The 122,713-nt window shown below is 47.1% G+C and overlaps 7 protein-coding genes across 9 annotated transcripts; 4 read left to right on the forward strand and 3 right to left on the reverse strand.

Moving 5' to 3' along the window:
• Positions 1 to 18,440: 18,440 nt before the first annotated feature.
• LOC101772355 (mitochondrial outer membrane import complex protein METAXIN) lies at positions 18,441 to 21,875 on the forward strand. Its single transcript, XM_004975188.4, has 6 exons — positions 18,441 to 18,673; positions 19,180 to 19,520; positions 19,613 to 19,689; positions 19,830 to 19,890; positions 20,195 to 20,360; positions 21,367 to 21,875. The coding sequence occupies exons 1-6, from the start codon at positions 18,496 to 18,498 to the stop codon at positions 21,543 to 21,545; spliced, it is 1,002 nt and encodes a 333-aa protein (XP_004975245.1). The 5' UTR covers positions 18,441 to 18,495; the 3' UTR covers positions 21,546 to 21,875.
• Positions 21,876 to 38,823: 16,948 nt separating this feature from the next.
• Positions 38,824 to 40,093, forward strand: LOC101772761 (probable ribose-5-phosphate isomerase 2). Its single transcript, XM_004975189.3, has one exon. It carries the CDS (start codon positions 38,939 to 38,941, stop codon positions 39,710 to 39,712), a length of 774 nt encoding a protein of 257 aa, XP_004975246.2. The 5' UTR covers positions 38,824 to 38,938; the 3' UTR covers positions 39,713 to 40,093.
• A 12,003-nt stretch (positions 40,094 to 52,096) lies between these two features.
• LOC101773171 (preprotein translocase subunit SECE1) lies at positions 52,097 to 53,042 on the reverse strand. The gene has a single exon (XM_004975190.4). It carries the CDS (start codon positions 52,972 to 52,974, stop codon positions 52,408 to 52,410), a length of 567 nt encoding a protein of 188 aa, XP_004975247.1. The 5' UTR covers positions 52,975 to 53,042; the 3' UTR covers positions 52,097 to 52,407.
• Positions 53,043 to 53,868: 826 nt separating this feature from the next.
• Positions 53,869 to 61,468, reverse strand: LOC101773580. 3 transcript variants are annotated; one of them, XM_004975192.4, is made up of 11 exons: positions 61,163 to 61,466; positions 59,406 to 59,506; positions 59,179 to 59,320; positions 58,863 to 59,024; positions 58,710 to 58,773; positions 57,212 to 57,954; positions 57,017 to 57,125; positions 55,265 to 55,320; positions 55,008 to 55,114; positions 54,843 to 54,930; positions 53,869 to 54,532 (listed from the first exon to the last, which is right to left on the reverse strand). In XM_004975192.4, exons 1-11 carry the CDS (start codon positions 61,364 to 61,366, stop codon positions 54,341 to 54,343), a joined length of 1,968 nt encoding a protein of 655 aa, XP_004975249.1. In that variant the 5' UTR covers positions 61,367 to 61,466; the 3' UTR covers positions 53,869 to 54,340. The 3 variants fall into 3 exon arrangements, with proteins under 3 accessions (XP_004975249.1, XP_004975248.1, XP_022684114.1); XM_004975191.4 differs by having other exon boundaries at positions 58,710 to 58,776; XM_022828379.1 differs by having other exon boundaries at positions 54,396 to 54,532; positions 54,811 to 54,930; positions 58,710 to 58,776; positions 61,163 to 61,468.
• Positions 61,469 to 65,926: 4,458 nt separating this feature from the next.
• On the forward strand, positions 65,927 to 71,975 carry LOC101774248 (dnaJ protein ERDJ2). Its single transcript, XM_004975193.2, has 10 exons — positions 65,927 to 66,363; positions 66,489 to 66,584; positions 67,135 to 67,255; positions 67,344 to 67,450; positions 67,536 to 67,753; positions 68,411 to 68,588; positions 68,682 to 68,801; positions 69,785 to 69,871; positions 70,703 to 70,813; positions 70,950 to 71,975. Exons 1-10 carry the CDS (start codon positions 66,178 to 66,180, stop codon positions 71,784 to 71,786), a joined length of 2,061 nt encoding a protein of 686 aa, XP_004975250.1. The 5' UTR covers positions 65,927 to 66,177; the 3' UTR covers positions 71,787 to 71,975.
• Positions 71,976 to 85,005: 13,030 nt separating this feature from the next.
• Positions 85,006 to 91,734, forward strand: LOC101752938 (wall-associated receptor kinase-like 22). The gene is made up of 4 exons (XM_022828487.1): positions 85,006 to 86,239; positions 87,630 to 88,123; positions 88,363 to 88,505; positions 89,848 to 91,734. Exons 1-4 carry the CDS (start codon positions 85,330 to 85,332, stop codon positions 91,142 to 91,144), a joined length of 2,844 nt encoding a protein of 947 aa, XP_022684222.1. The 5' UTR covers positions 85,006 to 85,329; the 3' UTR covers positions 91,145 to 91,734.
• A 21,616-nt stretch (positions 91,735 to 113,350) lies between these two features.
• Positions 113,351 to 116,129, reverse strand: LOC101753754. The gene is made up of 14 exons (XM_012847631.2): positions 116,098 to 116,129; positions 115,887 to 115,998; positions 115,658 to 115,801; positions 115,275 to 115,379; positions 115,097 to 115,180; positions 114,818 to 114,933; positions 114,626 to 114,727; positions 114,429 to 114,542; positions 114,279 to 114,335; positions 114,134 to 114,200; positions 114,003 to 114,056; positions 113,710 to 113,784; positions 113,594 to 113,629; positions 113,351 to 113,461 (listed from the first exon to the last, which is right to left on the reverse strand). The coding sequence occupies exons 1-14, from the start codon at positions 116,127 to 116,129 to the stop codon at positions 113,351 to 113,353; spliced, it is 1,209 nt and encodes a 402-aa protein (XP_012703085.2).
• Between the last annotated feature and the right edge of the window lie 6,584 nt (positions 116,130 to 122,713).

Genomic DNA, 122,713 nt, shown 5'->3' on the forward strand with positions numbered 1-122,713 from the left:
TAAATGTGTTATCAGCCTCCTGGGACTGATATTTGTATCACATTTAGTCTCTACTTATGTGGGGACGCTTCAGGTGGTATCAGAGCCGTCGTTGGCTGTAGGACGCAACCTTAGGACTGGATTAACCCTTTTGACCAAAACAAAAGAATTACAAAATTTCTCCCTACCCTTGCTCTATTGGAAAACTAATTTGTGCCCCGGATCTTTTCCAGATGGCCGAAGAAGGATGGGTCAACAGCCACTGCCTGGAGGAGCCTAGTTTTCCCAAATTGCTGTTCGCCTGCATGGACCGCCTTGGGATTTACGAGCGTCCGGAGTACACCAGCAGGGAGTACGAGGACCGCGGGACCCCTCGGTGTGAGATGATTATCTACATCGGGCGGAGCAGCCGCTATCCGGATATCCAGCCATGGAACGTGACCGCCACCGGCTTCCGACACAAGGATACCTATCAAGTGGCAGCCCGGAAGGCCCTCCGTTTCCTGTGCCAGATCTATGAGAGGCACATTGGCCGCACTCCGATGAGGTTCTACCCGCCTGTCAAGAGGAACCGCCCGGTTTGGCTGGCCCGGGTTCGGACCTTGGAAGGACGTGGACAGCGCGAGGATGACCCCACTGTGCTACACATGGCTGCCTACCTTCTCACCTTGGATGAGCTCTACGACGAGCAGGCTGCTAAGTTGAAGCAGCAACTCTGTAGGGCCGAGGACGCAGAAATCATGGTGAGGAGGCTTCAGGTGAAGTTAGCCGCTGCTGAAGCTCGAGCCGCGGCCGCTCAAAGCAACGAGGCCATTGCCGTTGAGGCTCTCAAGGAGGCTGAAGATCGGCACTCCAAGGAGCTGAAGGATGCCCACCTTACCATTCGTGCCAGAAGAAGGATGGTGGCCATCGAGGATGACGAGGCCCCGATCCTCGAAGGGATCCCCATTGCCCCAGGACCCAGTAAGCGGAAAAGTCCGGACGCCACCCCGGCACCACCACCTTCAGAAAGGAACTCCGAGGTGTCGGATGGAGTGGTTCCCGAGACCCCTCCCACGGGCGGGACTCTGAAGGATGAGGTGCTGGCCCTCCTCCTTCCAATGGAAGACCACTCAGTCCAGGGAGAAGATTCGCCCCGCGAGTAGTGTGCCCAGCCAGTATTGCTCAAGGAATGAAGCCGTCATGGTCCGTAGTTTAGAGTTCTACCCTGCAGTTGTGTTGGTGTAACCGGTCGTGTAGTGCGTGTTTTGGCCTTACCCCCAGCAGTGTTGTACCCCCGTGGCAAAATAAATAAAATCGTTTGTGTTTGTTGCTTGTTAGTCTGTGTGTTTGTCGACAGGAGGTGGATTCTGTCTCTTCGAAAATACGAAATAACCACTTTAAAGATCACTAAAATCCAAATCATACTCTCATAAAAAGGTCTCACTCAATCTGCAGATGCCGCCCAAACGTGCCACCAGGACTTCCCCAAGTCAGGCTCATGCCTCCCCCAGTGCTGAGAGGCAGCCTGAAAGGCAGGAGCCGCCCCCGGCGGTACTCCCTGAGGAGCAGGAAGTAAGCCAGCCAGAAGGAAGGGGAGAAAGCCAAGTGGGAACACAGCAGCCACCGCCCCCACCGGTCATCGATCTGGTTCAAGTGATGAACAACCAGACCCTTCTGCTGGAAGCTTTAGCCAACGCCGTTACCCGCCAAAGGTCCCGCGGGCAGAATATGAATGAGAAGTTGACTGACTTTCTCCGGACCAAGCCACCCACTTTTGGCGGGTCTGTCAACCCTCTGGACGCGGATGACTGGCTGCGCGTCATCCAGAGGAAGCTGGAACCCTTTGGGTGTGAGAGCAGGGACAAAGTTCTCTTGGCTGCCCACCAACTCACTGGGACTGCCCTAGCCTGGTGGGAGAACTACTGCTCGGCTGCCCAGGATGCCTCCACTATCACCTGGGATGAGTTCGTGACGGAATTCCGTCGCTACCACATCCCCGCCGCCACCATGAAGCGCAAGGCGGATGAGTTCCGTGAACTCCGCCAGGGCAACCGCTCGGTGGAGGAGTACACCTTCCAGTTCATGGAGCTGGCCCGTTATGCTCCAGAGGAGGTGGACAAGGATGAGAAGAAGCGGGACATGTTCAAGAAAGGCTTGAACGCGGAGCTAAGGACCCTGCTCACTCCTCAGATCTACCCCGACTTCAACACCTTGATGAACATGGCCATCTTGACTGAGAGGGCCAAGGCAGAAGAGCGGAGGGACAACAAGCGTCGGTTCCTGGAAAACAAGGCACACCAGCAGGACCGATTCCAGAAGCCAAGGAGCTTCGGTCATCCCTTGCCCAGATCCCAAGCTCCCATGCATTATCGGACCCAGTCCCAAACACCTGGCTCACATCAGACTGCTGCCCCATTCCGGAGCTAGAACTCCATCAAGGCCCCACAGAGCAGCGCCAGCCAGGTCACCAGTAATGGTAGGGCATGCTTCAACTGCAGAGAGCCAGGGCATTTCATCGCCAACTGCCCCTATGCCAACAAGCCAGCAGCATCAGCCTTGTCCAACTCAGTAGCTGGGCCCAGGACCGCATTGTCAGGAGCCAACCGTGTGCCAGTCCGCAGCAGTGGCAACCCCGGCAACAACAACAGCCAGCAGATGAGGCCGCCCCAGCAGTCATTCGGTCGAGCCCGCGTCAACCACATCGGCGCGCATGAGGCTCGCGACGCCCAGGGCGTGGTACTCGGTGAGTTCCTAGTCAGCTCAGTCTTGGCAACAGTACTTTTTGATTCTGGAGCATCACATTCCTTCATATCCTCAAGTTTTGTGGAGAAACATCATATACCTACAGTACTACTAAAGTTACCCCTATTAACCCGAACCCCTGGGGCCGACATTTAGTGTCGACTAGGCTGTTCCCGGGTAAGGATCAATTTAAGTGGGGTAGAATTTCTGGCGGATCTAGTAGTACTTAAGTCTAAGGGGATAGATGTGATCCTTGGAATGGATTGGTTAAGCCTACATGACAGTCATATAGGGTGTGCTGATAAGGTAGTGCACCTGACCAATCAAGATGGTGTGCAAGTGACCTGCCACACTAAGGGAAGTGGTCCAGACCCCATGGTGTTCAGCATGGAGACTAGGATCTTAGGAGAGGTCCCGGTAGTGGGTGAATACCCGGACGTCTTTCCTGAGGAACTACCTGGAATGCCCCCTGATAGAGACATAGAGTTCGTAATTGACCTTGTCCCCGGAACCTCCCCTATAGCCAAGAGACCCTATAGAATGGCAGCCCCAGAGTTAGCCGAGCTGAAGAAACAGTTGGGAGAGTTGCAACAGAGTGGTTTTATCAGGCCCAGCTCATCCCCGTGGGGAGCCCCCGTGCTTTTTGTCAAGAAGAAAGATGGGAGTATGAGGATGTGCGTGGATTATCGCGCATTAAATGAGGTCACTATTAAGAACAAGTACCCCCTCCCTAGAATAGATGACTGGTTTGACCAACTAAAGGGAGCCAAGTATTTCTCCAAGATAGATCTGAGATCGGGGTATCATCAGCTCAAGATCAAGGAGAGCGACATCCCGAAGACCGCCTTTGTCACCCGCTATGGTCAATTTGAGTTTACAGTGATGTCCTTTGGATTGACCAATGCACCTGCTTACTTCATGAACCTCATGAACAAGGTGTTTATGGACGAGTTAGATAAGTTTGTCGTAGTCTTTATTGACGACATACTTATTTACTCCAAGAGTGTTCAAGAGCATGAACACCACTTACGGGTAGTCTTGGAAAGATTAAGAGCCCACCGACTCTATGCTAAATTCAGCAAGTGCGAATTTTGGCTTAAGAAAGTGGCATTCCTTGGTCATATCCTGACCGCGGAAGGAGTAGCAGTTGACCCTGAGAAAGTGGAGGCCGTCTCCAACTGGCAGCAGCCCACTAATGTTAGTGAAATCAGGAGTTTTCTGGGTTTAGCTGGATATTATCGAAGGTTTATTGAGGGATTCTCCAAGACAACCCGGCCCATGACCGAGTTGCTCAGAAAGGACAAGAAGTTCACCTGGACCGAGTCATGTGAGCGGAGTTTCCAGGAGCTGAAGAGAAGGTTGACAACAGCCCCAGTGCTGACCTTGCCAGATATCCAGCGAGACTTCGTCATCTACTGCGATGCATCTCGACAAGGATTAGGCTGTGTCCTCATGCAGGATGGGAAGGTCGTGGCATATGCTTCCCGACAGCTTAAGCCCCATGAGCAGAACTACCCAACCCATGACTTAGAATTTGCAGCCGTAGTGCATGCCCTCAAGATCTGGAGACATTATCTGATTGGGAATAAGTGTGAAATCTACACCGACCATAAGAGCCTAAAGTACATCTTTACCCAACCCGATCTAAACTTAAGACAGAGGAGGTGGCTAGAGCTGGTAAAGGACTACAACCTGGAAATCCATTACCACCCTGGCAAAGCTAATGTGGTGGCTGATGCCCTAAGCAGAAAGTCCTACGGACAGCCCGGACCCGAGAATGCCCGACTACGAGAGGAAATGGCCCAGTTGAATGTGCATATCATTTCCCAGAATACTAGCCGTAGGCTAAGTGTCCAGCCCACGTTAGAGGATAAAATCCGAGAAGCCCAGAGTTCAGACCAAGATCTTGTAAAAATCCGCAAGCAGACCGGAGAAAATAAAGCCCCGGATTTCAGGGTAGATGACAAGGGAACCTTATGGTATAAGAACAGAATTTGTGTCCCTAAAGACGGAGAATTCCGGCAGACCATCATGGATGAAGCCCATAACTCAGCATACTCCATTCACCCCGGATCCACTAAGATGTACATGGACCTAAAACAAAAATACTGGTGGAACGGGATGAAGGCAGACATAGCTCAGTTTGTCGCCCGGTGCGATACCTGCCAAAGAGTCAAGGCCGAGCACCAGAAGCCAGCCGGCTTGCTACAACCCTTGCCTATCCCGGTTTGGAAGTGGGACGAGATTGGCATGGATTTTGTAGTAGGCTTGCCCAGAACCCAGAAGGGAAATGACTCCATATGGGTAATAGTGGACCGACTCACCAAGGTTGCTCACTACCTGCCCGTACGGACCACTTACGGTGGAGAAAGACTGGCTCGACTCTACGTCAACAACATAGTGAAGCTGCATGGTGTGCCCAGCCGGATCGTCTCAGATAGAGGAACTCAGTTCACCTCTAGGTTTTGGAGGAGTTTGCATAAAGCCATGGGAACCAAACTGGATTTAAGTTCAGCCTATCACCCTCAGACCGATGGCCAAACAGAGCGAGTAAATCAAATCATGGAAGATATGATGAGGGCGTGTGTCCTCACCTATGGAAAGGATTGGGAGCAAAGTCTACCCTATGCAGAATTCTCATACAACAATAGTTACCAAGCCAGTCTAGGCATGTCACCATTTGAGGCCCTTTATGGTAGAAAGTGTCGGACCCCTTTGACGTGGTCAGAAGTCGGAGAGCGTTCCCTGGTCGAACCAGCTTTTATCAAAGAAGCAGAGGACCGTGTAGCAGAAATCCGAGAAAAGTTAAAGGCTGCATAGTCCAGACAGAAGAGCTACTCTGACAAAAGAAGACGAGAATTGTGCTTCAATGAGGGAGATTTTGTCTACCTCAAGGTATCCCCGATTCGGGGTACGCGAAGGTTTCAGGTGCAAGGAAAGCTAGCCCCTCGGTATATTGGACCATACCAGGTGTTAAAGAGAGTTGGAGCCGTAGCCTACCGCATCCAACTGCCCGAAGAAATGTCGGATATACACCCGGTATTCCATGTCTCCCAACTAAGAAAATGCTTGAGGGTACCGGAGGAACAAGTACCGGTGGAAACAATAGACCTACAAAAGGACCTTCGGTATCAAGAAGTACCTGTCAAGATTTTGGACACTGTCACCAGAAGGACAAGGAATACAGCAGTCCGGATCTGCAGAGTACAGTGGAGCAGGCATGGCGAAGAAGAGGCCACGTGGGAACGCGAGGACGCGTTAAAGAAGGAATTTCCCCATCTCTTCAGGACTCAGTCGAATCTCGAGGACGAGATTCAATCTAAGTGGGGTAGGTTTGTAACGCCCGCGAAAATCACTAACAAAAAAATCACCCGTTAAAAACCGTCTTTAAAATTTTTACCGCTGAGCTCCCGGAAATCGGAACCCTTCCCGGCAATTTCGCCGTCCCGGTACCCATGCCGACCCCCACCTATCTTTTTATCCGTGCCCGCGAATCTCGCCGCGTGCCGGTGTCAGACGCCGTGTGCGTGCTCCGACCGCGAGCCGCGAGTGCCGCCGGTCTCCTCCTTTTTCCTTCCCTTTTTCTTCCCCTTTTCTCCTTTTTCTTTCTCCTTCTTCTTTCTTTCTCCTTCTCCTTTCTTCTTCCTCCCTCCTTCTCTCTCCTCCTTCTTCTTCCTGGCACCCGGACCGGCCCCAACTCATTTACTACCCGGCGCCCCTCCCTCCTGGAGCCACGCCGCCCGGCTACCTTGGGCCCGCCGGCCACTCCGCACGGCGCTTGGCGCCCGACCCCGCCCGCGCCTAAACCCGGCCGCGCCCACGACTGGCGCGTCGTGCCGGTCCGCCCGGCCCTGCCGGCGCGCCTGGCGCCACGCCGCCTGGCCGCCTTGGCCCGCGCCCGGGGGGGGCACGTGCCGCCGCCCGGCGCCACCTCCCGGCCGGCCCGCCCGGCCCCTACCCCGCCGTACGCCGCCGCCACTCCGCCCGGCGCCTGGCGCCACGCCGCGCCCCGACCCGCACGCCACCGCCGGCGCCCTCCCCACCGCCTATAAAAAGCCGCCCGGCCTCCCCACTCTCCACCCACCAGCACCCCTCCCCAAGGTGAGGGGCAAAACGGGGCCCCCTCCTCTTCCTCCACCACCCGCCGCCCCCGGCTCGCCGCCGGCGACGCCCGGCCGGCCGGCCGCCGGCCACTCTCTCCCTCCCTCTCTCTTCCTCTGTTTCCTGGAAGAAGAAGGAGCCAAAACTCCAAGAATTCCGATCTAACCCCCAAGTTTCCCCAAATTACACATAAGCCCCTCCACTTCCGAAAGAAATTACAAATAGGTCCCTGGTTTATTAAAAATCAGCCCTAAACCTCCATTTAAGCCCCTAATCAATGATTAACCCGTCATTTCATGCGCCAAACTCCCTCCAATTAATCCCAAATTTTACCACGTCACCCTCCAGAATACTTTCGCCGATCCATATCCAAATTTCCCAAAAATAATCCCTCTACCTATTTTCCGTTCGCGTTTCCTGTTCGGAGCTCACGGTTAAAAATCGTTTTCTCTTTTATTTATTCGTGTGCCTGTTTGCGTGTGCCGTAGATCGCGGATTGCCCGAGGAGGAGCCCGAGGAAGAGTTTGACCGCGAGCCCGAGCCCGAGGACCAGTACCGCGAGCCGGAACCCCCGGAAGGCTTTGAAGACGGCAAGTCCAATCTCACCCTTTTGATGCATACTTAATACCTAGTTTTTTTCAAACACAACCTATTGGCCTATTTTTACAAAATGCATATTATTTTATCGCAAGACATGGTTGGATAGCCACCCCTTGATTGTTATGAACATTCCTTGTTGTCCTATGCTTATCTCTAAATATGACTCGCTCTGTTTAGTTGATAACCGCCGCTAGAACACTTAGGAACCTGTTACTCAAATGCAAACATTATTACAATGGTGTATTCGGGAGGTAAGAATCATGGCTTTTGGTTCGGGAAAAGAAATGTGTGGACGGGATGGATGGGTGTTCCTTGTGTGGGATGCCCAGTTGTTGTGCTCGTACCTTGGTGGTTGGGCAATGTTGGGAGATATCCATCCGGTCGTAATTAAGGACCGAGTTAATGTGTCGTCTTGCCTAATTCCACTATCGTGCAACCACTCGACCGTTGTATGGGCAACGGCTTAGCATAAACCCCACTAGCTGGATGGTTAGTCCTCAGGAGTGCTGGTGAGCAACGGGAACCCACGGAAAAGGATTAAGATCTTGGTGACTTGAGTCCCGGTTACGGTCTCCTGAATGAGCCGTGGACCCCTTGGGTGTTCCGTGAGAACTAGCCAGTCTTAGCTAAGGTGGGTAATGGCTTTGTTAGGATCCGTACCGTCACTAAGGTGATCGCGCTACGGTACCCTACTTGTGGGAAAAGTGTACACCCTCTGCAGAGTGAAAACCTATCCGGGTAGCCGTGTCCACGGAATTGGACGAATTGCGGCTTGGTCACATAACTAGTGTTTGGGCAAGGATGTCATGAGTGTGTGTGCGTGTGTGTGTGTGGGATTTCAGAAGAGTCCGGCAGTTGTGCCGTGCGCTATGACGGACGGGGAGTCCGATAGCGATAAAAGTTGGATCCTTTGTGTAGGGTCAACCCCACTCAGTATTTCGGGTATTAAAGGCAACTTTACAAAAATCCTTCCGAAAACGATCCCCTGCATGGGTTAAAAATTAGCTTTTCCGCAAAATAAACCCTAGTCTATCCTTGTTATACTGGTGCATAATCTTGCTTGTATCCCCTCCGTGGATGGGGTTGGACTTGTTGAGTACGTTAGTACTCACCCTTGCTTCATTGCTACAGAGGAAGACCCTGAGTTCGTCGCAGAAGACCTCGAGTAGAGGTTGTGTCCGCACCCGACGCTGCCTGTGGTGTTGCCCTGCCCAAGATGCTGCTGCTGCCGTGTAGTCCCGAGTGCTGTCTTTTGGCAGTCGCTTGGTTAGCCGCCGTTATCTATTTACTGTTTATCGCTGCGTGGCTTTCACGCCCACTCCCTCGGGAGTTGTACGGTAACTGAATTATCTGTCGAATAAATGTGTTATCAGCCTCCTGGGACTGATATTTGTATCACATTTAGTCTCTACTTATGTGGGGACGCTTCAACTCCCTTTACTGAATCATAATCAAGCACCTTTTGGTGTGCAGGTGCTTTTGTGGTTTTTCTGATCTACTTGGGAGCTACACATTGGGCTTCTTTTTGGTATGTTTCTTCTCAATTCAAGCTCGAGTTTCAGTTATGAGGCATGGCAGACTTATTTGCTTTATAAACTGGATTGGCATTGTGCTTTGTTTATCAGTTTGGCAGCCTGGCTTGTATTGACTTTTGATCAAATTGAGGGATCAAACTGAACTGTGACACTTTAAACCTTGTGAAATATGCCATGTCGAAATCCAATTTGTTGGTGGTGCTTAAGTAGCTTCATCATTCTAAAGATTAGCAACTGCAATTTATACATACCATAATTTTTCTAAAAAAATACACCATAGCCTCTTCTGTAATATATACTAGATGGAATTTTTTTTACAAGTTGCCGTAATGATATCTTTGCACTTTCTTTTCTGTGGCCTCCATGGCCTCTTCTGTAATGTCCTCTCTGTATAACAACTTATCGGTCATTAGGCATGAACTATGAACATTGGCAGTATCGAACACTAAGTCAATAAAGGATCTGGCAATATATTAAAACTTATGCTACTAAAACACGGAAAAAATGGAATGTAATCTATTTTTCATTGTCTTCCATCATGTATGTCTCCTCGGCATCGGTAGCTTTGTATCCTGGACTTCCCTTCACTTTGTTCCACGCATAGTTAACCAATGTGACAGCTAGCTTGAGCCTGAAATTAGTCATATCCTTTTGCACATAACAAATACAAATGCCTGTTAGCTGTAATGTAAGATGGGCATAGATTGGGTTGCTGAATTTGTGTTGTTCAACTTACCTGTGTGAATAAGGAAGATAATTTGTTTCCGATCCAAAGCTCCATGAATTTAACCGTGAATAGTCCACACGATGCACTGCGAGTTTATTTGGTATTTACACAAGTTAGGAAGTACTAATTATGGGAACCCGAGTATATTGACAGGTGTTGATGTGCTTGTACTTGTCAATCTGGATTGTCTTTTTGATGCATTCAATGACTGGCCATTGTTTGACTTGGGTGTCCTTCCACCTATGTTCTTTGATCAATTGCAGGTCTTCAAGGCGTGTCATACGGTTCTGCAACCCTTGCAACTGAGTTCAATAGAATTATCAGTGGTTGAGGTAATCATGTATAAGTCGGTACCAGATTATTAGTGTATCACCAGTTGATGTAGTTGTGGCCGGCGAGTGGCAGTCCCCTTGGAGTCAAGTACCTGAACGACACCCTTACGACCATTGATGACCACCAAATACCAATGACAATCTTTAATGTTGATTGGAAAGAAGACCTAAAAAACTTATTTCGTTAGATGTTTGCCTGCGCCAAATCAACCATTTATAGCTGTAATAGGATGCAAGTTGTACCATGTCATTGTTGAGATAAGTTAATGCCAATATAAATGGAAGTTGCCTTCTTCTTTATTTCGTAATGAAGCGATGGTATCCCCACATATCATGTTGGCATTGTAAGTTGTCTCTAGATAGGCATATCCATCTTCCCTTTCGTTGATACTAGGTTGTGCTTTTAGTATTCGGATGTAAGCATTCATAACCTTCACTTGCAAGTTAAACTTCTTTAGATTGTATTGTTGAAATAGGAACATTTTTATGTAGAGATATACTAACCGAATCATTCAGGAACATTTCACTGTTGAGAAGGCACTCTAGATCCTTCTTTGTTGCTGTGTAAAAACCAATATCAACCAAAACTTTATCCTGTGATGTTGAATTGATGTACTGGACAGTGGACAACTCATCTGCATTGATCAAATACTCTGCGGATAATAGTTAGATGAATAATATTTTCTATGTATTGGTAAAGAAATTCGCACGGAGTAGTACCATTTGACGTGCTATCAGTTGATAGTGGTTCATCAGGCATCACAACATCTGGGATCTCTTCTTTTTCCTTGTTCTTGTTGGGTTGATGACGTTTTGTGCCAATATTGTACTCATACTGGATGTTTGTTTGTTGGATGGTTTTTTTTTTATGATTCGATGGATTCCTTGCTGTAGTTTTGTGCTTTGGTTGTGCCTTATCCTCCTTTATGTTGATTTCAGGCTTGCCTATATGTGTGTCCGTCGCCTCAAGCACGACATTTTTGTAGGTTGTACCACTGCCCTTGATTCCTGCAAGTTAGCAACGGCTACAAATGATGGTAGTCGAGCTCGGAACTAAATGAAGGTATGCTAAATAATATGGTAACAGACTTACTCGTTGTTCTTGTATTACATCATCGAACTGCTTGTTAAGTGCATTGAACCTATCATTAATTTGATTTGATAGTAACCTGTACTGATTGGTAATGAACTCTTGAAGTTCCTGCATAATTTTGTGATTGCTATCAGCTTGTCCCTTGTCCAATTGTTCTGATGTTGTGTGGCATTGGGGGATTGAGCATGAGTTGTTATGTTTATGTCTTGTAATGTCATGGACAATCTGACATAGAATAGAAAGAAGGATTTTGTTAGTAGCTGCTGGGGTTTCTAAAAAGTAATGAGATGGTTACTGATGTCTGATATACTTTTACCTTCCCTTCCCCAAAATGATGGTTGCGTGCTAGTTTGCATCGTTCTTTGGCTCTCTTTTCGTCCCAATATTGCATAAGTGGTTTGTCCCCTCCAGGCTGTGCTAATCTAGGGTACATATGAGACATAGACACCTTCTCCCAATATTAGACCTGTAGTTAAAAAAAATGTAGTTGTGTTTGCTGTGAATATAAACATAGTGTCATGAATCTTTGTTCAACATATGGAATGTACATACCTGCAAAAGAACTAGATTCCCTTTAAGGTTAGCTGCCTTTACCTCCTTGTATTCCCGTATGCTTCTGATCAAAAAATTAAGAACCAGGCTGCTCCAGTTCAGGTTCTTGATATTATCAATTTCTTCAACGAGCCCAAGATAATCTGATTTGACGTATGGCTGTAGTGTTGGGCACAAGTAGAAACCAATGGTGTACAGCACAAATATGCGAATAAAGTCATCACCATATGTTTTGTTCTTGCTTAAATATTCCCTCAACTCCGATGAATGAATTTTAGTAGAATCATTCCATGTGTACTTGTAAAACAGACCAGGTACATGTTTTTTTGGAGGCTCCTTTATTTCATCGCCTTGGGATGGAAGGCCTAGTATATGATCAACATCTTTGATGGATATTTTCACCTTGTTTTCTTGAATGTTGAATTCTTCTTTGTCTAAGTAGAAATTGTCCGCAATCTCCTTGCATAGCTCGCGTCGAATCTCTATGTCCTTAAGCTTAAGTAAAGAACCAAATCCTGCTTTCTCAACAACATCCTTTTCTTCTTGGTTGAACACGCTTATAATCTCTGCTAGTAATTTCTGCGAGCATTTACATGTACCCTGAAGGAAAATAATAATTAGGGATGTTTTTCTGCAGCTTATGTGAAGTTCAGGTATGTTTCTTGTAATTGGTGTTGATCTATGTTTTTTTTTCAATAAACATATTAATAGTCTGCTATTTCCTTTGTAGGTGTTGAATTAATATTAATGTGTAGATGGTTTTGATCATCACTGCCGGGTAACATACTCCTTAAAAATTATATTCTGATTTGGAAAAATTATATAATAACTCCCCTGTTTTCCTCAATCTCAACAGTGGCTCAACAATTGTTTTGGAAAAAGAAACTATAGGAGGTTTTTTATTCTAATGTCTACCTTGTCTTGGTGGCACGAACACAGTATATTCACCCAACCTAGTGCTTTTCAGTATGGTCGCATAAATTCACCCAACCTAGTGCGTATGAGCTTATCAGTATGGTCGCTTGAACCTAGTGCTCCCTGTTCTATATGGCTGGTAACTTGCTACTGTAGTGTTGTACATATCAATGCTCTTTGCTCTTGTTTAATCATTACCCTCGCATAGCATTAGTACCAGTACTCCAATTGCACCACTATCTATGTCTTGAACAAGCTCATGCACATCACAGTGTTGGTTAAGTCTAGAATCGGTTTTCAAAGTAATCTGTCTATTTGCAGTGAGAGTTTGTATGAAGACTATGAGTTTGACTAGTGGCAGCTTGTAGCACTTGTTCCTTCTAAGTTGTTTTTCATAGCAGGCAGGAAGACTTACACGGCTTGTAGAGCTTGGTTGCTTCTTGATCTGCCTTGGTGGCTCAAAATTGGTTGAACGAATCTGGTCCTGTTCAGTTTTTTTTACATGTCATGTCGTATTGATAAAACTGATCATAAACTTTATCGTTGCAGATGAGATTGAACTTACTGGATTGAATGGGAGAGATGTAATTGGATTAATTAACGCATGTGGTGCATGCTCCTTCTGTTGCGCAGGTGGTGTATGGTCCTGCTCTTGTGTGTCAGGATTGATGGGTGGTACCGAAGAAGTAGCTCCGTCCACATCCATGATGGCTGAGTTGTCTGATGTGAAGCAAGATGGTAAACTGCCGCTGCCTGCTGCCTTCCTGCCGCTGCAGCTGCCTTCTACCCTTCCTGGCTGCTGCAAGATTGACAAGCCAGAGAAGACCAAAGATATAAGTGCGAACCAAGTTTGTTGTCCATGTGAGTCCGTGTGAAGCAAGATTATTTTTATTATCTAACGGCAAGTGTTAGTTTAAATTAGGTGCTATGATATCTTAACGTGTAGAGTTTGTTTAGATTAGGCCTCACGTGAAGAGTTTGTTTAAATTAGGACTCACGTGATATAAGTGCGAACCAAGTTTGTTGTCCATGTGAGTCCGTGTGAAGCAAGATTATTTTTATTATCTAACGGCAAGTGTTAGTTTAAATTAGGTGCTATGATATCTTAACGTGTAGAGTTTGTTTAGATTAGGCCTCACGTGAAGAGTTTGTTTACGTGAAGAGTTTGTAAGCTAATACATACCTCCAGCGACGGGATAGCACAGTTTTCAACTAACGTTTTTCTGTCAATGCTTTCCAAGCAAATTACTGATACCTTGTGTCCAAGAGTCTAGAAGTTACTACTGCTAGTGATTTAGACTACGAAAATCAAAGAGAAAGCACTGCCAATAGTGATCACTCTGCCCATGGATAGTACTCTAAGTGATATGGTCGTGTTGAATATAGTAGTATGATACAAAGCATTGGTCGGATCGTAGACGAGGTACTCATCGGCGTAGAAGTAGTCAGGCCCCACGCACGGAAGCCGCGGCCGCGGGGGCAGGTGCGCCCACTGATGCGTGGCTGGGTTCACCACGCAGTTCCGGAGCAACAGAAGGCTGTTGCAGTGGTCCCTGACCTCAAAGGAGTCGTAAATCTTGGTAAGCTAATACATGCCACTACATGGGCCGGATGAAGGGTACAAATAAATTTATTAATGCACATATAATTAATGTACTCTAGTAGCCCAGTGGATTAGGCGGTGGACTTTGGCTTGAAAGGGTATGGGTTCGATCTCCTTTACGAATTTTTTTAAGTCACCATTTTTTAACTTTTTTTATTTTGCAATATTTATCCTTACTTTAGTATATAAACACTCAATAATTTTTGGAATATTACCATTTTTTTTTGTAAATTCATCCTTACTTTAGTATATAAACACTCAATAATTTTTGGAATATTACCATTTTTTTTGTAAATTCATGTAATTTCAAAATTATGAGCTTAAGTTCATATATATGTTTTCCAAGGTGGCATGTACCCAATTTACTCCCGACAGCTACTTGACATGTCACTATGTCAGTCCAAATTGTTTGCTACCTTTGGCCTATCATGCAATTGTCTATGTACCATGTTCCCCTACATGGCCATACATGTACTCTTGAAGACCACAAGTCACAAAGCACGCGCCTTCATCTAACACGAACATAATGACACAAACTACATGGATTATGAAACTATATCATTGTTTTTGAATTATGACACAAGCTATAAGGTCATCATGTAAGTTTAAAAATTGAAACAAAGTATATCATTATTTTTGAATTATGAAACTTAAATTATCACAAACTATTTTCTTTTTTATATTATCATAAATTATAAACTTTTTAGATGGTGTTACATGCAATAATATAGTATTCTGTTTATTTCGCCCGTACTAGGCCGAATTGAAGAAACGGCCCGGTCCAACAACACCTCGTGCCTCTACGTACCCTACTCATTCCGCCCTCTCGCCCCGCATCGCGCCGCCCCCTCGCCCCGCATCACGCCACCCCCGACCCGACCAACCAGCCGCCGACGCCGGCGCGGCGGCGGCGGCCACGGAGACCACGCCGCTGCAGCTGCACCCATCCTTCCAGTAGCGCCCACTCTCGCCGCCCCCCGGACCGCGCGCCGCTACAAGAAGCTCGCCGCGCGCCCGGCGCGGTGCCGCCTCCTCCGCCGCGCCTGCTTCTGCTGCTGCGCCGCCGTCCTCCTCCTGCTCCTCCTCGCCGCCGCCTTCGCCGGCGTCGTCTACCTCATCTTCCATCCCTGCGCACCCACCTTCTCCGTCGCCTCCCGCATCGCGCCGCCCCCTCGCCCCGCATCGCTCGCCTGGGAGCCCGACCCCAAGCAGCAGCAGTAGCTCTGCCGCCAGCGCCGACTTCAGCCGGCTCCGCGCTAGCGTCCAGGACTCCACGGGCAAGGACCCTTCCCAGCTCGCCCCCCTCCTGTGTGTTATCCCCTCCCCGGACAAGGACAAGGCCAGGATGCTTAATGTGTGTTTCGTGAATTCTTTGTTTGCAGACTTGTTTGCGATAATGAGCATGTAACACACTGAATACCAGTACCACCGAAGCCACGACCAGAAACACCTACTCCATTACCTCCTCCACTAACCCCTTCACAAAATATCAAAATAGGAGCAACTTATTAAATAGGGCTATCTATACAGTAGGTCAAATAGGATCAAGTTTTGCCAATTCTGAATTCAAGTGCAAAAACTAAGAAGTTGGCACTTTTAACACAAGGAAAAGGGAGCCCACATATAAAATCGAAAGCGAGTTGGTGCTTGGGAAAGATACTGGTACCTTTAGACTAGGGTCAATAATTCATTAACATTTCAATATTTTCCTGGCTTAAGGCTTTCACCGCAGTATTGTCTTATGCTTTAGCCAAGTATAGCTCTAAAATCTGTTTGCGATAATGAGCATGTAACACACTGAATAGCAGTACACTTAAATTGTAGGAACTAAAACTGAAGATAACTTTTTAAATTGTAAGAGTCGAACTAGATCTCAGGGGATCCCTTCATAGTCTGCTCCTCATTGAAGACCGAGTTCACCAGTATAGCTGCAAGCTTAGATCTGAACTCATCACCAGTATAGAGGCAAATCCCTTTGCCTCAGATGGCTAAGAGACCTCGAGTGCATGTAATGAAATAAAGCTCAATCTTCCTCATCAAATCAAGATTCAAGGTAGGGAGAAGGTGGAAAAAAGCGTAAGCAAAGTCACATTGGATCTGCTCTTGAGGGATATGTGGAGTTCAAATAGAGCCAAACCAACAAAACTTTGGAATCTCTTGAAGAAAAGAAAAGGTGTGAGGAAGAATTTTCAGTTGAGAAGTGTGTTAATCAAGTGGATGCTATGGTGCTTTGGATCTTTTTGAATCTGAGATATGCAGGAAGACATTCATTACAACCAAGAATCGTAATGTTCGATTACTGTGGCTAAAGTGAAAAATCAGGTGTCTCTCTTTGAATATGCTCAATGTGTGGTTCAAGAAAAACATACTTGTCTGATCATGCTGACTTGAAATGCAAGTAGGGTTGGTATAAATATGATTGAACAGATGAATTTCTAATGCTTGTGTAACCATGTAAAATTTTTCTTTGTGTGAACCTTCTTCTGCTAACATGGCTAAATTATTTCACTTTTTTTTAATTGCAGAGCCCTTATGGGAAGCACTACATGATCCGAGAGTCAGTCGCTAAGATCCTAAAGATAGCTTCGTTGTGCAATCCTTACTAGCCAGTGCAATCCATTGTTAATTTATTCAACCAGCTTCTTTCCTAGGTTGTACTACTGCTGTAGATGCATCTAGTTAATATAGCTGTTATGATGGACGCTCCCTTCTTTGGTCTGCTAGTTCACCAGTTTTTAAGATTTAGAATGCCTGAAATCAAATGTTCAGAAACATATGGACTAACAGGAGATGAAGTGGGTTCTGGGCTAGTGCTAAGATAAATTAAGATACGGAGATAATCTAGCATGGCACATCATCATGGGAAGATGCTGAAAGTGGGGGTTCAGACCTGATAGGCTAGCGAGCACTTGAAATTCCAATGCTGATGTCTTGTCACTCCATATTTTCTAGCTTTGCACTGATTTAACAATGGTAGGATAATTTTCAGATCAGGAAAGTAGTAGGCTTAGCTGCACAGGAGGTAGCCAGCCTTAGTGCCATGCTAGTGGGGCTCTAGCGGTTCAGTTACAAGTATACTTCAGAATGAAGTATAGTTTACTCTGTACCAATGCATTAGTGATGCGCTACTATTTCCATGAGAAGTAGCTACTGGTTGTAGGACTCAGGTTGTGTGCATCAGTTACAAGTACAGTTTGTTGGTTATTGTTCCGTTAAGTACTAATTATGTGCTTGTATTATCTGATGCAGAAGCCCGATGGATCTAACTAGGATTGACATGGTGCTCCCGGAAGGCTATTCTATTTCTGTGTAATTTGTCCTGCATGCATCTACTTCCAGAGCACTTGGTGGAAAGATCACAGATAGAGTTTAATTTTCACAGAATTTTAATTATATTTATGTAATGATGAGAAATGACCATGTTTTTAGAACTTTTAAAATGTATGTAAGGGTGGATTGCTCCTGTGCAAGAAATGACCATTATTTATTTGATGAAGTTTTGCATACGAACAAAATTTCTATTACTTGTTTCTCGATTTTTTCTGATTGTTTTGAGCATTAGTTTTGCAACTAGGGATTTGTGCCCTTGTCTGCCAAACTTACGCAGGGTATAAGGAGGTGATACACCTCCTAAAGTTTAGTACCGGTCGCATAAGATGTTTGGATACTAATTAAGAGTATTAAACATAGACTACCTACAAAATCTATTGCACAGATGGAGTCTAATTCGCGAGACGAATCTATTGAGCCTAATTAGTCCATGATTTGACAATGTGCTGCTACTCATGTGCTACTCATGGATTAATTAGGCTCAATAGATTCGTCTTGCGAATTAGTATAGAGGTTCTGCAATTAGTTTTATAATTAGCTCATGTTTAGTCCTTCTAATTAGCAACACTCCTAAAGTTTAGCACCTCGTATCCAAACACCCCTGAATCCGGGATCTCAAGTGCCGATAATATACCTCCCCACGCTAGGTTTTGCTCCCCTCCTTGCCAAATTAGCCCTTAGGTGGAAATAACCTTGTTGGGTCAATCCGAGTTCAGTTAACCAATATCTCTGGGCTTCAGAAAGCAGATCTCTCAAACTGCATGCTGAAAGGGCAAATTCTGCCAGAATTTGGGAAGATGAAACAACTTTTCTATTTTCATCTTTCAGATAATGAACTGACAGGTTCGATTCCTGCTTTCATCGGTAACCTATCTGACCTGTTTTGTTGGATACAAATATGTTGACGGGCCCGATCCCAGTGACACTTGGGAATCTCGGCTCTTTAGGCCTTCTTAAGGGGTGCGCCTCCTTCCTCGGGTCCAAACCCCAGCCCACCGCTTCGGATGGCATCGGCGGCGGCCGCCGCGGAGTGGGAGGCGGCGGAGCGGAAGGTGCTGGTGGCGCGGAAGCCGTGCTTCGGGCTCCCCACCGCCTGCCCCACCAGCCTCCCCGTGCTCCTCTACCTCCGGATGGCGCAGGTCCCCTTCGACATCCACGTCGACACCTCCTTCCCCGACGCCGGTGAGCTCCCCGCCCGCACCCGCAGCCCTGCCCTCTCTTCCGCCCCCCGCCCCCCCAAATTATATTTCTGACATGAAAGTTACATGCAATATATTTCTGATGATTCTGGACTTACTAACTACTCTTAATATCGAAACAGCTGGAAATGTTTGGTTGGGGAGGGATTGCTTGTAACGCTTGAATTTGCAGATAAATCCATACAGATAGTGAGCTGTTTTCGGTATGGTCCTTGTAAAATGAGTCAGTTTATCTGCAACAGGCGTATTTAACAGTCTCTTGGTTTAAGCTGGGTGTTTGCAGTCTCAGCACACAGTGCCCAGGCTCAGCGCCCAGCAGTCCCAGCACTGTGCACGAACCTGGATGCGCATGAAGATGTAGATAGCGGTACAAGGGAATAAATCTGTAGATTGCTGCGGGGAGAGTCATACATTGGTGTGCTAGAATATTTTTTGAGCCATGTGCGAGAGGCAATTGCTTTGCTTACACCTTAATTTTTGATTCCACAGATCACATACCATATGTCGAATTCAGTGATTGTGTGGCGTTCAACAATGAGAAAGGAGGTGTGATTGAGTATCTCAAGGAGGAGAAAATTTTGGACCTGAACTCAAAGCACCCAAGCATTTCTCCCGCTGATGTGCTGTCCACGAAGGCCATGGTTTCGACCTGGCTCGTGGACGCTTTGCAGTATGAACTCTGGGTGGTTTCTGATGGAAGCATCGCGCATGATATATACTTCTCTGATCTCCCCTGGCCCATTGGAAAGATACTCCATTGGAAGAAAGCTAGAGATGTGAAGCAACTACTGGATATAACGAAGCTTAATGCTGCAGAAAAAGAAGAGGAGGTTCCTACTCCCTACTCATTATTTTCCTAGTCCTTTTTTTTGCCCGGGTGGCACACTAATAGCTTGTGATGCAATTTTTTTTATTTAAACAGATATACCAGAAGGCAAGTGCTGCATATGACACATTGTCTTTGAGATTAGGGGATCAAGTCTTTCTATTTGATAATAGGTAAGCTACTGATCCTTACCTGTTTCACTTGAATCAGCATATTTCTTTGTGCTTTTTTATGGTTACTGTTACTGGCACTTGGATATTTGTCCTGATGCGACTTTTATGGAGCACTAATATTTCTATTTCTCTTTGTGAAGCCCTACAGATGTTGATGCTCTTTTCCTTGGACATGCTCTTTTTGTGCTCAATGCATTGCCTGTAAGTTTCCCTCCATACTCAGATGTACATCCAGATGGCAAACACCGCCTAATGTATAATTGCATAGAAACATTGATTGAGATTTGAAACACAGATGCCCAATTGCACAAGCACATTATTTAAAAGAACTGGTGCAAATCTCGAATGCCTCCAGCGTTAGCAGTAGGGGAATTAAGTTGCTTATCTATGCTGTGAAGAATTTCCTTAGCTATAACCTAAGTCCGTCCAGCAAATGATTCAAAACATTCTTGACTATGTTTTGATAAACTTCAAGGCATGTTCTGATCTTACTTCTGCTTTTTAGGACACATCTGTGCTGAGGGGCACTTTGCAGAAGCATGAAAACTTGGTGAACTTTGTAGAGCACCACAAGATCCAATTGCTGGAAGACTCATCATCATCAGGGTTAGGATCATCACCCAGTCCATCATCATCATCCCCCCCCAGGAAAAGAGCATCTGCTGGCCAAAGTAAGCAAACTGATCACTTTATTCAGATGTTCAAAATTCAGAGATTGGTAGTTATAGCACGAATACTCTACTAGATAACCTGTCGGAACATTAAAAATTGGATGATGCCATTTTATACCTAACTCTGCCTTACTTTAGCACCCATTATAAGTATTTTTTCCTGGAGCTGCAAATGCTTTCAGGTTGTCTTTGTTGCTTGTCATTTTGTCGAATTTAATACAATAATGCATTTCATTCAATATTTAATTAGGTACGGTGAAGAAACTAAGATCTGCTTGTCTGAAAATCATTATTTTTATCTGTGCTATTGCCAATGGCTATTATATGCACACACTGAACTGTTTAAGGCCATCTGCATTCTGCAGTCTACTCATCCGCATTTAGCCATAATATTTCTGTATGAAGTGATGACTTATTCCCTTCAAAAATGCATTTCATTACAAAGTAAAGCAGTGGCTGCGCTAAATAACACCCTATTGTATTTCCCTGAAAAAAAGCATTTTAGCGGCCAAAAACTTTCTGTAATCCTGGATCATTGGTGGCTCAAACTGTTTCTTGATTTCATTGAATCAAGAAGTTGTACCAAAAGGAACTGTGTGAAACGATGCTTAGTTATAGGATAGGAGTGGAAAATCTATATGGTTATACATAGGTTGCATATGGGCCCCAAGAGAACCCAGAACAGAATAATGGTACTTGGGCTCATCTGGCAAAATGATTTTCGTCAGATATGTTTGGGAATATTTGGTCAGAATTTCATGTCGAGGGGTTTATCACAATATTTACTTTTGTACATTTTACTTGTGTGCACTTTCATTTGAAAATGAGATAAGTAAAATGCATTGAGGAAATTTTGAAGTAGTGATAGCAAGTTGCACTTGAACTTCACCTGGCTCATTTCCCCTGTTATCTTGGCACTTTCTTTTTGAGGGTTGTTATCTAGGCACTTGTGCTGCTTATATTCTTGACTGTTTCCAGACATCTTATTGTCGTTTGGTGTTCTTAGGTTATAAGCCGAAACCCAGAGCCAAGAAGGAACGGACCGAGGAGGAAAAGAAATTCAGGCAAAGATCAAAGTACTTCCTGGCCGCACAGCTTGTTGGAGTCCTTGTGTTCCTATCACTGATGGGTGGGGCTGATAGTTCGGAGCTAGACGATGACGACGGCTTAGATTATGAAGATTAGATCCTCCCTATGTTGTACTACATGATTCGTTTCAAGCCCAGCCTACACCCTTGTTGGGTGCTGTGAAAATTTGTTCCCACCGTCAGTGAGATGTGATGCACTTGATACTGTAACTAGGAATACACCGAGTTTGTGGGCCTTGGTCGGCTTCATAATCTGGGCCCACACGTGCCCCTCTTTTTTTTTTTGTGGCTTAAGTGAATCCAACTGTAAGCAGATTCGAATTTTGGAGCTTTGGAGATGCTTCTTTGACACATGTCGAATCGGTTGGTCTGAACTTCTGTCCAGTCAATATTACTGGTTTGCAAAATAAAGGTTGCTCTGGCAGTACCTTGCTTTTGAGTTGTGAAGTTCAATTCAAGACTCGTAGTAGTCTCGTGTTCGGATATGGAGACGTGGGACGGAGTGCTTTTCACGAGCCTGATTCCGAGTCGACCAAGGGTTTCCACACGACGCGGAAATGAAAGCTCGCGCGCGCCAGGGTTTCCGATCGCCGAAGCGTCTTCACGCCGGCTGTTAGCTGCTTTGCTGAGAGTACAAGAGCTCTCTTGAGACTACGCGCGTTGCTTGTACATGTCAACCAGCAATGTCCAGCATGGCGCTGTGTTGTCTGCTCCGACGCATTCCCGGCTTACAAAACGGCTTCACGCTATAGTACCTTGATTTGCGCAAAACAGATGAAGCCGAAGTCGAAACAAACCGTGCCAAAGAGAGCGTAGTTCTGACTTGGAAATAAACGAGACGAGTGCCGTGAGGTCGCAGCAGGAACATGATGGGTATTTATAGGCTGTAGCTTTCTACTGTGTCTTTGGAAAGGATAGCTGTCTACTGTGGAAGTATGGCAGGGAGTTGCTTGGATGCAACGGCCAACGGGTGTGTACCTGCCGAACTCTGTTACGAGCTATCCCGTCGTCAGGCAACTGAAGAGCAGGCCGCTTAAGAAGAAGGTGATGGAGAGCTGGGAGTGGATGGCACAAACTTCTTGGACAGAAAGGGTCGTTGGAGCTTGGAAGTAGTGCTTTTGTTCTCCATCACGACCATAAAATCTATCTTCCGTCAATTATCGTTAATTGATTCTTATCGTAGTAAATACTACTCCACATTGACTTTTGATCACGACGTTTGACTATTCATCTTATTCAAAAAATTATGTAGGTTTCATTTATTTTGTTTGTGGTTTACTTTATCATCAAAAGTATTTTAACACCAATTTATTCTTTTGATAATAATTTTTCAATAAGACGAATGGTCAAACGTTGTAAGAAAAAGTCAACAACGATAAATATTCCGATACATTAAAAAATTATCACACCAATCGAAAAAGAAAAAATATGCACTATTGGATTTATGCTAGTCTAACGGCTTAGACTAACCAAAAGAGTCAATATTAGACAATTGATAATTTTAATAGGTAGAAAAAAGGAATAACAGATGCCGTTGATTTTGATGATCCATATTACGATAGTTAGGATCGATCATATATGCATTAGAATCCACTATTAATACAACTCCACTTTCACACGCAAAGAGATTAGAGGTGTAACTGAATTAGAGCCTACTAAATGACAGTTGCTAAAGTCCTAGCCGTGCAGCGAATACAAATTAAGAAGAGTACCCTGTTGGACCAGGCACACGTTCTTTCATAAGAACGAAAAAATAAAAGAGGTGGAACATGAAGAGCCTGAGGTGGAATTTGTGGAATTGTCTAAAGAACCTCAAAATTTCGAGGTTATTGAACTTGCTCATGTTATTGAAGGATCGAAAAGCTAACTGTCGGATTTATAAGTCCGGCGGTCCACCAGAAGGTTACCCAAGTGGTTGATTTGTAGGTGGAGGTGATTGTGAGACCAAGAACTTGAAGGTGATCGCGTGAACACAAGCGACATGAGGGTATTAGATAGGTTCGGGCCTCCAGAGAATAATACCCTATGTCATGTATGCTTGGTGGCTTCTATTGCTTGAAGGTTCAGAAGCCCTCGAAAGGCTCCAATGCTCGGATCCTCAGGAGGCTCCCTTGGCCGCCTTATATAGGCTGACGACCTAGGGTTACAAATCGGTTTGAATCTAATCTACTTGATTGTTACGTGGGAAGCAATCTGAGTCGGATTGCAATATGTATCCCGCAATATCTAGGCTGATTTGAATCGCATGGCCTCCTTGACTTGTGCTCCATGTATCTTCATATCCTTAGCCTGCACGTCCTGGTCAGGCGGGCCCACTTGTCAGGTCCGGCCAGTATCCTGGTTGGTAGGGACCTATGGGGTATCCATATCCCTTAAGCCCCCAAGCGATGTGTAGACGAATAGGAACCTAAGGTCATTGCAGCAAAGCTTGAAATGTGGTCGGCTAAAGTTGCGATGGCGTTATAGTGACGGAGAGGTTGCTCAGTGCTCAAAAAAGAAAAAAAAATCGAGCGAATGCAGAGCCATCCATGTAGAGCGAAGTCGAGTGCCAAGTTGGTAGATGCCGGGCATCCAGCAGGTCAAAAGGAAGGACATGGAGGGTGTCTCAACACGCACTCCATAGGAGTAGCCCTCGAGCATTGAAGCGATTAGTATAATTGGTCAAATGGTCAAAGAAGAAAAAATCGATCCAGAAGAAGATTTTATTGCCTAAACATAAGGATAGGACAAGCCACAGAGGCGCGCCAACAGAAATAGGAACCCAACCCCCGAGTACGAGGGCCGGCGGAGCCACAGAGGCATGCCAAGTCGCATCATGCCCCAAGCCAGAGAGGTCGGTCGGGCAACGGGAGGCACGTCGAGTCATCTGCAGCATCCAGCCCCCAAGCCTAGAAGCACACCAAGTCGCCTCCCGCTCCGAGCCAAAAAGGTCAGCCGGGCGATAAAAGGCACACCGAGTCGTCTGCAGCGCCCAGCCCCCGACTTAGGAGCCAGATGAGTTGTGGAAGCACAACGAGTTGCCTCCCACCCTAAGCTAGAGAGGTCGGCCAGGCGACAGGAGGCACGCCGGGTAGTTTTTGAGCAGAAATAGGTGCCCAGCCCCAAAGAACGAGAACTGACAGAACCACAGAGGCGCGCTGATCAGAAATAGGTGCCCAGCCCTCGAGGATGAGGACTGGCGGTGCCGTAGAGGCGCGCCGACCTAGAATAAGCGTCCGGCCCCTGAGGATGAGGACTGGCAGAGCCGCAGAGGCACGTCGACCTGGAATAAGCACCCCACCCCCAAGGACGAGGACTGGCAGAGCTGCAGAGGCACACCGACTAGAAATAGGTGCCAAGCCCCCAAGGACAAGGACTGTCAGAGCCGCAGAGGCACGCCGACCAGACATAGCTGCCCAGCCCCCAAGGATGAGGACTGGCAGAACCGCAGAGGCACGCTGACCTGAGATAAGTGCCCAGCCCCCAAGGACGAGGACTAGCAGAGCCGTAGAGGCGCGCTGACCAGGAATAGGCACCCAACCTCCGAAGGCGCAGCAACCAGGAATAGGTGCCCAGCCCCCAAGGACGAGGACTAGCAGAGTCGTCAAGGTGCGCCGAGTAGGAATAGGCACCCAGCCTCCGAGGATGAGGACTGGCAGAGCCGCCGAGGCGCACTGACCAGGAATAGGCGCCCAGCCCTCGAGGACAAGGACTGGCGAAGCCTAAGAGGCATGCCGACCAGCAATAGATGCCTAGCCCTCGAGGACGAGGACTGGCAGAGCCGCAGAGGTGCCCCAACCTGAAATAGGTGCCCAACCCCCAAGGATGAGGTTTCGCAGAGCTGCAAAGGTGCGCGCCAACCAGAATTAGGCGTCTAGCCCCCGAGGATGAGGACTAGCAGAGCTGTAGAGGTGCGCCGACCAGGAATAGGCACCCAGCCCCCAAGGACGAGGACTGGCAGAGCTGCGAAGGCGCGTCGATCATGAATAGCTGCCCAGCCCCCAAGGACAAGGATTGGTGAAGCCGCGGAGGCGTGTTGACGAGCAATAGATGCCCAGGCCTCGAGGACGAGGACTGGCAGAGCCACGAAGGCGCACCGACTAGCAATAGGCGCCCAGCCCCCAAGGACGAGGATTGGCAAAGCTGCGGAGGTGCGCTGACCAGTAATAGGCGCCCAGCCCCCAAGGACGAGGACTGGCAGAGCCGTAGAGGCGCGCTGACTAGGACTAGGCGCTCAGCCCCCAAGGACGAGGACTGGTAGAGCCGCGGAGCCGTGGGGATGAGAGACACAGAGGTCGGCGACTGGAGGATGAGAGACCCAAAGGTTGGCATCTGGGGGAAGCCCCCAAGCTTCGAGCAAGTAGACTACGCGAACAGGTCGAACAGTCCCTGAGTGTTAGGAACAACTCGGGCAAGGGAATAGCAAGGCAGTAGGTACGCAAAAGAACCTTGAAGGTTTTATTTATTCAGTGAAAAGGGAAAAGGAGAATACTTAGCTTGTGAATCCTTGGATGGAGAGCTTGTCCCATCGAAGCAGATCTGGTGGAGGGTTGATGAAGAATGCCGAGTCAATAGAAGGCGCCGAGTTGACAGAAGAAGCGATAGTATTGAAATCCGTCGGCATGGTACTGAAGCGAAGCTGGATCGACTTGGTGAGATAGTCCTTCATGCTCTCGGGGAAGATAACGTCGGGGCAGGATGCCATTGAGCTAGCTAGGGATGGCGCACCAACTGTTAGATTTACAAGCTCAGCAGTCCACCAGGGGATTACCCAAGTGGTTGATTTGTAGGTGGAGACGATTGTGACACCAAGAACTCGAAGGTGATCGCAAGAACACAAGCAACACAAGGGTTTTAGACAGGTTCGGGCCTCCAGAGTTTAATACCCTATGTCATGTATGCTTGGTGGCTTGTATTGCTTGAAGGTTCAGAAGCTCTCGGGAGGCTCCAATGCTCATATCGATGCCCTCGGGAGGCTCCCTTGGCCGCTCTATATAAGCTGACTACCTAGAGTTACAAGTCGGTTTGAATCTAATCTATTTAGTTGTTACATGGAAAACAATCTGAGTCAGATTCCCGCAATATTTGGGCTGATTTGAATCGCCCAACCTTCTTGACTTGTGCTCCATGTATCTTCATATCCTTAGCCCGCACGCCCTGGTCGGGTGGGCCCACTTGTTAGGTCCGCCAGTATCCTAGTCGGTAGGGACCCATGGGGTACCCATATGCCTCACTAACCTTTTCGAGATCCAAGGCAAGCCTCGGAGCATCTACACCTATTATTTTTGGAGTCTTATATTCACATGTCCAAATTATTGTTTATTTCTCTATTTATGCATTAAGTCTAGGAATTGATTGAAACCTTAATTTTATGCACAATCCCACCTTGTTTGTTAGGACATCTTTGCCACCTGCTCAAAACAACTAGTAATGTCCTAAGCTTAGCATTACTTAGAATCTATCCTTACAGTAACTTTTTTTAGCTCATTAACTTAAGGTAATCATGTTCATACACGATTGGATCAAGGAAATGGCCTGATTTTTGAAAGTCGTAGATAGAAGCTAGAGATGATAGTTGTCTACTGAGATTATTGAATTAAGGCCCGTTCATTGTCTTAACCTTTGATCAAGTGATTTTACCTGGTTGTTTATTAGGATGGGAACCAGCAAACTCAGTAGGTTAGTTGGCTCATTGATTAGAAATGTTCTTACCCATGCTTGGCGTGTGGCAGAAAGGTGGGGACGTAGCCTGAAACTCACATGGACATCAGGCCAGACGTGGGGTCCCATGTGGAGATGTGTTCCCGGGTTCGGGTAATTATATTTTTGATTTTTGGGTACGGCTAATCGAAAGGTCGTTATGCACAACCCGATCAGTTGTGCATGGCTGGTGATTAGGTATCTCCTGCAGAATGTAAATCAATCCAAATCACCACAATTCTCAGTTATGAATGCACTTGATCATCGCTTAAGCATCGTAGAGTAAACAAATTCAATATGATGTTTTTCCTTGAATTAATACTTTTGTATGATGTTCTAAACACTTGTATGCGCAAATGATTTATAAATCTAGATTGGTTAGGTAAACATAAATGGTTAATAAGATCACAAAACTAAGGTTTCACTAATAGTAAGTTTTTTGCAAAATGTTGAGTCAGCTAGTCCACTAAAAACCTATCATACTCCTTAAAATTTTATTTTCTCTATACTGGTTAGACGGGTCAGTCTTGCTGAGTACCTTCGTACTTAGGGGATCCTCTTTTGTTGTTTCCAGACGTGCAGCAGCAGCCTACCAAAGAGGAAGGCCCAAAAAACTAGGTATTCTACGAGTCTCATAATGCCCTAGTGTTGGACTTAGTTATTTAATTACTTTACTTCCCAGGCTTGTTTTAGTTTAAAACTCTTAGAATGGTTTGACTTGCACTTTAAATTTGTTTCAACCTACGGTTTGTAATAATTCGTACCTTCAGTATTTGTGTAAAAAGGTAATGTTTGTTGATGCTTTCCCTTCGTGGAACCAATCCTGATATGTGGCTAAGAATCAAGTCGTATGTGGATGATTTGGGTTGTCCTGGGGACACTCGATGGACTACCAGATTTAAATGGTTTTAAGTGCATTATGAATAATTTTGACTCCACCAGTGATTAGGCGCACTTAAGCCAATTTAAGTCGGACGGTTCCGCCACAAGGGGGAGGCTTTATTGACTTCATGTCATATCCTAAATAGAGTTTCGAACAAGAATAAAGAGCAAATTCAATATGAGATTTAGGTTGGGAGAAAACTATCACTTTCTTATTTACGCATGTGGCGGATCCACTTCGGATTAACTGGGTTAAACATGGTTAAGTCGCCTAACACGCGACACCCATGCCTTAGCCAAGTCAACACGAAGTGCCATCGGATTTCATCCGATTTAACCACTTAAACAGGACCGAAATAGCAAGCTCACACAAGGGTGAGCGGTTCCAGAGAATACAACAAGTCCACTTGAGTTAAACACATTAACCATTTAGTTCGGTCATAAAACAACATTAGAGTTTACAAGGTTCAGAAGAAAAAACAACAGAAGGTAAAACAACTAGCGGAAGCTAACTCGTCGGGGTCGGACATCCCTGGTGAGGCCAACCGGGACATCAGCGATCCTTATCCTCACCGTCCGAGGAGGGATCCCACTCAACCGTCCAACCCGGAGGGAGTTGGGGCGGCCAAGTGCCAACAGAGGAAGGCTCAGAGGCAGCAACTTCACCTGAAAAGAAGAGCCACAACAAGGCTGAGCTACTAAGCTCAACAAGACTTAACCGACAGGGAGTACGCTACTCCACCACTTCTACACATGCAAGGCCTTTTAGCTGAGGGGTTTGTTTGCCAAAAGCGCTAGGTGTATCCCTACTTTCAAGTTTTAGCTCCGGTTCTGAGTTCATTATCCGGTCTAAGTTTGCAACCTAGTCTAAGCAACCATAGAACCAACCAAAGGTATATAAATAACATCATCAACCATGTCATCATCAGATTTCCTTTATTACTCAGGGTGACATAGCGATCAAGCAATCTCAAACTGTGAGAGGCAAACGAATCGATTCGAGTTTCTTAACCATGCATGGCGAACCTAATCTCACGACATCCGTGCACCACAAGGGTCGCTTCCTGTGTCGGTCGTCCCCATCAATTCCCAGACGCGTGTCAGGTCCAAACTTCCCTTGGCATGCAATGCTCCACAGTCCCGGTCTCTACCGTACTGTGACCGCACTTGCACCCACATGATGCACCATGGGAACCTCGTTCCAGGGACAGCAGGGGTATAAGCCACGCCCTAGTTCAATCAGGTACTAGGCTTCCCCATCCCATACTAGGTATGAGATTAGTACTTTCAAACACTTGATCACGAACACCACCACTATCGGGCCTTAGCAAGTTTCATAGACAGACGGGGCGATCAACCGACCACCAAAGAGTTACACAAAAATCCTGCCCCGTCCATCGTCCTTATAGTTGCAACAGAAGGGGAAACAACCAACTCCTACAACTTGCGAGTGACAGGGAATCACTCGGCTTTTACCGTTTCCTAGTTAAGCAAGGCATCTACTCGGTCCAACAGCTAGTGTTCAGATCAAGGGAGCTAAGTTATGCATCTATGGTTCCAAACAACTCCTATACGTAAATGCACAAGCATGTTAAAGAAGGCATGCGCAAGTTTGGTAAAACACAGGGGATTCATGCATCTGGGGCTTGCCTTCGAACAAGGAGGAGGGAAGCTTCTCTTCTGCTTGGGCGGCTTCGGCTTCTGGAGGCAGGAACTCGGCTACACCTTCATCTTCTAGCGCTGGGTGCAGCTCGTAGAAGCCGTCGGCGAGACGCAGCTCTACACGAATGCAATGCATTGGTTAGCATTCAGACGGTTATTTCAACAGCAACACTTGCAAGTTTGAGCCCAAAAACTTGCGGCAAGTTACAAGAGGGTGGGGAGGTTTGCTGGAGTTGGTGGGGATCAAGATATAAGGGTCGGATGGGAAGGGACTTATGATCTGACCCTTAATATAGAGGAATAGATGTGTTAGGGGTCCTCAGACTTAACGCTGAAAAGTCCCCCAAGTTTTAAACATACACCCTCAGTTCAAGGAAAAAGATACAGCCGAGCCCTCGGGCGAGGTGGAGAAAGGTCGGCGGAACAGACAGGGTCGGGCGAGACGGAACCGGGATCGGGCGGATCGGAGGGGTCGGACGAGGCGAACAAAGGGTCGGTAGCTTACCTTCGTCTTTCGGATGAGGCTTGGAGTCGGGAAGAACAGGCTTGGGCGGAAAGACCAAGGCTTGGGACAGTGGCGAGGATGTCCGGTGGTACTCCGGCGGCGGCGGTGCTTCTTGTGGATCACAAGCAAGCTCTTGTGCAGCATGGGGAGCAGTGGCTGGTGGATTGGGGGAAGGTGGTGTTTGAGCGGAGAGGAGAGTTCCTCAGACTTAATCGGTGGCGCTGTGAGCACGATCAGAGAGCAAGCGGGAGGGCAACGATGGCGAAGGGGAACTCTGGTGGGGCTCCGGCATTCTCTTTTATAGCTGCGCGGACGAGAGAAGGGGAGCGGCGCGAAGGCCGGGGAAGAAACGATGGAGTGCGCTGCCGAGGCAGCGATTGAGTGACGAGGGCGGTGGAGCAGGACTTCGGGGATGACACCGGCGGTCATTGGGCACCGATGATAGGGCGGCGCAGGCGCGGTTTTACCGGTGGTTGAGATTTGGCGAAGGCGGGCATCGTCGTGCGGTGGATTTGATGGAAGTGACCGCGGAAACGGCGCTAGAAACGAGGGCGCACAGGTGAGAAGACAGGCGGCTGCGGGCGCGCGGGCGAGCGCGGAGCAACAGATTGTCGGGGCGGAGCTCTGACGGGGTGGAAAAGGAGCTGTCGCTGCCGTGGTCTGGGTTGGCGGAGGAGGAATCGTCGCGTAGCGAGGACCGGGGCAGCGCTACTGTGGAGGAGCGATGGAAAAGGCGGGCGGCATCGGGCTCTGCAGCCAGGATCTGGTGATGTGATGATGGGCGCGGGCGGCGAGGTGCTGCAGAAAGGGTAGCAGAGGAGTTTCCGCTGCGATTGGGGAAGGGAGCGCGAGAATCCATCCGGTCGTGGCCGGCGACGAGGCGGAGCGGCGGGCGTCGGAGGAGTTGAGCCACGTGGCTAGGGAACTCTGAAGCGGCATGCAACTCGAGTGCGCCTGTCACGAGAGATCTGGGAGAAAGATCTCGTGGGTCCACCGGTCAGTCTCGGTGGTCCATGGCTCAGATTGAAGGGAGGCGTTGTGGGAGGACTTAGAAAGATCCGGCGGGCGAGTTGGGGTCGGCGGGGTTGGAACTGGGGAAAAGCGGCGAGGGGTCGGATCTCCAGGGTCGGAACCGGGGCTGGAGGGTGAGCACTTAGATTTGGTAAACTGAGACAGGGGATCAGGGACTCGGATTAAGATTAACGCGAAAGATTTTTAACCGAGGTCGTTACAACGCACTTGGGGGTGCTTGGCGAAAGTCAATGTACCAATTTCTAAGAAGCGCAAGTTTGGACCTAAGATAGTGGATTGTGTCTTTCTAGGATATGCTTAGAGGAGCATTGCTTATAGATTTTTAATAGTTAAATCAGAGGTACCTGATATGCATGTTGATACTATTATGGAGTCTTGTGATGCAACATTTTTTGAGAATAATTTTTCCATGAAAGATATTCATAGCACTTCTAGATTTTCCTCTAAGATAATTCCTGAACCAATTGCATCTATTGAATCTTCTGAACAATTTGATGAGCATGAGGAGGTCATTGAGAAGGATGACAATGAGGCTCCTAGAAGGAGTAAGAGACAAAGGACTGCAAAATCCTTTGGTGATGATTTCACTGTGTACCTTGTGGATGATACACCCAACTCCATTGTTGAGGCATTTGCATCTCCAGATGCAGATGATTGGAAAGAAGATGTTCATAATGAGATGGACTCGATTCTTTCTAATGGAACCTGTGAGCTCACTTAACGATCCTATGGCTGCAAACTAGTCGGTTGTAAATGGGTGTTCAAGGAGAAGCTTAGGCTTGATGGTACTATTGAGAAGTACAAGGCATGGCTTGTGGCCAAAGGCTATAGACAAAAAGAAGGCAAAGATTTCTTTGATACTTACTCACTTTCGCTAGACTAATCACAATTAGAACACTACTTTCTTTAGCTACCTCATATGATCTTATTGTCCATCAAATGGACGTAAAGACAACTTTTCTAAATGGAGAGTTGGATGAGGAGATCTATATGGATCAGCCTGATGGATTTGTGGTGAAGGGTCAAGAAATTAAGGTGTGTAAGTTATTAAAGTCTTTGTATGGGCTGAAACAGGCGCCTAAGCAATGGCATGAGAAGTTTGATAGAACTTTAACTTCTACGGGCTTTGTCATAAATAAGGTTGATAGATGTGTGTACTATCGTCATGGTGGGGGTGAAAGAGTTATATTATGCTTGTATGTGGACGACATACTAATCTTTGGCACCAATATTGATGTGATCAATGAGGTCAAGTGTTTTTTATCAAAGAGTTTAGATATGAGAGATCTAGGAGAAGATGATATTATTCTGAACATTAAGTTGATTAAGGATGAGAATGGGATTACTCTTTCGTAATCCCATTATGTGGAGAAGATCTTGATCCGTTTTGGCTACATGGACAGCAAGGCTTCTCCAACTCCTTATGATCCTAGTGTGATACTTCAAAAGAATAAAAAAATTGAGAAAGATCAACTCAGATACTCTTAGATTATCGGTTCACTCATGTACTTAGCTAGCGCAACGAGACCCGACATATCTTTTGTTGCGAGCAAATTGAGAAGGTTCATGTCAAACATGGGTATTGATCATTGGCATGCACTTGAAAGGGTTATGCACTACCTGATAGGTACTATGGGTTATGGGATTCACTATTCTAGGCACCCTGCTGTGCTTGAGGGATATAGTGACTCGAACTGGATTTCTGATGCTGATGAGCTTTATGCCACGAGTGGGTTTGTGTTTACCTTCGGAGGTGGTGCAATATCATGGAGGTCTTACAAACTGACCATTTTGACAAGGTCAACCATGGAGGCAGAACTTACTGCTTTAGATACAATCATAATTGAGGTAGAGTGGCTGCGTGAGCTCTTGATGGACTTGCCTGTGGTTGAAAAAATAGTGTCGGCCATTCTTATAAACTGTGACAATCAAACTGTGATAGTCAAAGTGAACAGTGCTAAGGATAATGCGAAGTCATCAAGACATGTCAAGAGATGACTGATGTCTGTCAGTAAATTGAGAAACTCCAAAGTAATAAGTGTGACTTATATTCAAACAGATAAAAACCTGGTAGATCCCTTTACAAAAGGGCTATCACGGAATGTGATAGAAAGTGCATCGAGGGAGATGGGTATGAGATCCGTTTGAGTTGCTATAGTGCTAACCCAACCTATGTGATTGGAAATCCCGTGAATTAGTATCTAGGAAAAATAAGCTTTTGGTTAACTGAGGAGAATAATTAGTTAACTCTCTCTAAGTGAAGATGCAATACTCTCAAATGTTGTGAGGCAGGAATGTTGTAAGGCATGTGTGCTATAAGGCAAGTTGGCTATATGCCTTAATGTGATTCTATTAGCTTTAATAAGAGAAGATGTTGTCCTACAGAGCATTCTTGAAAAAAAAAACATATATGAGTCTGGCTGTTAAACGTCACAGTCTATGAGATTTGGGTGATCTCTAGTAAGCTCATGAAAGAGACCAGGGAGTACGACGTATATGCTCCACCAGCGGGGAAGGCTACTAGCAGCCAAATACTGGTCATGATTTAGGTGAAACTTATTCATACAAAACTAGCAATTCAAGGCATAGTCAATTGTCAAGTTGTGGATAAATGTAGCTTGAAACTCTAGGTAAAAGTTCAACTTAACGGTCCTTGCTGAAACATCGGTATATCAAATAGTAGTGAGAAACATGTAAAACATCTTATGAGTTTTTGAGATCTGGTGGGGGATTGTTAGATATATGGGCTTGGCCCATATAAATAATCCTTAACAAATCTCAAAGCTCCATTAGCATTAGAGGGGATACACCATCTATTAGTCTCATATTGCTAACAGACGAGGGTGTGGGATTTTCCTCCCTATAAATATGGACCACCCCCATCATGGAAAAGACGCACTATAGGCTACTATACGGGAAAGCGCTTGGTTTGAGTATCCTAAGGTGGTCTATACGAGTTAGGTTTTGCCTCTTCTACACTGCTGCGCCATCACTGTAGTCTTCTCCATTCTGTTGCGTCGGCATGCACTAGTGAACAGGAGAGGAAGTCTCTGGAACTGGTCGTCCTTGTGATCCTGCACCAGGAGAGGGTGAATAAGGTTTTTGGGAAGCGCGCCGCGCGACTGCTCAAGTTCGTCACCATGGCTCGTCCTCCGTTCAATCTTCTTGTCGCGGCGTACCGTCGTCTTCAACGTCGGCTGCTGCGATCCGTCCGCAACACCGCTGTCATCCCGTCAGCACCTCTCATCATCACGGCTTCTCGATATGTGTGCCGTGATCTAATCTGATTTTTAATCATATTTTCTAAAATCAAGATTATGTTATTCCCGTTGACTAGGATGTTAGAGTTTTGAATGTTAGGATCGTCTCTTTTCACGATTTATTTATTTAAGAAATTATTATAGTAATTGCCTACTAGGATGTTAGAGTTTTGAATGTTAGGATCGTCTCTTTTCACGATTTATTTATTTAAGAAATTATTATAGTAATTGCCTAATTATCCAACAGAAGGAGCTGAAGATATCCGTTTATTCCTCGTATTATACCTAACATGCCAACTCCATTTTAGAAAATCCAATTTGAAACTGCTATGTAACATTATGTGTCATTTTAAACTGATTTGTATTGTATAGCATTATGTACCATTCTAAACTACACTCATCGAGGTTTTTTTCTTAATACCCGTAGCAACACATGGACACGATCTTAGTGAAACATAAAAAATAAAAATCACACTTTTTGCAATAATTAGGATGAAAATATACTTTTTCAAAAAAGGAAATATGACTGAGGGATAGAGGATGGAGCCGTTCAAGAACTGTTCCTGCGAGCGACATGAAAAAGGAGGGGAGAAAATGTGGCGGTGGGGTCATTGGACTTGACCTTCATGCTCGTAGCTTCGCCGTTCAATATCCAATCCAGCCACGGACGAGTGCCGACATGCGGTGCCTACCGTAAAAAGGAATGCAATTCTTGTTCTGAAAAGCCACCAATTTTAAATTTGATCAAATTCATACAAAATACTACTAACATTTATGATACAAAATAAATATCAATAGATTAATCATGTAATATATTTTCATACTAGACGTGAATGTTAGTATTTTTATATAAATTTGATCAAATTTAAATTGTTTAACTTCTCGAGGAGTGAGAGTTGCATTCTTTTTTTTTTTATGGAAAGCATATGTAAGGATAGTTTGTCAGCACTCAGCTCAGGCAAACCGAAGCAGCAGAGCATGAACCACGTTGCCACAGGCTCCGCAGTGCTGTTCCAATCTTCATGCTCCGGCAGCATGGATCGTTCTGCGCGTGTGGCCAAACGCCATGAATCATGCGTCCACGTTGACTGCTCCCTTGTTTGTTTCCTCAGCTGCCAGTTCCATTCCACACAAAGTGTGTAGGGATCTGGATGTGGATGTTAAGCGTGTGGATACATGAGAGATTAGTACATGAAAAGGCTAACTATTTTTCGTTTCTTCTTTTTTTGCCAAACATGTGCTCTAGAATTAATTATTTATTCAAATAACTTTTGCTAGAGTATAATTTATTGAGTCAACTAGAGGCCAATCCGAAACTTACATACGCAGGAAAATAAAATGTTCAAAAGATTATCGGTGAGGTGGCCACACAATTTCCATTAGGGAGAAGCCCAGTTTTTACCATCCAACTATCATCGAGATTGATTTTAACCATTCAACTCCTAAAACATGAATCAACTATAACTATCTTCTTTTGACCAGATGCACTATGATTATCTTTTCCTTCTAAGCATACTCATTCCAACCAAAAACAATTTTGTGACAAAAGTTTGGGTGATGCTATTTTCCAGTCACCTAATTTTTTAAAGATTTTTTTCAAGCAACCAACCTTATCCATCTGATGCTGCACCGACCGTCCAGATTACTTTGTGAATTTTTAAACATCTCCTTCCTCGCATTGCATCTCGCTACATCTCTCCCGCACACCTGAGTCTGATGTTGGATGTACGTAACTGTGAATGCAGATAACATGTACGTGGATACAAATGCAAAATTGTGCATATAGTTCACATGCAAATGTTTTGGTTTCCAACAAAAAGTTTGTTGCCCGTAATAATCTATGAGCACGGATATAAGTCCCATTTGGTAGAGCTCCGGCTCCTTAAAAAATGGCTTCGGCTTCGGCTCCTCTGGTGAAGTGGCTTCTTTAGTGGAGCTAAAGCTGTTTTGGAAAAAACGTTTGATAAAATAACTTCTCAATGACAATGGCAATATGGTTAATTTTATGGTCACTTAATGCTTAGAGAGGGAGGAGAAGCTAGTGAAACCACTTTTTTTCTCCTCTTTAGTGTAAGCCGTTTTGTGGCCTCTTCCCAATTTCAACGGTGGAACCGTTTTGAAATTGCCCCATTGGCAGGATTTCACCAAAAGTTGATGGAGAAACCTTTTGAGAAGCCCTACTAAAGAGGGGTAATATAACTTATTATGTCTACTGCAGGTTAATATAACTTATTATGTCTACTGCATGTTCATCCGCAAACTTGCATTTGCAGAGGAAAATGTTTTAAAAAAAGATTAGCAGTAAAGTAGTCACGCAACAATACTTTCATCGATGAATTACAATTTTTTATCGAATCTCCTTTTATTATATTGTTCTTCTAAGCATACTGATTCCAGCGAAAAACAACGTACATTATCCATCTGATACTGCACCAACTATCCAAATTTGTAAATAAAAAAGTCGACCCGTCGGGGGGAAAACCTCCCCGAAGGCATTGTAATTAAGGTAAAAGATAACTTTCAACTGCGAATCCAGAAAACCCTCAAATCCTAACTTATGCCGGTGAGGGTATTTTTTTTAACTCCAGCCTCGTAATGCATCTGAAGCCCAGCCTACCAGCTGCTACTCAAATGCTGTAACCAAGTAGGTGCTACTCGAATGCTGTAACCACTGGGCTGAGGGTCTTTTCACATATTTGTGAATTGCCAATCATCTTCATCCTCACATTGCATCTTGCTCTTCTCTCCCCGTTCAGGATGACACTAATCCTCAAATCTTTTTCTTCCATTTCGATATATGTAATCATTCTCCCACAGATAATTTTGTGATGTAAGATCCGTCGACTGTAGGCAAGATAACCATGATACGTAAAAAATAATCCCATCGTAAGAAAAAAAATATCAAAATGCGATTGGATTTAAAGGTGTGTTTGGATGCGAGGACGGGACGGGATAAGATGGGATAGTCCTCCTCCATCCCGTGTTTGGTTTGAAGACAAGCGGGAGATTATCCCTAGAGGAGAATATTCCCTCCATATGTGGGACGCCCCCATCCCTCCAAATCAAGCACATGGGCGTCCCACTTCTTCCCCCATCTCGCTCCGTCTTCCACCGTCGCAGGCGCAGTGAAGGAGGCCGGTGTTGTGGGGCGCGGGAGCTCCTCCGACAGACGCACCTGCTCCCCGGAGATCCTTCACGCGAGCCCCCCCCCCCAAGCGGACGCGCCTGCTCCTTGGTTGCCGCTGCGCGACCTCCGGCCGCGGGCGGATGCGCCTGTTCCCCGGTGAGCCGACACGAGAGCTCCAACCGTGGGCGGACATGCCTGCACCCCGATGGCCGCCGCGCGAGCTTTGGCCGCGGGCTGCCGAACAAGCTCCGTGCGTGCTCCTCCGGCGGTGTGCTCGATTTGGCTCGTCCTTCCATGGATTCGTGAAGATGAGTAGTCAAATGGGTTCGCAAGACATCAGTGAAGTTTTGATTGCAAGTGATTGAGTTGGGATTCAACATGGACGAGGAATTTCACCCAATGATGATTGGTAGTTTTGACAAGAGGGAAGGGGAAAACGGGATAGAACAGAGGAAGAAGATGGGAGAGGGAGCAAGATAGGTAGATAAGGGTGTTAGATTATCACCTATCCTATTCCAACTATCCCTCCTACCAAACAAAAGAAAATGGACGAAACCATCCCATAGACGAAGGCTAATTCCCGAGACGAATCTATTAAGCCTAATTAGGGGGCGTTTGATTCCCTTTGCTTATTTTTAGCATGTGTCACATCGAATGTTTAGATACTAATGAGAAGTATTAAACGTAGACTATTTACAAAACACATTACATAAGTGGAGGCTAAACGGCGAGACGAATCTATTAAGCCTAATTAATCCATCATTAGCAAATATTTACTGTAGCAACACATTATCAAATCATGGACTAATTAGGCTTAATAGATTCGTCTCGTCACTTAGCCTCCACTGGGGTCTGTAAATAGTCTACATTTAATACTCCTAATTAGTATCTAAACATTCGATGTGACGGGTGCTAAAAATAAGTCAGAGGAACCAAACCAGACCTTCGTCCATGATTTGACCATGTGATGCTACAGTGAATATGTGGAATTAAGTAGCTTAATAAATTCGTCTCGCGAATTAGGCACGGCTTATGTAATTAGTTTTATAATTAATTCTTACCAAACCTTCGACGTGGCCCGAACTAATTACATGGATCGAAACTGAAAAGGGTCCACCAATTTGCAGGGGTCCACCAATTTGCAAATCTGAGCAACTCGTAGCACTAGAGCCGTATCATGCCTGCTTTCACTCATTCCGATGCCTTTAAATGCCCCGCCGCGTCCGCGTTCGCTTCCCCAGCAGAGCAGAGCACCCCCATCCTTCCCGGATTCGCCGATTGATTCCCCCCTATCCCATCCCATTCCCGCGTCCCATTCCCAAATATCTCCCCCTCCCCTCGCCATGGGCAGCGCCGCCGCCTCACCGCCGCCGTCCGGGGAGCTGCTGTCGCAGGACGACCTGAAGCGCGTGGCGGCGCACCGCGCGGTGGAGTTCGTGGAGCCCGGCATGACGCTGGGCCTGGGCACAGGCTCCACCGCCGCACACGCGCTGGACCGCCTCGGGGACCTCCTCCGCGCGGGCGCGCTGCCGGGGGTCGCCGGCGTTCCCACCTCCCTCAAGACGGAGCTCCACGCGGCGCGCGCCGGGATCCCGCTCCTCCCGCTCGACGCGGCCTCGGGCGCCCGGATCCGCCTCTCCATCGACGGCGCCGACGAGGTCGACCCGGACCTCAACCTCGTCAAGGGCCGCGGGGGGTCGCTGCTGCGGGAGAAGATGATCGAGGGCGCCGGGGAGCGGTTCGTCGTGATCGTCGACGAGTCCAAGCTCGTCCCCAGGCTCGGGTGCACGGGCGCCATCCCCGTCGAGGTCGTCCCCTTCGGCGCGCCCCACACGCTGGGCCTCATCCGCAAGGTGTTCGACGGATTGCCGGGCTTCAACGCCAGGCTCAGGAAGGTCAAGAAGGACGCTGGGGAGGTGCCGTTCGTCACCGACAACGGCAACTACATCGTGGAGATGTTCTTCGAGGACGGCATCCGCGGCGACCTGCGCGACATCAGCGACAGCCTCCTCCGCATCACCGGCGTCGTCGAGCACGGCATGTTCCTCGGCATGGCAACCACCGTCGTCGTCGCCAACAGGGACGGCACCGTCACGGTCCTCCACAAGAAGAAGTAAGCTTATTTAAACTGTACCCCCCGCCCCCCCCCGGCCGGCGCCGGAGACGGAGACGACCATGCCGCGCCGGCCATAGCCCGTACGACGGGAATCTAATAACCAGCCAAGAGAAAGAAAAGCGGAGCGAAGCTGCTCAAGTTTTGTTGCTCTCTCCTCCAGTCCTGTTGTCGTACTAGAATCACTGGTCCAATTTCAAGGGTAATAAGTTTTGGATTGCTCCGAGATATCATCTGCAAGTAGTCAAATTTCTTGGCCGCTCGCCGTCGGCCGTCGGCCGTCGCCGCGCTTTTGACCTTTACGTTGTGCGAATATCTTATCTGCTGTCCCTATCTGTGTATCTGGTGATGCGGTGAACATGGACCGGTGCTTTGTGTTCCTCCATCCATTGAGCATTTGAGCCGTGTGCAGAGAAAGGAGAGGACGATAGAATAGCCATCGTCCTGACCTGCTGATATTCAGTGAACATGGCCCAACAAACACTTCGGATTAAACAGGTATGAAAAAGAAAAGAAAATTTTTGGCAAAAACAAAGTCCGGTTTGCTGTCCCTTTTAAACGTGAGATTCTGCATTTTATGCTGCGGCTGTGGCTGCTAAGTGCAGCTACTCTGCATGCTTCTAGCTTGCAGCCGCAGCCACAGCTGGAACCGGCTGTTCCGATCACAGCCGATGGATTTCTTGCAACTTCCCCTGAAAACAGGGGAAATTGAATCATACAGAAAGGAAATTTGAGGAGCCGTGGAGGAGATTCCTACGAGACATTCGCATCTCGCTTTGTTTAAGCGTTCTCGTCCAAGCGGCAAGGAAGCAATGAAGCAGCTTGGTAAAATGTTTTTTAATTCAATTAAATACTACAATAGTAGCTTGATTGTGTAGTTTGAGCCCTCGTGTTTCTTGCTTCTCGGGACCTCGTCCTGTCATCTTTAGACCAGGCTTGCAAAATCCTGCTTGGCATGAGGATAGAATTTAGATGGATGGTGACACTCGCAATTTGTTCAGATGAGGTCGCAATCCAACTGTGGATTTGGCTCCATTTTCGGGATACTTAGTTATTGTTTTTTTCGTTTGTTGTTTTTTGTTTGCCAGTTTCGTTATCAATATCTTCATAATTGTTTTAGTTTCTCAATGCTGCACACAAAGATTTTCCCTTTTTTGTAGACGATGACAAAATTTTACTTGGTTCGTGTGGACATTTTACACGTCCAGCGGAAAGCTAATTGAGCATAAAACCTGCTAATCGCTCGATGCAAAATCTCATCAAAAAAACTCATCAAAATCTCATCAAAGGTAAATGTAAGGACAGAAATGCAATCATTAAAAAAAACAAATGATAAAACGCAGGTGCCGAATCCGATTCGTGCCTGCACGAACGCATTGACCCTTTGACCAGCGACTGAGCCGTCGCACCTATCACCAATGGCGGCTACAGTAACGAGATGACCGGCAAGGCAACGCGCGGTGTCGCCGGTGGTCCCCGCGCGCGCGGCGCCGCGGAGGCTTCTCCGCGGAAACTTTTGCTCCCTGCTGCCTCGAAAGCAACAGCTGCGGAGGAAGACGCGGCTTGAAATCTTTTGACACCGGCTGATCTGCTGGCCATCCAAACTCTGCTCCTCTTCCTATAACTACAACTACATTAATTTTCTTTTTGCAAACTTGAAACTCGTCTGAATCTGAATGCTTGAACTTCAATCAACTAGTTGAAACTAGTGTAATGCCTGAGCTAACGCTACGGTAATGGCTAAAATACACAATATATTTTTCAAATGATACACAGCCGGGATCGATTAAGATTCTGAAATGGGTGTCTTCGGTTCATATAGTAGCGCTCAAGATAACAAATCTTTATAAGTCACCTTTAATTCCATAGTTGATCGGTCATTTCCTGGCTCCTTCAAGTTCTTTGATATGAGAAAAGAAAAAATATATAAAATAGTCCAAGCATGCTACTAAATCTCATTGATAACTACTTGTATGCTACTGTTTGCTTGAGAACTGCAACCTCAGAGCCTGATTGGTGCGGCTGTCTAATTTTGCACTCCTAACTTCACAATCTGAAAAGGGATAAGCATGGGTACACATCTGAAGTTTCCTAATTGAGAAGCTACAGTAACAATGACTATTCATGCTCGTGCAAAGTATATGCGTACCTTTAAGGAGCTCCGCTCCACAGCCACCTGCTTGGAATTGCCTTGCTGGTTGTCGAACCAGAAGACCATAAGCACTCGAGCTGGTACGGTGTGGCCTAGCCTACAGAGGCAACATTAGGCAGCAATGTATTGAACTATTAAGGTGAATTAAATTGCAATTCCCACTACCGGGGAATCCACGTTTAGTACCGGTTGGAAACCTCCCTTTAGTACCGGTTTCGCAACCGGTACTGGTAGTTCGGTACTAGGGGGTCCTTAGTACCGATTGAAATAACCGGTAGTAAAAGGTTTAAAAAATTAAAAAAAAAGAAAAATCTCCGCCGGCCCTACCCCCACCACCCCACGACTGGCCCCCGCCGCCCCTCCGCCCCCACCCTCCGCCTCCGCCCCGCCGTCGCCTCCCGTTGCCGCCACTCCCGCCACCCGTCGTCACCCGCCCTCGCCGCCACCCTCCGCCCGATGGCCGTCGCCACCGCGCCTCGCCCCGCCGCCGCTCCTCGCCTCAGACACGAGGTGAGGGGCGAGCGGAGGGGGGAGGAGCGGGGAGGCTGGGGAGGTAGGGAGGGGGCCAGTGGAGGGGGAAGGAGGAAGGCCGAGTTGGGAGTGAGGGAGGTGGAGGGAGGGAGAGGAGGCATGCGGGATAAGAAGAGAGCTAGCGCTACGCTGAGGAGAGGATAAAGTGAGGAAGGAGCGCTGCGCTGAGGAGGCTTTAGTACCAGGTGGGCTTCCAACCTGGTACTAAACGGTGACCTTTAGTACCGGATGGGCTTCCGACCTGGTACTAAAACGTGACTTTTAGTATCGGGTGAAACCTCCACTTGGTACTAAAGGGTTCACACTAGTATCAGGTGGAGACTCCCGGTACTAAAGAGGGTCACGGAGGACTCCTCGGTACTAAAGAGGGTCACGGTGAACTCCTCGAGACTATAGCCGCGGCGGCACCGGAAGCCGTATAAGCAACTAGCAGCAGCTACAGAAGTTGCAGCCAGCCGGCCAACAGCTGCTGTAGTCCAAACGAAGTAATGCCTAAATCTGAGCAAGCTTTGAGCATGCAGCCGAGCGGCTTGGCAGCCCCAGCTAGAGCTGCACCAAGGAAAAATCATGTGGTAATCACGTTGAACGTTGACCAAGCACCGTAGCTATCGAGTGTTGCCAACTCTGCAACTTCGGTTTTCCCTGTCATGCCTGCGCAAAAGTACAGTACTTGAGGCGACCGGATCAACCTCAACCTTTAACCTACCTCTCCATGGAAGTTTCACCCTCAAGTTGCAGAGGCACACGACCTGCAAGTTGCAGGAACTGACAGTTCGATCAGGTCAAGAGCGATCGAGCTCGACCGGACACAGGAGGAAGACGCTCATCGCAGAATGTTTTCTCACACGTGCTCCAGTCTGGCTCATCCGCGTGCAACTGTGCAAGTCGATGGATCAGTTCTTGGAGCCTGTTCGCTTCAGCTTATAAGCTGGCTGAAAAGCTGAAACGGCTGATTTGTTGTGAGAGGAAAACACTGTTTGGTGGCTGATCGATCGATCAGTTTGTGCGCGTGCCGCCACGGCGAGACGCGGAACGGGGGGCTGCAGGCTGCAGCCGCTTGGGCTTCAGCCGAACGGATGTGCTGTACAGCACGAAGAAGCGTGCCTTGATGGCGTCCATAACATATGTTAAAATCATTTTCTTGCTGGTTGATCAATACTCCATTCTTTTTACAAGGTGCTTTCCGTTAGACAATGTTTTTAAGAAATAATTATTCTATCTGTATTTTTCTTTACATGATGCAAAATATATTCATAAGAAATCATTTTTAAAAAATCCATGCACATTACGTCCTAAAGGATAAATTCTGTTTTTTTTAAATGGACATTTTGCGTCTTGGGGGCCCAAACAGGCCCAGTTTAACGACTCGAAACATCTGTGCGGCCCGAACTTTCTCTGCAGTGAGCGCCGCCGTCGTCCCCACCAGGAGGAACGCCCCGACTAGACCGCAATACATCGTCGCCGCCGAAGAGCGAGATGTCTCATCGGAAGCGTCTCCGTCGAATCGGCGACGGCGCTGCCACAGTGCCAGTGACTCCGGAGACCGAGGAGGAGGACACACGCGCGCTGCTCGGCCAGATCCACGGTTTCTACAGGGCGGCGCTCGACCGGCTGCCGGCGGAGGAGATCCCCTCGCTGGCCCCGCGCCTCCTCAGCGCCAGCGTGTGCTTCGGCGTGCTGGACCCGGCCTCCAACATCATTGCCAACGCCGTCTCATACTCTCCCACTTCGCGGACGCCCACCGATCCCGATGATGAATATGACGAGGAGAAGGCGGCGCCGGCGGCCCAGCTGCACACGAGGGAGGCAGTCCTGTCCAGGATCGTCGGCGATCCCGACGTGATATCCCCGGAGGCTGCCGAGCGCATGACCCTCGACCGGCGGTCGCTCGACGGCCTCGTAAGCTTCCTCATCTCCTACTTCCGCTACCTCGCGGAGAGCCGGAGACCGAAGCGCTGCGCTACCTGCGCCTGGCCGGCGCTGACCTCCTCGCCGCCGTGCGGCTCATCTTGCTGGACCGTAACAGCAGCGTCGACCCGCCACAGGACGGCAAGCCTGGGTTCAGTGTCATCTCCCTTACCACCGAGGTAGCCCTGGGCTGTGCCGCGGTCTCTGCAAAGCACCCCGAACCAACCGCCTTTGTGAGAGCGTCGCGGTTGTTGGCAGCTCGGCTGGACGATGCCTCCATGGTTCTGCCCGTGGTGCACCAGAGCCGACCCATCTCCTCTGCAAACTTGAAGCGCCTCGGCAAGTTGCTGAAGCGAAAGCCCAGGAACATGTAAGCTTACAGATCTCTGTTACTGGCAACCGTTGCAGCTTGCTGGTTCGCGGTACCATGATGCCAGGAAGAAGATGAAGAGAAAGTTGGAGAAGCTTGTGAGAATTTGGTGGAACGTGCACGGCTTATCTCAGCACATCCACAGCTTCGTGTTATATAGAGGCAAATGCCTATAAGATGTATATGAGAGGATTACAACTTGATCTTCAAGTAAACAATCTATTCTATCTCTATCTCTATCTCATGCGCAACAACCTGATCCTCCCTCGATCTAAACTCTCCTTGGCCTTGAGATTTAGATTGTTCCTGAAGTCTTCGAGTTTCCCAAACTGGTAAAGCCTTTATAAAGCCATCAGCAATATGTTCTTTGGTAGAAATAAGCTACACGCTCTCTAACAAAATGGAAATTAATTTCAATGTGTTTGGCTCTAGCATGAAAGACTGGATTAGCTGACAAGTATGTTGCTCTCAAGTTATCACACCGAAGACATGGTGGTTTATCAAGTTTAACACCAAGCTCTTTGAGTAGTGACTCCATCCATATTGCTTCTGCATTTGCATTAGACATAGACTTGTATTCCGCTTCTGTACTTGAACGAGAGATAGTAGCTTTCTTCCTAGCACTCCAAGAAATAAGGTTAGGTTCCAAAAATACTGCAAACCCACCTGTAGATTTTCAGTCATCAATACTTCCTACCCAATCAGTATCTGATAAAACACTTAGCAACAATGAGTTGGATCTTTGAATGTGTAACCCAAGACTAGTAGTAAGTTTGACATATCTGAGAATTCTTTTAACAGTTGTCCAATGATCCGTGGTGGGTGCATGTAAAAATTGACATACCTTATTTACTGAGAATGCTATATCAGGTCTAGTGAGAGTAAGATACTGAAGAGCCCCAAGTATACTCCTGTAGCGGGTACTATCTTCTGCACTTAGCGGCTTGCCTTCATATCTTGAGAGCTTTTTTCTGATGTTGACAGAGGAGTCGGTGAAGGCTTGCATTTGGTCATCCCTACTCTCTCTAGTATTTCATTTGCATATTTTTCTTGTGACAGAAGCAACCTTTCCTTGTCTCTTTGCACTTCGATGCTCAAGAAATAATGCAAGTCTCCCAGCAAAATTCTTCTTTAGATCAGTCATCAAAGCTAATACGGCTTTACTAGAAGAACTTGTAACAATTATATCATCAACATGTATGAGCATATAAATTGTTATTCCAGCCATATGATAAATAAAAAGAGAGGTGTCTGATTTTGAAGTATTAAATCCAAGATTAAGTAACTTAGAACTCAATCTAGTTTTAGACCATAAATAGCTTTGTCAAGTCTACATACCATATGTGGTCCTTCATCACTTTCAAAACCAGGTGGTTGTTTCTTATATATACCTCTTCTTCCAGAACACCATGAAGAAGTGCGTTTTGCACATCTAGTTGCCTTAAGCACCATCCTCTGGAAACTGCAATTGACAGAACAAGTCAAACATAGCAATTTTCACAACTGGACTGAATGTATCCTCATAATCAATACCATACCATTGCTTGAATCCTTTGGCTACTAAACGAGCTTTGTATCTGTCTATTGTACCATCAGATTTATTTTTCACTTTATATACCCACTTACAATCAATCACATTTGTACCTTGTTTTCCCTTGACCAGATGCCAAGTCTGATTTTTCAGGAGCGCATTATATTCATCCTCCATTGCTTTTCTCCACTTGGGATCATCAAGCGCCTCCTATACAGACTTAGGTTCACCTGTGACATAGAAATTTCCATATCTAATAATTCCATCAAAGAATTTTTTAGGTTTTACAATACCACTTTGCAATCTGGTGCGCTTTGGAGGAGATGGCCCTGGAATCTGATCAGGTGAAATAGCTGCCTCCACACTATTTCTAGAATTGGGCGTAGAGGATCCACCGGCGTCCATCGGAGCTGTCGCTGCAGGAGGTGGAGACAGGGAGCCATGCGGCAACTCCGGAGCGGGTGCAAGCGGCGCAGACACAGCTTGTTGCTGCGGTGCCGGCAACAGAGGGGCACGCGGCGCGCTAGGAGAGGGTGGTGGTGCACTCAACACGCCTCTGCTCCCCCCACGCATTAAGCCAGAGCTGATAGATCCGCATGGCTGGGCCGTATCCGCCTGGGATCGGGTGCAGGGATCGTCTGTGGGCACCGAAGTATCTCCGTTTGACACCGTGGCAGCATCATTTGATGTAGGAATTTCTTCAGCTAGATCCTGAAAATTTACATGTTCTTCTGCAGCAGGGTTAACTTTAGTAATATTGGGATCAGTACAGCCTACACCCCCTGAATTCAAGAGATAATCTGGTAAAAGAAGAATTTCCTTCCTAAGAAGAGCACCAGCATTTGGATGTAAGTGAGCAAAAGGAAAATATGTCTCATCAAACACCACATCCCGTGATATGTATATTCGGCCAAAGGAGACATCCATACATTTGAACCCCTTGTGCATGGAGCTGTACCCAAGGAAAGCACAACGGATAGAACGAAAAGCAAGTTTGCGTGTGTTGTATGGTCGCAAATTGGGCCAACACACACAACCAAAGGTACGCAGCGAGGTATAGTCAGAGTTGCATAGTCAAGAACTTTACTAGGAAGGAGATTAATGAGATATGTGGCTGTTAGAAAGGCTTGATCCCAGAATTTAAGAGGCATGCTAGACTTGGCTAGAAGGGCTAACCCAACCTCAACAATATGACGATATTTTCTTTCTGCTAGACCATTCTGTTGATGAGCATGAGGGCATGACACCATATGAGCAATGCCTATGCGTTGGAAGAAGGAATTAAGCTTCTCATATTTACCTCCCCCCAAAATCCATATGCATAGATAAAATATTTTTATTAAATTTCCACTCAACTAAGCTTCGGAAGTCCCTAAAGACTTGAAAAACATCAGATTTTTTCTTGAGAAGGTAGATCCAAATGTATTTATTGAAATCATTGATAAAACTTACGTAATAGGAATGACGCCCAATAGAAGTAGGCGTTGGTCCCCAAACATCAGAGGCAATAAGATCAAGCAGAGCACTGAAAATTTTATCAGATCGCAAATAGGGTAATTGATGGCTCTTGGCCATTTGACAAGAATCACAAACTGACTCGAGAGTTTGATCACTAACATAAGGAAGCTTATTATTGCTAAGGACTTGATTAATTATGGGAAAAGCTGAATGACCCAATCGACTATGATATATAGAGGTAGACTATTTATTGACTCCATAAACTTGCTTCCTTGGACTTCCACTTGAGGACGGCAAACCTAAAGGATAAAGGCCACCACGACATCTACCTTGATGGAGAATTGCCTTCGTTGCCTAATCTTTGACAAGGAAGAAATTAGGATGGAATTCAAGAAAGGCATCATTATCTCGAGCAAGTTTGTGAACACAAATAAGATTTTTATTGGCACTGGGGACATGAAGAATATTGTTTAGATGCAGATCTTTACTAGGGGTGTGTAAGGTTGTATGACCAATATTACTAATGCTCATACCTGATCCGCTAGCCGTGTGTACTTGATCCCGTCCATTGTACTTGTCATGAACGGTCATCTTCTCAAGCTCACTGGTGATATGGTCTGTGGCACCACTATCTGCATACTAATTAGTGTCATATCCATACCCAGTTGTTGTGGCTCCTACAACCTTGATGTTCTCCTCTTCATCATTCTCATCATAGTGGTACCAACACCTGGAAGCTTCATGACCTGTCTTCTTGCAGATCTGGTAGACGGGTCTTAAGGTCTGTCCACTTTGCTTGGGGGCGCCTGTGCTAGCATTGCTTGTACGTCCTCCACTCCCACAACCACCTCATCCTTTACCACGATTGTTACCGTGACCACAAGGTGCACCGTGTCCACAACCAGCCGAATTTGCAAACAACTGGAACTGATCGCCGCCATCCTGGTACGCCTCCAGACAAAAGTCATATGCCATCATCTTAGAGTAGAGATCTCCCAAGGAGATTGGATCTGTCCTGCTAAGGATAGCTGATACAAAGGGGTTGTAGCCATAACCAAGACCATTAAGTAAATTTGCCACAACTTCTTCATCGTTGACGATCTTGCTGGCAGCAACGAGCTCATCAGTGATGGCCCGCATCTTGTCGAAGTACGTTGTGGTGGACATGCCACCCTTCTTTAAATTGGTGAGTTGCATGTGTAGATTTATCACGTGTGCACTCGATCGCGCCAAGAACATGTGTTCCAGCGCCTTCCATGTTTCAGCCGAGGAGGTCTCTATCGCCACCTACCCCAGCACATCTTTGGTGATGGAGTTCATCAGGTAGCTGAGTCAAGTTTGGTCTTTGACCATCCACGAGTGGTACTTGGGTTAGGGATCTTCTGCTTCTTGTCGTCTTCAATGGTCTTCGGCGGCTCAGGGTAAGACCCATCCAGGATCTCCATGAGCTAGGCGCCACGGACAGAAACTAGACTTTCCATAGGCGGTAGTTCTCTTTCGTGAGTTTCTCCAAAACACCAGACCCAAGCTGGATTGATGAAGGGAAGGAGGAGGACGCCATGGAAGGAAGGTAGTAGATGTGTTTAGGAAGAATCTGCTCTGATTACCATGTGAGAATTTGATGGAATGTGGACCGCTTATCTCAGCACATCCGCGGCTTCGTGTTATATAGAGGCAAATGCCTACAGGATGTACATGAGAGTTTGTTTGGATTACAACTTGATCTTCAAGTAAACAATCTATTCTATTCTATCTTCAAGGTCAATGCTGCATTGAACAACTATTCCAAGAAAAACAGGGTCAGTGCATTTCCTTTACGTTGTTTTTCTTTCTTTTTTGCTTTTCAATTTCACTCTTATTTGATTAAATGTAAATTCTATCGATTTATTCTTTCTACTGAATTACTATATATGCAGGGACACTTTGAAGTTCATGTTATTTGCGGTGTGAATCCTAATGTAAGCGAAGGTGCACGGTCACATATCAACTTTTGGGCAACACCCAAGGGATCAGATATTGCTGGCACTACTCCTTTACTGTTCTTTGCTGAATGTAGCAATGATGCTGATGAGGAAGAGGAATCAATGTGTTTCTCTGTATATTCTGCTTCAATTGATTCCGGTATGTTTTATCTCTCTCACGAACACATTGCCAGGGGCTCTTGAAAATATGGTGTGTGTGTTTTTTCCTTTGGAAAAGATGCCAATCAGTCTTGTATGATTCCACTGAACCTCAATCTTTCAATTCAACTGGGCATGGGCATTCATGACAAATATTGGCTCGACATGATTTATCTTGCATGCCCTAAGTCATATTCCTTTGATGACATCTCAAATAGATATTTGATAATGGGAACCGATTTTTTCAGTTAAGCTATTATAGATTATAACTGTTCCAGTCCGATGACAACTTTCTGCTGTTATCTAAACAACTTCTAGGTACGATGTATATTCTTCTTTTTCCTTTCAAACTTGCCACTCTAAATCTAAATGAGTCTCAGCTAACTAAAATTTGGATGCAGTAGTAATCTTATTAGTATGGAAACTTGAGTAATATGTTAGAACTATGCAAACCACAAAGTTGCTGGCTGTTTTATGACAAAAGCTGATGTCATTGTGCTTCTAGGTATTTCTTTATTCATTTACATGTAATAGTATTTCATTCATATTTGGCTGATGATCCATTTTACTCGCTCTTGTTTTTGAGGGAAGTGCGATGCTTTGATTGTGAGTACTATGTAATAAAGGTTGTGCATCCGTGTGATGAAGGTGTATCATGGGAGTGGCGAGGAATGGCTCGTGGAGAACACAGCATCAGCAATGAGTTGATTATTAGCGCCTGCCAGTTTCATGTTGAAATGGTGTACATATTGGATGAGGACTGGAACTATTTTGATTCGAAGCTAGATGCCAAGATTGCTGAGAGGAACTCGATGGAAATGACTGTCAGAATCTTCAGAATGCACTGTTTGTGAATCGATGACTCCATATTTTAGTGATAGTGCGCCTTATAGTTCGAGAAATTAAGGTTGATGCATGACATATGCTTTTGTTAGTAATAGGTACGTAGCGCTAGTTTTTTGCTGACAAGTTTGTTGGGCATCAGTAGGCAGCTTGGCGCTCCATACATTATCAGGAAAGCATTGCCTCCACAACTATCTAATCAATTTTAAGCATTTTCTATAGCACAACAATACTTTTGGTGCAAGATATTTGCGTCTGGGAGTTCTTTATGCATTCCTTGCGAGATTAGCAAAAATAAAATCAAAATCTGCGCCACAATTTATCTCAACACAAAAACCAGAGGAAGAGAATGTGCAGGCTTGTTATTCTGAACAATTCGCATAGTCTGAACTGAAATGAAACCATAGCTGGTGATCCCAAACATTGATGAAAAGGTCCACAGATGCCACAACCATATGCAGGAAACTGTACAGATGTTCACGTCGTTGTATGTGGCTTTATCTACAAAACCCAAGTTGGCTACACATAACAAGTAAACAAAAATCATATAAGACCAGTAAACTGTTCACCCTCATTTTGTCTGAAAGAGCGCGCCATTTGCTCCTTTTGGATTCAAAACACTTTAAAGTTTAGACAGCTGTGCGACTTCAAACAAATGGTGCACCTCACCATCTTTGAGTCTCTTCCTACTGATTTTGGTACAGCAAAAATTGTTGCGGGGTCAACATTTTGAATTGAAATTAGAAACGTAAATTTACAATTAATATTCTTAACTGAAAACGGCTACTTCCATAGAACATGAGATTCCAAGTTACAACATTGTATCCAGTCATGATTATGCAATCATCAAAGGGAGAAAAACTACAGACTAAGTATGCTACTCCCTCCATCCCAAATTATAAGTCATTTTAGCTTTTCTAGATCCATAGATTTTGCTATGCACCTAGATATATATTATGTCTAGATGCATAGTAAATGGTACGAACCTAGAAAACCCAAAATGACCTATAATTTGGGATGGACGGAGTACTTAAGAGTGAGAAGAGAAACGCTATGGAAACATGCAATCATTTGCCAAACTCACAAAACAGAGCATAAGGCTAATGTCATTAAGCTGAAAACCCAATCCATACCTGGCCAGTTCAACAAATATCGAGATAGAAATTCTCTTTGAAACTCTTATGCTTCAAATTGCACACTTTCTTAAGAGGAACTCAACATAACCTAGATAGCAGGGAGTTCCAGTCCCTTTACATTGTATATAAGTATTAAGAAACCGATTTGTCAGTACCTCATCAGAGTTGAGATGAGCTACTAGGGGAACAAAGGCAGTGAGCATAATTCAGTTAGTCAAAACTGCTATTGTGCTAGTGCACTGGAATAGCATAGCATTGATGGTATGCTTTTAAAATGCAGAAATGTCACTGAGCCAGTCACTTCAGCATAAGCAAAATTGAGCACTTAGTTTAACAGAGTTAAGATATAAACTAGTAGTAATCTGTTAGCATGTAGTTACCTCACCACTGTATAGAGACTCAGACTAGTTTTCTGAATCAGCAACAAGGTGGTGCCATTCACCGATCAGCAACATCACAATTTTCGCAACAAACTCATCATTTTTTTCCTTGTTAATTGAAAAAAAAACATACATAATTTGAGCCCCCAACACCTGATCTATCACCCTAGCAGCCTCTAGTATTTCCCAATCGCAAGAAAACAGTAGTTACAGAGTACACGAACCACATACGCCTATCCGCATCATCAAGAAAACCTGACGCCGCCGTCGTCAGCCGAAGAAGTCCTGGAGTCCGCGGCCGGCGAAGACGCGGTCGGAGAGCTCGGCGAGGAGCGCGTTGACGGAGAGCAGCGCGACGGTGGAGCCCGCGATGACGCCAAGCACGACGCCGGTGGTGCCCACCACCTTCCTTGGCGCGGGCCACTCGATCTCCGACATCTCCTGCGCCACGCCCGCCCACCACCCGCCCCCGCCCTCGGCGGTCTCCGACTCCTTCCGCGCCCGCAGCACCTCCTTCAGCTCCGCCGCCACCGCCTCCGGGCTCTTCTCCCCGGGCGACGCGCCCTCCGCCTCCGTGCTCTTCTCCGCTCCCCCGTCCGCAGCCTCCGCCGCCCCCGCGGACGGTGCGGGCTCCTGCTCCTGCTCCTGCCCCTTGTTGCTGGTGGTGTCCCTGGAAAAGGCGGCGAGGCGTTGGCGGTGGAGGCGGCCGGGGAGGGAATAAGAGAGGGAGAGGGAGATGGAGGGAGTGCGGAGGGTGGAGAAAGAAGGGCGCGCGGCGGGGTGCGGTGGGCCCGGGGCGAGGAGGCTGGGGAACGTGGTGGTCGGCGTGGCCGCCATGGCTTCCGGTTCTCTGGTTCAGCGGCTGGGCTGGACGGGGATCTTCGCGGCGTCGGCGGATAAGAGAGAAGGGGATGATTCGTAGCGCTAGTCGGGCCGCAGGGCTAGAACAGCCGTCCGATCAAGATCTCACCGTTGGTATTGGTAATGCCCTTGGCTGAGAACAATCCAATGCTACACGCCACTTGAGACAGGCCCCGTCTTGCCCGGCTATAGCTTCATCATCAAAGCAATTTCTACAATTTTACGGATTGTCTTCTTTCGAAGAAAAACTGTACTATAAATTATTACGATTTTAGTGACTTCCGTTAAAATCGTACCAGGAAATGTATTCACATCTTATACAAAAAAAAATCAAACCGCGGGCAGTGTCATTCAGAAACAGTAGACATGAAAATATGAAAGTGATTATTTTCATGTGCACGACGCAACCATTGACAAACAACACCAAGCACCGTTCTACGCATTTAACCTTTTAATCTGACCGCTTAGGTGTTTTCCAATCTTAGATCACAAATAATAGGCCTGTTTGGTAGAGCTCCATCTGATTCTGATTTTCTATAGAAGCTGATTTTCTAAGAGAAGTAATTTTGTGGTTGAAAGTGATTCCCTTTGAATGTCGGATAAACTCTTAAAATTAGGTCACTTCATGTAATCAGGATAAACTACTTTTTTTCAACTCCCAACCTCTTAGTTCATTTCAGAGGATCACTCCACACAATTAGCAGATAATCATTTCTCTCTAAAAAAATATTTGGCAGAACTCCTACCGGATTCAGCAAAGAACCAGCTTTAGGAGCTCAAGCGCAATAAGCAAAAGGAATGCGACCAAAAAGCGCAATAAGCAAAAGGAATGCGACCAAAAATTCTGATCATCACTGAACAATACAAGTATAACGGCAATGCAACCCACGTGCGTTTTACCGGACAGAAGGAATGAAATGTTGGGTCCAGACCCACATGTATTGTTTCACTATCTTTTCAGACTCTTCTGAAGTTCCAGAACTGTAATCACATTTCATGTCACTGGTGCGGAAGCTACAATGCGGAGGGAAGGTTCCATGGAAGTTCAGGATGAGTCTGGGCATATGCTACAACATATCAGGTAAAGGGGGAAAAAAAAGGCTCTATAGCTTTGGTTTCGGCTGCGGAAAAATCTTTCTCATCTCACGAATGCTATATTTGGCTCTGAATAAACGCTGCAATTCCTCTGTAAGGAACATTAGCTGATGTCAAAGAAAAAACATTCTTTCTTTGATCTGTTACAGAAAACCATATAGTCACCCTCATGCAAAGCCGTGTGCATTGGCATTGTCCGGCAGATGTAGAACAGGCGTGATTCCCTCGTCTCCCCCAATTTTGATACTCAGTTGGTGGCGCAGCTGGCAGGAGATTTCTCCAGCACAGACTGGTCGCGTTTCCATTGGAGGTGGTAACCAGATGTCTGCTTTGGGGTCGACGCTGTCTTGAACGGTGGTGACTTCCATGGCTGCAGAGGCCTCCCAGTCTGTTGAACAGATGCCAGAAATCCTGGAGGTGCATCCGCTTTGCGCATTACCTGACAACATCATATCAGCACAAGAACCAGAAACTGGACCAAGATTATACTGGCATAAGCTAATTTATTGCTAAGGATGTAGAGGAGCTAGTGTGGTCCAAAATTAGAGTGGATTCCAGCTTTGTTTTCGTGAATACCTGATGCCTAAAATGCTACATGTCCGATAACTACTTTCAAGAAAGGAAAATGAAGTGGAAACGCCAATATAGACATACAGAAAATCAAAGAAAAGGAAGGTAAGCGATGCAACTGTTCCTTAAGGACTTCAAGAAAATTACAGTTGAGCAAATGGTAAATGCAGGAGTCATACAGTGAGTACTCTGGCAAGAAACGATGTCCCACTAAAAGATACAGCTTTCTCAATACATTCCCTGTCAGCAAAAGTAACATATGCAGCCCTACAAAGAATCCATTCAAAACCGTTAACTGAAGGTGCTAAAAGATCCCAGAGGTAAAATAAGCTCAAAGACTGTACCCTTTAGGGTGGCCAGTAATGGCATCTGTCAAAATGTTAACCTTAAGCACAGTGCCGCACTTCCTGAAATGCATTGACAATGCTTCCTTTGTTGCTGCAAAATGTACCTAAAATAATCATCCAGAGCGGATGTGCAGCTTAGATTTCTTTAATTTGGTTAAGAGTCAAATTTATAATCTACAGAATAATTCAATGTAGGGAAAGCAGGGATCTAATTGACATTAGAGAAAATAATTCAACGGATGCTCTTTACATACATTTGTCACGAAAATAGTTCTGGAGTCAGCATCGTCTTCCAAATTAGCATGGGGCCCTGCAGTAGATCCATACTTTGATTGAACTTTAACCATCCATGATACATCAAGGGTATTAAATATTAATAGGCAAAAACAAAATACTGAGCTAGTACTATAGTTAAGTAAATACATGCATAATAATTTACATACCACAGTATTGAAACATTATTAATTTGAACCGGTTAACTAATCATATATCAACAAATTAGGCAACACGATAGAGCAAGCAACAATGCCTAATTCGTTATGGTGTAAAAGTAGCGTCCACTGCAAAAGACATTATGAATCTTGTATTATCAGTTTTAAGTGGTAAAAGCAAGTATTAGTTCCGTTTAGGAGTGGGGATGTGAATGGACCATCCAATCCTAAAGCACTTTCTGGGATTTGTTAAGGGTACAATAGTCAAGGGTAATATTGTAATCCTCTAGCCTAGTGTTCCCCTCAAGTACTCCCTCTGTTTCAAATTGTAGGTCATTTTGGCATTTATAGATACATAGATTTCGCTATGTATCTAGACATAGGTGCATAGCAAAAGCTATGTATCTAGAGAAGTTAAAACGACCTACAATTTGGGACAGAGGGAGTACTCTATATATAATCCCCATTGGGCCTCAATACAATTATCCATTCAGCCTCTATTATTTGTAACAGAATTGAGGATAGAAATCGGTTGGTCCATCACCAACTCATCTGCCATAGGAACAGAAATACAGTATCATCTCACCAAAATAATGGGATAATATCATGGACCAACTCCTTCCAGGATGAGTTGGTTCCACAAAGTCGACACTCATATTTGAGTAGTTCCAACATGGACACTTTTCCACAAAGACTACTGAACATATTTGATGTATGCAAAGATCAAATTTAGACTACTGTAATATCATTGTACTCTGCTAACAAGTGCACAATGCAAGCAGTTAAGAGTGCAATTCATGTGGAGATGAACTGTATTGAAACTAGCCAGTAGGTATTGCCCATGGCGATCATTGCTTCTGAAGATTGCATGGCAGGCACAGTACACACAGAAAGGGTGCTAAGTGGAGCAGTTCAGACTGTGCCCCTACAATGACTAACAGGTGATAGCATCAGGACTACTTAGCTGACTGGTGCACTAAGGGGAAGGAAAGATTTGATTGAGGGCAATTTGGAGGAGTGAAAGATAAGAGAAACAGAAAGGAAAATAACTGATAGATGGGGTCGGCTCAGCAACGGATAAGCTATGTCCAAAGCCTTATATGGCACATAGAGGAAAAAGCCTTGACGGTAAAAACTTCCCTTCCCTGCATTCACAAAAGATGGAAGACCCCGGCACCCAAGATTTTGAAAAGAGGATGTTTCTGAGGTAGAACAGGGATTCGATCCACAATCACTAGCCAATAAAGAAATTTCTCTTCTGAAGAGACTACAGGTGATTCTGGCTCAATTTAGCAAAATCCAGGGCAGGTCACCTCACTTTGGGGAGAAGTGGGTCTACCAGATGTGCTAGTACCTTTGAGACAAATAAACAGCTTCTCAGAAATAAATGATTGAGAGCCTAGTTCTAGATAAGGGAAAATCAGGTGGAACTAAGATCGTATCATGTTCCCCTTAGATTGGAATACAGTGCATATTGAGTTTCTCCTTTCAGTACCTCTAATTTGGAAATCTTCGTTAGGTTCCTCAAGGACCTCAAGTAAGAAAAGGGTCAAAAGCAAGGCATCATGGACAAACCTAATGATAGGGCTCCTTGCTTTCCATTGTTTATCTGTGCCTGCTTGGAACGAAGCTTGAGGACATCTTGTTCCATTTGCTTGAGCTTTAGCTTCACATCCAAAATTTCCTGCATAATCAGTTAAGATAAAAGAAGTCACAGCTGATCAGAAGTGCCCAAATAGTAAGGAGTTGATCCATAGAAGTGTAGCTTACTTCTTTCACAAGTTTATTCCTGCAACTGTTACCGTCCTCATGTACAGAAGATGGGATCTTTGAATACGCAGGGCTGCTAACTTGCTCACCATGTGATACTTCGGTTTCTGAATTTCTCGGTACAGTTAGCAGAGGCAATTTTTTTGAAGCTGGCGCAAGCCCTTTTGATGGTCTGAATGTATTACATATGGGCTCAGAAACAGCAAGAGGTGAACCCTTCATGTCAGATGTGAACTCGTTCAAACTTTGTGATTGAATGTTTTTAATTGGCAATGACAAACTGGACTTCTGGCTGATAACATCTCTATCTTGAAGATTATTGTGCCCCACATCACCATGAAACACATTTCCTTCACCAAAACTTAGCCTACCAATAAGCCTGCTTCTATTTGCCTTCCCCGCATGCTGATGCCCTTGCATTGTGTTGACATCTGTAAAGCAATTGGTGAATTTTCTGGAACCTGCTTTATCAAATGCATCATGTTGTGCATTTGAGGTGACATGGTATCTTGGTTCATGCTCAGCCACCATTAACTTGGCCACCTTATGTACTCCATTTTGAACAGGTATGTCATGAGTTTGTCCAACTAAACCACGATCTTCTACAACGGGCTTCCCTAGCCTATCCCAGACATTGCGACGTCGTTTCAAGGACACTGGCACTCTCCCATCATCGATTCCGACACTCTCAGGTAACCATCTTGTGGAAGCATTTCTTCCAAGGTGCTCTCCATGGAGTTCATCTGCATTAAGTTTTCAACAATATAGTAAATTAGTTGCAAATAGTAATATTAACCTTTGAGTTGTTTGATATATGGTAAACGGCAAAACATCACATTATTTCCAAATGAATTACTTGGGATACTAAAATAGATGAAATTCAGCTAAACGTAATAGTTTGGGGTTTCAAAATGTAAGCCAGTGCATTGATTACGCCAAGCATGAACGCTGACCGGGAGAAGTCAGATTAAAAAGCACAGGCACCTGGATGTGGAACAACTTGGAGTAGAAAAGACATGCAGGCTAGTGTCTTTGTTTACAATGGCCAAACAAAATTCATAAAGAACACATTCTTGTCTGTAAATGCATTTGCCCAGCCAAATCTACCAGCATTAATTCAACCCATCACATGCATACGACTACACAATAGACATAAAGCCTATAAATCAAACACAAACATAGTCACAAATCAACAGATCCAAAATAAATATAAACACAATAGTCAAGGATTTGAGTTTGTTTAGCATTGTGAACACAACACAGCCTAAAATATCAACTCCATGGTTCCACGTGACAACTGTGTCCATACAGGATGACACCCTGCCATGACAATGTATCCCTTATGGTAGTGTGGTTCGGGCACACCAGTAGTACGGCCAAAAAGGTAGATTTGAAAATAATTTCCGGAAACAGGTTTATATTAATAAACTATTTTTAAAAACAATATTAAAATATATTAACTGCGATGATAGCACAAATGAATATAGAAAATGTGTACCTTGCGTTAATATTTCTGTAGTCCTTTCAGAGAAGCTTCTGCTGCGTGCTACATTTTGACCATTCTGCTTTAATATATAGACAATCAATTTAGATGACTGCATTAATAGTAAACAGAGAAGCAAAGTTAAAACTAAAGGTATAGCATTTCAACCTTGTGATGCTGATTCTCCTGAATGAACTGGTTGCAGCCCAATTTTTCAGGAGAGATTATAACAGTGGAGTTGATACACCGCTGAGGCACATTTCGTCCTATAGTTGAATCAAGCTTATGAAGACCATGGTATGTTTCTGGTACCGTGACCTTGGAGTTTACCTGACCAACAGTGGATAAGTTAGTAAAATTTTCTCATAAAATAAAATGAACAGAGTCTAGCAATGTCCATGTCAATTTAGTATAGACTAAGATAAATAATGCAAATAGTTGCATGAAAATTAATGATCACAATAAAGGATATGAAGACCCTTACAACATGAGCATCACCATGGTGGGCTTTTGCAACAAGATGTTTTTTCTTGTCATTCAAGTTCTCACTCTCATTGTCCATCCCATGTTGAAAATTACAATTATCAGCTGATGCCAAAGCCTGTTTGCTCAGATAACTCCAAAGCCTGCTTAGGCATATAAAAGCATCATGACTTTGTAAGTGTATAAATTGCAAAATACAACTAAATGATTAGCATACAGTTACAATACCATGCAACAAATTTTGCACTGTCATCGCCAAGAAAGGCCTCCAAGTCATCACGTGCTTGATATTGATTTTTTCCATTACAGACTAAAATTACAATGTACTCCTTTATACAAGGAATAAATAAACATAATCAGTCATCATTCGGGACAAAAGATAAGCAAGAAAATGTTTGTACTGGCAACAAGGTATTTGAGCAACCATAACATGAACCATTCAAACAACATGTTATTTAAATACACATACAAAATATGTGACTAAGATGCCCAGTTACCATACAAATAATGTCAAAGAGGACTATGTGGTGACCAAGCTTCGTCAAAAGACACTGGTATTTTAATTTGGCCTCACAAATTGAAGGATGTTCAGAGCTTTACTGCAGTGAGGAATATTCCCCGAAAGTGCTTTCTTTACAAGCAAGTTTCATCAAACACTCCTCTCCTATTTCATTTCACTTTATGAATTTGTCAACTTGCCAATCTAAAAAAGGATAGCAAGATAACTGAAAATGAACTTAATGTATCCAGATATTCAGTTAAGTCCAGTCAACATGGAAATACTGACACCCAATTGTACCCAATGAAAACCACTAATTATCCTACCTACTAATTCTCTATAAGTGCGGATGTTAATGTTACAGCACTAAACACCTTACTGCAGAACTAAACCTAGCTGCATTCTGTAGGATTTGACTTGAATGACTCCACAGAGTCCAACTACATATGTTCATGTTTTTTCATAACTTGTTGGCTCAGACATTGTAGGGCAGTAGCAAATGGCATGCATGTTTAATACTGCAATCCTCAAATCGTCAACAGAAATGTGCAGAAGTACTACAAAATTTATAAGCAACTGTAATCTAGTATGTGAACCAGGTGAAATGGTGATACAGAAATGGCGCCAATTGGCTATGATTCAGATACAACTAACTGAAAATTGCTATCCCATTACTACAAAAAATCCTGCTGATGCCTCAGGCGATGGATCTAAGGTTGAGACAAATACTACGCAGCCCAAAACTCCACTATGCATGAAGAATCAGCTTGTAACTTCTTTAGGACGTACATAGGAAACAAACAGAATGTTTTCAAGTTCTTTATATATGTAGAACTGCTTATCAGATGCATAACATGGATATATCATCTCTATAGAAGAGTACACTAAATCTGAAAGATAGTATCATTTTCACAAATCTTTGAGCTTCCAAGCTGGTCAGGACAATACTTAGCTTCAAGCATCGCACATCGAAAATGCATGTGCCCTTATATTCATAATCCTACACTACCATACTAAAAAGTGGGAACACAGGGCATTGTGCTGTTGTTAGCATATCAGAGTCCTATGTGCTACCTGCAACCATATCTGCTATTTGGTATTAGAGCAAGGTAGGCCACAAAAATGGCCTAGAGAACAAATTCTCAACCCCTTGTTAAAGCACAAGTTGACTCTAAAGTCTTCCCTTCTCACTTTCCATTTCACATTCAGTGGAGACCTTTACCTGACGCATCTACTCCCCAGCTTCAATTTGGAATTGGCTACTTTCACTCGATACAGAAACAGAGCACTGACCAAATCAACAGCACGCTCATCGTCTACCCAAACCCACCCAAATCCACCTATTATGCTAGCAGCGCCCACCGAAACCTATTTCGCGCGATAACCTTCGCCCACCGCATCGCACTGCACATGTCTGGCAGCAGCAGGCCCTACGGCTCGCGCGCGGGACAAGAGAGAGGAGGAGGGATTGTGGTGCTGCGCGTACCTCGAGGGTGTCGTCGGTGTAGCTGCCGAGGAAGCGGGGGAGCACGTCGGCGACGGCAGCGCGGAGGGCGGCGGCGGCCTGCGAGCGCCGATCCATGCGGAACGATCGGTCCTCGGCGGTGAAGAGCCGGCGGCAGCGGCGCAGCAGGAGCTGCTGCTGTTGCTGCTGCTGCTCGGCGTCGAGCTCCGTGGCCTCCCGCCCCATCGCCGGTTGGGGGGGGAGCGTTGGGGCCGCGAGAATCTTCCAGTGGCTACTGCTTCTCCGCCCTGTGTCTGTGGTTTTTTTTTTGAAAAAGACCCCCTGGGCTTTTCACCTGGATTGTTAATTTCTTTATTAGGTTGTATATGGACTGAATTTAGATTATCAAACACAAGAATTAGGAGCCATTTTCATTTTTTTATAAACTCTAAACCTCCTCTTCAAACATTTGCTTTTTATTTCCATCAATCATCCCAGGTTGTACTAAAATTGAATTTAAATTCGGATTGGGCTAGGATTTGGAATATTGGGATGCGCAGATACATATGGCCTACGGATCTAGATGGAACTCCAGCCAGTGATGGAGGTGGGAGAGACAGTGGCGGAGCGAAGGCAGCGTGGGCACGACCGGAGCTAAGCTTTGGGAGACGTCCCACCTGAGGAAGGTTAGCGTTGCGATGGTTCGAGAGCGGTGATAGAGGTAGAAAAATACCGCTGGAGTCGAAAGGGAAGCAGGGCGGAAGGAGCTTGTGAGAGAAGATAGTGGAGGAAGAAAGTGGTGTCGGGAGGGTAAGAAAGGTAGGGGGATCTAAACCATTTATTTGCTATCTAATGGTTGGAAAAAGTGATGACAAAAAATCTTAATTGCAATCTATCGAGATAAAGATAGATCCAAAGATGTTAGCCTTTTATATTTCAAAATCAAAAAGTAAGTGAAGGTAATGATGAAGTACAGAAATGCAATGCTTCTCGGATGCAAAAGATATAGATATCACGTACATAAAATGCAATGTTACTAATACAACAAATGAAAAAAAATTGCTAAGCTACTCCCAAATGATCGTGAACCGTGTATATTTAATGACGTATTACCTCCTAAGAGGTAATAAATTTAATATTTATTATATATTTGTTAAATTTGAGAATAGGGAAATATTTTCTATTGGATCTAACTTCCATGCAATTAGATCTGAAACGTTTCTTGTCCCTCCTCTCACGTGACCATGACCAAACGCCCATTAAAAAAAATTGTGAGAAGAACGTGACGGACATGGATATGCTACATTTCTTTTTTTCTCTTACGTGATTATAGCCAACCCAATCATCAATTTCAAAAAAAATATACAGAGAGAATAATGTGACAAGTTTTCAAAAAAAAATTGAAACGTGATCTATAATTTCCATAATGTATAGTACGTGGTCTAACTTATGAGATCTAATAACTAAATATAATAGTATATGATCTAATAATATAATCTGATTTCCATAATAAATAGGAAAATTCATCCTGATATAGTGTGACAAAACTTACAAAATAAAAATGTAACATGGTATAAATTTCTTGATACGATCAAAGTGACAGGTAAAAACAAATGTGCATAGCATTGTCATTAGTTGCAACCAAAAGGAAATAAATTGCATTCCACATGTACAGGCATGCGTACTGCTCCTCCTAGATGCGAGGAAGAGGTGATAACCGGTTGTTTCTTTCTTTTTTTTCCTTTTTAATTATTATATTTCTCCTAATAATTAGGGATTCAGTTTTTAGTTTAAACTCTTACCTCCTAGGAGAAAATGGGAGTACCTTATCATTGCAAAACAAACATGAGATAAACTATACAATTGCACGTAGAGAGGTGTTAGGTTTTTCTACACAAGTGTTTCCCATGGCTAGAGAGCATTTTGATGAAGAAAACTCCATGTTTGTCGATTTAGTTCAGAGATTTTTGCGTGGGAAAAAATACACATGCTAATCTATAGGTATACCATAAGACACCTCTGTATCTCCTAAATTCTAATCTGATTTTTATCTTCACCAGCTTGACAATACCTTAAAGTAGTTGTGGTACTTCCCCTAGGACATCTGTACTAAGTATGCGAATACAATCTTGTTAAGCATTGCATGAATTCAAATTTTCATATGTCTATATATGTTAGATCATGAAATCTTATATATGCATATACTATCAAAAGAAGCAAACAAATAGTATAGTATGATCGTTGTTTTCTCGGAGCTCCACAATTACTCCCATCTTTTGAAGTAGCACCTCAACCTTCTTCTATAAAAACTCCTAAAAAAAAGTAAAATACATAACCAAAAGTGCCCATATCTTTGAACCCCAAAATCAATTCATCGTAAAAACACACAAATAAATTGCAAATTTCGATTCAAGTTGTTTTCTAGTTACTATAACTTTATAATCGGAATAGTTGTTAGCCATATTCAAATCCAGCTCAAATACAAACTATAAATTATGCAACCAGCTTACATCCTTCCTATCGAGGTAACTTTCTAATGATAACACTAGAAGGAAAATATTTTTTTCTTTTTGACATTCATGGAACTTCGGTCTTTTCCCAAATCAATTTATGAAGTTTTTATTTCAAGAATCAATTTTATAAATTAATCGGTAGTTGATGCATATCAAATAAATGTAGTATGAGTAAGCATGCTCATATTAGGTAAAAAGGGATCATTGTCCATAGTCAAAAGCATGTATTGAACATTTCCTTTAATTTTTCTAAGTTGACAAATGTGGTAAAAAAATCAACCATCAAATACTACTACATAAACGTTGATATTAAACTTCTTAGTTGTCACGGATTGTTTGGAACCATGGAAAATATTTTTTCTATCATAAAAGTTAATTTTCTATCACGTTTTGTAACTCATGCGAGATGATTCATCCAGCACTACTCTATTTAATCACTACTATGGAAGCAACTTTCGGAATCTTATTACAACTCTGATGGCATTGGTGTTTTTAGTCTCTTTTTTGTAATTGTGGTTCTGAAATATTTTGCTTCTTTACTCGTGTTGCATGACAAAATCTTGTTGATTAGAGAAAAAGATTGAAACAAAAACAAATATGGTCAACTAGTGTGACGAAAGCATCAAATGCCTCGCAAAACAACCTCTATCTTGCAAGGTTGGCCCCAGGGCCGTACCGGAGATTTTGAGGCCCTAGAGCAAACCAAGAAATGGGGCCCTATATATACTATAGTAGTGAAATACAAATAATCGAGATATATTTGGATTATAGTAGTGAAATACAAATAATCGAGATATATTTGGATTCCAGTATATAAGTAATGAGTACATGCTTTTTTGCATACAAAGAACTGCAATATGAAATTAGGTACTCATGCATACCAATATCTTTTTAACCTCTAGTTAAAGCCCAATAGTTGGGGTCCCAAATTTTTGGGGATCCGGCTCGATCGCTCCAGTTGCGCTGCCTAATGTACGGGCCTAGTTAGCCCTGTCATGTTCTATCTTCACAGGGCACCACTCTCCTCTTCTTTTCCCTCTTCAGCTATTCTATTTTCTTCCTGGATGGATCCAAGTACTACAAAAGTTAGACTCCAACCATGGAAGTTTGACGAACCACTGACCATTGAGATGGAAGACATGATCTGCACCTCTCATGTCCTTATCTTTCTACCCTTCATCAATGAGTGAGATTATTGACATCCGCGTATCTTTCCGACTTCATGGTCTTTCATTCCCGATACATACGAAGGAGGTTTCGTAGGCATATTCCTCCCTTTTGGTTGTGCTTGTGCATGTTGAGCCTGGCATCGATAGGAATATTATGCATGATACAAGCTGTTGCGTGGCGAACGTGAAAAATGCAGAGGGCGCATGGGGACCAATGCATCCAAGCACATGGTGGCAACTATGAGATTGGGTTGTGGAGGAGCACAGTGGTGGTGGAGGAGGTGCAACACGCGGTGGCCACAATCAACTTGTATTACCATTATCGACAAAGGTGGATGAAGTGCATGATCGTTATCACACCAAACATATGATTTGTGATGTTGCAATCAATCTATCTGTGATGTTGTGATAGTTGATTCTAGATATTTTAGTTGTTGAATTAAGATATTTGCGGCAGCTGTTGTGATGTTTGCAATAGTATTTTTTACGATACTACAACAATTGATCTGAGATGTTGCATTTTATTTGGTTTGTTTGCAACAAGTTGGAGATAAATATTCATATATTACATTTTTTTGATTTTGCAATTGTTGTCTCAAGACGCTGCATCTATGATTTTCTAATGTTGCACTTAACCTTGCTAGATTAAGATTATGAATGTCGGATGAACGGGAGTCTTTTGCCTTAGAATCAGTGGCAAAAAAGTATCTCAGTGCATGTTTTGGTGGATGCAAGCATTATTATTACTCGTTGCATAAGCTCCTTCCCTAAATCACATATGATTTTTTTCTCATGTTGCAATAGAGCGAAGAAACTTTTGATGAGAAATTTTTTATCAGAAATTCGGGCGCGAGTAAGTCAGAAAAAAAATCACCCAAGTGATATGCAGTCACATTATCCTTTCTCTACTCACATGATTTTTTTTTTTTGCGAAACTGTACCCACCTGATTTTGCTCGTGCGGCGAATAGCTAAAAAATATGACTATTTTCCGGGGACAAAAGGCCGAAAGGCCGAGTAATGGCCCGGCTCATCCTTTCCAGGCCCAGCAGCCTTGGGTGACCCTCCACGTCAAACCCACTTGTCTTCCTCCGCTCGGACACTGCCGTACCGTCCCCACGGTTCCGTGTCCGTGGTGCGTGCCTGCGAGCCCACCGCTACGACACCCGAAACCTATCTCTCCACTCCACCGCGCCTCCTCCCCTCCCCGATCTCGCCTCGCCGCGCGGCCGGCGGCGCCCCCAGATCCGCCTGCCCCCTCCCGCCTCCGGCCGCCCCGCCGCCAGATCTGGCCCTGCCCCCGCAAAACCCTACGGCGTCGCACCCGAGGTGGGGGGAGAGCGGAGGCGTAGGTCGCAACAGCAGCAGCAGCAGCCATGGCGGCCGCGGAGGAGAACACCTCGCTGTTCCTGATTTTCATCCTCACCATGATCGCGCTGCCGCTCGTGCCCTACACCATCATGCGCCTCTGCCGCGCCGCCTCAGAGAAGGCCAAGACCATCCACTGCCGCTGCTCGGGGTGCCACCGCTCCGGGAAGTACCGCAAGTCGATCTACAAGAGGGTGCGGATGCCGCTGCTCTTCTCCTGCTTTTTACTTTTTTTTATTACTGTATTGTTCTACTACTAGTGGATTCTGTATGTGGGGATTTGCTGTTCTGACTCTGTTCTGCTTGTCTTATTTTGCAGATATCCAACTTCTCGACGTGCAGTAACCTGACCATCGTTCTGCTCTGGATTGTTATGATCTTCCTGGTTTACTACATCAAACATGTTAGCCGTGAGGTATGTGAATTTGTAGCTGACACAGATTGTTCATATTCTTCTACGTTGGAATGAGCTCATTTGATTCTTCTCAGATAAGAGGTAGATATTGATGTTTTGAGGTAGAACAATTCTTACTGGGGTATGAATATGCTTTACCAAATCGATAGAACTCAAAGAACAAGTGATCAGTTGATGAAGTGTACTGTTAGTGTAGCTAGCTGAACTGGTTTCTTGTCCTAGTTCCAAACTGCTGATTCCACCCCCTTGCTTTTGTGCTGCAAACTTATTTAGGTGTCCCTTGCATGTAAATGGTCTAAATAACCATCAGCTATTTGGGGTCCAATGCCAGACCAGATAGACTGTTGTGTTTCCGGTACATGCTGCTTTTACTACTGCAGGGGGTTTTGCATGGTGATGGTGCTTTGTATTGATATAATATATAACAGTTTAGTGAACTAAAGATATGGTATTTTCAATGTGAGCATTGAAGCCACATTTTCTTCTAAAAGTTCAGCATGCAAAGATTCCAATATCTGGTGTTATATGATTTTTCTTTTGAATCTTTTAGGTCCAAGTTTTTGAGCCTTTCAACATTCTTGGACTGGAAGCTGGGGCATCTGAATCTGAAATCAAGAAATCATACAGGAGACTTTCTATTCAATATCATCCTGATAAAAATCCTGATCCAGGTACTCCTTTGTAACCTGTGATGCTGCTCAGTGAAGAAAATATCTTACCTTGGAAATATTGTCTTATGCTTTTTCTCCACTTGTCCAGAGGCCCATAAGTACTTCGTTGAATATATATCCAAGGCATATCAGGCATTAACTGATCCTGTATCTCGTGAAAATTATGAGAAATATGGTCACCCTGATGGGCGGCAGGTAATATGAATAGCGTAAACTAAATTTTGCCACATTATATTTCAGAAATGTATGGAGCTAACATGGAATGTATCTCATGGTTCAGGGGATGCAAATGGGGATTGCTTTACCCAAGTTCTTACTGAACATTGATGGTGCATCTGGTGGGATAATGCTTCTAGGAATAGTGGGATTTTGTATACTGCTGCCCTTGATGATAGCAGTTATTTATTTGTCAAGGTCGTCAAAGTATACTGGAAATTATGTCATGCATCAAACGCTGTCCACTTACTACTACTTTATGAAGCCATCTCTTGCTCCAAGGTATTAACTTGCAAACACCTCATTTTAACAGTCTCAGTATCAGTAATTTAATATTTATGTTGTCTTATGATATTATATTAAGTGAAAGTGCATCATTTCTGTTTTTTTTTTCCGGTTTTTAATGTCAGACGGGCACAAGATTAGTAGGTCCAGCAGCATAGGATTTTCTTAATGTATGAAAGTGAAGATACGATTTATTATTTATTGGCTTATCACTGTTTTGGACTTGGCTTCTTTTATGGTCCACTAAGAGATTTTTTTTGAAAAAATAATTTACTTTTACTGGGCACATCTATGGTTGCGCAGTTCAAAATTTTTACTTTATGTTATTATTGATAGTTCGATAAAAAAATATTCTGCGCATGCAGAACCACAGTGATTGATGTATCGTTACCCAGTCTTGACAAAGTAAGAGTTTCAGTTTTCAAAAATGTGCAAGGGTAATTATGTAACCTAGCAAGGTTTCCTTGAAATTATTTTTTGTCGCTGTTGACCAAAATCCTTGGGTCTAACATATACATTTTTAACCAGCTTTTGTATATCTAGTGCACCAAGCTTTCTTTTCCCTTCTGCTGTGGGTTCGAGGTCTACTTGCTAGCCTTAAATTTCTTGTCACCTTTTCCCAAACCTGATCAATGGATTGGTGCTATGTCACAGCAAAGTTATGGATGTCTTCATCAAGGCTGCAGAATATATGGAGATGCCGGTTCGGCGCAGTGATGATGAACCCCTGCAGAAATTGTTTGTAGCTGTTAGAAGCGAGTTAAATCTGGACTTAAAGAACATTAAGACAGAACAAGCAAAGTTCTGGAAGCAGCATCCATCACTAGTAAAGGTTGGTCTTATGTTGCTAAATGTTATGATACAAACTAATCTATGCAATTTGAAAAGTCCTACAACCTATCAACCTCTTTATTCTGTTTGGTAGATGGAACTCTTGATTCAGGCGCATCTAACTCGGGAGTCATTTGTCTTGACTCCAGCACTTCTAAAAGATTACAGGCACATGCTTGAACTTGCACCTCGTCTTCTGGAGGAACTGGTTAAGGTACCTGCATGAATGTCTAACTCTTTAAAGTTTTGTCCTTCATGTTGTTTTGAGAGTATTTTTGTAAGTTTTAGTTTTCTACAATTGTTTAAGCAAGTCGGATGCTTTGTAGCTTATCTGTGCCATTTGACATTGACATCATGTAACGTTGTGGCGATTTGACCTGAATAATATGTCCATGAAACATCTGAAGCTACCAGACTTTATGGACTTAATTTTTTATAAGGTATACATATTGGTAAAACTATCAGAAAAGTTAACACTTGAGATTACACATAGAGCTATCAGTTAAGCATAAAATTTGCTGATTAATAAACCTATCTGGTCATATTGAACCTAGGCGGATTTATATTTCAGTTAGCTGTTGCTATGCTGTGCCGTGTTGTATATGTAAATAAACTGGCATTTCTGCACGATGCAATTATTTGGTTAGTCAACAGTCTTCCAAACCTGGACCAGATTTAATCTTGCGCAAGCGGGGAATATTAGAAATGTCATGAACATCGTGACACACTTTCCAAACTGTTGTGTTTAAGTTATCTTTGTTTTTATGACAGTAAGCTCTATGCACTAGTTTCTTATCTTAGTAAACCATATTAGTCCTAGAGTGTGTTACCATATGGACCATGCCTCATGGCTGTGCACATGGCACACACAGTTTCCATTAGTAATTTATGCAGTTACTCAGGCACTAACAAGATCATATGCAGACTGCCAACCAAGAAATCATTAGTCTTGAGATCTGATACGATACATGAAATTTCCAGTTGGTCTGCTTTTCAATAGTTGACAGTTATTTATTCGACGCGTACTTCTTCAAATGTGGTACTTTAAGCTACGAACGAAAGAAATGTTCTGTTGTACTTTTAACTGAAGTCACCTTTCATTGTTGTAGTCCTTTTCCTTTGTTGTTGAAACTAGTGCATTGCTCATTTCTCTATTGTTTCATGCTATATAATTTAAAATTACTTATTGGATTGCAGATTGCAGTTCTACCAAGGAACCCCCATGGTTTTGGATGGCTCAGGCCTGCAACTGGTGTTATTGAACTTTCTCAAAATATCATCCAGGTATTTTTTTTTGTCTTCCACCTGATTTTTCTTCAGGCAACCTATGGTGAACCACTTCATGTTGATGTACTATGTGGAACTGTACAAAATAGATAAAACCTTGTGCAGCTTAAATTAGCTGAATCATTCAGGTGCATCTTTACTTCTTTATATACGTCCCTGATCGATCTGTCCCAGCTGTCATTTTGTAGAATCAACTACTGATTTGTTCATTCTAAGATGTTGTCAATATTAGTATTTGTTGAAAATGTTTTATATTTAGCGGGATTGTAAACCAGTCATATGATATCCTGTGATCCTGATTATTAATGATAATATAGAATTTACCAAAGTGTAACACATGCGGAAGCAGTATCAATATATGAAAATTTGTAGATCGAACATTCACATTTCGAATATTATGTTATGGTGACCTAATTATAATTTTTTCTCATTAATATGGTTTCACTGTCATTACTGTGCTGTTTTTAGTTAATAAACTTTCATCTTTTAAGTTGATCGGTTGACTTTTATGCAACACTGCTCCTAGTGACGTGTTTGGCAGAAAATCTACTTATTCATTGTGACAATAATCTTGGTAGGAAAGAACATTATGAATTGGATTACCATGATGTGACAGCGATATTTGACAAGGGTTCCATGGTGCCCTATATACAGCACTAGTCATGCCTCTGTAGATTCTTGAATCGTCCAGGGAGGTTGTGTTAGATGTTGCCTCAGAAAGTAACAGTCGTTATATTTTTTGGTTTGTGTTACTGCATTTGCTTCCAGTTTATAAGCTCGTTCATCACTATTAATGTCAATCTAAATGTTTGGATGCTACATATTTAGGCTGTGCCACTAAGTGCGCGAAAAGCTACTGGAGGTAACTCGGAAGGAATAGCGCCTTTCTTGCAGCTGCCGCATTTCACAGAGGCAACTGTGAAAAAGATTGCTCGCAAGGTATTTCCTGACTGCCCTTCTCAATCTTTTGACGAAAGGAAACTGAGTATAGGAATATACAAAATTGATGGTCTTTATTTTAAAGCAGTACTTTTAACTCTGGAATTTAACAATGTCATTCTGTGTTTGACTACAGAAAATCCGTGCATTCCAAGAACTGTTTGACATGTCTGTGGAGGATCGTGCTGCATTGCTGACACAAGTTGCTGGGCTTTCTGAAGAACAAGCTCGCGATGTGGAGCTCGTACTGGAGATGATTCCTTCTATTGAAGTCGATATTAAATGTGAGACCGAGGGTGAAGAGGGCATTCAAGAGGGCGATGTCGTGACGATGTATGCATGGGTCTCGCTTCAGCGCCGCAACGGACTAACTGCTGCTCTTCCCCATTGTCCCAACTTCCCGTTCCACAAGGAAGAAAACTTCTGGCTGCTTCTAGCAGACGCTGCATCAAATGATGTGTGGTTGTCCCAGAAGGTCAGCTTCATGGATGAGACCACTGCCATTACTGCAGCATCAAAAGCTATACAAGAAACCCAGGAGGCACTGGGTGCAAGTGCAAAGGAAATAGGGATTGCAGTTCGGGAGGCAGTTGACAGGGTGAAGAAAGGCAGTAGGCTGGTGATGGGCAAGTTCCAAGCTCCAGCAGAGGGCACTCACAACCTGACTTCCTTCTGCTTGTGCGATTCGTGGATAGGCTGCGACACCAAGACCAGCTTCAAGCTGAAGGTCCTGAAGCGCAGTCGTGCGGGTACCAGGGGCCATGTGCCTGAGGAAGGGCCGGTGGCAGCAACGGAGGATGGCATTGAGGAGGAAGAGGAGGAAGAGGAAGAGGAGTATGATGACTATGAGAGCGAGTACAGCGACGACGAGGAGGATGAGAAGAACAAGGGGAAGGGAAAGGGGAAGGTGGTGAACGGAGCGGCCCATCAAGGAGGGGCTGACTCTGATATAGAGTCTGGCAGCGATGAGTGATACTATACAAGTGTTATGGTGAAACAACAATAGACGCTTAACACCATTCTGTTTTGACTGTTGTACCCCGTCCCCGTGAATTTAAACATACCCACCTATTTATAGAGTTGGCGGTAATAGTTACTCAATTTTGCTTATTATCCGCGTAGTCAGATGGATGAAGAATAATCAAGATGAGACTGATGGTTACAAGTGGACCGAATAAAACCAGTTGACCGGCATGTCATTCTCCAAAGTGCAAGTGCATCGCAACTACGTACTACTGTACTACTTCTCCATGCACAGCACTACCCATTGAGCAGGGCTCTTTTATGGGGAAAATATTATACATCGCCTAGGCTGGTAGGATCGATATAGTCTGTGACGTTAGCGGTTTTGTTCTCTCTTCTTTCTGCTCCGGGCCATTGTTTGCTACCCCATCTGTTCGTTCTTCCTAAACATTAACACGTTGCAACAATCTACTTGCTGGATTGCTGCTGCACTCTGCGGCCCACTGTTGATATCATGGATCGATGGAGAGTGCAGTGTGATTGAAAGAGAGAAGGTTATCCGGTGGTAGCCGACGACCTGCGGCACGATAGCGTGGAGGGGAGAAACATGAGTTCATTCGGAACATTTTCATCCTCGCTTGGAAGTTGGAACTTGTTCTTTATTTCATGGTTGGGACAATTGGTTCCAAGTTATGGAACATTTTCATCTCATGCTTGGAACAATTAATTCCCCTTCATAGAACATTAACACTTCTTTTTAATGATGAGATGCGTTCACTGGAGAAGCAAAGGGCGACGCAGCAGACTAATTGACTACAAGATGCAAAGGGGTGCTCTCACCAATCTTAATTTACCATTTTAAGATTACCATGACTCCATGTAGAGTTCCTTGTTCTAATTGCATTGGTTCCTCAACCTGAATTTAGGAAAAGATCAAATGGTTTGAAAATCGACTTGTCATGGCAAAATGATGAGTGTAAATCACATGGCAGATACAAACTATTTTTGCTATAGGGAAGCGTAGCATCTACCCTATTTCCCTTCCAGATTTGTCCCTTGCAGGTTAATAGAGAAATTTCATTTAGCCCGTGAGGTACTTTTGGTATGCACATCGTTTGTACTTATTCGTTGTCTATCCCTATATCTTGCTTTTGCCATGTTGCGACATAGTAGGCCAAGGGAAACGTTATGAGTGCAATCATCATTTGAATATAAATCAAGTATAGTCACCATATGAACTAAAATGTTTGTGCTCGTATTTAATCCAATTCTAACTTCCCTGCAGCAAAATCAAATTAGATAGCACCAGTGGTTGTCCTTCCGTGTTTCAAACAAAAAAAGAGCTCTCCTTGGAAGTGCTTCTCTAAGATTTTTTTTAATGAGAAGTAGGTTTTCTTGTGAGAAGTGGTTGCACTTTCCCCCCGGGAAAGTTGCCTTATATTTATAACGCCTACCTGGAGAAGCACGGCGTTTGACAATCCTGGGTTTTTTTTGGCAGATTGTCTATCCTGATTCCTGAATGTAAATTGGCATGTATGTCTTTAAAGCTGATGATAGCTCATTTGTTTCCGAAATGCGAGCAAAAAGCAAACTAACATTGTTTTTGAGGTTTGTAAAATAGAAATTTGGTTAAAATTATGCATAATTAAGAGACCAAGTTGAGATATGCCTTGGTCTATTTGTGATGAGTGATTGACTAGATGATTTGAGGCTTTACCGGTTGAGTCCATATTTCATATGTGCATTATTATGCTAACGGCTAACCGGAGGTGTTGTGTTGTGTGCGTTGTGTTGTGGTGTTTCTGTAAAACATATCTTGTGTGCTTTGTCTCTTGGCTTGTGATGTGCAGGTGATGGATATGACATGGCGGTTGACGGCATGAGGTGAAGGTCAAGCGAAAGATTTATACCGATGTACTAGGGCTGTGAAGAGTGGACACGAGTAGGCTTGGATCAAGGGACCCGAGGAGTCTGGGTGAAGTCATGGGCGATCCACATGGTGCACGGAAGAGCAAGAGTACATGGACAGGATGGAGACAGCATTGGTCGAGTCAAGCGGGACGGAGGTGAGTCGAGTAGGCGGCACGAGAGCCGAGAGCGAAAGACCCGGAGGCGTCGAAGGCTTGGCGGAGGCCGAACACGCGTCGGCATCAGTGAGTCATGTCATGCGCGGCGTGCAAGAGGGTTTGACCTGTTTGACCTCAAAACCGGAAATGAGTCATGGCTGTAGAGTGTGCAAGAGGGTTTGACCAGTTTGACCTCAAAATCGGGGGATGAGTCCAGTGTGGCACCATTGCGAAGCTTGCGTCGGGGCAAAGCTAAGTTGTGAAGGCGCTGGGTCCGTCCGATGTATGAGGAAAAAGATGGACGATTTTACCCCTGGGGGTATTTGAGTTGTGTGCTTCATGTAAGGGCATTCTGGTCATTTTTCGGATGCCTATATATATGTGGAGAGGGCTATTGGGCAGCCCCATCTCTTGGGTGGTGGGCTTCTCATTTGTTTGTGAGAGCCTTTGGGTGTGAGAGAGGAAGAGAGAGAAGTGGATCTTTGTGTTAATCTTTTTGCTACCCTAGCTTTGATTGTGCTAAGGAGTGGCTTGTAACCGAACATGGTGGAGTAATCGAAAGATCAATTTCGTGCTATCTTGTTCCATACTCTTTGAATATGAAATTTATCTTTTTCGGGTTCTTCGGAGCATTTTTGTGGGAATTTTTGTTCTTCGTATTTGAGCCCAAATTTTGTGATATTTGTTAGGGGAAATTGTTGGTAGGACTCTTGGAAGCATCTTTGATGTGATCCCCTTAAATCTCCCACGGATTCGGCTTAAATTTGAAGTTTTCCTAAAACTCTCTCTCTTTTGTGTTCTTGACCGTTCGTGAAATCCATTGTGGAGTCTTGATCTTTTTGAGGGGATCTTTTGGGCAAAGACTCACTAGGCTATTGTGGAGCTATGGTTAAAATTTCGTGAATTTTGGAGGTCATTTAATTGAATTTTGAAGCGTTGACTTAAACTTTTCGGGCTGTTTTTCTGAGCTGTAGGAAGTTCCGACTCCGTGTAGGAAGTTCCGACGGGACGGAAATTCCGACACCAAACCGGAAGTTCCGATGATTTATTTTTAAAAACCTGAGAGTCCTTTGACGGCAGTTTCTCAATACGTTCGATAGGTGCCGAAAGTTCCAGTATAGGGTCGGAAGTTCCGACAAAACTGCTGAGGACCTCCTGTCGGAACTTTCCAGACAGTTCCGATCCCACCTTCGGAAGTTCCGATAAGTGGTCGGAAGTTCCGATACCTGGAAGGTGTTTTGAGCTTGGTTTTGCCTCAATCTTTTGTGTTTGCTTCCGTGTTGCTTCCGAGCCTTCCTGGCATCGTTCCTAAGGTCAGTAGGTCCGCTGTGACTACGTGATCTTGATAATAGTTAGAAGAGAGGGTTGAAGGTTACTTTGGGACTTAGGTCGAGATACTTGGAGAGATTTTTGAATTGACTCCCATTCACTCCATCTGGTCACCCGTTTCAGTCCTTCAATACTGTCTGCAAAGTCAACATAGTAGCAAAAGGAGCACCTATTTCATTCACTTAAGTCCAAAAAATTATAGAAGCTAAACACCGGCTGGATGTTTTAGAACAAATATCAGGAACTTCAGTGCCAAATGTATATTAGAACAAGAATTTGACCAATACTTACTCTATTAATATTATAATTTTGTGGTACGAAAGTAAAATCATAAAAATATTTTTGAATATATTCAATGACATCAATTTTATGTCACAAATAACTACATGTTAATAAAGTATTTGTTGATTACCAAATTGAGATAAGTTGTATAATTTCAGATAAAGATAAAGGGAGCATAATTGTTTAGGAAGAGAAGGAAAGAGATTGATCAACTAACACTAGAAAATTTCAAGTTGGTTTCTAGTAAATAATGATATTCGTTGACATCGAGTTGTAAGTTGGCAAATGAGCATAGGAACCACAGTAAGAATCAATAGAGACGCGGCTATGCTTTTTTGGTAATATTATTGTGATATACTGCTAGATCCAACATCCACCGGACGAGTTGGCAGTGGGGGAAATACGATGACACAAATGCCGCCACGGAAACCGACTATCCCGTTTTGCACTCAAACCCCTGAGCTACCCATACCCAGGAGGTAGGAAGGGAAGGAGAACTATCATTTGCTACGTACCGCGGGTTACGGTTCTATATCGGTGAATAAAAAACTTATCTAAAAATACGATTAGATAAAGCATGTAAGCTTATATCATTTTGCAAATTTTGAGGTTGAAGGAAAACTTGTGCAAGAAAAAAACAAAAAAAAAGAGAGAGAAATCAACACTTGAATAGTTACACTTACAGGTTGTGATCCATAATGAACAATTGCACTTGCAACTATTTGATTTCTCTTCTTTTTTTTTCCTCCTTGCAAAGTTTTTTTTTGTTCAATCTTTCTTTTTGCATGATGATAGATGCTTACATACTTTACCATTTATAATTTTTGGATAACTTTTTTATGTACTCGTTTAGATGCTACTGTGTTTGGTAGCGCGGGATATGCGCTGCTTAGGCCAAGAAGGCCACATGTTCATCAGGTCTAGCACCAGAACTATATTTCTCGGAGGAGTAACACACGAACAAGGGGCATGGAGGCGCTCGACATGTGCCCAACACTACCAAAAAACCAAATTACCTTGGTGGCGAGGAATTTCCTTGGCGTTCGAAATAAAGCAGCCAAGTAATACAATGTTTGCTTGGCGGTGCTAGTAAACTGTGAAGGAAATGTATATTTATTGATGGCTAAGTGAAACCACCCATTGCATTTTCTTGGCGGATTTTGCTTCACACTTTCGGTGTTTTTCTTGATGGTTTTTGGCCGTCAAAGTAGTTTTGGATCATGATAGTGCAAGTAATAATGCAATTGTCTTGCCTGTCCTCTTCAGACATCTAACCAATCTAGTGTCTCATCATTTAGGTTTAGCACCATTTCGTAGCATGCAATGCAGGGAACTTGTTATGTCCCATTAGTAACGTCGCCTTAGTTTCTCTTGACTAGACAGCCTAGCTAGTTTCTTCAGCAATCTTACTCAAGCTGCGGTTGCGTGTAAACTAGACCTATCAACTGTTCAGCACACCAACTTCATGGGCCATCTAAATTCCTGCCAACAGGCTTGTCATTGACTTGGAGTCTTGCTACAGGTAAACCGAGACCTTCGCTCTTGGCATTGACTTGGAGTTTTGTTCCAAATGGAGTCCAGTTCCACAAAGATCAGTGAGAACCGTCAGCTTCTGCGCATACTATCCGAGGGCGACCAAGCCTGGTTAGCCTTAAGGTTACGACTGATTCCACCGGATATTCATTTATTGAGTTTTAAGATTCCACGGAAAATTGATAGAAATGGCGGCATGTTTTCTTGCTTGTCATTTCTATCCCCATTTCTTCCTATTGCTAAACAATTGATTAGCAAGCCTCCTAAAATATAATATAGGCAACATGGAGATGGGGATTATGTGATTATCCAATTTGAATCCAGAAACTCCCATGGATGAACTTTTAGCCTGGTCCATTAGTTAAACTGCTGAAATCCTGGCCCCAGTTCGACGATGTGTGTCACTCTACTGTTTAAAAGACGAAGTAGCGAAGAACAAAGTAGAGAAGATGGTCAAACATGTTGGTCCAAATAGATCACTTTCTCATTAACCCCCCCATAAAGGGTCTTTGGGGGTACATATAGGCCAACCATGGGTAGGTGGCTTGGAAACCAATCAAAGCATCTAAATGGTATCTAAGTAGATAAAGTGCACATAGGCACATAGATTGATAAAAACATACACCCAACACACACATGACTTGTTCTATCAATGTCCCCCTAAGTTTTGCGTGTCTTGAGCGGCAACTGGACCATCCCAATCCTAGAGTAGAGTTCTTGGAACTTGATCCTTCCAAGGGACTTGGTAAGAAGGTCGGCGAGTTGATCCTTGGTGTTGATGTAGTTCACCCTAACACTCCCTTCCTCCAAGCAACCTCGGATGAAGTGGTACTTCACTCTGATGTGCTTGCTTTGCTTGTGGAAAATGGGATTCTTCGCTAGAGCCAGAGCGGACTTGCTGTCCACCCTGAGCTCCACTGCTTCAGGATCCTTGCCAAGGAGATCGCTGAGCAGCCGAGCGAGCTAGAGAGCCTAAGTTGAAGCGGAAGAAACAACAATGTACTTAGCCTCACAGCTGGATAAGGCCACCACCTGTTGCTTGACCGACTGCCAGCTAACGAGGCACTTGCCAAGGAAGAAGAACATCCCACTCGTGCTCTTACTGGTGTCGATGTCGCTGGCGTGATCGCTATCACTGTAGCCGATGAAGTGTGCCGCCCCGGGACACCTCGGGTAGTGGAGGCCATAGTCGAGAGTCCCGACAACGTAGCGGAGGATCCTCTTGATGGCTTGCATGTGCTCCGTCGTCGGTTGCTGCATGAACCGACTGATGTAGCTGACGGAGAACACCAAGTCCAATCGTGTGTGGGCGAGGTAGCAAAGGCTCCCCACAAACCGTCGGTACTGTGTAGCATCCACCTCCTTAGTCGTGCTGTCGTGGCTCAGCTTTAGCCTCTCCTCCATCGGAGTAAGAGCTGGGTTGCAGTCGGTGAGTCTACCCAGCTCAATGACACGCTTGGAGTAGGCGGTCTATCGAAGTGTGATGCCGGAATCGTCCCGGTGCACCTCGATCCCCAGGTAGAAAGAGAGAGGCCCCAAGTCACTCATCTGAAAGGCAGCCTTCATCTCCTCCTTAAACGCTTACACCTCCTCATCCTTGGTGCCTGTGATCACCAGATCATCGACGTAGACGCCCACCAGCAGAGCATTGCCTCCGTTGCCGCGCCGGTAGATGACCACCTTGTGCGGGCTTTGCTCGAAGCCGATAGTCTTTAGGGTGGAATCCAACTTGGCATTCAAGCTCGCGGTGCCTGCCGCAAGCCGTAGAGGGCCTTGCACAGGCGTAGCACCTTGTCCTCCTTGTCGGGGATAATGAATCCCAATGGCTGGTGGACGTAGACTTCCTCCTTCAAGTCACCGTTGAGAAATGCCAACTTGACATCCATGTGGTGGACGCGCCAACCCTCCTGGGCTGCCAACGCGAGGAGCAGACTCACGAACTCCATCCCTGCAACAGGAACGAAAGCATCGTCGAAGTCAACTCCCTCCTGCTGCACAAACCCACATGCCAGTTTCATCCTTCTTCAGCTTGTACACCCACTTAAGGGTGATCGCGCGGTGACCGGGAGGAAGATCAGCCAGCTCCCAAGTCTGGTTCTTCTCAACAGCTTCCATCTCTAGCTTCATCGCGGTGCGCCATGCCGCGTGTCCCTTAGCCTCAGCTAAGGAGCGAGGCTCGCCGTCATCGTACGTGAGGTGTAGCTCTGCCTCCAAGTCGTGAGGCACCAGTCCCGGCACCGGCTAGTTGCCGAGGATGTCCTCCACGGTGCGATACCTCAAAGGCTCACCGTCGTGGTACGCGTCGATGCGGTCCTCGTCATGAGAGAGCGGAGTGGCGAACTCCACTGGGCTGTGCTCGTCGTGAGCCAGTGCTAGTGCAGGCATGCCTTGAGAAGTAGCTGCCGGTGCAGGGGCGTGTGGCGTGGCCGGCTGTGGTGGTGGCGGTGGAGAGCTCGTCGCAGCCGGAGTAGTACTCACCGGAGTCGGTGGAGACCCGGGAACTGGAGTAGGCACGCTCGGCGAAGAAGAGCTGCCCACTCCCCCAGCTCCCTCAGAGTGGACATAGTCGACGGTGAAGTCGTCCTATGTTGGAGTTGAGCCGTCATCCACCATCTTGCCCCACACCCAACCTCGCCCTTCGTCGAACAAAACATCGCACACCGTGCGCACACACTGTGTCTCCGGGTTGAGGATGCGATAGGCCTTCACCCCCTCTGTGTAGCCGATGAACACACCTAGGGTGCTCCTGCCGTCGAGCTTGCCGACGTGGCCCAGCTCCTTGACATACGCGAGGCAGCCGAAGATGAGGAGGTGGGCAACCGCCGGCTTGCGCCCATGCCAAGCCTTGTATGGTGTCATGCTGTTGAGTCTTTGTGGGCGAGCGGTTGAGGATGTAGACGGCCGTTAGCACCACCTCTCCCCAAAAGATGACCGGCATCCTCCTCTGCTTGAGGAGGGCTCGAGCCATGGCCTCCAATGTTTGGTTGCGTCGCTCGATGATGCCATTCTGCTGCGGGGTGTATGGCGTGGAGTAGTGGCGCTGGATCCCCTCATTGGTGCAGTACGACGCGAACTCAGCCGCCATTGTCGGTGCGCAGCATGCGCAGCTTGTGACCACACTTGTTCTCCGTAGCAGCTTGAACGTGCTTGATGTCGTCCACAGCAGCTCCCTTGGTGTCGAGGAGGACCACCCACATGTACCGGGAGACGTCGTCGACGAGTAGTAGGAAGTAGCGCCGTCCTCCAGGTGTAGCTGGCGTCACCGGCTCGCAAAGGTTGCCGTGCAATAGCTCGAGCCACTCCTTGGCTCGGAAGCTCACCTAGCGAGGGAAGGGGCATCGCCTCTGCTTCATCACGATGTAGATGTCACAGAGCTACTCCACGTGGTCGACGCATGGCATGCCCCGCACCATCTCCTCGACGTTGAGCTGCTTCAGTGCTTCAGGGCCTCGAAGTGAAGGTGCCCAAAGCGCTCGTTCCACCGCCAAGCCTCGTTGTCATGGTGAGTAGCAAGGCAGAGGGGCTACGCCACCTCCGTGTAGAGGACGTAGAGGCAGTTGGTCCCTCTCTCCACGTTGGGGAGTAGGCGCTGTCGTCGATCCCCAATCCGGAGCACTTCGCCGTCGATCTCCACACGCTAGCCACTCTCATCCAGCTGCCCAAGGCTGATGATCGAGTTTCTCAATGCGGGGATGTAGAATGCCCAAGGCTGATGATTGAGTTTCTCAGTGCGGGGATGTAGAAGACTCCAGTGAGGAGTCGGTGCTCGCCAATCTTGGCGACGAGAACAACGGAGCCGATGCCCTTGATGTCCACGGCCGAAGAGTCGCTGAACTTGACGAAGCTGTGTACGTTGACGTTCAGGTCGGAGAAATACTCCCTGCGCCCGGTCATGTGGTGCGTGGCACCACTATCGAGGAACCAGCCATCGCCGAGGAAGACGTGTGCGCTCGTCTCGTCGAGGTGGAGGAGAGCCGTCGCGGCTGATGCCGCTAGAAGTAGCTTGATGGTCCCGTGAGCCAAGAACAGAGCCGGCTCCTCCTCCTCCCCACCCTGCGCGACGTGGGCCTGGCCGCCCCAGTGGCCAGTCCTGCCACGGTTGTGGCACTTGTCGTCTCGTGCTGGCTTGCGCTCGCCAGCGGCACCGCCCTGGGCGTCTCCTCGCGCCTTGGATGCCTTGCGCGGCTTGCCTCGCTTGCAGCCGCCTGTCGAGGAAGAAGGCACCTCCTTCTTCCGTTCCCTTTGGCGGACGATCCACTGCTCCTCAGTAAGGTGGAGCTTGCCACCGATGGTGACGGGCCCGCCAGACGCCTCGTGATCGTTGAATGCCTTGAGTCGCCCCATCAACTCCTCAATCGAAAACGTCGAGAGGTCTAGCAGCGTCTCGATGAAGATAGCGAGCTGCGAGTAATTCTTCGGGACGATGCGTAGGAACTTCGCCACGGCTTTCTCCTCGTTGATCTCGTCGTCGCTGTACCACTCCAGCTGCTGCATCAGGCTGGAGACCACGTCCCATATCTGCCATACCTGGAGCTTCACCTTCATCACCGAGAACCACTCCATGTAGTTGGTCTTCGTCAACATCGGCCACTGCGTGCTGCCAACGGACTCTTGGATGATGGTGTTCACGACCCTTGGGGGTCGGTGCCCGGAGTCGAGGTTGGAGTCATAGTCGGAGTAGAGGCCGGACTCGTGGATGGAGCTCCTCCTGCTCCGAGGACGCCCACCGTCCGCGCCTCGACGCAGGTCCTGGACCCACCGGTCCACACCCACGTTCCGCCGCCGATCCGCCTCCTCCGGCTCGGGACAGTCGCCCTGCGTCTCGACACTGGTGCCCTGCACCGGCGCGCCTCAGCTCCATCTCATCACGACGTGCCATCTCACGCGTCGCCTCTGCCTTCTCGCGCAGCCAGTCCGCCTCCAGACGTCGCTGGGTGGCGGCCGCTGCTGCCGCTTGTGCCTGCTCCATGGCTACGCGGGCTGCCTCGGCCGCACGCGCCGCCGCGGCCTCCGAAGCCGCCGCGCGCGTTGCCCGAGCTGCAGCCGCCTCTCGTGCCTCTTCGTCACGCAGCCACGCTGCTGTCGCTGCGGCCTTCTCCCGCCACTGCTCCTCCGCCGCTGCCGCCCTGCGGCGCTGCCCATTGGTCGTAGCCGAGTGGTGGGAGGAAGAGGCCCGTGAGGCTCGCGAGCGGGCCGGGGAGCGAGCCAGGTGCACTGGTAGCGCGCCAGCCGCATGCCCCGCATCATCCGCAGGTGCTATTCCGGTCGCCGAAGCTGTGCCGGCCGCTTGACCAGCACCGCCCGCGCCTCCTGCCGGCCGCGTGGAGCCTGCCATGTCAAGGAAGAGGTCGGGGAAGAAGGGTGCCTGCTGCTAGTCATACCTCTGCTCCTGGCCACCTACACGCCGCCTGCTGCCAGTCGCTGCCCGCCCGTGTGCGACACGCATGCCGCCCGCGCCTGGCCGCTGCGCGCCGCCCATGCCCGCGCCCGAGCAGCTGCCGCCGCGCGCCGCCTGCATGCCTCGCGCGCCACCGTCCGCGCGCACGCTGCCCCTGGCCGCCGCTGCCCGCGAGCTGTCGTGCTGCTCGAGCCCGAGCCAAGCAGCAGCCGCTGCGCTCCTACCGCCTCGATCCGCCGCCGGAACGCTCGCTGCCGCCAGATCGTGTGCGGGACAGGTGGGAAAAGATCCCCACCAGCCGGATCTGGCCGGAGAAGCTGCGCCACCGCCGCTGCCTTGTGGGCCCCCTGCGGGTCCTAGGGTTTCGGGTTCTCACAGGCAAAGAGGTAGCACAGGTGGGAGGAGAGAGATGATGAGAAATATGGGCTCTAGATAACAATTGTTGGCCCAAATGGATCACTTTCTTATTAACCCTCCCACAAAGGGTCTTTAGGGTACATATAGGCCATGGTACTCCCACAGAGGGTCTTTAGGGTACATATAGGCCAACTATGGGTAAGTGGCTTGGAAACAAAGCAAAGCATCTAAAAAGCATCTAAATGGTATCTAAGTAGATAAAGCGTACATAGATACATAGATAGATAAAAACACACACCCAACACACATGACTTATTCTATCAGAACAAACTATATATTACCATATTGGGACCAGGGTAAACATTTTTAAGTCCAAAATCCTCATGAATAATCAAATTTAGATAAGTTTGGATGAATTTCGTTAATTTATTTCGGAATCGAATATGATCTGAGGAAAGTTTAGAATTTGTGAGAAAAAGAAGTTAGATAGTACAGATGAATTGGGTGTTGATTGTTGAATACAGATCAAAATATAGATCAACCTTACTAATGTTTCGATTACAAGTCACAGTTTGAAACTTACCTGGTGAAACCTACAGGTCCGACAGAAATTTACAGAAACTGGTAAACAACTGATTTGCCCTCACTAGGGTCTCCCGTATAAAGTAGCTTTAGAGTCCACTTGTACTGACCTAAGCCATGGGACAAATTCAAACAGGACATGCCTATAAGGTAACCTCACAAGTACTCTTGATCACGTACCAAGTTGAATGTTGGGATTCAGATTGACCAGCCATAGAAAACCTGTCATGTAACTATGTAAGGATAGTCATGATCTATACAATTGTTCCACAGCCCCTTACCATGGGTTAGAAACTTACTAGAAAGTTGTGGCACCAGGATGGAAGTTTCTTCTATAAACAAACACCTGTGACTGGTTCGAATTTCCAGTCATGAATTACTTCCAGTATTTAGTTAATCCAGCCGCAATTGTTTGAACTTTGCTGTAGTGCTGACTGACCACACGTCTCTTTAGAGTTGTTTACAAACTTACATTACAAACTATTTTGTATCGTTGAGTTTGTGATATTTGAAAATGGTACGAGTAGAATTTTATCAAAAAGTAGTTGCGTGATGCACTTTGCTATGTATTACAAATATATTACAAAAATTAGTGGCCAAAGTTTTGTTTTGGAGATAATTCAATGTTTAAAATGTCACTTATTTGTGACTGGAGGGAGTAGATGAGTAGTAATTACTACTTGATTGCTTGAACTGTGCATCTGGAGTTTTGGGATCTGGACTGTCTTTCGCTATTTAGTAATGATGTTCCTATTCCAGTCATTAGTCATGATCTATTCTTCCAATTCAAGGACATGATGAGTCCATGAAGCTTCTGCCAGTGAACACAGATAGGTTAATTTTATGAACCATAGATCCAACATGGCTAAATTGGTTCATGTTCTGGAATACAATTTCTATTACAGCCCATCAAGGTGGTCTCATAGGCTAAGCAAACCTACACTAGAAACTAATAGAACATTGTGCCATTTCAGTTGGTCCGTTCCCCAAATTCCAAAAAATTATTTTGAAGACAAAATGTATAAATGATGGTGAGTGAGCAATATAATCTCCATATTATCTTCTGTCTGGTGGTCTGACCTACAGTCGAGTGATCTGCATTGCGAAGAGTTGGAATCATTGGAAAAATTATTGGCACATGGATCGACTAACTAGCCAGCCATCAAATAGTCCGATCTTATTGTGTGGTCTTTGAAGGCTGAGAAAAGTAATAGCGGAAATGGACATGGGCCTAAATTGACTGGAAAGTTTTCTTGTGGACAAGTTCTTTGACGCTAACTGAGCAGATGGAAACAGTAAGCATCGACTAACTAGAAATATTTGAAATCCTCATTTTCTCTTGTTTCCATCTGCCAATAATTATTAGATTTTTCGGGATGGACGGCTCTCATTTTTTCCATCCATTCTAAAATTTCTCTTATACATAATCTGTTTTCCCTCTCGCAGAAGAACTATGTTTCCCCCATCCTGAAAAGTCAGATTCATTTATTATCTTGTTATTATTGAATGTGCACAACACATAATCGTGAGTATAAAAAGTTTGAAAAGCTAATATAATTTGTAAACTAGAGGTTCCAATTTAGACAAATAATGGGAAGTAAGAGGACCTATTGAAGAGTACGTGAATGACAATCATTTGCATAATTTCCTATTTGTGTGTAAATTGTAAAACTACGGTTCATTCATATAGTTTAATTAATAGCAGAGTTCATCCAATTCAATGTTTTGAACTTGTTATTTTTGTTGTGCCACGTCTCAAGAAAATCATAGCTGTTGGATGCGATTAAGGAAAAAGCTGGCTATATAAGGGTCTGCACAAAGGTCCAGTACCCCTTCACCTTTGGGTACTTGTATCTCCACTTTGCCATGCATGCTTGCACTTGGTACACCGGCAAGGCAACGGCTATCTGGACCTTCTTCTGAACTACTAGTTTGTTTATTCAAGAACTTCCAGAATATAAGCTTCATTTTTTTTGTCAAGTTTCAGAAGTTAAGCACTGGTGGAGATGAGGCTATTTGATTTACTGTTTTATCTTCTCCTGCTTATTTTCATTGCAACTCCTGCTGAGCAAGCTTCTGGTGTCCTAACAAGTCAAGGTAGCAACAATACTCATCCCTCCAGTGCCATGTATTCCCCCGGTTGTCCAAAAAGTTGTGGCAACCTCACATTTGACTACCCATTTGGCATCGGCTCAAACTGTTTCCGGAATCCGGACTTCAATCTCACCTGCAACAATACCACACAACACCCAAAGCTGTACCTTCAGGATCTTACCACAGAGGTTATCGATGATATTGATGTTAGTGATTATGGAAGCATCAATGGCTTCATTGACACGGAGTTCTCAGTCAGATTTTCCACAGCCATCTCCATGAGACAGGGCGTCGATGTGTACGACATGTCCTGGAAAGCTCCTGGAAGATCTTTCACTCTTGACTACGTGGAGCTAAACATCACCGGCTGTAATTTCGATGCATACTGGCTAGACCAAGACATAAATGCAGATGTGAGGCTCTGTAGAGTTACCTGTCCTGATGATGCAGAAATCACGGACAAGGATGCTAGGCAGAACTGCAATGGAACTGGATGTTGCTCCATCGAGTTTGAGACTTATCTTCGAGCATTCCAGTTGAAGTTCGTCCTCCACAATAGAGGTGAGCTTGTGCCAAACACTAACCGAAGCTCCCTATGGGACAGCATCAATGTAACTTCTGCGTATGCCTACATCGCATGGAGTATTGTGGACCAACCGACATGTGCCAGCACCTTGGATAATAGGACGAACTATGCCTGTGTAAGTAACAACAGTACATGCTATGACAGCTTGGAGACCTCAGATCTTGGATATCTCTGCAGTTGTGATGGTGGGTATGGGGGCAACCCATATATACCCAATGGCTGCTCACGAGACAAAGGTATTCCATAGTCCATGCTGTTCTTTTGTATAACATATGATGTTTGAGATATGTGTAGGCAAATTCCTAAATCTGTGGGTATCAATCTTTAATGGATATTCAGATTGGATACATGGAAAATATACATGTATATTGACCCTCGAACATATTTTTATACTGACACAATTTCAACAGTTTACAAATAAAGAACAATAAAAACTGCTAGCAGTAAAGTTGTGTTTTCGGAGAGCATGTTGATGTTCAGAGACTTATTTCCAGGTTGTACATTTTTCTATATTATTAAAGTTATACATGCCCGTCTATCATCATATTGCCTTAAGTTTGTCTTTGTTTCCATCTAGGAATAACCAGGCGCAACCGTAGATTTCTGGGTTAATTGGGGCAGTGAAGGGTTAGCTATGCTAGCAAACTATGACACATCTCAAACATCTCATTAGCTATGATAGCAAATCATGACACATCTCAAACATCTCATTCTTCATGGGGATTTTCTCATTGCTAGGCACATATGTAAACAAAGGAATAGTTTTATTTTCCAACCAAGTAGACCCTCTTTACATTCTGGAAACAAGGATTGTAAGAAGTAACCCTGTTCTTCTATAGGGTTAATATGGAAACAAAGGAATGGTCTTATTTTCCAACAAAGATTGATTTTTTAATTAGTTTGCTCTCAATCAATCTGCTTCAACCTCCTTGTGGTCTTGTATACTCCCTATATTCCACAATGTTGGTCCATGGCCTTGGGAGAAAACATTTCACAATGTTTATTGTCCATTGGGAATATAACTATAGTGTAGTTATTGCAATATTTAACTCACTAACCCAAATTAAATGCTTTGAAAGAAGAAAAGGGATTGTATCATATGGATATTGATTTCACATTAACTTTTACTTGAAACTAGTACTTAGTCCGCATGGTTTACTATGGACAGATTATTCCAGAATGAAGGGAGAAGCTTATTTTCTTGTTAAGATTGTCCACCGTTCTTTTTACAGAACATGTGATTTTGCAAAAGTACAGTGGCATATAAGGAACTTGCATAAAAGAAAAATTAAAAGAAAACTCATACTTTTAGGAATATGCATGTATATGCTCAGCGCGTCAGAATGCCTTGAGATTCCATGGGAATGATATTGCAACAAATATAAGATAAGAGCGCACTAAAACTGAGGCATGTATGATGGGGGTTACTGTACATGCACACACATGGTGAAAATGACATTGATGAAACCTTCACATAAAGCGTGTGTATTACCTCAGTCATGCTGATTGTGAATACATAATAAGTTGGTTGCAACACCATGGCTTGGTCAAGTGCCTAACCTTATTTTAGCAAAAATAACTTGGATATTCTCTAACGTTGGCCACTTCCGAATTTGTCAAAATCAGGATATAATCCATTTGAACAAAAGGTTAATTGCCAGCGATCATGTGGTAACATCAGTGTCCCGTTCCCTTTTGGCTTAGAAGAAGGTTGTTTTGCAAGGAAGCTATTTCATCTCAACTGCACAAATGCGACATCTTCCAGTCTCCAGTTTGATGATGAACATCAGGTGGCATATATAAACATCAATGAAGGGCTTGTAGGCATTAAGTACAGATCAATTTATGAACAGGAGTTGTTTAGGGTGTATATACCTAAGCAACCTGGTCTCTATATTGGTTCAGGGGAATCATCCTCTGTGCAATGGGCCGTTGCCAATCTGACCTGCAAGGAGGCAAAGCAGAACTACTCAGGATATGCATGTGTTAGCATCCATAGCATATGTTTGGGCGTAAACTCAACAGAAGGTTACATTGGTTATCGATGCAAATGTATGTCTGGCTTTCAAGGAAATCCATACGTACAGAATGGCTGCCAAGGTTCGATCTCCCTCTGCCTTGTGTTTTGGATATCCTAACCATTTTGGTTTAACAATTGATTGCATTCTGGAGAGTACAAACACACACAGTGCACATACGTTTTATGTCATTGAGATCCTAGCCATTTTAGTTCAACAACTGATTGCATTTCGGAGAGTACCCATAGCTAAAACAGCAGGGAGTGAATTAGATTGTCCAATTCAGTTTCAATTTCTCAAAACATATCGGTATCAGCCTGTTAGCTTCTGCTTATTTGCAGCAGCTTGTGCTGCAGCTGCACAGCAAGCTGCTCGGGTGCAAGTGCTGCACGCTTCTGCCCAGCTGCAGATGCTGGACATGTTGTTGGCTTGCTGCAGTTGCAGCTGCTGCAGGTTCAATATTGGAAGTTTATGCTTTAAAGTTGTAATTTTTTGGATATCTTCGTTTTCATTTGTTCTTTTGGAAACTGCACTTTATTCTGCATGAATAAAAGTTCTGACTCCATGCCTCAAAATTGACAACCCTCCTTGCATGTCAGAACTTTGAATCTTTTAGGCCATCTGGAGAGCAGAATCCTGCCCTGTATTTTCATTTTTTGGCAGATTTCAGTGAACAATGATGGGGACCATCGCAAGTTAACCACTGACCAGACTGAAGTCAATACACTGGTGACCTAAACTTTAAATATTTACAACTGATTTATGTTTGGAACAACTTTATAACCGCACGTTTCCATTTTTTTAACTTTGCCTCATTGGCCTGCTTTGACCAAGTCAACACAGTCGCCCCTAGTTTTGTGTACTTTGATGGCAAAAAGTGGCTAAACCAGGGGCAATGGTGACTGAATGGAGGGTAACCATGCACTTAGAGATCAAAGTGCGGAATAATTGCAAATGACCCTTTATATTTTTGGAACTGAATGGTGTCTCTCCCTGCTGTGTTACTGGCTTAGTTTCTCCTCTAAAAATTAGGATTTGTCTGCACTTCAGTGACATAAATCTGTGGCTAAACTGAAATTCACTCTGGACTACCGGTGAGAAAAAAAGAATACTTTTCAAACCATATTCCTATATGAAGATTCTCTTGGCCCCAAATGTGGGATCTCTTTTGGTCGAGGTCACCTAAGATCCTGGAGTGTGGCACAATTGCAACTTAGTTTAGCTTCTTGGGTGTGTGGAGTGTGTCCTGAAGAGGTCTCTTGGCCTCTCCTTTGTACATATTTCTCTCCCTTCTTAATGAAATGATACACAGTTCTCCTGCGTTGTTCGAGGAAAAAAAGTGGGATCTTCCGTATCCTTCTTTGTTTCTCCACCAAGAAATCCAATAGCCAAGTTTTCTACATCACAAAATGGGTTCTGAGAATCTAACTATAGCTATTCTAAGTTCAGGCGGATTAGAAAAAATTCCAACTTTTCTCTCCTCTCCAATTGGCATGGACAGTTATAGATTTTCAAATTAACATAGAAATTTATATTCCTCCAAAGCAAACATGAAGTTTCTATATTCGGTATTAGCTTCGCTTTGTAAATTTCCCTCACCTAACTAAAATGTGGTTGCAGATATTGATGAGTGTCTCACACCAGGAATATGCAGAGGAGTATGCCAAAATACTGTAGGAGGATACTATTGCACCAGTTGCCCAGACAAAACACAGTATGATACTACGATAATGCATTGCACTCCAATAAAACGGCAAAATCTTCTATTAGGTGAGCTTTATTAAACAGTAATTTGACAACTAAGATGGAGAAGATAATTAAAGCAGAAACAGACTAAGGAGCGTAATTGTTGCAGGTATTGTCATTGGGCTTAGTGGTGGCTTCAGCATTCTACTTCTCAGCTTAAGTGCATCAGTGCTTGTTCGCAGATGGAAAAGGGACATCCAAAAGCAACTACGAAGGAAGTATTTTGAAAAAAATCAAGGACTTCTCCTAGAACAACTAATATTGTCAGATGAAAATGCAACCGACAAGACAAAGATTTTCACTTTGGAAGAGCTGGAAAAAGCAACAAATAACTTCGATCCTACACGAATACTTGGTCGTGGAGGGCATGGCATGGTGTACAAAGGCATATTATTGGACCAACGTGTTGTTGCAATTAAAAGGTCTAAGGTAATTGAGGACAATGAGATCAGTCAATTCATTAATGAGGTCGCAATTCTCTCTCAAATAAATCATCGGAATATTGTAAAGCTCTTTGGATGTTGTCTAGAAACAGAGGTTCCACTACTGGTGTATGACTTTGTTCCCAATGGCTCATTATTTGGAATTCTACATTCTGGTTCAAGTAGTAGTTTCTCTTTGTCATGGGATGACTGCCTAAGAATTGCTGCAGAAGCTGCAGGAGCTCTTTACTATCTCCACTCGGCAGCCTCTGTATCAGTCTTCCATCGTGATGTGAAGTCCTCTAATATACTGTTAGATTCCAACTATACTGCAAAAGTTTCGGACTTTGGTGCTTCTAGATTGGTTCCTATTGATCAAACTCATGTTGTTACAAATGTCCAAGGCACGTTTGGATACTTAGACCCAGAGTATTACCATACTGGGCAGCTAAATGATAAGAGTGATGTATATAGTTTTGGTGTGGTACTTGTGGAACTGCTTCTTAGAAGGGAGCCTATTTTTACAAATGAGACAGGGTCAAAGCAGAACTTGTCTAATTACTTTCTTTGGGAGCTAAAGTCAAGGCCAATTAAAGAGATAGTGGCTACTCAGGTTTGTGAAGAAGCAACCGAGGAAGAGATTAACAGTGTTGCCTCTCTTGCGGAGATGTGCTTGCGACTCAACAGTGGAGAGAGACCTACGATGAAGCAAGTCGAGATGAATCTGCAGTTCTTGCGAACAAAAAGATCAAACTCCTGCCATGTTGTTCAAGATAACTCTGAATCTGAAGAGATGCAACCATTGCTATGTACAAGAGCTGAATCTAGATATGAGACATTTGATATTAGCTTGGGTGAAAGTTCTAGTTCAAAGTCTCGCTACAGCCAAAGATTGGGTGAAAGTTCTTGTAGCTTGGAGCATGATTTCGGATCATTTTTTGGGGTATCACGCTAAGGATCTCTTGTCAGCGTCAGAACTCCATAGAACATCACAAGAAGATTTTTGTGAGAGTGAATGTTTCTTTTCCTACAAGTGCTATCGAAATAATGTGTTGTACCCAGGCATGTACCTGAACATCTTATTGCGGAGAAGATGATGGATTCCTCATTTCCTCTACAGTTTCTTATTTTATACAATATCATACAGCAGTATGTAGTGCCTCAAATTGGAATTACACTGATCTGTCATTTGTACTTGGATTCTTGCAGTTCATAACTTGCGTATATATATGTAAACTTTTTGCTGCATATTGGATATGTGAAGAGTTATTTTAGGTATAATGTATTTGTGCACAAAAATTCAAATAACAGAACAAATGCACTATCTGTTCCGTCATTGATTTTCAGATTAGACATGAAACCAGATCTCTCGGCAAATCAACAAGTTCCAGGAATCTAAACTGAGTACTAGGTTATTCTAGCGCATAAAATGTTGCCCAAGTGGGATAGTATACATGTTTATGTCACTAATTCGTTGCCACCAAAGATACATATATGTAATCCACAGTTTGTGACCCACTGCTTGGAGGCAAATAATCTGAAAGGACCATACCTATATCCGAGCCACAAACAGAAGGAAGCAGCACACCGATGGGTCATGGGCTCATGGCCACACCATGCCCTACGGATAACGGATGCAACCCATGGACGGCGGCGGCGGTCAGTAATCGGCAACGTTCACAAAGAGCTGATCTGCAAAATTTGTCACAAAATAGCTATAAACCAAGAGATTAAGTAAGAGGGAAGCAATGACGCATACTCGAAGACGACCTACCAACCAAAATGGGGAACAGCTCGGCAGGAAGGCAGCGGCCAGCACTGAGCCGGCGGCGCTCGCGGAGAGGCTGCGTCGGGCCACATCCGCCGCGGCGACCCCGATACAGGAACGAACGTCCTCTCCAGCCGGAGAGAGAGTGCAAGCGCGGGAGGGACGGAGGGGCAACGCGATGGCAGCCGCCGGCGAGGACCGGGTGCGGATCGGCTCCCGGGCGGTGAATCCGGTTGCTAGCCAACGGGCAAGCCGAAGAGGATAACGAATGGGCCGTGGCTATTTGGCCCACGGGCTAGAGAGGGTTTTACCTGTGTGCCATTATGAAAGTTGGGTCTAACCTCCATACCCTTAAAAAGTTCGTTGACACCCGTATGCCCAAGTGCAACTTGGTTTGTCCTTCCATGCCATTCCGTCCATATTTTCTGCTAACGGTGGTTAACTGTGCTGAGAATGGACTCAAATGCCCTTAGGCAAAGAAGGTCTGTTGAACTTAGTTGTTTGCCTCGGTGCCACTCAGAGGTATGTTGTTTTGGCGCCAAAAGGCAGTGGTGTTGGCGCCAAAAGGCAGTGGTGTTGGCGCCAAACCCTCTGTGCTTCTCTATATATACATCTTGAGCCATATCTGTTGGATCTCATCCTCTCCTTTGCTCTCTCCTTCATTCTCACTCTCATCCACTCCTAGCGCACCCCATGTCTGAAGCTTCCAGCAGCTATGGGGGGAGGGTCAAGCGGGTCCTTTGCCCGAACTGTCATGTGCTTGCCAACCGATTCATCTCCACGACAATAAAGAACCCAAACCGTGCATTTCACAAGTGCCCCTATTTTGCAGTTTGTGTTCTCTGCTCATTCTTGGTTGCCCTTTTTTGTTTGCTTTCCAAGTGCTAATGCTTCAGTTTCTTTGGCTTGCAGTTTGGTGGTTGTCAATACTATCAGTGGGAGGATGAAATGATGGACAGTGGCATGCAGTCACCTACAGCGCCAGATCCCCTACAGGCAGTTCCCCTGCAGGCAGTGGCACCACCTGATCCATGATCCACTGTCCATGATGGACAGTGGCATGCAGTCACCTACAGCGCCAGATCCCCTACAGGCAGTTCCCCTGCAGGCAGTGGCACCACCTGATCCATGATCCACTGTCCATGTACCAGCATGGTTCCAATGGTGCTGGAGTGGTAGGCAATGCAGCAGTGGAAAATAGGGGAGACAATAGGGTTATGCAACAGCTTAGGTGGCTAGAAAAGATGGTATATGTATGCATTTTCTTTGCTCTGTATGCTATTATGAAGAAGTAGGGTTATGCAGCAGCTTGTGTTTGTATGAATTGACAAGATGTATGGATGGATGCATGAATGAATGAATGAATCAGCTAAGGTTTTATCACATTTCATCATGTCTTCAACACTAATGACACAAAAGATAGTATATGACATCCAGGTTTAATCACATTACAACCAAGGTTCAAATAGTACATGACATGCCATCACTGAGTAATAGTATCAGTTCCATCCACCAAAACATCCAATTTTCATCACATCCAAAGTGCTGGATATGGCATCACAGAGCAAAATAAACAATGAAGGGCTGGATGGGGTATCTTTCACTGCAGGTGCAGTTTCTTCTTGCTCCTTGTATTAGAAGAAGGGCTGGATGGGGTAGCTTGGCTGGCTGCTGCAACTTGAAGCCTCTTTGGTGTCAGCTTATTCTTAACTGCTGTCTTCTTCCTTGGTGTAGCAGCCTTGATAAGGAGAGTGTCCACTGGGTCTATCTGTACTGTGCCAACTGAGGTCTCATGATAAGGAGCTAGGAAAACAGTTTGCAATGGTATTGGGTCGTTGGAACCAGTTCCAGACCTTGTGACGAATATGACAGGTTAGATGATAACAAATGGTGCATGAAAATAACAAGAGAATTGCTCATAAGCTCACCTGGTTGATGTACTTGTAGTTGTAGCTGAAGAAGAAGAAGGTGGCTTCCTACTTCTTTTCTTGGCACCAGAAGAAGAAGGTGGTTTCCTACTCCTTTTCTTGTCTGCTGCTATGTCTACAGCCTCAATTATTGGGAATTGCATCACTGATGGAGTAGCAACCACAATGCTTGTCTCTGTGTTACAACTTGCTACTTTTTTCAGTCTTTTCTTTGGGAGATCCCTGCATAGGACAACTCAATATAAGTTTTAAAACAATGTGAATGTACATTGATTTCAGTTAAGTTATTGTACCTTTGAGCCTCCATTGCAGCTATGTCTTCAGGATTGCCATTCTTGCAAGTATACCAATGGTGCCCTTTTTCATGGCATATTGGGCACTCATGTTTCCTTGAGCTTCCCTTCTGGCTGCTGCTGCTGCCACCTTCAAGTGCTGATTTCATCCTATTCTTTCTTCTTCCTCCAGCTGTTGCCCTAAGTAATGGAGTGTGCATGAAGAAGCCATGGGTGCTGTTGGGCTACATACTCTTGTCAGGAATGCAAGGGATGGAACCTTCATATGCAATTTTGAATTTGTCGACAGAATAGTAATCATGCACATAGTCTTCTAGTTTAGCACCAGGGATTGAAGTGATGTAGGCAATAGCATGTTTGCAAGGGATTCCTGACCCTTGCCAAACCCTACAGGTGCAGGTTCTCTCAGGTAAATTGACCACAAATCTATATACACTGCCACCCTTAGCACAAATCTCTGCCACACCATCAGGGGAATCAGTGATGACTTCAATGTCAAGATTGTAACTGTCTTCCCTCAGTTTCTTCTCAATGTGAGGCAGAATCTTCCCTGTGAATTTCATGGCAACTCTCTTCCTATGATTCCATTTAATCAAGAGCTTCTGTCTTATAGTGTCCAGTAAATCATCAATATTCTTCCCCTTTTCAGGCTTTATCCAATTGTTGAATGATTCAGTTAGATTGTTGGTGACATAGTCCACCTTTGATCCTGTCTTGTACTGGCTCCTTGTCCAAAACTTCTTGTGGTTTTCATGTAGATACACCATTGCCTCAGGTTTGGCTTGAGCCATAGCTGTATAATGCTTGTTGAACAAATATGGGCTCCATGAATATGAGGTAGCCCATAAGTGGTCATCAAAAACCTTGCCACTGAATCTTTTCTTGAAATTTTGTACTAAGTGATACATACACTCCCTATGTTCAGCTTCAGGGAAAACTTCAGTGACCCCATTCATCACTGCCTGGCCACAGTCTGTACTGAAGGTCAGTCCATCTGGGGATCCAATTACTTCTTTTAACCTCTCCATGAACCACACCCAATTCTCATTAGTCTCTGAATCAATTACACCAACAGCTATTGGGTACATCCAGTTATGTCCATCTACTGCACAAGCTACACACAACTATCCTCTGAACCTTCCATTTAAAAAAGTGCTATCTACTGCAAGATATGGTCTACAGTCTCTAAGAAATCCATCTACACATGCTTTCAATGCAAAGAATAGCCTATTAAACCTGATCTTATTGTTGATTGTGTGATGATCAATGATAACAAATGATCCAGGACTAGATTCCTCTATCTGGGCCTTAAACCTAAACAAATTGTCAAAACTTTTATCCCAAGGCCCATAAATCTGATCCATGGCAAGATTTTTACCTTTGTACACTCTCCTGTATGGCACATTAACTTTGTACTCATTCTTCAATCTTCCAATCAATTCTTTTATCCGAACGTTGCCATCTTCCTTCAACCAATCTACCACTTTATTGCAGACCCAGTCCTGTGTGATCCCTACACACACATCAACCCTCTTAGCACTCTGACAATCATGAGGATGTGGGTTCCTTTTCACCTGTAAAACAGTCAACACCAATGCTTATTAACAACTGATGATTCATTACAAAAGAACTGGAATGTACAAAAAGTAATGCAACTGATGTACCTTAACTGTCACACCATCCTTCAGAGTTGAAGCATGAATCCTCCATTGGCAATCAAGCTCCTCCTTGAATTTGCAGTGCACCCTATACCTCCCTGGATCACTCTTCTCAACTAAGTAATGGTACTCATGCTTAGCAGAATGAGAAGCTAAAGCAATCTTAAATGCTTTCATGTTTGAATACAAAGTGCCTACATCCATAGGTGGGTTCTTCTTGTCATAATTGACATCAGGCATAGGTTCAGGGCCTCTATCTGTAACCATCTCATCATCAGACTCATCATCAGAACTCTCATCTGACTCAGAGCAGATTTCATCCTCAGAACTCTCAGCTTCCCTTCCTTTATTGCCAGCTTTAGGATTTGGGGGAGGTGGAGGATAGTTGGGACCAAGGTCAAGATATAGCCCTTCATCGTCAACGCTCACATGCTCATACATTGGGTTTGGGTTAGCTAAGATTTCAGGTTCATCATATTGTGTGTGTACTGTTGCTTGCTTCACCTAGGATTGGGGATGCAATAGAAGGGGTCACTGGGGGATCAACAGATTTGTCACTGCTACCAAACTCCCAAACTGGAATGATAGGAGGATCAACACTTGGCTTATGATATGGAAAAGTGAGGAAGCAGCATTTCGAAACCTTATGTTTTTCAAACATTGCAAGCAAATCTTGGTCAGTACAGACTTGGATGTTGACCTTGGTGTCCATGCAGTAATAAAAAACTTTAACTAAGTCTCCATAGCCATGAGGATTCTTGTCAACAACTTCAGCAACCAGGGATCTAAAGTTAGTTTGGTCAGCATCAACAACTTTGCTCAGCTCGTACCACCGAGTCCGACAATTGTTAGCAACAATCCGGATTTCTAAGTTGTAGCTACTGTTGGGGTCCATCCTACAGATGAACAAGGAGCAGGAAATCAACACTACAAGCATGGTGATGGTGCACAGGCGCAGGGCTAAGGGACCTAAGACCACGCAAGCGAGAGTACTCCACAAGCCAGGGGGGAAGCAACCATTTGACTTACCCGTCTGGAAGCCAATCCGGTCGATCCCCAATGCCGTTGTTCCCCGCCATGAGAAGCCGTGTCAATCTACTAATCCATGCACGGGGGCTTCGTATTCTTCTCCAGAACACCTTCTCTCCCCGCCCCACCCATCAACGCCGCCACTGACTAGCGTTCCACCGCCGCCGCTACGATTTCGCCGCCACCGCTAGGGTTCGGCAACGGATAGAGTGGGAGGAGAGTGAGAGATGCCGGTCAAAATTGGTCAACACGTCCTCCGAGCATATGTCTTAGAGACTAAGGGTACATTGGACATTTTCGCTACCCGGGCCCACTTGTAAGAGCTCTCAAACGGCCAAAACCGAACGGAATAGGGACAGAATGGCATGGAGGAACAAACCAAGTTGTACTTGGGCATACAGGTGTCGACGAACTTTTTAGGGGCATGGAGGTTAGACCCAAATTTCATAATGGCACACAGGTGTTGGGGGGAAATATTAACGATCTCCTAAATACCGCTTAAAGGAACAAACACGAAGGCCCAGGTCCATCCAGGATAAACAAACTCACCATCAAGCCCAACATGAGCAAGACTCCGCCTCGCCCGACCACGGTCTCAGGGTCGGGAACGTCCGACCTCCCGCCACGAGGCTCCGCCTCGCCCGACCGCGGTCCCGGGGTCGGGAACATTCGACCTCCCGCCACGGGGCTCCACCTCGCCCGACCGCAGTCTCGGAGTCAGGAGCGTCCGACCCCTCGCCACGAAGGTTCCGCCTCGACCGACCCCGAGCATAGGGGTCGGACTCACTAGGGCCCCTAGGACGGGCATCTCCCTCGGGTGCGGACCAGGTGGACAAGGTAACGATCCCGTGGGCCCCCTCGTCAACCTCGTCATAAATGCGCTGCAGGCTTGGTAGGGAGAAGGATGACCGCGCTCCTCACGCAAACCCGCTGCAAGTACCCATGCACGACCACACTGTACAAGCTACAGTGCTGGCGGCTTCCTTCCATTCGCCGCAGGGTACTCATGGCCTGCGCCGACCGGAGCAGAGGGAAGACTCGCCCGTCCTCGGGCCCCGCGCGCCCTCGAGCCCCGTGCGCCCGGCAGCGGGGATGTGACGCCCCCTCTCCAAGAGCCATCATGAGGACGGTGGCATCCGCCGTCCCTCCCAACCGACGCCGGAGTGGCGACGAAACACCTTCATCATAACCCGACGCCTACGGACACCGAAGAGGCTATTTGTAGGGCGCGACGACAGTTGGCACACGGCCGCCCTCCTTCTCCTGCATGCACGCCGGCGCTCGTCAGGGACCGGCGAAGGCGCAGGGCGCCTAGGAACTTGGTTCCTCCCTTCTTGCCGTATTTTTACCGTACTACGTTTAAACTCTTACTGCCCTCATCGCCCAGTCTCAGCTGTAACTCTGGCCGCTCCCTTACAATATAAAAGGGAGCACCGGGGGCCGGAGGGAGGGATCGGCTTATTCTCCCACAAGCCACAAGCATATTACTATGCTCCCAAAGAGCACTAGCACGAAAGAGACTTGGGACCAGTCCCTCTCTCGTCGATCTGTAACCCCTACTACAGAACTCCACGTGGGCAATACGAGCATCCTCGATACTGGACGTAGGGCTTCCCTTGCCCGAACCAGTCTAACCCGTGTCTCCCATGCCACCATCTGAAGCCTTACGCGCATAAAAGAAATTTACTAGTCTAAGTCTTGATCCGCAAATCTTGACAATGACAGTTGGCGCGCCAGGTAGCGGACCTTTGCGCGTACATCTCCAGCCTCAGATGGCCAATTAAGATAGCAGCTTCGCTCCGGGCTCCCTGATCCGTTTTGGGAGCCTGGACTTCCTCGCCACCGGGGAAGGATCGAGCTGATCCCTGTCCTCGTCTTGCCCGCTTGTCCTGCTGTCCTCGGCCCCGCCGCCAGGACAGCGGCGAGCGGCCGGTCGCATACCAGAAGGCCCTTACCAGGAGGACGGCCCTTCGGGCTACGCAACGCCACGGGGGCTTACGGCCACCTCCTAACACGGTCCATGACCGCGTCGCCCGCGAGCAACGAGCTCGCAGGCGCGGCGAGGACGATCTCCGACACCGGCTCCAGCAGCGGGAGCCCCCACCCCTCGCGTGAGTGTCTCATGGCCGACGCGCACTCCGAGGGGTCCAACGGCAACGGCGCCGCGCGCCGCGGCTACAACCGGAGCCTTACCAAGGGCACCAGAGTGCCCTCAACAGCCGGAGGCGTGCGCGGGCTCCCGCCAAGAGATCGAGCATCCCCACCACGAGGGCGGAGCACGAAAACGGGCGCGCGACGTCCAGCAGCGCATTTGCGCGGACGAAGAGCGTCCACAGCTCTTCGCCCGCGCCAGCCAAAACGTCGCAGCCGCGGCGGTCTTGCTCCGGCAACTCCCCAAACCGGCGACGCCCGAGGAGCGACGGGCACGCCAAGAGATGCGCAACCTGCTCGAATGCGCCGCCGTCCAGCAGGCGGAAAGTTCCACGTCCCGGCGACGCGGGCAGAACGCCAGCAGGGCAACGCCCAACGCGCCCCCGGAAAGACGGGGGGAGTCTGTCCACCAACCCCCTCCTAGAGCAAATCAGGCCGCGTCCACCCGGCGGACGCCACCACCCGCGGGAGGCGAGGCTCGATCCGTCCACCAGCGTGTCGGCCCCGTCCGCGACGCCCGCGATACCCTGAACACACGGAGGTGCTCCCGCGCGGACAGGGAGGACGGGGTGGATCGAGGCTACCACGTTCACCGTGGCGGGCGCTACGACAGCGGGGAAGACCGCAGCCCGAGCCCCGGCCCGGCTGGGCCCCGGGCCTTCTATGCGCGTATCTTGAACGCACCTTTTCCGCCACGCTTCAGGCAACCCTTAAATATGGCCAAATACTCTGGGGAAATGAACCCTGGGGTATGGCTCAGCGACTACCGGCTTGCATGTCAAGCCGGCGGGGCGGATGATGACCTGTTTATCATCCGCAACCTACCCCTCTTCCTAGCCGACTCAACGCGAGCTTGGTTGGAACATATCCCTTCGGGACGAATCCGCAGCTGGAACGACCTCAAGGAGGTCTTCATAGGGAACTTCCAAGGCACGTACACGCGCCCCGGCAATTCCTGGGACCTCCGGAGCTGTCGCCAGGGGGCGGACGAGTCCCTCCGGGATTATATCCGGCGCTTCTCTAGGAAGCGCACCGAGCTCTCCAACGTCGCGGACGCCGACGTCATAGGGGCTTTCCTAGCGGGAACCTCCTGCCGGCCCCTCGTCCACGATCTGGGGCGCCGAGGCCCGTGAACCACGGAGGAGCTCCTCAACATCGCCACCAGCTATGCCTCAGGCGAAGAGGCTGTTGGAGCGATCTTCGACCGTTCCAAAGGCAAGGCGAAGCGGGAGGAGGATGCTGACGAAGGCACCTCCAACCGCCAGTAGAAGAAGAAGGGCAAACAGCGGCGCGAGGCCCCCCTCGTGGCCGCTGTCGAGCGCAAGCGAGGGCAGCCGCCCCCCGAGGGCACTCCCGGCTTCTTCGAGGGACCGTGCCCGAACCACGAGTTCCCCGCGAAGCATGCCTACAAAGATTGCAACCTCATGAAGAGGTACTTCGTGGGCAATCCGGTGAAAGACAACCGGAAGCGGAAGCCCGATGAGGAAAAGAAGGGCGACGAAGAGAAGGAAGACGGCTTTCCCAAGGTAGACGGCTGCTTCATGATCTTTGGCGGCTCCGCGGCGTACGACACCAAGCGCCAGCAGAAGCTGGAGCGCCGGGAGGTCTACGCGGCCGAGCCAGCGACTTCGGCCTTCCTGGACTGGTCGGGACCGGCCATCACCTTCGACCGGTCCGACCACCCTGGATGCGTCCGGCATCCGGGACGCTACCCTCTCGTCGTCGACCCCATCGTCGGCACAACGCGCATCACCAAGGTGCTCATGGATGGGGGCAGCGGCCTCAACATCCTCTACGCCGAGACCCTCGATGCTATGGGAATCGACCGTTCCCGCCTCCGTCCCAGCAAGGCGCCTTTCCATGGCGTCGTGCCGGGGAAGCAGGCAATGCCTCTCGGGCAAATCGACTTGCCTGTTACTTTCAGGACCCCGTCCAACTACAGGAAGGAGGTCCTCACCTTCGAGGTGGTAGGGTTCCGCAGAACCTACCACGCCATCTTGGGGCGGCCATGCTACGCAAAGTTCATGGCTATCCCCAACTACACCTACCTCAAGCTCAAGCTGCCGGGGCCCAACGGGGTGATCACCGTCGGCACGACCTTTCAGAAGGCGTATGAGTGCGACGTGGAATGCTGCGAGTACGCCGCGGCCATCACCGTCACGAGCGATATGGCGGTCCAGCTCGCGGAGGCGACCGAGGACCGGCCCAACTCCAAGCAGCTGAACACCTCCTTCGAGCCCACCGAAGGCATCAAGGAGGTCCCCCTCGATCCCAGCTGTTCCAACAGAGGAGTCGTGCGGATCAGTGCGGCCTTGTCCCCCAAATAGGAAAGCGCGCTTGTCGACTTCCTCCGCGCGAACAGCGACGTCTTCGCGTGGAAGCCCTCGGACATGCCTGGCATTCCGAGAGAAGTCGCCGAGCACTCCTTGAACATCAAGGCCGGCTCCAAGCCAGTGAAGCAAGGACTGCGCCGTTTCGACGAGGAAAGGCGCAAGGCCATCGGCGAAGAGCTCCAGAAGCTTCTGACGGCCGGGTTCATCAAGGAAGTGCACCACCCCGAGTGGCTGGCTAATCCTGTCCTTGTACCAAAAAAGAACGGGAAATGGAGGATGTGTGTCGATTATACCGGTCTCAACAAAGCGTGTCCAAAGGACCCGTTTCCTTTGCCACGCATAGATCAAATAGTTGACTCAACCACCGGGTGCGAAACCCTCAGCTTCCTCGACGCATATTCCGGCTACCATCAGATCGCGATGAAAGAGACTGACCAGCTCGCCATCTCCTTCATCACCCCCTTTGGTCCCTACTGCTACGTTAAGATGACATTCGGCCTCAAAAACGCGGGGGCTACTTTCCAGCGATGCATGCTAAAGTGCTTCGGGGACCTCATCGGGCGAACCGTTGAGGCTTATGTTGATGACATCGTAGTTAAATCCAAGAGGGGCGATCAGCTCGTCCCCGACCTTGAACTAGCCTTCGAAAGGCTGAGGGATAAGCGTATTAAGCTCAATCCAGAAAAATGTGTATTCGGAGTCCCAAGGGGCATGCTATTAGGCTTCATTGTCTCCGTGCGCGGCATCGAAGCGAACCCGGAGAAGATAGCGGCCATCAGCGACATGGGGCCTATCCGGAACATAAAGGGAGTCCAGCGCGTCACGGGATGCTTGGCGGCTCTAAGCCGCTTCATCTCGCGCCTCGGTGAGCGAGGGCTTCCTCTCTATCGACTCCTGAAAAAGACTGACCGCTTCGAATGGACCGGCGAGGTCCAGGAGGCACTTGACCGACTCAAGGACCTCCTGACGAAGGCTCCGGTCCTAGTCCCGCCTACCGACGGTGAGCCCCTCCTGCTCTACATCGCGGCGACCACCCAGGTGGTTAGCACGGCCCTGGTGGTGGAGCGAGAAGAGGAGGGACACGCTCTCAAGGTACAACGCCCGGTGTATTTCATCAGCGAGGTCTTGTCTGAGTCCAAGACACGTTACCCACAGATCCAGAAGCTCATCTACGCAGTCCTTATCACGAAGAGGAAGCTGCGCCACTACTTCACCTCCCACCCGGTAACAGTTGTTTCGTCATTCCCGTTAGGCAAAGTAATCCGGAACCAGGATGCCACGGGGAGGATCGCGAAGTGGGCGCTTGAGCTCATGGACCAGGGTATCACCTACGCCCCCCGCACCGCCATCAAGTCCCAGGTACTCGCCGACTTCGTGGCAGAGTGGACGGAGATTCAAACGCCATCGGCGCCGGAGAAGCAGGAGTACTGGACAATGTACTTCGACGGGTCGCTGATGAGGGCCCGCGCCGGAGCGGGTCTCGTCTTCGTCTCTCCTCTGGGCGTTCGCATCAGGTACATGATCCGCCTCTATTTTCCTGTGTCCAATAATGTCGCCGAGTACGAAGCCCTCCTCAACGGGCTCCGCATCGCCATCGAGCTGGGCATCCGTCGGCTGGACATCCGGGGCGACTCCCAGCTGGTCGTCGAACAAGTTATGAAGGAGTGGAGCTGCCACGACCCCAAGATGGCAGCCTACTGCAATGAGGTTCGTAAGCTCGAAGACAAGTTCGACGGGCTAGAACTCAACCACGTCGCAAGGCGCTTCAACGAAGCCGCCGACGAGCTGGCGAAGGCGGCATCCGGCCGAATGCCCGTCCCCGACGGCGTCTTCGTTAGCGACCAGTTGAAGCCTTCAATCCGTTACCCAGAACTGGTAGGGGTCGGCGAAGCACCCCCGGCCCTGGGGTCGGGCCCCGACTCAGGGGAGGTCGGCAGCACGCCACCTATCCCAGGCCCGAGCGCCAGTCCCGAGGGGGTCGACACCGCTTTGCCCGACTCGGCCCCGGGAGCTGATCCGTCTGACCCCATGGTCATGGAAATCGCGGCAGACCCCACGGTGGGGGCCGACTCCCCGACCGACTGGAGAGCCCCATACCTCGACTACCTCGTCCGCGACACGCTCCCGGCAGACAAGACGGAGGCCCGTAGGATCGCGCGCCGCGCCAAATCCTTCGTCATCATCGACCAGGAGCTCTACAAGAGAAGCCACACTGGGATCCTCCAGCGCTGCATGCCGATCGAACAGGGAAAGGCGCTGATCCAGGATACCCACGCCGGAGCCTGCGGTCACCACGCCACGCCAAGGACCCTCGTTGGCAACGCCTTCCGACAAGGTTTCTACTGGCCGACTGCGGTCGCTGATGCTACCCAGGTAGTCCGCACCTGTGAGGGGTGCCAGTTCTTTGCGCGCCAGACTCACCTGCCCGCGCAGGCGCTACAGACCATCCCCATCACGTGGCCGTTCGCGGTCTGGGGGCTGGATCTCGTCGGACCCTTTAAGAAGGCGCCCGGGGGCTTCACCCACCTACTTGTCGCCATCGACAAGTTCTCCAAATGGATCGAGGCAAAACCGGTGGCGCAAATCAGGTCCGAGCAGGCGGTACAGTTCTTCACCGACATCATCCACCGCTTCGGGATCCCAAATTCCATCATCACCGACAACGGCACGCAGTTCACCGGGAAGAGATTCCTCCAGTTCTGCGATGACCACCACATCCGAGTGGACTAGGCGGCCGTGGTACACCCCCGCATGAACGGGCAAGTCGAGCGAGCCAACGGCATGATAATCCTGGGTCTCAAGCCACGGATCTTCGACCGCCTTAAAAAGTTTGGCGGACGGTGGGTTGCTGAGCTCCCCGCAGTCCTTTGGAGCCTGAGGACGACCCCCAGCCGGGCAACGGGCTTCACCCCGTTCTTCCTGATTTACGGGTCCGAGGCCATTTTGCCCACCGATCTAGAGTACGGATCGCCGAGGGTCAAGGCATACGACGAACAAGGAAACCAGGCATCACTCGAGGACGCACAAGATCAACTTGATGAGGCACGAGACGTAGCCCTACTGTACTCGGCTAAGTATCAGCAGGCCCTACGGCGTTACCACAGCCGTAAGGTGCAAGGCCGAGCCTTCAACGTCGGCGACTTGGTGCTCCGCCTCGTCCAGGATAACAGGGGTCGGCACAAGTTAACTCCCCCGTGGGAAGGCCCTTTCATCGTCGCGCAAGTACTGCGGCCAGGCAACTACAAGCTGGCGACTCCCGACGGGCAGATCTTCAGCAACGCCTGGAACATAGAACAGCTAAGGCACTTTTACCCATAGCTCTTATTTCCAAGTTCTGCACAAACTTGTCTGCAATTTCGATAATTTTCTTTTTTGCGGAAAAAGAAACCCCAAGCCATCTCGATTCAGGCTTTTCCCGTCAAGCTCAGGGGTATCCGACCCTGGCCTCATTCCAGGACCGCATACCCCTCGGGGGCTATCAGGGGCTCCGTCCCCAGCCACTGGGCACCATCTAAAAGAAACATTTTTTCTTTCAAACCGAGCCCCCCTTTCTAGACTTTTGGACGCAAAAAGAGAAGAATGCGCGAACGGTGCTCAGGCAAGATTGATCGGACTGCGAAAAAACCTACGCCCCAGCGGCTACGGCGCCTTCGCTCATCAAAGCTTACTGACACACCCGACAACGCATTCTAAACTCTCAAGCCCAAAGGAACAGTAAAGGGGATCGGAAACTTTCGCACGGCAAAGTTATAAAAAAGGCCCGTATGGCCATCACGAAACAAGTTCGAAACTGACATAGTTACAATTTGGGCGCAAGCCCGGTACAGCTAACTTGTCGGGGGGTCTGCAGGAGGGACGGCCTCATCCTCCAGGAGCTTCGCGAGGGCCTCCGCCGGGGTGAACACCGCCGCATCGATCTCGTCCAGCTCAGCCTCAGAGTAACCGGCGGCGTACCGTCCGCTCATCCCGGCAAAGTTGATGCCGGAATAGTGGGAGCCGAAAACCCCAAAGGCTCGCCGCACGCCAGTGTGAAGCGCGTCCACGGCAATCTCACGACTCCGGCGGCGTACCCCGAGGACACGAGCCGGCAGAGAGCTCGACCCCTCCTCCGGAACCACACCGAAGCCGTCGTAGACGACGCGGACCGCATCCCGCAGGGCGTCGTGCTCACTGCGCTCCGCGTCGAGCAAGCCCTTCAACTTGGCGAGTTCGCCTGCAGGAATCACCCAGAAAAGCCCACCAAGTCAAGAACCACCACAACACCATGGGAACGCAGGAACGGAAAGGAGTCTCACCGTCCGCCCAGGCCTTCAGCTCGCGCTCCCGGTCGGCTCCTTGAGACACAGCAGTCTGGAGTCCCTGCACTTGCGAACGGAGGTGACCGGCCTCCGCGCCAAGGTCAGCCGCCACCTTCTCGGCCTCCTCCTTCTTGACCTTCTTGGCATCCCGGTCCTGCAAAGCCTTGTGCCGCTCGCGCCGGAGGCGCTCGACGGTCTTCTGGAGGGCTTCATGCTCCCCCCCTCAGCTGTGCAAGCTCCTCAGCGTCGCGACGGGCCCTCTCAGTGGCAGCCTGGAACTTCTCGTGGTCAAGACGGGCCTTGTCGATGACGTCAGCTTGGCCTCCGATCGCCGCGCCTCCTCCAGCGCCGCCCCCTCACGCCTTTGCAGGTCGTCGATGACCCCCTGGGCGGCAGCGACCTGCATAGACAGCTCCCTGGCGCGCTCCCTCTCCACATTGAAGCGCTCCTAGAGCCCCCGCTCCAGCCGGAGGAAATCAGATTTCCCCCGACTGCACTCTTGGAGGGCCTGCAAAGCAACGTGCCATCAGGGACAAAGCAATGGGAGATGATGATCACCAACAGGAGAAGCAACATACCTGGTTACCAGGGAGAACGGTGTTGTCCAAAGCCCCCAACGCCGAGGACAAAGCCGCGCGGGCGTGGGCGAGGCCACCCTGCACCGCCTGCCACTTGTGCCACTCCGCGGCGTCGTCCAGGGTGAAGAGGTGTCTCGGCGGGTCCTCACGGGATGCCCAGCGAAGGACGGACCCTCTCCACGCCCTGGGAACGGGGGGAGCCGAGGCCGAGGTGGGAGCCGATCCTGACGTTGCCGTCAAGGTCGGCACCATCACACCGGAAGCCGCTGGGTTCACCGACGGCCCCGGCGCCTGCACACTCGTCACCGCTGAGGCCGCCGCGGGGTCGCCCAATGGCGGCGCCACCTCCGACGCAAGCGACAAGATAGGTATCCCCGCGGCTACCTCGCCCTCCGCCGCAACCACCAGGGGAGGCTCCTCCGCTCCTGCCGGAGTCCCCCGAGCGGGCCCCTCTGCCTCCACCGCCGGAGCCACTTCCGCTGGGATGATCGGGGCGGAGGTCTCCGCCTCCGTTGCCGTTGCCTCCTCCGCCGCGGTCTCAGGGGCAGGCACCCCCTCCGCCGCCGATCCCGCCACGGCTGCGGGGGCATCCGTCCCACCCCCCGTCGTCGTCGTCTCCTCCGCCTCGTCGGCGTCAAGATCAATCACCTCCCCGGCCTGAGGACTCGGGGGGATGATGCCCTGCGCTGTAGGGGTGACCGGGGGAATCGAAGATGGAATGGGGTCCGCTCCCCCTCCCGCGACCGACGCCGCCGCCGCTCCGCCAGCCGCCGTCACCAGGGCCGCCTCCGCGGAGGGGTCTGCGGCCTCACCGAGGACCCCGCCGCTCGCCGCGGGCGGGACTACGGTCCGCCCCCCGGAGGAGGACGACGCCCGCAACACCTTCTTAGGCGCCAGCTGCAGGACGAGGCCACGAGGAGCGACGCTGCACATCAACGAGCAAACGTCAGCAGGAACGAACGCGAGAAAGGGAGGAACGAGACGCAAGGAAGGCCAACTTACGTTCCTGAAGCTCAAGGACGGCACGCGCGCTTCACCTCGGAGCTCGACGCCGACCCCGGGGCATCCGGCAGCGGCCGCTTGTCGCCGCTTCGCTGCCCTCCAGTCTCGAGCACCACGGTGGAGGCGGTCTCCGCGGACCCCCGGGGAACGCCCTAGGCGGACTCCTGGGGGGCGCCCCGTGCCGGCTCCAGAGCAGCGGCGGGGGCAGGCTCCGAAGACCCCCGAGGGGCGCTCCGCGCCGGCTCCAGGAAGGAGCCCCGTGTCGACCCCTGGGGGGCACCCCTCGCCGACCCCTGGGGAGCGTCCCGCGCTGGCTCCTGGGAGACGCCCCGCGCCGGCCCCTGGGGGGCGTCCCGCGTCAACTCCTGGGGGGTGCTCCGTGCCGACCCCTGGGGAGCAGCCCCAGGGCCTTGTGGAGCCAAGGCCTGGGTGGATGCCTCCTCCGCTTCACCCCCCGCGGCCGTCCGCGAGCGCACCTCCCGGATTACAAGTGCGCCCGATCGGAGGGAGGAAATCAGCTCCTCCTCTTCATCATCTTCCTCATGTTCATCCTCTTCATCATCATCGTCGTTGTCGTCGTCGTCTGACACGACCGACCCCCTCCACCGCCGTTGAAACTCCTTGGCGGCCTTCTTCTCTTCTTCGCCGTCTCCTTGTCCTTACGGCGCTTCTGCGCCTCGGCAAGGAGACGGTTGCGCGTCCGCCGTTCAGCGTCCTCCGGCACCGGCGGGAGCGAGTCCACGACCCGGGTCAGCACGCCCTACAAACGCAAAATGGCCCCATGTCAGAATGACAATTACAAGACGCAAAGAAAGGAGGTCGGTGCCCCAACCCCTTACTAGGTGTATGAAGCCCGCGTCTGGGCGCATCGGCGGGTGCCCGGGAATCGGTTACTCGGCGTCCTTGTCCTCCAGCGCCTCCCGAATCCGTTGCCGGATCTCGGAGGCGGCAAGCGCACCTGCCGCCAAGGCGGTGCCCTCGGACGGCGCGTCTGGAGTCATGGCGGCAAGCGGGCGGACCCGGAGCATCAGCGGCGCCACTCGCCGGGCATGGTACGCTCCGATGACCCCGGCGCCGCTAAGCCCGCTCCTCTTCAGCCGCTCGATGGCCTGCAGCAGGTCGGAGATCCGTTTCTTCTCCTTGTCCACCGGCCCGTACGCCCACACCTCCGGCGCCACGTCGATGGTACGACCGGTGAACTCCGGCAGGGGGGAGTCCGAGTAGTTCTTCACATAGAACCACTGGTTGTGCCACCCCTTGTGGGACGCCGAGGTCTTCATCGCCATATACTCATTGGAGCGAGTATGGAGGAGGTGGATCCCGGCGCACCCAATCGGCACCGGAGGCGACCGCTGCTGGCTCCCCCTCTTCTCCGTCTTCTGGTACAAACTCACTGTGAAAAAGTACTTCCACAGCGAGAAGTTGGGCTCGATGCCCAGGAACCCCTCGCACAGTGCGACGAACGCCGCAATGTGCTGGATCCCGTTGGGATTAAGGTGCTGGAGCTCGAGCCCGTAATAGTGGAGGAGCCCCCGGAAGAAGCGGCTCGGTGGAGAAGCGAACCCCCGCTCATGGAAGTGAGCGAAGGAGACGACGTAGCCGGGGGGAGGCGCCGGCACTTGCTCCGGCCCCGGCAGTTCCCACTCGCCCGCCGCCGTCCTCTCACAGAGGAGGCCTTTCCGCACTAGGCCCTCGGCGCGCGAGGAGTTGAAATGGGAGATCCCCCAAGAACCCATCGCCGGAGGAGGAGGAAGCTCGACGGAGGTGGGAAGAAAGGGCGCGGCTTGGAGCGGAGGAAGGCGAAGCGGACGCAGGTGAGCTAAGCGCGAGGCTGAAGGACGAAAGGGCTCAAATGCAGAAGGCGGGCGAAACCAGCGAGGCGGGCTTCCGTTTTTATAGGAAAGGCACGGGGGAAGCCAAATCGACACCCCTGCCACACCCGCTTCCTTTTCGGAAACTGCGCGCGTGATCGGCCGCGAAAACATCCTATCCTCCTCGATCCGTGAAACGACGCTCCCCATAACTCCGTCTCCCGGATGGCACGCCCATGACGTCCCCCACGTTCGGCCCAAACGCAACGACCACTCCGTTCCAGCCCAAGACCCATCGAAAGGTAAGAAAGGGATACGGGGCTGAAAACGTCCCTACGGCCCATTACGATCCAGAGGTTCGAAGGCTGGCCCGCCATGGGTTCGACAGCTGCCTCAGGACACCCCCCGAGCGAGGGGTGAGAAGGGACGGGTCCGCTAGCGGCCAACACCCAGGCGAGCGAAAGCCAAGGGCGTCCCGACCTCACATTCGAGTCCTGATCGGCATAAAGTTCATGGTTTTTCCACAGGGAAAGGCAACGAGCCCCCGGGTCCAGCCGAACGGACCCGGGAACTATATGAACTGGCCGGCGGGAGATTGGAGTACGCCACCAGCTTGGCCCGAGCCAGACCCCCCCGAACGGGGATCGGGACTCCACTCGAACCTACCCGTTCGCAGCTCAAACGAGCACCACGGTTCGTCCAACGAGGATAACGTGGCACGGCTCAACCCCTCCGTCCTAACGAACGGACGCTTGAGGGGCAACGATCAAAAGTCGACCTGGCCTCCCGACTGGTCTCCTGCAACGCGCGGGGGCTCGGGGGCTAGCATCGCAACCAACGACCACACGTGTGGTCGCAATTCGCAGGCTCCCCGGCCAAGCTGGGCTAAAACAAATGCACCCTACCCCCAACAAGATCTCCAGCGAAACGGCGAAAGAAGCCTCCGGAGGAGCACTCCTGCTCCACCACAGGCTCGGGGGCTACTGTTGGGGGGAAATATTAACGATCTCCTAAATACCACTTAAAGGAACAAACACAAAGGCCCAGGTCCATCCAGGATAAACAAACTCACCATCAAGCCCAACATGAGCAAGACTCCGCCTCGCCCGACCACGGTCTCAGGGTTGGGAACGTCCGACCTCCTGCCACGAGGCTCCGCCTCGCCCGACCGCGGTCCCAGGGTCGGGAATGTCCGACCTCCCGCCACGAGGCTCCGCCTCGCCCGACCGCAGTCTCGGGGTCGGGAGCGTCCGACCCCTCGCCACGAAGGTTCCGCCTCAACCGACCCCGAGCATAGGGGTCGGACTCACTAGGGCCCCCAGGACGGGCATCTCCCTCGGATGCGGACCAGGTGGACAAGGTAACGATCCCGTGCGTCCCCCTCGTCGACCTCGTCATAAATGCACCGCAGGCCTGGCAGGGAGAAGGATGACCGCGCTCCTCACGCAAACCCGCTGCAAGTACCCATGCACGACCACACTGTACAAGCTACAGTGCTGGCGGCTTCCTTCCATTCACCGCAGGGTACTCATGGCCTGCGCCGACCGGAGCAGAGGGAAGACTCGCCCGTCCTCGGGCCCCGTGCGCCCGGCAGCGGGAATGTGACGCCCCCTCTCCAAGAGCCATCATGAGGACGGTGGCATCCGCCGTCTCTCCCAACCGACACCGGAGTGGCGACGAAACACCTTCATCATAACCCGACGCCTACGGACACCGAAGAGGCTATTTGTAGGGCGCGACGACAGTTGGCACACGGCCACCCTCCTTCTCCTGCATGCACGCCGGCGCTCGTCAGGGACCGGCGAAGGCGCAGGGCGCCTAGGAACTTGGTTCCTCCCTTCTTGCCGTATTTTTACCGTACTACGTTTAAACTCTTACTGCCCTCATCGCCCGGTCTCAGCTGTAACTCCGGCCGCTCCCTTACAATATAAAAGGGAGCACCGGGGGCCGGAGGGAGGGATCGGCTTCTTCTCCCACAAGCCACAAGCATATTACTACGCTCCCAGAGAGCACAAGCACGAAAGAGACTTGGGACCAGTCTCTCTCTTGTCGATCTGTAACCCCTACTACAGAACCCCGCGTGGGCAATACGAGCATCCTCGATACTGGACGTAGGGCTTCCCTTGCCCGAACCAGTCTAACCCGTGTCTCTCACGCCACCATCTGAAGCCTTACGCGCATAAAAGAAATTTACTAGTCTAAGTCTTGATCCGCAAATCTTAACAACGACAACAGGTAAAACCCTCCGGGCTAGAACCTTCTATGTATACTTTTGACCATCAATCACTTAATATTTATTTTAGAAAAAAAATATGATTAGAATTCTATTAAGGATATTCTCGGTATGTCATAACTTTTTTTAGTTTTATGAACTTATTTAGTAGTCAATGTTGGTTTAAAGTACTCTTCGAATACATTTGTCGGTGTTTCGTACCGCCGACCAGTGATTGTACGCCGTGCTCTCCTCACTTCCAATGGCTAGCACATAAGGGACAAGAAATTATACTGGTTTGAAAGGCCCTATATCTAGTTTCGGCAGGAGTCGTGTTCCTTGGATCGAGTGCACTGGGCTTACAACGGGGTGTTTGCAAGTAAGCATTCGTGTGATGCGTGTGTGAGTGTGATGGTTTCGAGCAAGAGAGAGTAAGAAAGAAGGCACGGTTCCCTTTATATAGGATAGGACCGGGAGACAACGTTTTTTTAGAAAAGAGGGGGTTCCTCGACCTATGAGGTCGGAGGATGTGATGTGGTCAGGACCGCCTGGTCCTTCTTGTCGTCGTGGGGCTTCCTTTCCCTCGTGCCCCGTACGGTGACTCCTGTGCAGTGTGGGCTGTCTACGCACGGCCTGACCTGCTCCACGGTGTACCTCCGTCTCGTCCGCAAACCTCATGGAAGTGAACGGGACGGACGCTGTTTGCTGACGTCCATACCTAGGATGAGTAGGTAAGCCTTAGGTCAGCGCAGCCTAGACAAGGCGTGCCACTTCCCCAGCTTTACCCGACCTCTCCAGCATGCTCATGGCCTCCCGGCGCCGTGACACCCGGCCTTGGGTCCCCTCCTCGCCTACAGGCCCGTACCAGACCTAGCTTCGATCATGAAAGATCAATATGGTGGGAGCACGATGATGACGTTGGGGCACGTGAGCGTGTACATGCTGCGTGGCCTCGTCCCTCAAGTTGTCCTGGGTGGTCAGGGAGGCCATGTCCCCCTTGCGGGCCCTGTCCCTGAACTTCAGTAGCCGATTAAAGGGAGGTCGGAAGGCGGGCCGCGATGTCCATGGGCCGCTTCCGGTATGCCTCTCGCTGTTGGCCCTTGACTTCTTTACGTTTGGTCATCTTAGGGGGTATTTGGATCTTTAGGACCTCCTAAAATATATATCACATCAAATATTCGGAGGCTAATTAGGAGGACTAAATATGAGCTAATTATAAAACTAATTACATAGATGAAGGCTAATTCACGAGACGAATCTATTAAGCCTAATTAATCCATCATTAGCACATGTTTACTGTAGCATCACATTGTCAAATCATGAACTAATTAGGTTTAATAGATTTAATAGATTTGTCTCGCAAATTAGTCTCCATATGTACAATTAGTTTTGTAATTAGTCTATATTTAATACTCCTAATTAGTATCTAAACATTCGATGTGATAGAAATTTTAGGAGGGCACTAAAGAAATAAACACCCCCTTATATCCCTTTTCTGGGTACCCCTGGTTCCGTGCCCTTTTCGTCTTTGAGCTTTGTAAAACTGTTTATATCCTTCCTTTATAATAGAAAAATACTAGTAGGGCCTAAAAGTATTGTTTGCAGCATGTTATTTCTTAAAAAAAAAAGATATGCATATGTTTCAACCAAAGAAATCGAAGTATGTCAGCACACACTGGGGTAGATAACGAACTCGCCGAGACGCCGATACCTGACAACACGATCAGACTAGCCCACGAACAAGACGACATATATTAACAGGTCACTAGCGAAGGTGGAAACCTCCAGGGTGATTATTATTCATATATCGGATCGGTTAAGAACACACGGACCACTTATACATCTCTAGAGTCCTAGTTATACCACAGTTTGCCTCACTACTAAAAATCAACATCAAACTAATTAAAACAAGCTAGACTAGTTCTAATCGAGCATTGCTGATTCATTTACTTCCTTCTAGAAAAAGCAAGCCCCTGCTTATGTTGAAGGCGAACCATGCTGATTCTTGGGAAGGACCATGTACAAATTTGACCTCTGGAGCTGCATCGTTACAGATGCAGAATTGCAGATTCCATGATGATATGTGAGGCAGGAGCACGTTCATCGGGTTGAATTTGGGGGTGTGATTCCTTTCTCCAAGTAGTATGCCTTCTCTGCATCAGCCAATCTGCTGCGAAACATCCCCCATTCCAAATTGCAGCGTGCCTTTACCTGTGGATTCACAGCCAACTTATTGCAGCCGGAGCAGGGGATTTGAAATATGTGCTGGATGGTGGATAGTTCAGATTTCATGCAATGAAAAAGAATTTCATGAGATCGATGGGTAGATACTGACTGCCTCACCCCTTTCCATGGCGCTCGTCCTTTAACTGCCTTTCCCTGTAAAAATACAGTCGTTATTACAGAGAATCAGGTGGCAATGTGCGGAATCAAGTCCGGTAGTCTGTTGGTGTCTATACCTGATTTCCGAGCGAGGGGATGGCTTGATGAACTATCCATTGAGCATCAACAACTCCAATCTTCTCATGAGCTGGCTGTTCAGTTGAAGGCAAAGCCAAAGAGGCCTGGCTCAGCAAAACTTGTACGAATGGATCGTGATAGCATAAAAAATAGGGGAACTGAAGATGCATCCAATCTTTGATCATGCTAGCCTTGTAGGTGTTAATCCAGCTGATTAACAAGTAATATTGTGATAACATGATGCTGGTTTAGTTCTATGTATGTATATGCTAATGGCAGAGTACATATATACCTCCACGCACCTCCTGAGAGCAAGGTCCAGACCCCATCCATGGACCAAGTCATTCTTCAGAACACCGTGTCTAAGCATTAGCGTATCAGTTCAAACAAATTTGTTAAGTAGCATGTATAGTGTCACCCCACCTGAACCATGTACCATACGCAGCGCCATGCATTTCTAGAAAATACGGTCGCCATGATTTCGACAAATCTGCATATCAGATTTAACATGATGGCAGATGTTGGGCAAAGGGAAACAAATAATCTCGAACAAAAAATGGGATCCTACGCTGCACATGGCGGTAGATGGGGATCTGTGCACCAGCCTGGTCTCTCCTTGGTTTCTCTGAATTAAACAAAAATATTACTTGAGAAACTAATTATTATTGACACATTTATGGTAATTAAGCTCTGGAAACTAATATGGATTGGGCTTCACTTGTGAACTTCTTGATCACTATGCCGTTTGGTCATTCGCCATGCTATTTTTTTGTCAGATTCCAATCCAGGCTGAGAAATTTCCAACCCATGCTTCCTAACAATCTCAATGTACCTGAAAAGCAGCATAAATGTCATCCTACTCAACATGCAAAATAAAAAAAACCCCACAAAACAGAAACATAATGTGATGCTTACGCCTCTGCATTGAAATGCTCGACACCAAGATCCTCGTCCCAGATAAATATGTACTCATATCTCGAGACAACATCTGGATGCAGAAATCTTTTTGCATACCACCTTATATAAACAAGAGAAGTACAGAATTTAAAATTCCTAGTCAAATGTTCCATACAATAGATTATGTCAGGATGACGTTATAAAACTTACCATTTAGTCTGTTTCCTGACACTCACATGGATGGCTCTTTTGGACCATTCAAATTCATCCCATTCGGTAGTGTGACCATCATAATGGAATAGCATAATGGTGAAGTTATCTGAAAACTGTATAGTAAATTAAAATGAATGTGGAATGATTACACATTAGTAGTGAACAAAGTGACCGCTTGTCTACTCGAATGCATGGATAATCATTTTACATCAGTCCGGAAATGATATGTCACATGCACTCAGTTTAAGAGGCAGGTAAATGTGTGTCAGTAATTACCTTTTTTACTGCTGCGTCAACATTTGCTTTTTGTGCGATGCCAACTGTGAAAGTAACAAGGTATCTCGGTTGGCTAGTAAGATCCTGACGTATGACCATATATTTCAGAATGTAGATTAATATGGAAGAGGCTAAACAGAAACAGAATCCAAGTATTACAGTAGAAACAATCGCCAACCTCACTAGGTTCACCCCATGATCTTTGGGGATAAAGATCTGTTTCAGGCACAACAATGCCTGGTGGAAGTCTTTCAGTACCTTTTGGGTTTGTGGAAAGGTAAATCTGGAGACAGAATTGTACAATTTTAAAAGACGTTGAAAATCAAGGTTAAAGTCTTAAGCTAAATGTGTGACATGTAAGAGTGAAGGTAATGTCTGGTCTACTTTCTATGGACAGAGCACCTTAGACTTACAGCCTTGACATATGTCTTGATCTTAATTTTTTACACAACCCATTTGGAAGTATGCAACAGTAGAGGCATGGACCAAAGATAAGATAGTATCAGAAACATAAAAATCAGGGCCTAAGACATAGGCATATAACACAAAATCAGAAAGTACCTTGGGAATTTCGTCATATTTTGAGTCAGAATTGTCCTTATGGCTGTTTGCAGACGTCCATTCGTGGTTCAACAATGTCCGGGTTGTTGTGATGCCAGCACTTTGATCTTCAATGTAGGAGGCAACAGAGGAAGGGAGATTAATCTGCGAAGAGCGGTGGATTAAGATTTTCTTCAAACCTCATTAGTACATATCAGAATAAAGAAAGATGAAAAGGTGGCCAATTAACCTTGGTTATGTTGAATGCAGGGAAAAAGATCACAAATAAGTAACCCGAGCAGACTCCAACAACTGCTGAAAATACGAGTTTCATGCCCTTTTTGGACCTTCGCGTGCCGTTGCTGACCAGAGTTAACAAAATCATCATGCATTACAGTTATAGCACACTGGTGGCTAGGAGCAATTGTACGCGGCCTCCTCAGAAAGAGTAACATGCATACCTAGGGCAGACGCCATTTGCAAGCTTCGCCATGGGAGTTTTTTTTTTTTACTTTGGCCGGCAGCAGGGCGAGGGCGGCCTCGCTCAGGGATATCGGCGGCGCGACCACGCAACAAAGGGGAGGATGTTCAGAGGTTTGTTTGGAGGAGAAGGCGATGGAGGGAACCGTCGAGTTGTGGGCAGTTTGGACTCTTCCAAGGTTGAGTAAATCTCGACAACCCATTCGTGCTGCAATTGGAAACCTCATTAGCAAATTATTAACCGCTGATTGCCGGTTTCTTCGTCGGGTTTAACAGGAAAGTTAATTTCCCAAATTTGCTGCCATCTGCCCGTGTTAATTTCCACGAGCAAAGCAAACGCACCCACCCAGATTCGATCATGGGGACAGCTTGGGTGTTGCGCTTCCGCAGGTCCTCGACGCATGCGTGGAACCAAAGGGGAAGTGTGATGTGCCCATCACCTATGAAGCGCTGTGTGACTTCGTCGATATCTGAAAGGACGTTGTGTGTGTATAGTTTGTAGGTGTGAGTGGGGCGTGTGTGGATGTAGTGTATGTTTATGTGTACGTTCAAATGATACTACACTGTACTGCAGCAGACTCAACAAAAATTCCACAAGCAAAGTAAGTCTAATAGATGGAAACAGTATAATATCCAGAAATTCATTCATGGTTGGCCGGCCTTGTGCATCATTTGTTTACATGGTTAACCCTATGTTTAGTTTCTTAATTTTTTGGATTATGGTGACATATGCCATACCATAGTGTTTGGAATTGCATTTTGTGACATGCTAATATTTTCTCAAAGACAATAAACCGTTTGGACATGGTTAAAGGAGGCTGTTATGTTCCTCAAATAGAGGATATTTATGGCGGTTATCAGGGCGGATCCAGAACGGGGCTGCGCCCCGGGCTGAGCTGTTGAATCACACCTAAAATAGTCTAATTTTGTCTCCTAAGCTTCATTTTGTTAGGCTAAACAGCACATAGGTTAAAGGGATTCCATGGTCTCGCCCCGGGCTGCAGCCCGGGCAGCCTGGGCCCTGGATCCGCCCCTGGCGGTTATCAATGTCACCCATCTCTAGAAATAGAGGATACTAGGTCTATGCCCGTGCGTCGCTACAGGGAGCAAAATATTTCTAGCAATCAATCACTTAAAATGTTGGCATTACACCATACTCAGAGATAGAGGCTGAGAGAAAAAAAAATCTCCAATACAAGTATCAAACTTTTACAACAGATTTCTCTGAATTTCTTCTGATTTCCACGTATTTTATGATAGCAAGCACATATTTGCTAATCTTCAGTAATAGACACACACCAGTATACCACCATCTTTTGCAGCGGAATATCTAACACGTTCAAAACCATCCTGATCAACAATCAGATTGGATGCATCTCAAATCAAATGAAAAACAATTACAAATCAAATATCCGAATAAGAATTCCCATCTCTGTTGTTATATTACCTTGTGATCAAGCATAGGTTGAGTGAAAGAGGTTCCACACTACGGGAAACACACAATTTGCCGAGTGCCACAGGCACTCGCCGAAGAGCCAAAAACACTCGGCAAAGGCTTTGCCGAGTGTTACACTCGGTAAATAGCACACGGCAAATTTTGTGTCGGCAAACACTACTTTGCCGAGTGTCAAAACTCGAGCACTCGGCAAACATTTTGCCGACGGCCAAAAAACACTCGGCGAAAAGATATACTCGGCGAAATGGGCGTTGACGGCGTCGGGGGTAACGGCGGGTTTGCCGAGTGCCAGACGGTAGGCACTCGGCAAACACTAGGGCTTTGCCGAGTGCCAACACTCGGAAAACACGGCCCGTATGCCGAGTGTCAGCACACGGCAAAGCGGTGGTGTTTGCCGAGTGTTAACACACGGCAAACTCGGCCACTTTGCCGAGTGCCCTGGCCCTGACACTCGGCAAAGGTGCGCTGTTTGCCGAGTGCCCTAGCACTGACACTCGGCAAACTCGTTCGGCAAACTCGTGGCACCTGGTGGTGCAACTGCCACCTTTGCCGAGTGTCAAAGCCAAAATACTCGGCAAAGGCTCCTCTTTGCCGAGTGTTACACTCGGCAAAGTGCCCAGAACCCCCATTTTTTCCCTGTTTTGTCACGTATAACGGACCCCTCTCAATTCACAATACACATCATCACAGGCATTTGTAACGAACAATCACATGCATAATTCACAACCACCATTAGAAACATTATTCATAAACATCACAGGCATAATTCAACATAAGCACGAAACAATCCATAAATCCAAGTTCAAGTCACAATTTAGTTTCAACCAAGTTCACAACCAAGTCTAGTTCCGTGGAGGCCAAGGAGACCACTGCGACAAATCTTGATCTTCATTATTCGAAGCCGCCGATTGATTCTGCACATAGGATAGGACATTCTGAGCTAACATCTAAAGTTGTCAAAATTAAAGTATTGAATCTTAAGCACAATGTGTCAAGTGACTCACAGGAGTAGTCGTGGGTGGCTGAGGCGGAGGGAACAACATCGGCGGTGGCGGAGGCAAAGACTGACCCATGCTCGAAGCAAAATTCTGCATGTACTGGAACATCTAGTCCATCCTCATCCGATTTTCTTCCTCCATCCTCCGCCGCATATCCTCCATCTACACCGCCATCTCCTCTTGTTTCTTCCTTGCTTCTTCCACCTGGGCCTACAATATTTCATTGCAATGTTATAATGCAAAGCTAAAGTATAACAACAAACGAACGATGAATGGAAGAGAAAGAACCTGGAGAGCCTCCATCTGGAACTGTGAAGTGGTGGGTCGTGGCCGTATCGTCGGGCTCGAGTCCGTGCTCCTAGCTCGAATCTGGGAGAGAGTGGGAGTAGAGGCCGTGTCGATTACGCCATCGCCAATCCAATATCGGCCATGCTTCTTGCCTCTTCCCACCCTCATCACGATTTCTCCATCAATGTCCTCGGAGCTCGGATCGAAGTCTGGCCTGTGAACCTCCCTAGCCATCTTTGTATACTCGCTAACGCGACTGTGTATGCTAGGATGGCTGTACGCCTCGGACGGGTCGTCTGGGTTGAAATCGATATCGGCCGTCGCCTTGCCCTTTTTGGAGAGGACCCATGCCTTGAGCTGGGAGCAAGGTCGGCCATCATGTGACGCCGACTGCGGCAAAAAATACAAAATGATTAGGAATTATGTAGAATTGAATGTTAGAATAAAGAATTGAAATTGCGTACCCATTTTTCTCTATATTCATCAAGGCTTAGGCTGCCTTGATGGTGTGGTGCAGTCAGCATCTGCAAACGCCGCTGCCGGCAAGCAAGGTGGTTCTCCAACAACCCGGGCTCCAACCACACGTCGACCATCTTCTCCCAGCACTGGATATGCGCACGACACCACCACAGAGGCACCTACAGCATCAAGCGTGTGACATATGAAAAAGAAATTGAGCCTAATTAACCTTAAATAGTAAGTCTCAATGTTCTTTACTTACCCTCATGAATTGGTCCTTAGTCAGGTTCATTGTTCTTGCCTCCTCTTTTCTAACCTTCATCCGTCTGTATTGAGTGTGGAATTCGATGATAGCCTGGATGCATGCCTCGTAATGCATGTCCTTCACGAGCTTCTTGGTGGCTACATCACAGACGGCCTTCGCCTTGGCCTCGAATCCCTCCTGGCATCTATAGAAATCCTGCATATAGACGTGTATACAGTTATTATTTCAAGAATGTCGAACGTAGGTGATGTATTGAGCAATTTAGTGCGAGGAGTACTTACCCACAGCTCGGCCTTGACCCGCTCCGCTATGTTGGGGAATCTCCTCTGTTGACGATCAGGGACGTCAGGGGCGGCGACGTAGTGGTCCCACGTGTAGGCCGGCTGCTGCTGTCCGGCGTACACCACCAAGCCAGGGAAGTGAACCTGCACAAAAGGCCAAGGATCCCGTTGGCCTTACGGTTGTGGTCACCCTCACTGAGCTTAATCCAACTCCTGCACAAGTCATTAATATAAATTATTAGTTTTTGTAACTTTCAACATAAGAACATTATTAAGAATATTTAAAGTTACTTACTTGGTCCCAACCGGTTTAATCAGCGGGCGTAAATGCTCAGGTAGCGGGCGTAAATGCTCAGGTAGCGGGCGTAAATGCTCAGGTATCGGACGCTTCGGGAGGGATGAGGGACCTCGCAACCATATCTTGGACTGGGCATCCCCTGCCTCCCTGTCCCCCTCCTGCTCCTGCTGCTCCTCCTCCTCCGCCTCCTCCTACTCGTCGTCCCCAGAGGCGTGTGCGGAAGGTAGCTCCTCCTCCTCCTCCTCCTCCTCCTCCACCTCAGGTTCAGGTGACGGGGGCCTTGCCGCTTTACCCTTCCCTCGAGGCCTCTGGACCACCACCTCCTCCTCCTCAACCCTACGTCGAGGCCTGCCTCGACGCCTCCCTCGACCGCTCCCTAAACGTGACCCTGACCCTGAACCAGTCCCTGACGTGGCCAGTCTCTTGCAAATCGACATGAGATTCCTCATACCGCCCACCATTCCTCAATGACCTGCAATTAAAAAGAGTAAACCAGTCAGCATAGATAAACAAAACATAATTACAAAGATATGCAAATTATAAATAAATTAGTACGACTCATACATGTATTAGAAATAATCATCATGATCGGGATTAGCTGGATCATAAGTCTCATCATCACTATCACGCGTGTTGATATAGTCAAGCCCGTGCTCCGAAGGAGGAATATCGTCATCACTGTCATTAGCTAATTGTAATCGTTGAAGTAATTCTAAGTCCTTCACATTCTGAACCTCGTCTCCACCGTCCTCTGCAGCAACCCTCTTGTTGTCTACTTCCATTCCGATCGCTTCGGTTAAATCTATCACAAAACTCCCTTCGAGCCCATCTTCTTGGAATAACTCTCCTTCGTACGTGTTGGGGTCTATATTGTAATCTTCATTGTTTGGTACAGGTAGTTTACCATGTGGTGATACCTTGTACACAACATCCCAACCCTTAAGACGGCTGTCGGTTTGGCACGGGTATGACAAATAATAAACTTGCGTGGCCTGTTGAGCCACAATATAGACATCGTCTCCTGGTAACATGGATGACTGTCGAATTTCGACTAGCCCAAGATTAGGGGCCCGTCTCACGATAGATGGATCAAACCAATGGCATTTGAATATAACTGGATTAAGAGGTTTACACCCATGAAAAGTTAGTTCGTTTATTTCTTCAATTCTTCTGTAGTACTCGACCTCATCAGAGCCTGGTGTGAAAACTCCGGTATTTGTGGTTCTTCGATTGGGCTGACTCTGCTCGTGCCTTGTTGTGTGGAAACGATATCCGTTGACGTCATAACCGGCAAACGACCTGACCCTATAGTCACAGCCATCGGCAACCTGTCTCAACTTGACATTTATAAATGCATCGGTTCGGCCCTGCAAGTTCAAACAGGGCGGTTCGTTATATTAATCGTATGTACGAGAATGTACGAAGAAATGAAATTGTACCTTCTGTTTGGACCAAGAAATGAAATCGGGCATTCCATTTCCCGCACCCTCTTTGAGAAGAGTCTCAGCTTCGTGCGGGTACGGTTGCCTTGATTTACGCCAGAATTGACGACGAAATTGCCTGTAGCAATGAGAAATATACGTTTAGGCAAGAGAATGGTGACTACTTCGAAACAAGTTTGTTGAGAACTTACATCATGTACGGCTCCACCTCAGATAGGTTGGTCAACACATACAGCATGATAGAGCGCCACTCTTCATGGTTTAGGGTCTTGCGGGTCGCACCACTTGCACTTCCGAGTTGCCCTCGGAAAATGCTAAGGCTTAATTCATCTTCGCTGGCATTGTAACGAGGAGGTGGATTATGCACGCTAGGAAGGTTGTCAGCGTAGTATTTTGATGTGAAGTTTGACACCTCCTCTAGAATGTATGCCTCTGCAATGGATGCTTCAATTTTGTACTTATTCTTACATTTAGTTCGAAGAACCTTTTGACATCTCTCAATTGAATAGCACCAACGACCCTGCACAGGCCCCCCATTCGTGCTTCATACGGAAGGTGTAGAATCATATGCTGCATTGGATTGAAGAAGCCTGGAGGAAAGATCTTCTCCAACTTACAGAGCAACACAGGCGCCATTATTTCCATTTCTGCAACCACGGTACGAGATAACTCCTTCGCACATAGTCGGCGGAAGAAATTGCTCAACTCCGCTAGCACCTGCCACACATGCTCAGGGACATAGCCTCGAACCATCACCGGAAGTAGGCGCTCAAGCCATATATGGTAATCATGACTCTTGAGCCCATTGATTCGCATAGTTGCTAAATTCACTCCCCTCTTCAAGTTCGCTACATAGCCATCAGGGAACATTAACGTTTGGAACCATTCTAGAATCTCCCTCCTTTGGGCCCTCGTCAGAACAAAATCGGTCTTAGGCTTCCTCCACGACTTGCCAGCTCTTGGAGGCACCATGTTTAGCTGTGGTCTGTTGCACAACGTCGCTTGATCCACTCTAGCCTTAACGTTATCCTTTGTCTTGTCAGGAATGTCCATTATTGTACCAAAAATTGCCTCGGCGATATTTTTTTCCGTGTGCATTACATCAATGTT

The sequence above is a fragment of the Setaria italica genome, chromosome VII, assembly GCF_000263155.2.
Source record: "Setaria italica strain Yugu1 chromosome VII, Setaria_italica_v2.0, whole genome shotgun sequence".
In the NCBI taxonomy this organism is placed as follows: domain Eukaryota; kingdom Viridiplantae; phylum Streptophyta; class Magnoliopsida; order Poales; family Poaceae; genus Setaria; species Setaria italica.

Bases quoted from the DNA above. Each gene is read 5' to 3' on its own strand.
- LOC101772355 (XM_004975188.4), top strand. From the start codon at position 18,496: ATGGCATCGGCGGCGGCCGCCGCGGAGTGGGAGGCGGCGGAGCGGAAG. The intron at 19,521-19,612 runs GTTCCTACTCCC...TTATTTAAACAG, and splicing joins CTGCAGAAAAAGAAGAGGAG to ATATACCAGAAGGCAAGTGC. The intron at 19,891-20,194 runs GTAAGTTTCCCT...TCTGCTTTTTAG, and splicing joins TTGTGCTCAATGCATTGCCT to GACACATCTGTGCTGAGGGG.
- LOC101772761 (XM_004975189.3), top strand. From the start codon at position 38,939: ATGGGCAGCGCCGCCGCCTCACCGCCGCCGTCCGGGGAGCTGCTGTCG.
- LOC101773171 (XM_004975190.4), bottom strand. From the start codon at position 52,974: ATGGCGGCCACGCCGACCACCACGTTCCCCAGCCTCCTCGCCCCGGGC.
- LOC101773580 (XM_004975191.4), bottom strand. From the start codon at position 61,366: ATGGGGCGGGAGGCCACGGAGCTCGACGCCGAGCAGCAGCAGCAACAG. The intron at 58,777-58,862 runs GTTGAAATGCTA...TATATATTAAAG, and splicing joins AGGAGAATCAGCATCACAAG to CAGAATGGTCAAAATGTAGC. The intron at 57,126-57,211 runs GTAAGCTACACT...CTGATTATGCAG, and splicing joins GGAATAAACTTGTGAAAGAA to GAAATTTTGGATGTGAAGCT.
- LOC101774248 (XM_004975193.2), top strand. From the start codon at position 66,178: ATGGCGGCCGCGGAGGAGAACACCTCGCTGTTCCTGATTTTCATCCTC. The intron at 67,754-68,410 runs GTATTAACTTGC...GCTATGTCACAG, and splicing joins AAGCCATCTCTTGCTCCAAG to CAAAGTTATGGATGTCTTCA. The intron at 69,872-70,702 runs GTATTTTTTTTT...CTACATATTTAG, and splicing joins TTTCTCAAAATATCATCCAG to GCTGTGCCACTAAGTGCGCG.
- LOC101752938 (XM_022828487.1), top strand. From the start codon at position 85,330: ATGAGGCTATTTGATTTACTGTTTTATCTTCTCCTGCTTATTTTCATT. The intron at 86,240-87,629 runs GTATTCCATAGT...TGTCAAAATCAG, and splicing joins TGGCTGCTCACGAGACAAAG to GATATAATCCATTTGAACAA. The intron at 88,124-88,362 runs GTGTTTTGGATA...GCTTATTTGCAG, and splicing joins GTTCGATCTCCCTCTGCCTT to CAGCTTGTGCTGCAGCTGCA.
- LOC101753754 (XM_012847631.2), bottom strand. From the start codon at position 116,129: ATGGCGAAGCTTGCAAATGGCGTCTGCCCTAG. The intron at 115,802-115,886 runs GTTAATTGGCCA...CGCTCTTCGCAG, and splicing joins CTGCATTCAACATAACCAAG to ATTAATCTCCCTTCCTCTGT. The intron at 115,181-115,274 runs GTTGGCGATTGT...GTCATACGTCAG, and splicing joins CATGGGGTGAACCTAGTGAG to GATCTTACTAGCCAACCGAG.